The sequence below is a fragment of the Mytilus edulis genome, chromosome 3 (assembly GCF_963676685.1).
Source record: "Mytilus edulis chromosome 3, xbMytEdul2.2, whole genome shotgun sequence".
In the NCBI taxonomy this organism is placed as follows: Eukaryota; Metazoa; Mollusca; class Bivalvia; order Mytilida; family Mytilidae; genus Mytilus; species Mytilus edulis.
The window spans coordinates 52420131-52532157 of NC_092346.1; the positions used below are offsets into that span (position 1 = coordinate 52420131).

The window sequence follows — 112027 nt, forward strand, 5'->3', positions numbered from 1 at the left end:
TCGGATTATTAAAAAAACGTTCTATGACACATGGTCCAAAACTGTAATATAAAAAGCTAAAATATAGCTTCAAAGAATGAGCATATAAAAAAGATAGGTCACCGATAAGGAAAAAAATATATTTTGCCTGAAAACCCAAATTTTGGCAGGAAAATGGTGAAAATGGGTGAAATGTCATTTTGACCCTTTAACAAATACGGATAATAACAAAAATATTCTATTATTCACATAACTACAATGATTTAACATTTCTAATCAATCAAAATATTTTAAAAAATTATATCAAATTAACGAAAAATACTTTTGTAATTCATGCGTGAAATTATGCGCAGTCGAATAGTCCCAAGCCACCTTAAGCAATTTAGACAGGGCCTATGAATTAATTTAAATACACTTTTGCCAACATTACCAATTTAGGTAGGGCCAATTCCCCCTTTTGAATCTTACTATGAAGGGAACAAAGTACAATGAAAATCAGAACTTAAATTGTTTCTGATTGACATGCTGATCATTAATATTTTAATGTGATCATGCAAGGAACAGTTAGCCTACTTATAAAATAAATTTATTATAGAATATTTATGTAAATTCAATGTTCTGGCCACTATCTCTAGAACCCTCCCCCAATTTTTTTTTAATTCCCTCAATATATCCTGTTTCATTACATTATTTATATATAAACAATGTTTTCACCAATTGAGTGTCAAAACAAAACTCCCTATTTACATCAACAACTCATTTGTACAACCCCCCTTTTTTAACTAATCAAACGAACCTGAAATTCAAAGGACTTATAATCATTTACTAGTAGATATTTGTATAAAGGAACTACAATATTAACCCACAACAAAGGCTTTCTGAGGTATCAACCTAAGTTTAGCACGTGTTACGGTGTACCACATCCTGTGACTGTGTGGGTTTTGGGGATGAATTGATGCAGGGGAATGAAACAAAGCCTCTTCCTTAGTTTTATATGGTACTGCATGGTCTATGGTTTTATGCAGATTGTTCAAATAAAACTGCAGTCTGGGACGGACCTAGTCATTTTTAAAAGGGGGTCCCAACCCAGGCTAAAGGGGTTCCAACCATATGTCCCCATTCAAATGCATTGATCGTAAAAACAAAGGGTAGGTCCATCCACAGGCACTGTCTCAGAAAAAAAAAAAGTGCCTGTGGGTCCATCCCCCGGGACCCCTCTGAATCCGCCACTGAGTATGATTGATTGATTCTTGGTGTTTTAACGTCAATTTTAAGCGCCAATTTTGGGCTGTTTCGTGGCCACCAGCTTTTATTGATCGAGGAAGATGGAGCGGGGGCACAGAAACTCGTCTCAGAATTTTTTTCCTATTAAGAACTAGTGTCCTTGCTACATCTTTTAGGGTCTGAAAACAATCTGTTCTTTTTGAGTTAACCTTATGTTCCTCGTTTTTTTGGTATTGATACCCAAGTCAAACATTTGAAGATTGATATTGTCTTGGTTGCTGTAATAATTACCGAAGCAGAAAGCATTTTTAACTTATTCAGAGTACAATAATTTATATAACAATATTTTTTATGACCCTAAAGGCCAGGTGTCAAGACAAGGTCTATAATGTAAGGGTCTAGATAAGGAATGGCGATTTTTATGATTTATTCAACTTTGAAAAATAGAGGCTCTGAAGAACTTGTGTTGCTCACCTAGACCTATTTGCAGCTTCAACAATGGCAACTCTGAGTCTCGGCAATGTTGAAAAATTCTCTAGTTTTATTGTTAGGCCTGCAACTTTTGTCGCAGAAATCTCGACATAGGGATATTATGATCCCAGTGAGCAGCGTTAACTAACTTCTTAAAAGCTTAAAATTTTGAAAGTTGAAGACATTGATGCTTCATACTTTCATATTTATATAGATGCCTTATGTTACGAAAATTCCTTCTGTCACATGTCCATTGTTTTTGGCATCTTTTTTCATGGTTCATTGACTACTTGAAAAAAAGATAACATTTTTTGTAATCAGGTTAATTTCTCTCTTATTATGAGAAATAGGATAACTATATTTGGTATGTGCATACTTTCCTAGGTCCTCGTGCCCATAAGACAGTTTTCACTTGACCTCGATTTCATTTCATGGATCAGTGAACAAGGTTAAGTTTTGGTGGTCAAGTCAATATCTCAGATTATCTGAGTCAGATACTCTAAGCAAAAGATCTATTATATTTGGTATATGAAAGATTGTAAGGTGTATATGTCCAACTGGTATGCTTCTGACCTTGACCTCATTTTCATGGTTCAGTGGTTATATTACGTTTTTGTGTTTTGGTATGTTTGTCTTATACTGTATGCAATACTGTAGGTCTACTGTATTTGGTGTATGGAATGATTGTGAGGTGTACATGTCCAACTGGCATTGTCATCTGACCTTGACCTCATTTTCATGGTTCAGTGGTCTAAGTTAAATTTTTGAGGTTTGGTCTTTTTTCTTAACTACTATTATATGCAAAAGGTCAACTATATTTGGTGAATGGAAATATTTAATGATGAAAATATCTTGTCTTGCAGGTTTCATTTGACCTTGACCTCATTTTCATGGTTCATTGCTCAGTCAGTGTTCAGTTTTTGTGTCTTGGTCTGTTCTTCTTAAACTATAAGTAATAGGTCAACTATGTTTGTTGAATTGAAGGATTGTAAGCTGTACACATCTTCCTGCTATGGCTCATTTGACCTCGACTCTTTTTCATGGTTCATTGGTCAAAGATTTTTTTGTGGTTAAGTCCGTTTCTTAGAAACTAGAAGCACGATAAGCAATAGGTCAACCATATTTAGTGTATTGAATGATTGTTAGGTGAACATGTATTTCTTGTTAAATTTATATGATTCTTACCTTTATTTTCTTGGATCATATAAGGTTTATGTGATAGTAAAACTATCAACATAATATCAATGGTTAGTAAAGAAGGTGAGACATTTCAGCGTGTGCACTCTTTGTTTATTTTGTATTGTTGATATTATTATTTGTGTAAACAGTAATTTCTCTCCATTTTCTATAGTTTTAGACAAAAATGTTCATTCAAGGGCAGTTATTCTAATAAAAAGTGGATTGACAATTTTAGCTGTGTTGACATATTTGTTGATTGTGTCTTGCTGATCAAAAACCTGTAAAAAGTGACACAGTGGCGGATCCAGAGTGGACCGGGGGTGTTCTGGGGGTTAGAACCCCCTTCTTTTGGATGATCAATGCATTTGAATGGGGATGAATACACTCTTTAAATTGGCTGGATCCGCCCCTCAGGCAGCTGACAATTTTGACTAAATTCAAATGAGACAACTATCCACCAGAATTCAAATAATGTGACTATACCTGTAAGGAATTTTACGTCAGGGAAAACAATTCAGTAAATACAGCTATTAAAAACTCATGCATAAAAAATGTGAAACAAGAAAAACTAACAGCCTTATTCTTTACAATATTAATACAAATAATAAAAAAAAAACATGATGACAGACATGAACCTTTACAACAACTGAATTACAGGCTTCTAACAGACCTAATTTGTAGATTATTTTTACATTTAAAAGTTCATATCTATCTTTTAGAGTTTTCTAGACAATATACAAATTTTAGCTAGGAGGGAATTGTTAAATTCGTCATTTAAGGGCAATATCTCCTAGCTCCTGTAAGTTCTTTGACAGTTTTAATGTACCGGTAATGTTTGCTCTATCTATAGTATAGGATTTTTTTTTAAATAATTGACAAAAGTTTTTCATGTAGCTAAGTCTTGAGATTTGTAAGTAATGTTTTATAAAAAAAGAAGATGTGGTATGATTGCAAATGAGACAACTGTCCTCAAGAGACCAAAATGACACAGAATTAACAACTATAAGTCACGGCCTTCAATAATAAGCAAAGCCCAAACCGCATAGTCAGCTATAAAAGGCCCCAAAATGACAATGTAAAAAGATTCAAACTAGAAAACTAATGGCCTTATTTATGTGAAAAAATTAATGAAAAACAAATATGTAACACATAAACAAAGAACAACCACTGAAATACAGGCTTCTGACTTGGGACAGGCACATACATAAATACTGTGGCGGGGTTAGACATGTTAGCGGGATCCCAACCCTCCCCCTAACCTTGGACAGTGGTGCAACAGTACACTTGTTGACTTGTCTTTTCTTTGTTTCTTTTTATATTTTTGTCATAATGTTGTCAGTTTCTCTTCAACCTATGGAGTTTGAATATCCCCTTAGTATTTTCAGCCTCTTTTTAACATGGAATACATTTTCTGTTGTTCTTGTTTACAAAATAAAAAAATTGCTAGTATTTTTTGAAATTTTATTCATTACTGTCGAAACACAAACAGTAGACTATATATATATATATTATTCCAACATCATCTAATGTATATTATGTATAATTATAACACCTTCATACAGAAATAACTGAAAGAAAGAAGAATTTTGGACTGGTATCCTGAAGTTTACAACCTGCTATAGCTTAGGAATTGCTAGAGAAAAACTGACCATACTTTCATAAATTGAGCAAGCATAATAATTGATTGTTGGTTTTTTAATGTCAAGTGGGCAAGACATAATGTGTAAAATACCTAGAAACAATTTTACAATACATGTGATTGCTCTTGAGATTACCTTTTATAAAATATGGAAATTTTTTCTCTCATTATGAACAACGTTGAAAGAAAAATTGAATTAAAATGAAATTAATTGTTCCACCAATTATAAATTGTTCTGTATTTTTGTGAACATGATGTTGATTACCTTGGCCAATCTTATGCAAATGTGAATAGTAAGAGTTTTGATAAGCAGCAAACTGATTAAAATCAGCTATCAAGATTTGCTTCTCTCTCTTAAGGGGGCTCGTGGGTCTAAATCATTTTTTTTATTTTATATAGGATTTCTCTATATTTTTCTATAAACAAACTATATTTTATACTTAATAGAAAAATGAAATAAAAAAATGGGGTCACCGTTCATTTACGCTTACAATCTGCCCTCGAAAGAAGCATACATTTTTGTTAAAGTCCTTTTTTTCTGTTGAACTAATAGGAGAAATAGCGGTAATATCGAAATAAAAAAAGAACTAAATTACAGAAATCGCTTAAATTTTACAATTATTTAGTTTATGTACAGCTTATTTGAAAATAACAATAAAAAATATAGGTCACCGATGAGTTAAAAAAGATATTTCAATTTAAATGTCAAAAAATGGCATTTTTGCACCAAAGGGAGATAATTTGGAGCTTTTTCTATGATATCCACATTTTAAAAGTCACCTGGGGCCAACAGGAATTGATTTTTTGGAATGAGTTTTGTACCTTATGATAAAGTAACAACTTCTCAAGGTAATAAATAAAATTTGTAATGAAAAATTAATATTTATTTTTTTTCTGAAAATCTTATACCTGCGAGCCTCCTTATAATTAATAGCTGTTTTTGTCAGATTGGATCAGCAGCCTTTTTGTTTACTAAATTAAGATTTGCTCCCCTCTTTTTTTTGACCACTTAACATTAGGTTTGATCAGCAATAACTTTTACAGTACCTATTTTTCCGCACAATATTAGCTGTGCAGTTGACAATTAATGTCTCTTCAGTCATGTTTTAAGCCAAAATATTTGAAAGATGATACTGGTAAGGAATAGTTTATTCTTTTAAAGAAAGTTTTTTCAGATATAAATTCCACCAGTAAGCACTGCATGAATATGCTTGACTAAGTTATTAATAACCGGCCTATGAATTTGCATTCATCGACAATGTCTCATTAATGTCCAAGATAAAAACATAGAAGGGCAACCATCATATGTTTTCTCCAAATGGCAACTGGGCTACCAGACGCCAACTGTAATAAATTCAGTAGACTAACAACAAATTTGACATGTGCTTGTTAAATTCTTTGATAGAAATTTCAATATTTGTATTACATTACATGTAAGTTTTGAAAATTATTATTTGATTTACAAGTGTATTTTCTGATGAAAGTATATGCTCTAGAAAATTTATGCTTGAAAAAACAATTTTATTTTTGAGTGGAATTCTACCAAGCTCAGCACGACAAGCATCATTTGAAGCCTTGCAATGAACACCAAGTGCTTCTTTAATAAATTTAATGTGTAATTTTTCAAAGGGTTCAGAGTCCCTTAATGATGAGTTAACACCCCAAATTTCAGAACAGTACATCAGTATAGGTGATATTAATGTATCGAACAATTTTTCAAGTAGTCTACATGGATTATTCAGACCAACAGTTTTCTTAATTTTGAAATAGGCCTTTCTTGCCTTTTCCATAAGAGTATTAATGGCTAAATTGAAATTACCATTACATTTTATTACAATACCTAAATAAGAATAATGACTAACAGTTTCAATACAAGAATCATTGTAAGTAAATTCGTCCAAAAATGTTTTACCATTTGAATTAAATACAATAACTTTGGACTTATCTGTGTTAACTTGTAGTTTCCAACAATCACAATAATCATATAAAGCATTAAGACTATTTTGTAGTCCTTTTTTACTTTGAGACAATAAAACAATATCATCTGCATACAGAAGAATATTTAAAGAAAAGTCCCCAATTACAACTGGATCAGAATTAAAATTGACTAAAGCATTAGTGAGGTCATTAATATAATAATTAAAAAGTGCAGGGCTCAGTACATCTCCTTGTTTTACTCCTCACTCAGATAAAAATGCTGAACTGAGTCCATTTGAAAACTTGATTCTGCATACTGAGTCAGTATACATTGAATAAACAATTCTAAAAATTCTATTTGGAATATCATGTATCAAAAGTTTATAAAATAGTCCTATTCGCCAAACTGTATCAAAGGCTTTTTTAAGATCAATAAAAGCTGCAAATACCTTTTTATTTTGTTGTTTATAATGATCAATTACTGATTTTAGTGTAAATATGTGATCAGCAGTGCGACTATTTTCTTTAAAACCAATTTGACTTTTGTTGATTAAGTTTTTACTATTTATGAAGTTCATAAGTCTGTTATAGATAACTTTATTAAACAGCTTGCCAAGGTTGGAGCTGATGGATATGCCCCTATAATTTCCAGGGTCAAATTTGTTTCCCTTTTTGTGGAGAAGAACTATAAAACTTTCATTCCAGGTCTTTGGAAATTTTCCACTAGTAAAAATAAAATTAAATAATTTATGAAGTGGTTTAATTATTACTGGTACAACATTTTTCAACATTTCATTTGAGATCATATCAGCAGATGAACTCTTACCATTACGGAGCAATCTAATAGCTTTTACTATATTTATTTCTGTGTTTATTTCATCTGATATAACAGAATAATTTAAATTAGCTTTTAGTGATTCAAATTTGTGGACTACATTGCTTTGGTGATCACTGATAAATCATGATCAGACTTATTAAGATTTTTATAAAATTTAATAAAATCTTTTTAGGGAATATCATTAACAGATTTATCTTTTAATTCTGATTGCTTACTAAGTTTGTTCAAAATCTTCCAGAAAACCTTGGGATTCTTTTCACATCTGTTACTTAGTTCTGAGCATATTTTTCTTTTATATGTTTTTTCTTCATATTTACAAAGTCGTCTAAATTTTGACCGGAATGAATAAAACTTTTTCCTGTACTCTGCATTTTCAGGAAATTTATTTACAAGTTTTTCATAATTTTTCACTGAAGTGCGAAGCTCTTTGCAAGATTCTGAAAACCAAGGTTTTCGGTTCGACCTCTTGTTTTTTTTTTTTTTTGGAAAACTTTTAACTAATTTAGCTGACTTTTTAGCATTTTCATATAGTATTGAGGTAAAAGCTTCTACAGCTTTGTCAGCATCCTTAAAATCTTTTTGTAAATATTCTTCAAATTTTTTCCTACTTGTTGTGTTGTTACTATTTTGAGTATAGAGGTCAATTGCCTCTTGAGACCATATAAATTTATTAGGGAGTGGGTCCAGTTGACATTGCACAATACTACTTGAAAAAAATTAGTTAATAAAGTACAATAAATTATACAATGATTTGAAAGTGATGTAAATTCATGCACCTCAAAAAGGCCTATTAAATTAAATAAATCATTTGAAACTAGCATGTAATCGACAACACTACACCCATTATATGTAATACAGGTGTATTTGCCATTAAGATCACCTATAGTTCTTCCATTTAATATTCTTAGGCCTGACTCTTGGCATAAACTAAGCAAAATTTTACCACTATTATTAATGAGTTTGGGGTCAAGATTATTTCTTGACATTATTTTGTCATCAACATAATGACTATCCTCTAGATTTGTTATCTTAGATTCATCAAATGTGACATAAATCAGGTTTAGTATTTGTGTATGCATTAAAATCTCCTTGTAGCATGATATGACCTAAACTACTATACTTTACTGTATCAGCAAGTAACTGATTATAAATTGGTTCAATTCCAGAAATATTTACACTTGAGTTTTCAGGGGAAATGTAGACTGTGGCTATGTACACATCTTTATCAAATTTAAAGAATTAATGGTCTAATTTAATCCAAAGAAGATCTGGGTGATTCTTAGGTAGTTTTTTAATACCTTTTGCTATGCTATTTTTAGCAAATACACAGATGCCACCTGAATTTCTCCTAGCTTTTTTGTGTTTTTTCCTGGTATTTATATCAATTAGACTAAAGCCTGGTATGTTAATTTCATTGTCTAAATTATTAGACCAGGTTTCAACAAAACCAAAAATGTGAAATTTCTGTATGGTCCTTATGAAATAAGGGTCATTAATTTTATCTAAAGACAGTCCTTCAATGTTCCAAACAGCAATTTGTAAAAGACTTTCTGGGGTATACATTGATATATATTAAATTAAAACCCAATAATTTTAGATGTTGTAAAATACAATATATATTTCTTTTCTTTCAATGAAAAGTGTTTGTGTATTTGTATCTATGAATAGATACTACACTATATGTTATTAAATTTGTACTGGTACCTAAATTAGTGTACCAGATGAATAATCTTATTGACAAGATGTATATATAATTATTCTAATGAAGGGACTCATTATTAAAAATCAACATTAAAAGAAAAATAATAGTAAAATAAAATACAGAAACTGACATAAAAAAAAAAAAATGAAAATACAAAAATACAAAAATTTATAAAAACAAAAACAACCAAGAAAAAAGAGATCCAAATCTTCAATTAAACAATATTTCACAAAACACTGAACACTGTAACTACCTATCAGATTATAATTATTGTCTGAAAATTACATAAAGATGAAATTGACTAGTTTCATGTAAAATGTTTAACATAATAAAGGAAAAATAAAAAAAAACAATAGAAAAAACTTAAAGTGTTTTTGAGTATATACATTTAACTGATTGTACAAAGCTGATTGTTTGCATAATTGTTGCAACATTGCACTACATCTGAGGACGGACTTGGTTGAAGTGGGCAAATGCTTGCCAGAGCAAAAAAGTATTGGTTTGTCTCCCTTGCAATGCACATGATATTAGTCTTAAATCTTAGGTCAGTGGCGGATCCAAGGGGTTGGGGTATGGGGTTGGAATAACCTTTTCTTTTGGACGATCATTGCATTTGAATGGGGACATATATGTTTATCCCTCTTTATCCAAGGTTGGGAAACCCCCCTTCTTTTTCAAAATGGCTGGATCCACACCTGAAGGTTAAAGTCTTCAATCTTTAAAATCAAATTGTAATGGATCTAAATTAAGATCAATCTAATTTTCTTATAATTTGCAAAAATTCAGTTAATAATTTGCATTATAATCTATAGGTTGTGTAAAAATTGTCAGAATTTGTATACTTGATAAATGGAAAAACCAGCTTTGTTTGATAGGAAGAACGAAAACTGTACTGAGAATTTTAATATCAACTACGAGGATTCAAGCATTTTATTGTGATTGGTTCTTAGGTACTACATTTATAAGTAAAATAGAAACATGAGATATTAAAAAATAGCTCAACTATACTTGGTATACAGACAGATTATGTAAGATGAACATGTCTGTCTGATGAGGTAATAAGGTACATCTGACCTTGACCTTATTTTTATTTTTTTGGGTCAGTATTTACTTTTCATGACATGTTTCCAACTTTTGTGAGTATAGGATGGTTGTAAGGTGTACATTTCCATCTGACAGGGTTTATCTTTACTTTCATTGGTCATTGATAATGTAAATTTTCTGTCATATCTGTTTTAAAACCCTAACTCTTAAAGACTTTTAACACAGATTTCATCTTATCAGTTACACCCCCCCCCCCCCCCCCCCTAAACCACCACACACACACACACACATTGTGGGTTATATTAATATTAATTGATCAATTAGGGAATCACTTGAGCGGGCCCCCTTTTTTAGTAAGTGGTCCCCCCTTAAAGAATATCTGGATCCGCCACTGCTCAATCATCAATTACTTTGTCAAATCATCATGGAATTTCAGGAAATTTGGACAAAAGATTGTTATGACCAAAAGACCGTATTCGGGCAAAATTTTTAAAAAAAATAATCATTTTTGTCTCGCCTGTAATGAAATGAAATGTCAATGGCTGCTACGGCCGAGACAGAGTAAACAATTTTTAAGTAAGATTGAAAGGAATAACTGGTGATAAATCAATGATATTTTGTGTGAAGTTGCATTGCTATCAGTACATATCAGTTTGGGGCCTTTCCCCCTTAGACATTTTTCAATGACTTTCTATTAATAAATAATTTTCAATGACAAGTTTTCTGCTTGATAGATCAATGATGTTTCTATAAAGTTGCATTATTATCAGTTTTGATGACTATTTCAAGGCCCTACCCTCTAGGTGATCGCTTAGTGGCTTTCGACCTCATTTCATGGATCAGTGAACAAGGCTAAGTTTTCATGTTCAAGTCCATATCTCGGATACTATAAGTATTATGTCTACTATATTTGGTGTATGGAAATATTTTATGATGTTCATATCAGTCTTTCATGTTTTATTGTACCTTGATCTCATTTTCAAGGTTCATTATTCAGTATCAAGTTTTTGTGTGTTGGTCTGTTTTTCTTCAACTATCAACTTTATTTGTTGTATGGAGATTGTATATGTATTTCTGGCAGGTATCATCTGACCTTGACCTCATTTTCTTGGATAATTGGTCAATGATAAGTTTGCATGGTTAAGTTTGTTTCTAAGATACTATAAGCAATCGGTCAACTATATTAAATGAATAGATTGATTGTAAGGTGTACATAGATAAAAGAAGATGTGGCATAAGACTAAAAAGTGAAAAATCTTTGTATCAGCCCATACTGTCTGCAAAAAAGTTGAATTCAAGAGTCCTGTTGTGCTCAGATTTATTGTATCATGTAACCTGAGTATATAAATGATAAAAGACACATATAAAACGATGATAGTCTGTCGGAAAGGGACGATAAATGGCTGACCCGTGTTAAGAGAGAGCCTTACACAAATTTGAAATTACTGGAAAATATTACATCTTCATGTAAGGCCCCCTTCATTGGAAAACTATCATTTTTAGGCACATGCTCATATAAATTTGACTTTTGAATAATTGTGATAAGTCTGATAAATCAAAAAAGTATGCTATTGCTTTAAATACATGATATATTATATATTTAGGCATTTTACAAGTATTTTTTGCAATATTTTAATTTTCAAAGCTCAAAATGTTGATAGTTGTCTCTAATATATATCCTATTGCCATGACCAAGTTTTATTAAGATTAGCTAAGTCTTTCTTCCCTTTTAAATAGATCCAGGAACTGTTATAGTCCTTTGATTTTCGTTGTCCACAAAAATTGTTCCTAGTGTGGACAGTGTGTTACTTGTAAATTCTGTTTTACCCCTTCCAAATTTATTTTTTCATGTATTACGCCTAAAATATCATACCATTCCCTGCAAATGTCACAAGGGAAACTTTGTGACATATTTGATGTAGAACAATCATCCTTGTTGTAGATTATATTCATACATGCACTACATCTTGTGCAGCTTGATGACAAGTAATTTTTCACTTCTGTGTTGTTTGGTCTTTACTTTACTATTTATACCCCCGCTTTGAAAAAAAGGGGGGTATACTGTTTTACCTCTGTCTGTCCTTCCATCAGTCCGTCAGTCTGTCAGTCAGTCCGTCCATCCAAAGAATATTTTTCGTCACATTTTTCTCAGCTACACTACCAGGATTTTATATAAGTCAGCTATACCGTGTGATGCGTTTTCAGATTCATCACTCGACAACTATCTGTTTACCAAACACTTGCATATTTTTACACAATTAATATTATCCACTTGCGGCGGGGGTATCATCAGTGAGCAGAAGCTCGCAGTTTCACTTGTTTGATATGCAATACATTTTCCCACAATGAAGAAAATAACAATGGTGTTTTAAAATTTTATTTGATCATAAGTGCATTGATTTTTATTTTCAAACAATATATATTTTCATATCAGTGTCAAGCCAGTGAAGCCACCCTGTATATGTGATTACTTTCAGCTACTATTTAATGAAAAAAATAGCATATAAATAAAAATTCATTAAATTTATATATAAAATATTGTTCAAGAAAAAAAAGACATCGATAAAGAATACAAAATAAATCATAGATCTAACAAAAAATCTTTTGTATAAATACTAATTTCATTTATTGACAAATGTTTTTAACATACAAAACTATTTAGCTATCAATAATTAACTTATTTAACAGGTCTTTTAATCATATTTAAAGAAAACCTGTGAAATTCATATTACACTTATTGCCAGCATCACAGGTTTTGTTTCCCTGAACATGACAATCATGTCACTTCATATCAATTTAAGTTATTACATATTTTGTACACTTTGAAGTGTTTTCTAAATTAAAGTGCATTGCAACCACCCTTTACAACATTTTGATTTACTTATTTATGAGAAAACAAGGATGTGTCCAAAGTACATGGATGCCCCATCCGCACTGTCATTTTCTATGTTCAGTGGACTGTGAAAATGGGAAAAAATCTCTAATTTGGCATTAAAATTAGAAAGATCATATCATAGGGAACATAGTGTACTAAATTTCAAGTTGATTGGACTTCAACTTCATCAAGAACAACCTTGACCAAAAACTTTAACCTTGACCAAAAACTTTAACCTGAAGCAGGATAGACAAACAGACGGACGGAAGAACGAACAAACAGAAGAATGGACGCACAGACCAGAAAACATAATGTCCATAAATGGGACATAATAAATGGGGCATAAAAATCTGCTAGGTTAAATAGGCAAAAGTTTTTTCCCCCCATAAGATCAAGAAGATAAGATAAATATTTCTTGCTTTTTATTAGACATAGAGTATCAAGATTTCAAACTAAACACTAAAAGCACTTTTTTTACTAAAGAAACACAAATTTAAGTAAATAAGCTGTGACCTGCTCCCTGCATGCAATTTTGATTCTAATGTTATTAATTTAATACTGTCCGTATTCAAAGCTATGGCTTAAATACAACTTTTCCCCCACTAGAGTTTATAAGCTTTTCCCCCTAACTAGAATTGACATACAGACATGTCTTACCAGCTACATGAATGGATAAATAAGTCGGAAAGGGTAACAAATTTCAACATCCAATTAGCTTAAATATAAAAATGGACCTTGAGCTCATACAGTAGAAAATTGAAATTCAAAAAATTACCTAATTACAATGTAAATTGCCAGATCACTGAACCAAGAAAATGAGGTTAAAGTCTAGTGATCTATCCAACAGGCATTTTTACTTTACTTCTAACTTTAAATTTTTTTTAGCCTATTTTTTAGTACAGTACATGTAGTATTAATAATAGACTTCTGTTATCACCAAAAACATGTAATGTTAATCCATTTAAATAAGATACATGAAGATCAGCATTCACATCTTACAATAAAAGATAGGTGGAGTATATATCACTGAAACATATATCCATTAACAGTATGAAACTTTAACAATCTACTAGAGGTCAACATGTTAATCTTAATTATAGACAAGTGTCTACACAATAATCTCGAGCTAAATATCACACTACTAGTCTAAACAAGCTGTGAATAAGTTGAATAATGATAATCAAAGATATGCTACCAGAATGAAATTCTCTATCAAACAAAACAATTCATATGAACTCATGATTGAACTAAGTATAATAATAACTCGCTAAACCTCATAACTTACAGTGAGTTACTGAACTATATGAAAGGTGTTATGGTAAACTTTCATAGCTAACTATGCTGTATGGGTTTTGCTCATTGTTGAAGTTCATACAGTGACCTATAGTTGTAAACTTCTATGTCATTTTATCTCTGGTGGAGAGTTGTCCCATTACCATGCATCATACCACATCTTATGTTAATATGTTAATATAAAATAAAAAGATCTATACAGAAGTATGAGTATATAATAAATTGAGGTATAGAACAGGCGTGCATATACCATCTAAAATCCATATACAAAATAGATTGTCTAGTTCACTTTCCTTATCAAGTATCAAGCTAGCATAAAAACTGTTAATACTGCAGCTGTCGTCAGTTAGAAAATCTTAAGCTTTAATTTAAGAACATCTGTTGTAAATATGAGACAAAAATTGATAATACTTTTAAGACTAGAAATTATGTGAATATATCATATATGTCCTTTCACCAACATATAAGTTTACTCATATTTCTCTTGACAATTCTGTGCATAAGAGCTACTAAGAGGAAGAATACAATTGTAAAACAGTTAAAATGACATGCACAGCATGTGTCTACTTAAAATTGTATGACAAAACCTATTGAAAAATTATTAACACAAGCAGCTGCAAACCATCTATGTAAAGCAGCAAGCTATTTATAAAAGTTTGTATAATCAACTGCCAGGAGCTGTGGTTTAATCAAATAATTTACTGGGAGTTGTAAAACTGTTGGTGAAACGTAGGTCAGATTTTAACTGCTCAGAAAAAAGAAATCCTTGTTTTCAAATGCATAAACTTTAAATATATATGTTGACATTTCAAAAACTACTCAGCTAAAAAATAATTTCATGTATCTTTTTATTTCTAAAGCACAGGGCAAGGGCCATGATAATCTGACAAGTCTACTAAATCCTTAGGCAAAACTTATAAGAGTGACCTTTGTTATATACAGGGTATCCAAAGTATATTTCTTTTTATCTTACAAGTATTTAAAACACTACAAAATTTCATTCATAATTAACTGACATGCTGGTGACAACATAATATATAATCAGCTTTTAAAAAATTGTGTCTTAATTCAAAATTTTTATTTGAGACATCAGTGTTAAACAAAGGTCACAACTGACAAATATATCTGGTTTCTGTACCCCAAAGTTGCAACTGATGAAAATATCAAGTATGTTCCATCTTTTAATTTAAAAACATTCAGTGTATTTGATGATTTTTGAAAATTTTCAGCATTTTTTCATCTCTGCATCTCTTTTAGATAAGTATTGTAAAATAAAGTTTCGATCAGATGCAGACAATACCTTATTATCTTTCATGGTTATAATGCAAATGTTGTGCAGTTTGAAAATAACCTATGGAGCATGTTTTGCAAAATAAACAAAATCATGGCACATCACTTTACATATACAAATTGCACTTTGCCTTTGAATGATTTAAAGAATTTCAATTTCTTTTTCCATTTTTGTCAAGGATGTAATCATGAAATGGTGAAATTAGTTGTTTGTCCTGAATATGTATGAAATATTTGCCACTGAACATTTGCAAATTGCTTTCAAATTAAATTTAGTTGAACCAAACAACCAGGAAGTAAAAAGTAAAACTAACTTCCTGAAGAATTGTCAATAGCGCACATTCCTTACTTTTTACTGCAGCCATGTAAAAATATTAAAAACATTGAAGTATAAATATAAAAAGATTTTGTATCACAATTTTAGTGTTAGTTATAAGATACGTCTTTAGAAAAAAAGTCCTGAAATAACAAAGCTTTCAATAAATCTGGTGGGTCTGTGTTGGACTGTTCCATCATATCATAGGTGGTTAAACAGTAATTTCTAATAGCCTGCATCAGATTACAAACTGTCCATCCTCTAGACAAAATGGAATCAACTGTTTCTTGTAACTACAAAAAAAATTAAAAATTAAAAATACATATTAATTCAGAGGCTGTACATATTTAAAATCCCCTAAATTAAGTTTTGTATTATCCTAAATGAGATTTCATATAAAGTACTTTGTTTGATCTTCTTCTGAAACCTTCTATTTCTGACAAGGCCGAAATGTGTCATTTTCATAATTTTCTTCCTATCTTTTTTCAAAATGAAATAATTTACAGTCCTAGTCATCTCTACAATCTAACAGATTCTAAATTACACATACCAGTTCCATATTAATGAATCCTAAATCCTAATCCAAAAAATTTAAATATATACCCCAACATACCTTGATGAGTTTGTCGTTATGAAAAGTATAGTACATGACATATGGCACCCCAGCATACGATGCAGCCATCCACTGTAGCATAGCTTTCAGCTGAGGATCACCACCGAATGCTCCACAACCCCAATTACCTGTGGCAATAGGTCTACCAATATTTCTCTGAAAAACAAAGTCACAAGTCACAAATGATTTTGAGATTGGAAATTGGGAATGTGTCAAAGTCTGCTTTTTCTATTTATTAATATTTTAATAAGATATTGTTAGTCAATCACTGGATGGTAAGAATATTTCATTTTATACTGCTCTTTCTTAATACTATAACCTTTCAGTAGCAAAATTACTTTTACTTGCCATGATCGTCTTGCCATTAGTTCATGTTTATCAACTTACAAATGTATATTTCAATATAAGACTAAAAAATAAAACCAATTTACACTATATCAGAATCAATTTGATATAAATCAAAAAGTTGATTTCAATGTTAATAATAGATCATTTAGATGGCAGTTTTTTTTTATAATTTCTGTACAATCTATGCAAAACTGACTACATAAACATGTTAAAAGAATAGAAGTTGATGCCAGTATCAAGTCTGTAGTTAGTTATTACATAAACCTGTTGTCATTGCATTTTTATATTTTTCGCACCACTGAGCACATTTCATGTTAATGGCAAATCTTTTGAATATTGATAAGTATGTTTGTATTTAACTAAAGACTGTAAATTAACCTTTACTTAATGAATGGCTATTATTTATTTTGAATTTATTGAATCATAAAACTAATTTTTGACTCTTCACATTGAATAATCCGCGAAGCGGATTATGTAAAATGTGAAGAGTCAAAAATTAATTTTATGGGTCAATAAATTCAAAATAAATTATTGCCATTCATTATAAATAAATTTCTATGAAAATAAGGCTCAAAGAACTTTTTATATTATTTATATTAACAATATCAACGTACGTACACACATGTTGGCGTATGAATACACAACATCAGAGTGGGCGTGTCGCCATAAAAATTGACAACATTGAAAATAAAACTAATACTTTTAACCAATCAGAAGACAGTAAATACACCAAATTTATTTATATGGCTGTGTTGGTTTTATAGTTGATGATTTGCTGCTTTACTGAACTTTAACTTTGAATTTAAATATAGACTTACCCTTTTTGTGCTTTCCTTTTCTCGTCTAAACACATTAATAGATCTCTGCAGTACATTAAGTGCCAGAACATCAGCAAATTCTTCAAGTCTTCTATATGGAACATCTAATGCATCAGCATATTCATCTGATTGGCTATGTGAGTCATCTTCACCTTTCACCTCACTTTCCTTCTCATTGATTGGATTCCTTTGCATCCAATCATTATCATCTTTTAAATCAGAAAAAGCCTGGCACATTATTTCAGCAGCAATTTTTTCAGCATAACTATCAATGTTATTATTTTTATAAGATGTTGAAGTTTGACAAGTTGGCAGAGCTCCACCAAACATGACCTGAAAACTTTCTGCAATTATATTATGTGAAAGTTGTTCAGCAAAGTTAGATAACTCCTCCAAGGGTGGACTTGGTGTGGATGAACATAAGGAATACAATGAAGTTTCACTACCTATTGATTGACCTTGTTGACTGTACAATGAACTTTTACTACCTCTTTTTTCAGTAAGTCTCTCTGATGATTTGCTTTTAGAATGTTTAGAAGATTTTGCTGATCGCCTTCTTTTAAAACTTCCCCTAGATTTTGGTCTACCAGCTAAGAGTAGCTGTTCTTCAAATTTGGCTAAAGTCTCGTCTTTAAACCCACTTATACTGCTGCGCCATGAATGACTAGATGAACCACTTGTACTTCTGTTTGAAGAATCAAATAGGTATAGTTCAGGAATTTTACATTCTGTCTTCATTAACTCCTCAGCAAATCTGCAACAGATAAGTAATTCAAATAAGTTAATAGCTGCCAATCTTAGTTTTACTTTCATCAAATACAAAATGTTTACATTTCTGCAGAAAGATAATGTTTTGTTTAAAGAACACATCATCTTCTTACAGGTAGTTTATCACTTTTTCTTATTTAAAAAAAACATTCAATAAAAGAAGCAGGCAGTAGCAGTTAAAAAAAAAAGCAGTCACTCTGTCATTTTGAAAAAAAATAATAAGACCTACACTTAAATAAGTCCATTAACCTACCATCAATTGCAAATCCTAAATAAACAAGTCAGGATCCATGACCAGGTTGTTATTATCAGTATTCAATAATATGTGCATAAGATAAAATAACACTTAAATGATTTTATAGTATTACCTATTACTAATATAAGTATATTCACTCACTTAGATAAAGTTTCATCATGGAAACCACATGACTCTCTTCTATACTTTCTGGTGAAATCAACAGAATTTCGACCGTCTTCACAAATCTCTGCTTTTAAAATGGCAATATCTTCATCAGTTCTACTGATCTTTTTCTTTGGTCCATCACTTCCATTTATTGAGTCTTTTAACTGCCTTGCTGCTTTATTTGACATTTGCAAAGGTTCACTGCTACGTCTAATGTAGCTTCCACCGTTTGTATTTCTTTGAACTTCTACAAAAGCAGTTGTCAAAAGGTCTCTTGAAAGAGAACTTGCATAAAAGCTAACTTTTCTTTGATTTTTGCCCACATACTGGTCAATTTTTACTTCAGTGGGTCTTTGATTATAACTAAAGCCATCGGTATTGTGCTTTCGCCTGCCTTTTATATCTATAGTTGGACTTTTGACTCTTTCTATGTTATTTTTCACAAGAATGCTATTGCTAACTTTATCTGCAGAAACTGTTAATAATGGAATACTACCGAGAGTTGAATCAGAATTGTCATCTGTCAGTTCAACTGATTCATCTCCATATAAATGAATACTACTTATTGGTTGCAAAATATCTGAATCACAAAAGTGTTTAACACTAGGAGATTCTGAATGGTTGGAATAGCTATCAAAAGGAGATGAAGAACATTCTGATACTGATCTGTTCAATGTGTCGTCCTCATTCATGTCATATCTATCATCGTCCTCAGTTAAATATTTCAAAACTGCCTCACTCATTACATCATAAACTATGTTCGTTGCCATTTCATGGCAGCGCCTATCTGCTTCTTCTCGTTCTAAGTCAGCGGAACATGACTGATGCTTAGCACCAGAAGATACTGGAATGTTTGATTCTGAAAAAAAATTATGAAATTCTTGTCTTATTTCATCTCTGAAAAAGTCATCACAAAAAATTCTATCCATAAAATCATGGGCAAACTTTCTAGCTGCCACCATGGAAATTTGAGAACCCTCTTCAGGGTTCCCGGAAGATTCCTCTTCTGAAAGTTTTCTTGCTTTAGGTTTATTTATCACAGATAAAGGTGCATTGTTATGAAATTCAGTCATGGTAGGGGACATTGACTGTAAAACGTTGGCAGCAGTAGTTGTACCCTCAAACAATATGGATGACACTAAACTTGCAGCAAACTCTCCAACTAAAGGATGAAATGTTTCTTCTTTAATTGTGTGTTGCTTCCCTAATAATTGTTCACGTTTCTGAAAATTCTCGTAATATTCTTCGAATTCTGAACTGAAATCTGAACTATATCTAGTGCTACAACTACTTCGTCTAGAGCCTACATCACTTAGATTTGAACTTCTACGTCTCAGACGCAAGTACCAATCCTTTAAATCAACATCTAAATGGTCCATGCCATCATCCGGTGGTGGCTTTTCATTGGTCGAAGTTGATGATGATGATTCCTCTAAATATTTAGTATCTATATGAACTTGCTGTGTTTGGCCTTTCCCTGACATTTCAGAACCTGCTTCTAACAAAGCAGAGGACATTATTTCTACCAATAAACCATCTGCATAGTTCAACAAAGATGATGGAACTGAAACATAAATATTCTCTTGTTTTTTAAAATACATTTCATTCACATTCAACATTAAAATGATGTACAAAATTGCTGTAGACATCACATCTAAGAATAAATTCCTTAAGGTAACAGGTACGTAAATGGCTTGTCCTGCGATTTTTAAAAGAAATTGTATGCACGTTGAACTTATTGAATGATAATGAAAAATCGAAAAATTTAAGTTGGTCACCGATCTAATTTCCGAGTTCCAGGCATTTGAAAATGGTAATGAAACAACATAAAGTACATAGACATAACGTCAAATTTGAACCAAAAATAAGAAATTCCAAGCTTTATTTATTCTGAAGTTTAAACCAATCCCACGATTTTTCTATAAAAATGAAATGTCTTTAAGGTATTATTTTCCTTTCTTTTAATATAATTTTCATGGGGTTACCGAACTCCTTTTTCATATATCAGCCGTTGAAAGAGTGTTGTTGACGGGAAAAGAGAGAAAAATCATGACGTCGCCGAAAGGATTACGCAACGTCAAGGCTATTTCAGCAAAATTGTAAAGACAACGACTGTCTCATTTTAATTTGTTTGGCTATTCAAATGCGCTGTAGAGCATATTATCCTGGAAAAAGGATTGATTACCTATTATTGTTTTTTCAGTGATTATACGAGGTCCTAAGTATTTATAACATATTTCTGAAAAGATTAAAAACACAATGTTTAAGAACATATGTTTATAAACTTATTGAACAGAAACAATAAAATATCTATCATTAAAATAGATTCTCCGAATGAAGAGATACATTTAATGTTCACATATTCGACCAAAATATTGCTGCTTCACAATATTTGAGGCGAAATATACCGCGCAACGGGAAATTGAAACTTATAAGCCGAAAACATACTGACAATGTCTTGTGAAAAAAAACGAAAAACGACCAAAGGACAAACAATGGTAAATAAATGGGACACAGATGCGCCCGCTTGCATATGTATAATAAAGTGATATTGTTAAAAAAAACTTTAAAAGTGACGCCACCAAAATTTAAACTAGATCTGTGATTTTTTTATTTTTTTTTGGTAATCAGCATTGTGTATAAGTCTTCTAACATTTGGCTGAGGCAAACTAAAGTTAGAGAACGGAAACCAATTCTGGACGGTACGACGGACGGACAGACGGACAAGTGTTAAAAGTAATGCCCCCTCTGCTACGGCGTGTGCATAAAACCTCACCACATTTAACTTTTAATCCTCCGATAGTTGCATGAGGTCATACATATAAAATATATAAAATTATGGTTCAATGACACGAGAACACAACATAAACATGAACACATACTTCGATCCAAATAGTACCGGTCATTTGCAAACTTAAGTAGTGTGTTTAATATGACACAAAAGGAGATGTGGGATAAATGTAGATTATAGGCAAAAGACCAACAAAAAGAATATTTCAAAGTTTGTTGCATATTATCTCTACTTTTTTCTCCATCGTTGGTTTTGTTTCCGTTATTAAAGTGCGGACAGTGCATAGATTTGAATACCTAAAAACAAATGTATATAAATTTCAACTTATTTATCTTTTGTTTTTGTTTTTTTTTTGTTATTCCGCTTCGCCGCGGTTGACAATGTTTTCTCGGGATACCAATCTGCTCTATCCCCTACTCAGCTATGTGTTGTTATAAATTGTTCAACATAGACTTTGAACACACTTTACCGTGATGACGTTCAGATAAATGTATCCAGTCTAGATTTTGTGAGCTGTAATGATCAAGCTTACAATGTACTGAATAGAAAAGCTGCGTGTGATTTTGAAGAACCGTCTTCGAGGGATTTTAACGTATGTATTAGATGTTGCAGAGATTGGAAATCGCCAACAGCTTTAGGACCTCGTAATTTATGCCAACAATATTGCTGTTAGTACTTTAGAATTTTTTGCAAGTTTTGCGAAAATTGAGAAGAAATACGTAAAGCAAAAATAAAAACTCTTATTCTATTTTTTATAGCAGCATTTGCACATGTATAAATATATATAAACAGTATCAATTGAAATCGAAATAACTGTAATTCCGAAATTTTGCGCAATTTGAAATGAATTGATTGATGCAGGCAGACATTTCTATATCTTCAGTATAATATTTATATACTTTGCTGATTATTTTATTTTTGAAGTGGCGGTAAAGCCGTAATTTTCAATCAGCGGATCTATATTTTTCCCTGCCGCTTTTTCATGCTGGGAGCTTGTAATTCAGAATGTTCCATTCAATTCCAATTGACGGAAAAGCAACGTGTATTCATTTCTTTTAAATTTTCGTTCATTTTGAAAGACAGTTTTACTTCGGAGTTCCCGTTTGTTCATGCGGAAGGCCCCATCACTATAGTAGTCATTAAGATTCTCGTTCAAGTTTATTGTCACTTTCTCTTTGCTTACCCGTCTGAAGTAATTTCCGACATTATATTTTACAAATTTCATGTCACACAGAAAGCAATTAAATTAATAAAACTCTTTTGCTTTTTAATATTTTGTTTACTATAAATTATTTGTTTTAAAATAGCATTAGTACTTTCATTTTCAAATTCTATTTATAGACCATATCGTGGACGTGAAAGAAAGCACGATAAAGAAAGATTTATGTTTATATTTATATGAGAAAATGGTTATATAACAGTTATAACATGAATATCAAATTAAAAAATATTAGTATTAACCTCTTTTTGTGTGTCGAGGATTGAATACGTCCTAGCCGTTTTCACTCACGTTGACAGTTGTTTTGGGGAAATTTATTTCTTTGAATGCAAATGACTGAATGCGGCAAGTCCGTGACAAAGTTTGCTATGGAATTTCAATAAATAAAATAGTGTAAGCTTTAATTTGTTATTGTGGGAGTTTACGTGTGTAATGCATGTACGTGTTTATGATATTCTTATCAATATATATTATATATATATATATACTACATTTCGTTTTCACGTCACATATCAACATTCCCGATTTTTTAAGTCTCTGATCTTGGCCGATTACCGGAGTATAGTAAGTGCATGTAAGGACAGTTACCCTAAGGTATTTATATCAAATTAGTTCCGAGATCCATTCTTTGTACTTTATACAGTTTTGTAGAAATATAATTTTTATGCAAGCTTTAAGTTGGTCAGCTAGTATTAGTAAAGGACAGTAAACCCAATTCAGTCGCTCTTCGGCCATCACGACATGCCAAGTTTCTTTCATTTTCATGGGAGGAAAGCACTGTTTAAATGTTACAAGATATTTCATTTTACATTTTTCAATTTAGCTATATTTTGAAGAGATACATTTAATGCTCTTCCAACAAATTGACCATTATTCAGACGAAGCGGAATATATTCCGACATCTTGAAAATATTTGTTCTGGTGTACGGGAGATAACTCCCATAGCAACAAACGCCGATTTTCCCGTTTTCCGCTAGAGGCGTTCATTTACGTACCTCTCACCTTAAGGAGGCTCGCGGGTATAAGATTTTCAGAAAAAAAAATTTCATTACAAATTTTATAAATTACCTTAAGTAGTTGTTACTTTATCATATGGCAAAAAATCATTCCGAAAAATCAATTCGTGTTGGCCCCAGCTGACTTTTAAAATGCAGATATCATTGAAAAAGCACGAAATTATCTCCCTTTGGTGCGAAAATGCTATTTTTTTGCATTAAAATTGAAATATCTTTTTTTAATCATCGGTGACCTATATTTTTTATTATTGTTTTCAAATAAGCTATACATAAACTAAATAATTGTAAAATTTAAGCGATTTCTGTAATTAGGTTCTTTTTTTTATTTCGATATAACCTCTTTTTCTCATATTAGTTCAACAGAAAAAAAGTACCTTTACAAAAATGTATGTCTCTTTCGAAGGCAGATTGTGAGCGTAAATGATCGGTGACCCCTCTTTTTTATTTTATTTTTCTATTAGGTATAAGATAAAGTTCATTTATAGAAAAAATTAGCAAAATCTTATATTAAATAAAAAAAAATGATTTAGACCCGCGAGCCCCCTTAAGTGTATTTCTCCCTTAAATTTCCTAATACCATAATTAATACTCTCTATTTTTTTGTATCATAACATTTAAAGTTATACAAGTAAACATAAAGGAAAAGATTTACACATAATATTTCACTTTACTCCAATGACATGGTTTTGGGCTAACTTCACAAATGGATAGAACTTTTGCTCAGTGGCATATATATTCCAGTACGGTGCATTGAAACCACTATCAATGTTTATTTTACAGAAATCACTAAATTATATCAGATTTATATGAAAACCTGTCTATATTAACAAAGCACCAGTATGGTCTGCCTTGTGTTGATTATTTTTGTAATGGAGGGGTAGCATGATTTCCAATGAGACAATTAACCACCAGAGACACTAGGACCAGGCTGTAAACAACTATAGGTTGGTGATGTGGAACTATTCAAGCCAGGGTTTCCGCTGGCGGTCGCCATTTTCGCAATTTGCGAAAAAATAATAATTGTGGCGATAAAAATTCGTCATTTGCGAAAGAATTTGGCGAAAGAAATATATAGAATGATTTATTTTCCTCAATCTTGTTAATTTAGTTTTTTCGAGTTTCTCGGACTTTACCCGATCAGACAATACTCGGAATTCACCTTGACCTCATTAAGATTTGGACGAAAAATCAATAATCAGCTGATTGCATTTTATAGCTATCAACAACAAAGGACTAATTAATAAAGGTGTTGATTGATTTGTTTGACAAAATGATATTGTTAAATGGCTTCCGCTAAATGTCACATACAGAATTTATTTACGACTTTGTGACGCACGTGTTTGAAGCAAACTTTTGACATCTCCTCTCCTTTTAAAGATAGTTTAGAAAAGAAAGCTGTTGTTGTGACGAAAAATTTTCAAAAGCAAAAAAAATCTCCGATTCAAAACTTTAATTATTCTTTGACTTTAATATAGGTAATTAATTAGGGAGACTACTTTAAAGTCGTTTGAGTGACACGTGTGTTTCAAGCATAGTTTAAGTCTCAACTTTTTCATTTACGATGGTCAAGAAAAGAAAGTAAATGTTTAGTGTTTATTCATTAAATGTAAACTCTAAAATAAGTTTGACAGAATAAACAATGCTAATTTTACCACATCTCCTCACTTTGACATAAATTCTGAAAGTTTATGTACACTTCAATTGAAATGGCATGCAGAAGATGTATATTTTTTTTATATACCAGCTTACTTTCTTAGAGTTCATCAAGATTCATTTGTGCATTTTATCATTTTATCTTTTTATCTTTCACTTCTTATACCTTTTCATTATTGCAATAAAAAAAGATTTATTAAACTAGTTCATCCTCAAATATAAAGTATAAAATACTAAAATTTAACAAACCAACAAAATATACTTTTCTCATACAAGTACATTGTACATTGCATTCTAAAAATACTATATTTCTTTGGCCACATCTTTTATTATTACCATTGCCAGTATTGGTTTCATCCTGTTGTTCTAATTCCTCCTCAGCAGCTGTCATGTATTCCTCTTCACTTGCTGACTCCTTCCTACTTTCTGATCGGTCATGTGATAACATTCTCTTAGCCAACTGTTCACAAGGATATACAGTTGTTCCCCTATCTACTTTAGCTGAGAATCCCACAAATGCCTTGTTAAGGTCTCTAAGATAATACTGTTCTGAGTATTGACAATTAGCATTGTTTTTTCTATATCTAACAGCATCTATTGCACATAAAGTAGTCATTAAATTGCCATGTTCATCCACCTGAAAATAAAATAGAATTACTTCTTTAAATTACATGAGCCATGTATACACTATAAATATAAAGAGTAATTTTAAAAAGAATTAGTTGATATAAACAATTATGTGACAATGTCAAGAGAAACATGTTAGCAACCAAAATTCATAGTGTTTTTGGTTACCTTTATATAATTGTTAAGTGGGATAATGGTCTAGATTTATTACTACTTCAAATGTCGCCTTATTTGTTGATGTTCAGAAAATTTCATAGCAGTATTATAAATGACTTGGATTGTCTCCAGTTACAAATTGAATATATTCAATTCAATGTTTATTTGCACTATTATTTATCATGTTTTTAGGAATGCTTCATTAATTTAAGGCAGTCTGGTTCTTTAACATATTAAATTCCTGAAATAAGAAACAATCAAAATGGCAATCTGTTAAAACAATCATTCAATGCTCGAAAATATACTAACAACACAGTCATTGTAATTACCTACTATAACAATAGGCATTGTAATTGCTTATTTTCTGTAGCAACATAGTCATTGAAATTACTTAGGTATCAACCATAGTAACTGTCATTGTAATTATTTAATTTCTTCAGTAAGAAAGTCAATGAAATTATGTTATTACTATAGTAGCAAATTCATTGTCATTATTTAACTTCTAATGTAACAAAGTCATTGTAATTATTTAACTTCTAAAGTAACAATTTCATTGTAATTATTTAACTACAGTAGTAACAAAGTCATTGTAATTATTTAACTTCTAAAGTAACAATTTCATTGTAATTATTTAACTACAGTAGTAACAAAGTCATTGTAATTATTTAACTTCTAAAGTAACAATTTCATTGTAATTATTTAACTACAGTAGTAACAAAGTCATTGTAATTATTTAACTACTTGAGTAACAAAGACATTTTATTATGTCATTGTCATTAATAAACTATTTGCTCCTGGTTTTTTTTCTTTCTTTGTTCTAAAAAAAAACCACCTGTCGTGCAATTAATTGAAAGCTTTTATAGCCAAATTTGAGCAGACTTTTTATCATGGTTAGCTGTTTTCATTTATGTTCACAGAGCAGTCAGTCCTGAACATGTACAAATCAAAGTCTGAAAGATGTTCAAATGTTTGGAGCTTGATGGGATTTACACCAGGGGTCACCACACTTCAGAATTATAGGGAGAAGTCACTTCTCCCTGGCAACCAAACAGGGAGAAGTGAAGACCCAACAGGGAGACTTCAGGAAGAAGTGAAGGTCCCAAAAGGGAGACTTCTGGGAAAATCGACAGATCGCATTTATACTTTTTAAGAATCTAGTTTTCTAATAATCTATACCTTTTTGTAATTTTTCTAATAATTTTTGCCTGACAATTGCTAAGGTAGTGAGTCCCTGTCTTGCCATGCGTGTAGTCTGATTTTTTATTTTTTTTATTTACTTGTGTACCTATGCAAATTGTCAAAAAATATCATGACATAAGGACAATAAGTTAATGGCATAAGAGCTATGGTTGTTCTGGTAAGTCTGAATGAATTGAAGATTTGACATGGATCAAATTATGCTGCATTTCAAAGATTTTAAAATTAAACCAAGTCTAAGAACCTTTTAAAACAAAAATAATAATCAATTAAAAGTCAAAGTACGGTTTCACCGTCTTTCATTGCTAAGGTCAAGATTAAAAAATCTATTTGTTCTTAAAATAATATTTAATAGGAATTCAGAAAGAAAACTGTTTCTCATGTGTTGAAAAAGTAAAGTAAAACTCTGTTATTTCAAATCATCTGCAATTGTTTGCAGTATTATCACGGAAAATGCCAATTCCCAAAATCAAATTGCCGTTAGAAATGTGTTTCGTTGATTTAAAAAAACTAGTGTGTTTCAATATGACTAAATCACAAAAAGAATAAACATAGTAAAAGTTTGAAAAGTTGTATTTTTCATAACCGGAATTGAATAGGTACTTGTAAATCAAAAACAAATACGGTGCGATCTGCATCAAAAATTTGTACTTTATATTTTTCTAAAATACAACTTTGGAAGTAAATAGTGCCGTTCCTTATCAAATTAATGAGCAAGTAGTCATTAAAATACTGTTTAAAGGACCTTTAGCTGAAACAAAGCACATGTAGCAGTCTATAAAACCAAATCCTGAACAAAAAACCAACTGCATTTTGTAGTTTATAATGATTGTGCTGGTTCCCGGCAGTCTACAAACTTTGAACATAATAAAATACAAGTGGATACCAGTTGATAATATTCCTTTTTTGAAAAGAAATCTGAAATTTTTTATGGGGCATCACATTTTGTCAGTAAATATAAGAAAATCAAAATTAATAGTGTAAAATCAATATGGATTGGGTAAATGATGAAAGTTGAAAAGATAAAAGGGCGCCATCTACAATTTTCAATAACAAAGATGGCGGACAATAAACAAATCAAAATTGAGATTTTTCTTGTTTATTGCTTATAGTACACCTGGGCAAGCAATTTTATGTGGGAGTATACTATGGCAGATCAGTTCTGAATTCCGGGAAAATATGTTTTGAATTTCAATACTTATCAGTCGCTTACGTTTGGATCGAGAATTTCTCAAAAATCAAGAGGCGACATTGGGGAATTTTACTGAAAATCGAGGGCGACATAAACTTCTCCCTGGAGTTTCTCTAGAGCGAAGTGGGGAGACCTAGAGCGACTCTTTGCGACAAAGTCGCTCACTTCGCCTGGTGTGGTCACCCCTGCAGCAGACTTAATTAATTGCTATATAATACCTTCCAGAACTTCATGGATGAGTAAATGTTATTATTGTATTTTCCAAGCAATTCAAATCACTTATATCATATCATTATATAATATATAATATAACCATAACTGCGGCACACTATTGTTCATATACTGTTGAGACTCTGTAAAACCACAAAAATTAAATTATCTGTATATAATATATATATACTTTTGATTTGTCATGTGTCAAAATAGTTGTGATGACTAAATTAACATGTTATAAATCAACTGATTTTCTCCAGTCAGCCACAAAAACAAATTTTACAACAGTATATAAAGCATTCAAGTACTCAACAAGTAATTACCATTGTTGCCTCTGTAAAATCTCCTTCATATTCTAAACTACTAGCATATCCACTTGTCCTTGAAAACTGTTCATAACCTTGTAAAATAATGGCTTCATTGTCCTCCATAACTTCCATAAATAGCATTGACGTTAACAACTCAGGACAAACAGAAAACCGTATTTCTTCCTAAAATGTACAAACAGTTCACATAAAAACAAAATTTATAATAGAAACATTCCTATAAGGTACAAATGACTAAAGCTCACAAATTTTTACAAATTAGCAAAAACTAAAAATATCTTCATTTTCTGTCAGAACAAAAATTGTTGCTTTTACAAACAGTTCACATAAAAGCTAAATTTATAAAAGAAATATTGATTAAAGGTGCATGTGGTATTCATGTCAAAGACCTTGAAAATAAGAGCAAAAATACACTCTACTTATTAAACTATATGCCTTCTTTGTTTCCATGTTCAAGTTAGGGGTCATCCTATTTATAGCTTGACTGGAGATTTTGAGTGTTTTTCTTTTCTTTTAAACTTTTATGACTTATGGTCTAGGTAGACAATGGTGAAAGCTAGTGTCTGAGTGATCATTTTTAACTGGTTTAGTACCACCATAGCTTGTGCATATATACATGTACTTGACTGTCTTGTTCCTCTATTTTTTTTTTAAAGAGACAGATATTAGTGGTTGGTGTGGTCAGTGGTATTAACTTGTAATGTCCAATATCTTTAGTAATTGCTCTTATCTTTTATATGCATAACTAGATTGTTTCTATTACATGCAACAGTAATGGATTTGAACCTTGTCTGTCTTCCTATCGAGTTATATTATTACAATTAAAATGATGTCCATACTAAACACATGCTACTCTTTTAATAATATGAAATAGTGTTTGTAAAATATAACACTACAATTAAAAGATAGGTTTACCTGTACACGGCCTTTAGATAATACTCCTCCACCAATGTACTGGTTTGCAAAGTCAACCTGCCACATAATAAAATATATTATTGTACAGAAGAAAAAAAACAATTCATGAAGAATGCATCAGGAGTTTCTATCTCACAGTTGATACAATATTCATGAAATTCCATTTCTCATAATTTCTTTGATAAATGGTTGCTGCTATTCAATTAAAAGTTCCAAGTGGTATTATTAAAGTTAAAGTTGAAGGTGGTTGATTGTAATCAATGCCACAGATGGCCCCAATCTACAGTCCCATCCTCTTTTCCTTCATTGTGACATCACTGAATGAGACTTCAGATTTATTCTTGCAAGATCAGAGCAACTAGTAATACATTTGGCACAAGGGAGCTTTAAGAGCCCCTGAGTTCATCCTCAGTTTATTTTTTTGTCAGGATTTGTATTTGGTTTTCTATGTTGTACATGTATTTTGTGGACTTGTTTGAACCAACACCAAATTTGCAAGAATCTCTCTTGGTGGTAATATATTGAATATACTTCAAAATTACATGAACTGTTTACCATTTTTATATAACATCAGTTCAATTCATCTCTATAATATTGTTTTATCTAAAACTGTATGAAATTTTCCTCACCTCTATTGCACTACACCCAGCATCTTCTATAACACCATCCTGATGAACTATAAGGGGACATAACTCTACATCACAGTTCAACCATGTGTCCATACAAGGTAGCTCATCCCATGGAATTACCTTGATAAAATTGTCGAAGATAGTCATAAGTATAACTTATTTAGCAGAGCATTACATGACAACATTACAAAGTTTGACAAATCATCAAATTTCTTTAGTTTAAGAAAAACTACTATAACATATTACATTATTGTAGTAATTAAACCATTTTTAAGATATTATCATCACATACTGAAAATACAAAGTTCTCTTCATGTACAAATGGAAATAATTATTTACCTGTCTAACAAATGTAACACTGCCCTGAATTTCAAATCTCCTGTCAGCTACCTTCTCAAAGTAATTCAAAACACATCTCAACTTTGCTAGCTGGGATGATCTGAAAATAAAAATTAACAATATCGATCAGGTACATATACATTTACTACCATTGCAAGGCAAATCACATTCAAACTCTTGTAATTAACTCCTTGCAAATTGTATATGTAATAGAGTGCATTTAAAAGTAACTTATAAGACTGAAAAATACAATATCAAAACTTTCATTTTTAATTATTTTTGTGAACAATAAATAAAGGGATGGGCTTTAGCCCATGATACGCCCGTTGTTTGAAAGACGACGGGCGTATAAAAATGGCAAAAAGACTACAATGACAATGAGGAACAGCAAGAAGATAACAGGGAAAGTGAAGATGGTGAAAGTGACTCTACTGAAAGTTATGATCTATATGAGGGAGTAGGTGATGAAAATAAGGATTTCATTGATGATGAAGATAAAGATTTCATTGATGATGAGGAGGCCTCTTCTGAGAATGAAAATGAGAATTTTTCTGATAATGAGGACAGTGATTACAGTAAAGAAGACACTGATGATTAAACCTAGTTCAGCTTTTCAATATTTAGCATAAAAATCAAATATCATTAACATTGGCATATAACATAGAAGTCTTCAATGCAATATAAGGAAAGTGATATATGATTATGGGTTTTAGTAATTCTATGGCTGATTTCCAAATTTTATAGTAGTTTGAAAGAAGGTAATTTTCTTGGGGTATATTGCTCATAGTTAGATTCTGTTGAACACAGTAAGGAATCCATACTAAATTATACAAAGATGTATGCAAAAGTTGTTCAAATGGTGCTTAATATGGTGGATAATGTTTATTACCTTTTTATTGTTTAGAATATTCACAAGATGATCATATTGATAAATGTTTAGGAGACTTGATTTCCTTATTTTTTTCATAAAATGACACCCTTTAACATTTAAGGAATATTTGGTCACATGTTAGGATTTTCATGTTGTCACTTGTTCACTTATTATGTGCTATTGTAGACTAGTTATGTTTTATAACATTTTTTATTGCGCTCAACCCTTCCACCGAAACCGAACTCTATAAAAAAAGCTGCAATGCTAAGGTATCATTTGTGATTTCAATTGCAACCAATTTTAACAAGAGTAAAACATCCTATTTGCAAAAAACAGTATTTGATTTTTATCCATAGCTTAGATAGTAAAAATGTTATCATAAAATGATATATGCCTCAGGGAACAGTTAGTTTCTCAGGGACTGCTAATGTGCTTTCATCCTTGCAACCATTCAATAATAGTACAAACGTATGACATTCATGGAACCTATTTTTTACAAGAAATTTAATGTTTTAAATTGAACTAAAGATTTTACAAATTTTATGTATTAAATTGAACTAAAGATTTTACAAATTTTATGTTTTCATCAGATTTTATTAAGTATTATTTGTTACATCAATAGATATAAACAATTCACCAAAGTTTCATGGACATTAGTGAAAGCCTTTTTGAGTTATTGTACTAAGTGTTAAAAATCCCCCTTTTTTTATGAATAAAGCCCCATAAATCCAAAACTTAAAATCTGAAATTTATAAAAATTGAAAGGGAGCTTACATTAATAGATATAAACAATTCACCAAAGTTTCATGGACTTTGGTGAAAGCCTGTTTGAGTTATTGTCCGAAGTGTTAAAAATCCCCCTTTTTAGCTCACCTGGCCGAAAGGCCAAGTGAGCTTTTCTCATCACTTGGCGTCCGGCGTCCGTCATCGTCGTCCGTCGTCGTCCTGCGTTAACTTTTACAAAAATCTTCTCCTCTGAAACTACTGGGCCAAATTTAACCAAACTTGGCCACAATCATCATTGGGGTATCTAGTTATAAAAATGTGTCCGGTGCCCCGCCAAATCAACCAAGATGGCCGCCATGGCTAAAAATAGAACATAGGGGTAAAATGCAGGTTTTGGCTTATAACTCAAAAACCAAAGCATTTAGAGCAAATCTGACTGGGGTAATATTGTTCATCAGGTCAAGATCTATCTGCCCTGAAATTTTCAGATGAATCGGACATTCCGTTGTTGGGTTGCTGCCCCTGAAATGGTAATTTTAAGGAAATTTTGCTGTTTTGGGTATTATCTTGAATATTATTATAGATAGAGATAAACTGTAAACAGCTGCTGTTATTTTAATCAGTAAGACTTTCTAAGATAACTATACGAATACTAAAAATCTGGACTAAAAATAAGGCGTATAGGTACAATTTTCAATTTGTTAGCGGGCATGAAGTTAAACAGCGAATCAAAGAATTCAACTTTATTTATAACTAATGTAGGACAATGCTGTTGATTAAAAAATACTCCATTCCAGGACCTTTTGTTTTCCAAATAATTAATATTACCAATAATTGATAAGTTCCAGTTCGACGGGTTCATATCTTAGGCATGACTTTATCAGATCACAATACTAATACTAAAATAAGGCTTGCGCATAGTTATATACTTTAATTCAGTCACGGACCCACGATATCACAGGTGTGTTCTAGTCTTTATTAAATTTAATTCAAAATAATTTAGAGAACATTGGTAATAAAGTGTAATGTATATATATGTTGTGAAATTTGGTGTTTATTTAAATAGATGAGTTTAATTTGAAGTTATCATTTTATAATTGAACCAAATAAAAGACGGCATCCCTAAAATACGTTCTCAAAAATGCTATAGTTATATTAAACGTTTATTCATCCACATCATTCAAAATGTTTTGTTTTTAAATTCATTGTAATCAGATGTAATCATGATTACTTTGCCAATGTAAATAGATACTTCAGAAATGATGTAATCATTAATTTAATTTAATCGTACAAATGACAAACTAATTGTAATTTAATCAATTACATTGAAAGTAATCGGACCCATCTCTGAAACAGCAATAATGTTCAGCAAAGTAAGATCTACAAATAAGTCAACATGACCAAAATGGTCATGATCTATCTGCCCTGGAATTTTCAGATGAATCAGATAATCGGTTGTTGGGTTGCTGCCCCTGAATTGGTAATTTTGAGGAAATTTTGCTGTTTTTTTGTTATTATCTTGAATATTATTATAGATAGAGATAAACTGTGAACAGCAATAATGTACAGCAAAGTAAGAACTAAAAATAAGTCAGTATGACCAAAATAGTCAATTGACCCCCTAAGGAGTTATTGCCCTTCATAGTCAATTTTTAACAATTTTCTTAAAATTTGAAGATTTTCAATAACATTTTCCACAGAAAGTACTGTTATAGATAGAGATAATTATACGCAGCAAGAATGTTTAATAAAGTAAGATCTACAAACACATCACCATCACCAAAACACAATTTTGTCATGAATCCATCTGTGTCCATTGTTTAATATTCACATAGACCAAGGTGAGCGACACAGGCTCTTTAGAGCCTCTAGTTTTTTTAATAAAGCCCCATTAATCCAAAACTTAAAATCTGAAATTTATAAAAATTGAAAGGGAGCTTACATCAATAGATATAAACAATTCACCAAAGTTTCATGGACATTGGTGAAAGCCTTTTTGAGTTATTGTCCGAAGTGTTGAAAATCCCCCCTTTTATATGAATAAAGCCCCATAAATCCAAAACTTAAAATCTGAAGTTAAAATAAACGAAAGGGAATATACGTCAACAGATATAAACAATTCACTTAAGTTTCGTGGAAATTGGTGAAAGTGTTTTTGAGTTATTGTCCCAAGTGTGGATGACGGACGGACAGATGGACGGACGGACGGACAACGGTATACCATAATACGTCCCATCTAAAAGACGGGCGTATAAAAAATAAATTCTACTAACATAGGTAATGCCAAGTTTTTATCTCAATATTGCTTATAATTGTATCATGGAAACATGTAATATCAGTCTTTTTATGGTGACTTGAATAACACCAGTATCACTCAGATTACAATTCTACCTTGACAGGTAAGTTTGTATTTAGCCTATAAAATACTTATTTAGCCTTGAGAATTGAAAGGTCAGTTGATCCCATTCATACAATAGAAGTTTACCTATAAGGGTCAGAATGGGGTTTACAGAATAGAGAATAAATGTAATAGCAACAAAAAATAGAGAATAGAAAAAATGAACAACAAAATAAAGAATAGAGAATAATTTAATGCGGTGCAAAAGTATAAAGAATAAATGTGCAAAATAAAAAGGAAACTTAGGTAACTGTAATGCAATACCGATAATATAATGATCAATGTGCATAATTGATAAATAATCTTGTAACAGAAAGACTATATAGTAAAATCATTTTCATGAGAATTTGCTTTACAGAATGAGAGTTATTTTTAAGGCTATTAAAAGAAAAATGACCTAAAAATTTAAAGAATACAGATATTAACAAGAGGCTGTCACAACGACAGCAAACCGGATTTATCAACATTTATTTGTGTCCTGGTAATATCACAAGAACCATTACTGATGAATGGTGAAAGTGAAAATCATCAATATTAAATTTGACCTCCATTTTGTCATCAGTATCAACATTTTGAAATAATAATATTTGAAAAGCTTAGATTGAATGGTTCATGAGTAAATGCAACAACGTGAATGGAAACGCCATTTTACGATCTTTCAAGAACCATAACTCCTGAACGGTAAAAGTCAAAATCGTCATAATGGAACTTGACCTCTTTTTTTGTCATCAGTAACAACATATTAAAATTTCAAAAGCTTTGGTTGAATGGTTCATGAGAAAATGTACGGACACGACGGGAAACACCATTTTTCAATCTTTCAAGAACCATAACTCCTGAACGGTAAAAGTCAAAATCGTCATTATTGAACTTGACCTCCATTTTGTCATCAGAAACAGCATATTAAAATTTCGGAAGCTTTGGTAGAACAGTTCATGCATAAATGCACGGACACGACTGGAAACTCCATTTTTCAATCTTTCAAGAACCATAACTCCTGAACGGTATAAGTCAAAATCGTCATTATTGAACTTGACCTCCATGCTGTCATCAGTAACAATATATTAAAATTTGGGAAGCTTTGGTAGAACAGTTCATGCGTAAATGCACGGACACGACTGAAAACTCCATTTTTCAATCTTTCAAGAACCATAACTCCTGAACGGTAAAAGTCAAAATCGCCATTATTGAACTTGACCTTTGTATAGTTGTCAATAATAACATATTAAAATTTAAAAAGCTTTGGTTGAACGGTTCATGAGTTAATGCACGCACAACATTTGATTGCCGCCTTTCAAGAACCATAACTCCTGAACGGTAAAAGTCAAAATCGCCATTATTGAACTTGACCTTCGTATAGTTGTCAGTAATAACATATTAAAATTTTAAAAGCTTTGGTTGAACGGTTCATGAGTTAATGCACGGACAACATTTGATTGACGCCCGCCCGCCAGCCCGACTGCCCGACCGCCTGGCCGCCCGCCGTACATCCCCAAATCAATAACCGACATTTTTGTCACAAAAATCCGGTTAAAAAACCCATGCAGGTCCTCATGTCATTTACATTGTCAAAATATAGGACACATCTAGTCAAACTGGTTTTAAACTAGACATCTAGTCAAACTGGTTTGGTATAACTGACTGTTTCTTGCCCTAGATGTCTATTTCACAGTGACCTTATGTGTTTGTGCTAAGAGTACATTGTACTGTCAAATTCATTGATTTTCTGTTGGGACATGACCTACATTGTAAACATGCAAAATAGTGGCTTGAGATTTCAACTGATATTAGTATAATAAATTAAAATTTGGAATATTATATCCTGGTTGATGATGGGTTTTTTTTGGGACCAAGTGATGTTTTCTTCATTCTTGTTCACATTATGATTATTTTAACCTTCAACATTGTTCAATGCACATTAAAAGATATAACAGTCAAGCAGATAGTTTTTTTTTTATATCTGAAAAAAAACTACCATGTAAAGAAATATGCAATTAAAAGGCCTAAAATAACCACTAAAATTCAACATTAACAGATTTTTAACAATTAAATCAAGATGCACAAAGTTTTAAGTATTGGTCAGAATATAGGGTTCTTTTGTACTTTAACAATATCACAATAACAATAAAGTGACCTTAATTTTGGACAAGGTAAATGGCATGAAGCCAAATTTATCAACCTCTATTGTATGAATGGGAAACTGACCTTTCAATTCTCAAGGCTAAATAAGTATTTTATAGGCTAAATACAAACTTACCTGTCAAGGTAGAATTGTAATCTGAGTGATACCAGTGTTATTCAAGTCACCATAATTAGGTCTGTATTCTACCTATAGCCAATCAACCCAGTACTTATCTTTTTTTTCTTTTTTCCTTCAGAACATCATCAACAAATAAAGAAGATGAAATACTTGTGAACTTAGATCAAAAGTAACAATTACTACTTGAAAAACATACAATTCTGGAAGATACTTGAAAAAATTGGTAAAGTTTATATCTTTCAGCTTTCTCCTAGAACCTCTACACTGTCTTGGAAATAAGCATAGAAATCCACTGGCTAGTATACTGGCAATGCACTGCTTATTAAGTACAGTTTCACTACCTGAAAATAGACGATGTTAAATGAGTATTAACAAGTGAAACTGCGAGCTACTGCTCACTGATGATACCCCCGCCGCAAGTGGATAATATTAATAGTGTAAAAATATGCAAGTGTTCGGTAAACAGGAAGTTGTCGAGTGATGAATCTGAAAACACATCACACGGTATAGCTGACTTATAAAAATCCTGAAACCAAATTTCAGAAATCCTTGTATTGTAGTTCCTGAGAAAAATGTGACGAAAATTTTTAACTTGGTTATCATGTGTAAAATCATACAAGTGTTCGGTAAACAGGAAGTTGTCGAGTGATGAATCTGAAAACGCATCACACGGTATAGCTGACTTATATAAATCCTGAAACCAAATTTCAGAAATCCTTGTATTGTAGTTCCTGAGTAAAATGTGACGAAAATTTTCAACTTGGTTATCATGTGTAAAATCATACAAGTGTCGGTAAACAGGAAGTCGTCGAGTGATGAATCTGAAAACGCATCACACGGTATAGCTGACTTATATAAATCCTGAAACCAAATTTCAGAAATCCTTGTATTGTAGTTCCTGAGAAAAATGTGACGAAAATTTTCAACTTGGCTATCATGTGTAAAATCAGACAAGTGTTCGGTAAACAGGAAGTTGTCAAGTGATGAATCTGAAAACGCATCACACGGTATGGCTGACATATATAAATGTTGATACCAAATTACAGAAAGGGTGGATGTGTAGTTCCTGAGAAAAATGTGACGAAAGTTTCATGGGACGGACTGACTGACTGACGGACGGACAGACTGATGGACGGACAGACAGAGGTAAAACAGTATGCCCCCCCTTTTTTAAAGCGGGGGTATAATAATGATTTAGATAAATTCTATGATCATGAGGCAATAGTATGGTGTGAATCTTAGGTTTCGTAGGAAAGCTGTATGAGAATATACATAAGATTCAATTCCTTTGGTGAATATCAATTAATGATGATAAATCGCAACTTTTATTAACATTTTCAAATATTATATGTATAATTATTTCCGTCTTAAAATAATAACAAGAGGCTGTCACAACAAGGGATGGGGTCGATTACTTTAAAATGTAATCGATTAAATTACAATTACTTTGCTAATAAAATGTAATCGATTACATGACAATTACACCATATTTCATATGTAATCGATTACATTAGATTACTTTTATTTATTGTAATCATGATTACTTTAGATTACTTATGATTACATTGTATATTGCTATATCAAAGTTTTTTTATAACTTTTTATCCGCTTATTTTGGTGATTTTTTTTAAAAGCCTTAATTTATTCATCTTTTAAAAGAATTTATAGACAAGACAGTTACATTTACAGTGTAACATGTGTAATTTGATAAAATAGCTATAGACAAGTGTCCTTTCTCTATGTAAAAGATGTAAATTTATTTTTAACTACAAATTGTAACCAACTGCCTAATTAACAAAAAAACTAAAAATAAAGAAAAATTAATTAAGTATAGTTTTATTGTCTGTTGGGACATAATTGACACATCCATTAATGTTTTACAGGTGTTGATCACTACTTCCATTTTTTTAAACAAACAATGGGTGGGCTTGGGTATTAAAATTTTATTGTCTTAATAACGATATAAATAAAGTTAAAAGTGGTTGATTATCATTATTTGTTTGAAAATTTTTAATACTTGATCTAATTGAAATTAATAGAATTATAGTCAGGTGAAAACACAAAACAGTTTTGTAACTTAGGAAAGATTATACATTTCTCTTCATTTTAAGCAACAGTTTATTGTATTGATGAAACTTCTGACGTCACCTATTGTTTACTATGCGATATTTATGCCATATGTATACACTGTACATGTACAAAATGTACTTGTTTATACTGGTGAGCCTTAAGGCTAATAAAGTTAATAAAGAATAAAAATAAGAAAGCACATGAATTTATGGAAAATAAAATTCATTCAATTTAATCAATGAATGAAACCTAGTTTTAACTTCCATTTTGAATTAAGTGGGCTTATATATTTATGCCTACCATCAAAGTCAAATAGGAACTAAATGTTTTCTGCATTTGAATTTCAATGTATTTATGTACAAATATTGGGTAAACTAATATGAAATTGGAGTTAATATCAGAAGTTTTCAATCAAGGAAAATAAATGCTTTCAAGGCATATTCTTGTATCATAAGAGCTCAATTTCACAAAGAAATATTGGACAGTAAATTTCTTTTTGTAAACTGTTAAAACAAAATAAAACACTTGGTTATACACATTTGTTATATAGATGATCACATTAAACAAGGTCCCTTCATTGTGATTACTAGTTTCATGATTTTTCATTCAAGCTTTACATTTTCTTATTTTCATCTTGTCTATCAAAAACTATTTTCATATTTATACAAGATTTGTAATCATCAAGTAATCTTATGAATGTAATCTTAAAGTAATCTAAAAGTAATCATGATTACACCTGTTTTTTGCCATGTAATCGATTACATTACGATTACTTGTAATCAGAAATGGCATGATTACTGATTACATAGGATTACACTGCAAAATGTAATCGATTACAGCTGATTACGATTACCCCATGCCTGGTCACAACGACAGCAAACCGGATTTATTAACATTTATTTGTGTCCTGGCAATATCACAAGAACCATAACTGATGAATGCTGAAAGTGAAAATCGTCAATATCAAATTTGATCTCCATTTTGTAGTCAGTATCAACTAAAAAATTTGAAAAGCTTAGATTGAATATAATTAATGGTTCATTAGTAAATGCAACAACGTGAATGGAAACGCCATTTTACGATCTTTCAAGAACCATAACTCCTGAACGGTAAAAGTCAAAATCGTCATTATTGAACTTGACCTCTATTTTGTCATCAGTAACAACATATAAAAATTTCAAAAGCTTTGGTTGAATGGTTTATGAGAAAATGCACGGACACGACTGGAAACACCATTTTTTAATCTTTCAAGAACCATAACTCCTGATCGGTAAAAGTCAAAATAGTCATTATTGAACTTGACCTCTTTTTTGTCATCAGTAACAACATATAAAAATTTCAAAAGCTTTGGTTGAATGGTTTATGAGAAAATGCACGGACACGACTGGAAACACCATTTTTCAATCTTTCAAGACCCATAACTCCTGAACAGTATAAGTCAAAATCGCCATTATTGAACTTGACCTTCATTTAGTTGTCAGTAACAACATATTAAAATTTTAAAAGCTTTGGTTGAACGATTCATGAGTTAATGCATGGACAACATTTGATTGCCGCCCGTCCGCCGTACATCCCCAAATCAATAACCGACATTTTTGTCACAAAAATCCGGTTAAAAATGGAATATTTACCTATTTGTTGTCTACTATACAGTACACCACTCAGAGGAACAACATTTGGAAGTTCTAAAGCAAAATCAACTATAGCTGGGAATGTAGAACGCAGAAATGTTCGCTTCTCAACCTGAGATGCTGTCTTCTGTAAAAACTCCACTAAACCATAGAAAACACAACTTTTAAAATGTATTCTAGTTGAAGATTCTGATTCTTCTTTACAAAGATTGACGATTTCCTGATGCTTTGTGGCCCATTCTCGTAAACTGCATGTTGGATCCTGAACACAGTTTTTCAAGTTTTCCAATCCATCTCGTATGACATGCCATGTTGGTAAGTGACAGGGCAGACGTAATGCGTCAAAAGCATCATCATTCATTGTGTTAACTTCTTACAATGTAAACTCCATTTAAGCATTCACGACCTAAAAAAACCAAAAAGATACATTGTTTAAAAAAAAAAAACTTTTTTAGAGTACAGGTTAATAATGTGAATTTTCACGTCCAATACCTTAACATTAAATACTTCATGATGTATCAGTTTGTAAATTTTGTTTAATATATTTTTTGAACACCATTTCCTTTCCTTTCATTAATGGCTATTATCGCCTATAATTATTTATAATGGATGTTATATGTCTTTTTGTTCAGTATTGATTTTATATTATCTATAGGAAACCAATTCCATACTTTTTCCACAATTGATCATTAATGTACCATTTTAGTAATACATGTACGGTATTTGTAATTTCTTGTTACTATTTATAACTAATTCTAATTATACTCTATTTATAAAAAGATACCTTCCTCTAACCAACAAAGAATAAAGGCTAGTAGGACAAATGCTTTTTTTTATTGGTTTTTAATTGTCTATCAATAATCTATTTAAATGATTTATATGTATTTTTTTGTAACTTAACATCTGTTCAGCAAGCAACTGCTTACAATCAATGTTCATGAAATAAGAGAGTCACTTCAAATTATAAACAATTTAATAGATAAGGATGAAAATTAAAAAATATCATTCTGTCAACTATTACATTCATGATTTGTATTACTTTGAAACCTAGCATGTCAAACTAAGCCACATTACAATCATACATTCTCTTTCTAAATAAAGTTTGTGATTCTGAATCCAGCATTGGGCCTGTGTACTCAAATACCAAATGAATACAATCTTTATTGACTTAGTTGCCAGTTTTCCTACCAAAGGTGTGTAGTTCTCTCAAGTACTCCAGCTTGGTCTAGCAATAAAAACAGACCACCACGTAATAGCACAATAGTGTTGAAAGTAGGGTTAAACACCAATTAATCAATCAGAAATAATTTTTTTTAAGACTTTAAACTGTAAGTTAACATGTTCATTTATTCATCCCTCCATTATCATAACAGAGCAGTGAATCCTGTCACACAAGATCTGGTGAATTATTTGAAAAATATGGTTTAATTCAAGGAAAAAATTATAATTAACCATCTATCAGACTACCACCAAACAACACAAAAAACATATGCAACTTTTGTCAAGAAGAGATGAAAATTAGAATCATACCAGTAAGGCCATACTTAACCAGATGCTCCGCAGGGCGTAGCTTTATACGACCGCAGAGGTTGAACCCTGAACGGTTAGGGCAAGTATGGACACAACATTCAAGCTGGATTCAGCTCTAAATTTGGATTGTGATTAAATAGTTGACACAGCATAGGTTTCTGACACAGAATGAATGTGTTCTAATGAACTTAAAATTTTTGTTTCTCTTAGAGCAATTCACTATGCTGTTGAATATTAATCCTCTCAAAAAAATGTTTGAAGAAATTTTCTTTTTTATTTATGAAATTTCAAATGAGAAAAATTGAACCCAATTTTTTTAATCACATCCCCCTTTCCCTTATTTCAAAACTAATCTCAATTAAAATTTCTAATGGAGTTTGCAACAATAACTACTCATTTAAATACATCATAAAATATTAAGATGTAAAAAAACTGCTTGTTATCACTGAATGGTAAAGATTATTTTAATTTATCAGTTGGTAGTAAAAAGTGAATATACATTGTATATTGTATATAACAAAGATTTAAGTTGATTCTGGACAAAGAAAGATAACTCTAATTAAATTTTTTTTTGATATTTCACAATATTGTGCAATTAGATATTTCTTGCCATTGCGCAATACTGTGCAATTGAAAAGACTTGCTATTGCACAATACTTAATATAATAATTTTAGATCCTGATTTGGACCAACTTGAAAACTGGGCCCATAATAAAAAATCTAAGTACATTTTTGGATTCAGCATATCAAAGAACTTCAAGATTTCAATTTTTGTTAAAATCAGACTAAGTTTAATTTTGGACCCTTTGGACTTTAGTGTAGACCAATTTGAAAACAGGACCAAAAATGAAGAATCTACATACACAGTTAGATTTGGTATATCAAAGAACCCCATTTATTCAATTTTTGATGAAATCAAACAAAGTTTAATTTTGGACCCCGATTTGGACCAACTTGAAAACTGGGCCAATAATCAAGAATCTAAGTACATTTTTAGATTCAGCATATCAAAGAACCTTACTGATTCATTTTTTGTCAAAATCAAACTAAGTTTAATTTTGGACCCTTTGGACCTTAATGAAGACCAATTTGAAAACGGGACCAAAAGTTAAGAATCTACATACACAGTCATGACAGTTAGATTCAGCATATCAAAGAACCCCAATTATTCAATTTTGATGAAATCAAACAAAAGTTTAATTTTGGACCCTTTGGGCCCCTTATTATGTTGGGACCAAAACTCCCAAAATCAAACCCAACCTTTCTTTTATGGTCATAAACCTTGTGTTTAAATTTCATAGATTTCTATTTACTTAAACTAACGTTATGGTGCGAAAACCAAGAAAAATGCTTATTTGAGTCCCTTTTTGGCCCCTAATTCCTAAACTGTTGGGACCTAAACTCCCAAAATCAATACCAACCTTCCTTTTGTAGTCATTAACATTGTGTTAAAATTTCATAGATTTCCATTCACTTTTACTAAAGTTAGAGTGCGAAAACTAAAAGTATTCGGACGCCGGACGACGACGACGACGACGACGACGACGCCAACGTGATAGCAATATAAGACGAAAATTTTTTCAAAATTTGCGGTCGTATAAAAATGATTTGGTTTGCCCAAACTGTACCCAAAGGTAGAAACAGTGGGTAGTAGAAAGGTTGGGTTTTTTTCGGCAGAGAGAAATTAAAGTGTCAGAGTTTTTTTTAAGTCTTCATATATATACTATCTGATGAAAAAAATTACATAAAGCCAACTAAATTTTATTAGTAGATTTTCATCCAAATTTTTGAAAAAAAGGGGCCGGAGGTGAGGATTTTATTTTTCATTTTTTATTATATATGAAACGCTCTTGTGACGTGTTCCTCATATATGCAAGTGTAATAAAAAGCTTCTATCACATATATAACGAATCAAACATAATTTTTTCAAATTCTTAAATACATATATCTCTGATTGGAAACCACTGTTCTACATGTAATTGCGGCTTTAAAAACCTATTTTTAGTATACAGCAAAAAATGTGGAGAAATGCTCTCTTCGGTTGGACTACCTACACTAAATTTATTTTGCTTTCTAATGGATGGTTTGTAGTTGCATTAAAATGAAGCAAATGCATTGGTATGCAACACAAGTATTTGGAGTACAGAATAAAATGAAAACTCATTTGTTTAATGACATTTGTTTAATGACTCTTTTGAGGGTATTCGGACAGAGGGTGTTTGCTGTTTGTCAACAAAAAACGACAGCCATGGATAAATCTAAGTGCTTGCTATATATTAACCCAACGTGAATGTTTGCCAACTTTTTTAACTCCATATACGGTCATAAATTGAATAAAATCTGTCAATTTCTTTAATCCAGTCATGTTTTTGTACCAATGTGTTCCACCATTTTTTTGTTTTGGATATCATTCACAGTCCTAATTGCCTGACACAAAATCATTGTTTAAATAAAAAAAAATATCCATGGCTTTCGAAATTCGAATCACAGAAATTTGTGACATGCCGTGATGTGCGTTCTTGGACACAACGTGTTATTTGTAACCCGGATATTTCATGCCCTTTTTGTGTAATCAATCTCAATTCTTGGTAGATGATGTTGTCATCATAGAGCAGCAGAATATATCAACTTGCTCATTTTAAATTACTCAAAGAAATACAAAAACCAAAATTTGAAACAGGAAGTTTTTAATGAAACAAAATTTTCAACAGTTACCGGTGATGGAAATGAACAAAATCCAAAATCGTAAATTTTTCAAAAAAACAAAATTGGAAAGGACGATTTCATAGGGGCGGGGATGAAAATCTATCAATTAATCTTAATAAAAGATTTTCAGAAGGCAGCTGTTTTCTGCATAGATAGGGTTAGGGAAAACAAACATTTTCAATTTAAAGCCTAAAAGATTGCAAGTGAGGTCTGTTTTAATCTAAAATCAGTGCTACCGTATATTGTCTTAATACCATTGTACTTAGGTTTCAGAATATTCATTGTCAATAGACCATGACTTATGGAACATGGCAATATAATCTCAACAGAAATGAGATGTGCCAGTGCTTATACATTTGCATATGAAATATCATTGACCTACATGCAGACTTGGGTTAATCGTAATTATAATCGATAATCAGCTGTAATTGATCACAATTTTTCAAGTAATCACTTTAATCATTAATCAGCCAAAAATCTGATTACATGTAATTTAATCTAATCAATTACTTTTCAAAATACCCTGTAATCCTGATTACTTTTTGATTACATTCTGATTACAATGATAAAAATCTTAAACTGTTTATGGATAATAAATGAACCTTTTTGTTATTTTTATTTAATAAATATTTAACATGTTATGATTGTTTAGTTTACTTTATGAAGCATGTTAATTGATTTGTATACTTCAGTAAAAAATAAACTGTTACATTATTTAAAAGACATCATGAGCCTAAGAAGAAACATAATACAATTATTAAAAAGATATATATTGTACATATATTCACAATTTAAAGATGTACATTTATGATTTACAAATGTACATATTAAAATTGATAATTTCAGAAATTTTCTGTTATATGCAAGTAATATTTTACTTTTCTTTAATCCTGAATTATAATCTTTTGTTAATGGGACAATCAGGAAGACACCAGTTGGACAAATATCTTGTTTGAAATATGCAAATTTAAATAAGTACTTGGTCTGGACATGTTAAATGCAATGATTTTTAGTACTTTTCTTTTGTTTACAATTTGATTAAATAATTCTATTAAAATGTTACATAATTTTTAACTGGTAACTTTATTTCATCCATATTTTAACTTCCATAAACTGAACCTTGAAATACATATAAAGTGTGGAAGAGGTCAGAAGACAAACAGTACACTCTTCATAAAGATATATTCAATTGAAGTCAAAATAATTCAGAGATTAATGATGATAAAGTGTAATGGGTGATAACAAGTGATACAATGTTCATGTACATGTATGTATGTATGTAATCTTATGTGGTTTATTAAATAGATGAAGTTTGAAGTTATCATTTTACATATATACAACAAAATCCTCTTGTAAAAGTGCTATAGTTGTATTAAAAGTTAATTCATTCACATCATTTAAAATGTTTTTTTTTATTCATTGTAATCAGATGTAATTTTGATTACTTTGCCAATGTAATCATTAATTTAATCAGACACTTTCAGAAAATAAGTAATCATTAATTTAATTTAATCATACAAATGACAAAGAAATTGTATTTTTCAATTACATTGAAAGTAATCGGACCCATCTCTGCCTACATGTAACACTAGTGCATCCCCTTAAAATGACCTGATCACAAACGAACTCATATTTAAACTAAACAAAGTCAATAAACCACAACTGAGGGGGTAGGGACCAATAATCTAAAAGGAAGTGATATGTGTGTCAATGCTTACACAACTACATACCAAATATCATTGATCTACCACTAATGGTTCCCGTAAACTGACCTAATCACCAATACACCTTATTGCTATTTGTCCGCCATTACTGGACGTCACACAGGTTCCTGTAAAATTTTGACGTCATAATACAAAATATCTGACGCTACAACGGAAAAGTGATTGTTGTATGCTGTCAATAGTTCAAGCAGGACATATTTTGGGGTCAGCCGGGATTAGCGATAAGGTGTATTAAACATTGATGATGACGACTTTTCTAAGGCCTTGAGGAATAGCATAACTAAGTCTTGCCTTTTTGACTTTGACAAAGCCTGGCAATAATCCTTAATTATAGATCAATATTTTGATTTTGCTCCTGTAACATTATAAACATGATTAATGGATCAGTATAATTATTGAGATGCTACATGATAAATGAATGGGAAGAAACCAGGTCCGTTCGCGCCCATTCAAGTTCACGTCCAATCATGTTCCTACCCTTTCACTTTCGCGCCCAATTTTTTATTGGTTTTGTGTTTAATGACTTTGTAACAAGTTTTGGCAAATGAATTCCTTAGGTATAATTTGTTGTCATTGTCTCAAAATAAAGTAAGACGGTTTTTTTGTGTTGAATAAATCTTAATAAAATTTTGGATAGTGTATTGTTAAAAAAAATAAAAATAATCAGTTTCTAAGTACAGTGAGATTCTGTCAGCGTTTTCTTTTTGTTGTGTTGAATAAATCTTAATCATGTATATGTGTATTGCTATAACTTTATTTCATTGTTTCAAAATAAAGTCGGAGATTCTGAAAACAATTTTTGTTGTGTTAAATACATTTTAATCATGTTTTATCATGTATAAAATGGATTTGAGTATGACATCCATTATCACTGAACTAGTATATATATTTGTTTAGGGGCCAGCTGAAGGACGCCTCCAGGTGCAAGAATTTCTCGCTGCTTTGAAGACCTATTGGTAACCTTCTGTTGTTGTCTGTTCTGTGGTCGGGTTGTTGTCTCTTTGACACATTCCCTATTTCCATTCTCAATTTTATTTGTGTAACGTGTAACCAGGCGGGGACGTTTAGATATTTTTATCCTCGGGTTTGTACCAGTTTCCTGGGATTTGAAAAGCAATTCAAAAGTTCTAAAGACAATAAAAAGTTTACACTATCACTATCAAATATGAAACAAATACTATACTACATAAAACGAATTTCTACATCTATTAACCTAACCCGAACCTGTTGAATTAAAAAAACTGTTTAAACCCTTTTAGTCCTACTGTTTGAAACTATAGTCTGAAACCTAAATGTATGGAACGGGTCTGAAACATAGATGTGTATATGGAACTTGTCAGACGGTTTGGAACTATTGTCTGAAACCTAAATGTTTGGAACTGGTCTGAAACCTAAATGTTTGAAACTGGTCAGACGGTTTGGAACTATTGTCTGAAACCTAAATGTTTGGAACTAGTCTGAAACCTAAATGTTTGGAACTGGTCTGAAACCTAAATGTTTGGAACTGGTCTGAAACCGAAATGTATCAAACGGGCTGAAACCTAAATGTATAAAACGGGACTGAACCTAAATGTATCAAACTAGGCTGAAACCTAAAAGGTATAAAACTTTATTAAATAAACATGTCTATAACTGTCGGAACAACAGGGTAGCACTAAGGCATGGTATGTCAGCAAACACTCACTGCAATAGTGAGAGATGTGAGACGCAAAACCTTAGCACCAGCCCTGTTTGGACAATCTGTACCGAACCAACAGTCTCAGCCCATTCTCTATTCAATCCGCAGGTTCCAAGCACTTCACTTTACTTAAACTAAACCTTCTGCCTGCTATAAACTACTTCCTTTCCAATGTTTACTGTCTGCTGTCTTCGGTACAAAATGACGATTTGAACTGAATAGCTACCCACTATTTATACTTCGAACGCGGACCTCGAAGAGAGCACCCTAGCAACAATTATACAGGTAAAGCGTCTGATAGCAACCACGGATAAAGGGATGATTTTTAATGCCGTTTTCAGGGCAAGATCAAATGGGAAATTCAAAGAGGTTTCGAAAAATATTCAACTGTAGAAATATTATAACCTTCTTAAACTGTAAATTTCGTAACATTTGGTTAGAGTATTGCTATAATTTTTCATTGTTTCCAAGCTGTGAAAAACAATTATCTTTTTTTTTCATTTTTTTTTCATTTAAAATGTTCAATTTTTTACTCATACCAAGCCTTATAGATCTTAAAACATGCAGTTAAAACATTAAAACAATTTAAAACAACAGACATGATCGATTTTTCTAGTCTTCTTATTATTCAACTAGATTTTCTTAGTCTTCTAATTATTCAACTAGAATCTGCTTTAAAATTGGGTGCGAATGTGAAGGGTGCGAACAAACCTTCCGTGCGAACGTGTAGGGTGCAAAATTGTATTAGGTGCAGTGTTCTAGGATTTTTTTGGCACCTTGACTTACCACGGGTAAGATCAATAAAAAAATTACTTACCCACATCTAAAAGTTAAATCCGCCAACAATTATATGTTGTGAAGTTTGTCTGAACAAAGCTGGATTCGGATACGATTGAATTTTGTACAAAATTTAAAAAAAACGATTTCTTACTAAATTTGACAAATATGTTATAGTTATTACTATGTCATTTATTAAGAGCTATAATAAATGCAACTGTAAGTTTATTTTCCTCCGATGACAAGAAAAAAAATCGTTTATGTCCCGATTTAAGCACCAGTTATCAATCCGGATTTTCCGATTTTACCGACACCGTGACCGACTTTTAGAATGATAGAAGAATGTGGTCTCCTTTGCGCTTGATTACACCTAGTAAACGAGTGCTTGAATAAAAGCGCCGATAGAAATCGACAAAATCTTCGATCTTTTATCAAAGTTTTTTCTCGTGATTTAATAAAAATAAAAAGCAAATATGGGAAAATTGAAGAGGACCGGGAAATTTCAAGAGTTTTTCGGCTTCCCCGAACTTGAAAATTGACTTACCACCGGGTGACAAAGGCTAAAAAATGACTTACCCGTTGTCCTAATCCACTTACCCCGGGTAACGGGTAATGGGAATCCTAGAACACTGAGGTGCGAAAGATACAGATTGGGGGCACCATCATGACAAATAACTTTATGCATTAAAATGTCACAATAATGTGAACAAATGTATACTGTGTTAGCATATCAGAATGTCTATGTATTTATTAAAAGACACTGACGCTCTTAATTGAATGGTCATACTGCTTAATGGTGCTGGGACAACTTCAGAAATAAATCATATTTATTATCTGATGATTTTCAGAGTTTATTTTCACCTGAAATGATCAACAGCAGAGTGACATACATATTATACCACTTTGAATTAACATATTTTTGGAGGGAATACTATTATCTATTTGTGTTATATTGTAACAAAATGTTAAGTTTATGTATTACTAGAAATTATGCTTGAGCCCCTTCTCACTGTCAACATTGTCAAGTCAACTAGATGTGCGCATGAATGGAGAAGAAAATTACTTCCGGGCAAAAACCTGGGGACTGTTTCAAGATGTTCTTTACTCATTGATATTAAAGATCTAGATGGAAAAAATTTAAGTAATAGAATTTAGCCTACGCATCAACGAGCAACAATCGGTCTTGAAATTATAAGTCTAGAGAAAGAAAACTGCTAAATCCATGGCAAAACAAAACCCGACTAAAATACCTACAACAGGTCTGAAAAATACTACATACTAGCCGTGAAAACTGAGCCACACCTGGGAACAGTATATCTAATATATATGTTCCTGGCCACACCAACCTGGTCATAAGCAAGGACGTATGTTAGTTATATCAGAGACATATTATAATATTGTATTATATGTCTCTGGTTATACGTCCTTGTCATAAGTAAAAAAAATCGGTACATAAAAATTGTATAACAAATAAAGATTTTTTTAACTTTCACATCAAGTGGATATTAATTTCGAGTAATTTTTCATATTTTTGAAAGAAACCGAAAGAATTTTTGGTCTTCTTTTACTTTAAGGGTCCCTTTACTTTATAGTTTAAGTTCATTAATGGTTATGGTTAGGTTAGGGGATGTTTTAGGTTAGGGTTAGGGTTCAGGGTTAGGGCTAGTGTTAGGTTTAGGTATTGATTAGGGTAAAGTTTGGGGTTAAGAATAGTTTAGTATAGCTCTTTATGGGTTGGGACCCCTAAAGTAAAAGAAGGCCGAGTTTTATACTTAAATTCAAACACCGCAAGGTAGAGCCTTTTTCAAACACATATTTTTGTTATTTTTGTTTAATATAATGTTCTCAATCAACGAATTCAAAGTTTCCCCACTGGTTCCAATCACACAATTGAGAACTCCAGGATCGTGTAACAGTCATATGCATTATCTCACCCCCCAAACATTTGAATATTACTACAATTTTGTTTAAGTGGTATTAGCTGTCAAATTCATGTTCACCTATTTGACTCAAATTATCATGGCATATTTGATTTATAACATTCTCAAACGTATATCGAAATGATTAAAAAAGAGTCTTCAATGAACAGTTCCAGATTCATGTACTGGATCATATCGGTATCAGCACTTCCGTGTGTTTTAGACTAAACGGCACCCTTGTAGACATCGAGGTGATCCTAGAAGACTGCCGACGGCCATATAAGCCGATATTCCTATATATATATATATATAAAAACGGCATGATTATTACTTACAGATGGTGCTATTCTGCTTTTTGCTTGCTGTCATATTCTCTTGAATTCTCATCTTCCCTTATCTCTGAATCTCTGCCAGTGCTTTGATGTCTTCAGATGGTTCCAACCTTCACCAGATGTTTCAACCCTGTACCATTACATCCTTCTAGCTGAGATCAACTCGGCCATGCCATAACCATCAAGATCAACGTTCTGCTGCTTCTCCTAGCTGTCTTACTACGGTCTTCCTTGCCTTTCCGACTTTTTCTCATTGTCTGTAGTATCCTCCATACTCAATGACGAGGGGCCCCCCAATGACTGTGCAGGAAAACCTCTGCAGCCTACTTGTACTGTGAACAGCCACACTTTCCACCCTCTCTCTCTGTATGTTGTCATCAGCTCTGTGTACCTTTCCTTCTTCCGCTGGTATGCCTGTTTACATCTCTTTTCCCAAGGAACTGCCAGTTATACTGCTACTATCATCTTTGACGACTGTGACCAAACTGCAATGTCTGGGCGTAGGGTTGTCAATACGCATTCAGGAAACACAAGCTTCTTGCCAATGTCAGCCCTCATGCATGTTCAATTCACTGCTATTGTACAAGGTGAAGTGCTGTTGTGACTTTATTGCATGACCAGTATCTCCCTCTCTGACAAATCTGATATGCTTTGCCTCTGTTGTTGGTGTCCTCTTCTTCCTTCTCTCAATATCAAGGATCTCTGCCAGATGTTTTAGGACCTTGTCTTGCCGCCATCGATATCTTCCTTGTGTCAGAGCAACCTTACAGTCTGAAAGTATGTGTGCCATAGTGCCTCTTTCACCACAACTTGCAGCTTGGCTCGTCTATCACACCTCACTGGTGTAAGTTTAAAGGGGAATTAAGGAAGTATATCGTAGACTGAAAGCATGAATGAAATTCCGAATGGTTCCATCCTCCATAACTCTGCCCATGTGATCGTTCTTTCTGATAAATTCCACTTAATCCATGCTCCTTGACGACTAAGCTCTACTGCTTTTGACTTCCTCGGCTTATTAAAATTTCATCCTGGCCCAAGTGACTACCTCTTCCAGTGCTAACAGTATCCATCTTACTTGAATATGGGATGACGTTGTTACTGTAATGTCATCCATGAACCTTCTAGTTGCTGGTAGAAAATCCCCAAATCTGTCTTAGGACCTCTTGTTTCTCTTTCTGCTGCCTTCATGATGATATTCATACTCATGATTACGGTATCAGTTCAATTCATTTAATTCAAAGCTTTGTTTATAGTCGGCATGTCACATAACAAATAAACATATTAAGCTCTATTAGCTTTTATAACCGACAGATACACACATTTACACAATAATCATACACAATACTAATATTTTAAAAACCATAAGAGACATAGAACACACATTTCATGCACATTAAGGCTGGACTAATTTAAATACTATATATTATATACATGCATGAGCACTGAGCTAAAAGCAACATACAAATCGGTGAGATGGTACAACCCGTAACTATTCCTTTCTCTAACTTCTGCCATGATGTTATCTACAGTAAATCGCAGCAGTATTCCACCAAAATACTTTTGGACTATCTTCTTGATATGATCTGGAATGTGGTACTGATCCATTGTCATCTCTATCAATGTGTGTGGTACTGATCCATATGCGCTAGCCAGGTCTAACCATACAACTGCCAAATTCTTCTTTCCATGCAGTCTTCGTCTTATGTATGAGTTGGCTAAGAACACTAGTAATTTCTACACATCCTGAAAACCCTGTAATGTCTCCTTTCTGCATAGATGTATCGATATAGCTATTCTCTACCCTATATAAATGTAGATATAAATGGTCAATTAGCAAAAATACCGAATTCAAAGAGGAAACTCAAGTCCCTTATCAAATGGCTAAATAAAAAGCTCATACACATCAAACGAATGGAAAGCAGCTGTCATATTACTGACTTGGTACAGGCATTTCCTTATGTAGAGAATGGTGGATTAAACCTGGTTGTATGACAGTAGCATAAATTCCAGTATATTGACAACAGAGGGTGAACAAAACTATAACAGACATTTTATAGTGTGTCTTTCTACGTTGTGATGTTACACTATTGGTTCAGATAAGCTTTCGTGTGAAGGTGTGGTACCATTAAAACGTTTAAACCCGCTGCAATTGTTTGCACCTGTCCTAAGTCAGGAATCTGATGTTCAGTCGTTGTCGTTTGTTGATGTGGTTCGTGAGTTATTTTCGTTTCTTGTTTTTTTATATATATATATGTTAGACCGTTGGTTTTACCGTGACTAGTATAATTTTTTTGGGGGAGGGGGCCTTTATAGCTTGCTGTTCCAGCGATGTGAAACAATGCTCCGTGTTGAAGACCGTACCTTGACCTATGATGGTTTACTTTTATAGATTGTGACTTGAATGGAGAGTTATTTCATTGGCACTCATAGCACATCTTTCCTATATCTTATTTTTTATTAGGTAAAAATGTCAAAAATAAGGATAAAGCATTTAACATTGTGTTATAATCTTCATCACTATAAAAACAAACAAATATGTCAACAAAGTGATCAGAGCACACAAAACACATTGGCGGGATGCATAAGTACCGAGCCACTCCGAAAGGATATTCCCGAAAAACGGACTTAAGGGTTAATTATTTACAACGATAAATAAAACGGGAACACTATAACACGTTATTAAGATAATAATGAATCAACATCAGTTTCCAGAATCTATACTTCAAGACCATTATGTATTATTTGTGAAGTTGTATTGGAAATATTTATTAAAACAAGGTCTCAAAGTCTAACTCGTGGTATATTCCGACGATATTTTTTTAGAAAAAGTACGAGACATTCTTTGAAATAAACAGCAGGTTTATCAACTTTCTTCTCAGACATTGGTGACGTTTTATAACGTCTGAGTAGTAGCTGCTAGCTTTTGAATACTGAATGAGTTGGGGAAATGTATATCACCATATGCAGATGATGTTGGTATAATTGCTACTAAATTACGCCATATACGTGGGCGTCAAATGTAATAGTTGACTTTTGACTTTTCGAATCATATAAGGGTTCAGGATATTTATTACTCAGTAATGTAAACACCCAACTTGTGGAGCAAGGTAGTTGCTGTTATGGAACAAACCAATTCAAATATACATACTAGTATATCACACATGATATCTTAGTAACAGCTTACACATTGTCAAAATGTCATCTTTATTTTACAATTACAATACAAACAAAATAAAAAGGCTATCACATGTATATCCCATATGCAGATGAACTTGATATATAGCTACTATTTAAGGTTTGATTGCATATCATAGGTTAACAAAATATCTTAATCATAGTTTTAACCTGTTCAAGATTGAGTTTTAGTAGATCGAATCAGTCAACCAAATGGTTTACCCTTGTTTCACTGCCAATGTTGATATATTGAAAGCTGAACACGTCGAGTTTATGTTACCCATCTCTAGCTAGGGTTTAAATTGAAGGTCACATGAATACGAATTAAATGAGGTCGAATTAATCCCTTGCAAGTGAATAATTCATCCGATGTTTCTTACATTAAAAACGATTGATCATTTCCATACTTCACTTTTATTAAAAATTGAACAAACTATTTGTTGTTTATATTTCGTAGCTAATGCCACATCTATCACTATTCGAAAAAAAAAATTGGTTTTCAAATATTGTGCAAGCTTTTTCGAAAAGCTAATGCTTTTTCATGTCTATTGATCGATTGTTTTGAGATTTTCCCCATACACAGTTGAGCAGTAAATTAACTATGTTTAGCAAAAATGCATATTGTCGATTAAATTTATTGCCATAGTACTAAGACATATTATAAGTATAATATGTACGAAAAGAAAAAATAATTGTTTTTCAAAATAAATATTTTTGGCAAATGAAAATGATCCACATCGTACCCGAACCTGTAACATGGCGCTGTCCATCAAGGTAACGTAAACGAAGAATTATTCTGTTCTTTGTCCACAGAAACCCATTCAAAAGAAAGATTTTAAAGAAATTGAACACCATGTTATTTTGAACATTATTGTCCATTAAGTACAAGTAAGCAAAACCGATGACAAAGGCAAATAATGTATTGAGAAAGTAATACCCTAACTTTTTACAACTTATAAGCCGGTTTCCCCTTCTCTATTTTGTGTATTGTCAATACACTGTCATAGTACATCTACTTAGATCTTAAGCGTTCTTATTTTTACAATAAATCCAGCACACGATGATATGAGGCAGGTGTTACCTGTGAAAGAGGATGAAATTCACTCAAATATTGGAATAATAATGTAATACTGAATGTTTATCTTTATCAGGTTGGGGACTAGCTGCGGAACTGTAGCTCTTAGGTCCTTATGTTATTTTTGACTATTTGCGGACCATAGATCGTCCGCAAATAGTCAAAAAATAACATAAGGACCTAAGAGCTACGGTTCCGCAGCTAGTTGGGGACAACCTAACAAATGAGGAACTATTCCTCAAATGAGTAACAATCCCTCATTAGAGTAATCATTTTGTAGTGCTAAAAAACTTAACCATTTTTTGAACTGTTTCCCCCCCCCCCCCCCCCCTTTGCCCTTTGTATATAATTTCATGTAATCATGAAAAATCCAGCAAATTTTTCCAAAAGATGAATAGCCCTATGTATGCATCATCTACATCTATGACGATCCATCAGCACATTGATGACTATATGTTGGTGCATCAGAAACAGTAGTCCAAATAATTATGACGTCTTGAAAGGCTATTAATATGAGGCAGGCATTACCTGTGAATGGGGACGAAGTTTGTTTAACATTACCTGTGAATGGGGACGAAGTTTGTTTAAATTAATTTTTGTAACTTCAATATTTGTTAAAAAAAGAAACGGAAATACCGTAACGTTTCCGATTTTGGTTCTGTTGTGAGGGATTTTACTTGTGACGTTATTTAAGTTATGACGTCATGCTCAATATAAACAAAGAAACGCAATGCATCAGGTAACGTTTATTCATACCAAAGACAAAGAATGATTAAAAATGAAATATATTGGTTTTGTGTTCCTTGAGTTCCTATATTTTACTAGACTAATCAAAGTCTCATGACAACAAGACCGGAAGAAGGAAGTAGAGTTATGTGTTCTGTGCAGATCCGGAAATTAAAAAACGCGACAAAAAAAAAATTGAACGATTTAGAGTTCATTAGTACAATGAAAAATTCGGGAAATTTTCCGGATTTTTTTTTTTTTTTTTTTATTGAATTTTCTACTGTTATTGAGGACTTTGTCCCCATACAATTTTTTTCTTTGACGCCTTACTTCGACGTCATAACGCCAAACTCATATTTTCAGTTGGACTTTGAGAGGAAATTTACTGCTTTATTAAAACGTGTAGCTTATTTCTCCTTAAGATGCTTCATTTTAGGAGCATAAAATATATTTTTGAACCAAACTCGGCAGTGTTCCAGCTAGGTTTTCAAAAGGGCAGGGTGCCAATCCTGAAAAAGGGCATTTAACGCGCGATATGATAATATGAAAAGGGCATATTTTAATAAAAGATGTTAATCAAACATTTGTGTTTATTCGTTGAATCACAGGTTATACAAGAACAACATCTTTAGCCCATATAGAACTCTATCTTTCTACTTTTAAGGCTGAAAAACTTGTCAAGCAGCTTGTCACACAAGTTTTTTTATCATTGCTTGGCACAGTTGAACTTTATATGCAGTATGTTTTGAAAGGAGATCTGTTTCATACTGTTTCTATGGTCTACCACATTTTACCAGTTTCACCTTTCTACCCCTGCTGTGCTTGATGGCAATACAGCACAAAACAGCTGTGCTCAGTAAATTCACAATTTTAGGATATAAAGCAACAGTGAAAAATAGTATCAAAAATAAAGAATACAGAAAAAGATGACCAAGGCACCCTACCAACACTGCTACTAAGACCCTCTTTAACTTTTCCCATAACTCAAAATAAATACCTAAACATATATATTCTTAAGCAAGAAGTATGGAGACACATTTTAGAATATGTAAATGGGTTACTCAATGCTAGGAAAAAAATCAGATTGAGTTATCTTTCTTTATTCGGGTGTGCTCCTTCTTTGGAGGATTATAAACAGTACGTAAATATGATGTAAATATGATCACAATATGGCAGCCGATTTTGTTATTTTCGTATCAAAAATGAAGGCAGTCAATGACAAATACGTCTGAATTTTCTGTTTATTTTACAGAAAACAAGTAAAACAATGTCTTCAACGAGTTTATAATGGTTTTTCCAACTTTCTGTCATTACGTTTCTTCCATGAAACTACAGTAAACATCGCAAATTGTGCCCAAGTTGTTGTATGCACATTTCTTCAAAGATAATTGCCGACTGACCGATTCTATTTGAACGAATTAATGTTGATGATCATTAATGACCCATCCGATAAACGGATTACCTATAGGAACAACAGATTATGACACCAGTTGTAACCATTGATTAGCTTGGGGTGGTAAACAAAGTCATAATCTTTTCCCCAGGTAAAATTTAGTAATTAGCTTATCATATCAATACGCAAATTAATATGCAATCGATCTTCAAAAAAGGCAGGGCGCCATGGAAACTGTAAAAAGGGCACAGGGCGCCACTCGGAAAAGGGCGGGCGCCGCGCCCTCTGAAAACGGCCTAGCTGGAACACTGCTCGGTACATTTTGACGGACCTGATTTTCCGGATAATGTAAAACAAAGGTTCCGAAAATTCGGGTCTGTCCAAATTTTACCGAGTTTGGTGTAAAAATTATTTTAAAATCTAAAAAGAAATCAGATAAATGTTTTAAAAAATGCAGTCGACATGTTCCCGCCTCGGATGGAATTGTTATTTATATTATTATTTCTGTAGGGATTAATTGGAAATATTTTGCACAAACAAACACATAAAAGGTAAGAATTTTTATATATGCAATTTTTTTTAGCCTTCAATGAAAATTTTATGGCTAAATTGGGTCTCAAAGTCCAACCGAAAATGGCGGATTCAGCATTATGACGTCGAAGTAAGGCGTCAAAGAAAAAAATTATAATAGCCTTTCAAGACGTCATAATTATTTGGACTACAGAAACAGACACTACAGGTACATGTATATAATTTGATCTTGTTCCTCTTTTCAGATTGTGAAGATGTTGACCATAGGATTGTTATTATTTTGTCTTACGTCAACAGTACAGGGAAAACCCAAATCTGTATCTGTGTCACTTGATGCTAAATGGGGTTCAACACCTTTATTGTTAGAAGCTAGGTATATTATATATTTTTTTAACTGTTTGGTGTAAAATACTCATTTTTTACATTGTTATCTTTCTATTTTCATGATTTAAAAAAAAATGAATTTAAATATAATAATCAGTGCAGTAAAGAAAACTAACAATGCATATCATGTGAAGAAGAAGTTGGGATATCAATAAGACAACAAACAACCCATTGATTGACACAAAAAAATGTATTGAGCATGTTGAGCACAACATACGTTCTTCAACTATAGCAGTAATATAAAAACTTAACAGTACAATGTACTAATTTTTCTTCACCAGATCTTCATTTCTACCATTGATTTTTTTCAGTGATGTTAGAGGGCAAAATAATAAAAAAAATCTGAAATCTAAAACAAACATTAAATAGTGTCTTCACCATATGTCAACCTATAAATCACACTAGGAATAAAAAAAAGTAGTGCAAAATTGAATAAACTGTATTTCATTGTAGATCATAAATATATTGAAGATAAATGTTGGTTTGGAAGAATGTTCTCGAGACAAAAATCTTAAGCTTACAACTACATAGATATATGTAAAAATCAAACTCTTAATGTCATTTCTGAATGTTGCATGAATGTCTTCAATGATGAACTGTTTACCTTATTTTTAATTATCTAAATGCTGGTTTTAGAATAGGTATAAATGTAATAATAATGCTTTGATAACTTTAGACATTCAATCTTCCTCAAGGCAAACATATAATTTATGTTTTACTTTGAAAGACTGTAACACCTCAGATACTGTTCAAAATCTCAAAAGAGAAACTGATATTAAAGACAAAATTAAGAGTCAAGCAGACATTGCAATGGAAAAAGGTTAACAAAAATGTTTTAGAATATGAAATAAACTGTATAAAACCAACTTATTTTGTGGGCAGTTTATTTTTCGTTACTTTTGCGAGTAGAAACATAACATGAATAAAGATTTCGTAAATATGTCAGACTAGGATCTTCTCTTAAATGAAAACTTCAACAAAGTGAGAAAATTAAGAAAATAAATAGTCATAAAAACGGTTGAAATGGGTAAAACTTAAAAAAAAAAAAAAAAGTATCAGGAAAAATTGGATTACAGTATCCCAAGCTTTCAGATAACAACATCTTATATCAATGTCATAATGTTACAAGTAAATAATCTTCTATTACAGTGAATATCTAGCAAAAGAAAATATTGAATATTTTTGGAGATACATTAGTGACGTTTCACTACTCAAACCAGAGGAAATGGAAAGTGGTAAGAATTGAATGAAATGATCTCTATGAAAATATGAAATTTCATTTACTTACAATAAAAACAGTGTAATTGAGTTGATGCTTAACAGTTACAGTTTATATTTGTTTATTAAACCATTGCCGATTTTTTTCAATACACATCACTGCCATGTTAAAGAATAAAAAATTCATAGTGCGAACTCTGAAAGATTGAAGACCTTGTATATTTTGTAGAATTTATTGTTCATCTACATTATAACAAACATTCAAACTTAAACGAAATTGTAGTGTGCACCAAGTATGCACTGAAATAAGCTATCAAAAGCAGGTTAGTTATCAACCATTTATATATTTCAGCACATATAAAATAAAAAAACTTTACATATAGATAGATTTATAATTATTTTACAGTGAAAGATTTACCCTACTATTCCATGATACTTCAGTATGCAGAGAAGTCACTATCTAAGTTACAGATGAGCTTACTGAAGTTGTCAATGTCTCTTAGAATATATTCTCCTGCTATTGAAAGTTTTAATCAGGTATGATCTATTTTCTAATGATGGGTGTTTATAGCATTAATTGAAAAGTCTGATATGTTGAGAATTTTAAGAGTTTTTATGTTATGTATGTTCTAAAGTTTTGCCAGAATAAACATTTTATTAAAATTTTCGACAAATAAAAATGTGATTGATAATTTTGAACCATAGATGTTCAAGGTGTTGAATTTGAAATAAGACAAATTTATGAATCATGACATGTCAAAAAGCATGTGAAAACATGTGACGTAGATGCTGACTTTTAAATATGAATGTGGTAATGTTTATAATTTTACATTATACAAATTTGTTAATATAAAAAAACAATATTCTACTGTAAACTTTGTTTGTATTCAACAGTGGTCTGTTATGTTGCTTTTAAAGCAACACCGCTAGGCACATATTCAAAACAACTGTCAGTTTCAAGTTTTGTTACATTTATTTGATAACAGCACACAATATAAATGTATCATTGTCAAGTTCTGATCAGAATTCAGTGTAAATTTCTTTTAATTGAAAATGCTCTCTCACAGTCAGAATTGATATTTAAATGAACTAAATTAGCTTGATCAAGCTTTGACAGAATGTCATAAAGTATTTTTTTGCAATGTAAAATGTAATCTTTTATCTCTGCCATTGCTCCCATTGCTTTTGCCTGGTCAAAACTGGGTAGTTCATCAGAAGATAGATGGTACTATGAGAACTGATCCAACATTTCCTTGACATTTCCATCCCCTTTGGCCTGCCCCTATGGCCTGTGGAAATTTGTTGGCTTTCTTCTAGATTTCGAAATGAAAAAAAAAAATGTTTTATAATTTGATTTCCATTAAATAAACATGTTAAATGCTTATTCAAATAGCTACATTGTAGTTCTCCTCTCACATGTATTGTTTAAATCATTGCAACATAGGATGCACAATGCTTTACGTGTCATTCGATAATTTAAACTCAAACTCCAAAATATAATTTATAAATCTTGGTACGTTCACATTGTTTTCGCTTAACAATCGGCTCTTTAGACAATGGTACAGGACCTGAAAGCGACCTCTTTCTGTGTACATTTCACCTATAAAGTGAATTTGAAAGAAAGAATCTCACAAAATCGTAAAAACTAATCACAAACTACTTACCTTAAAGGCTTTTGCTGTTTCTCCATATAGAAAAAATAAACAATATGGTGGCCAAACAAATACTTCGGATTTTTCTGTATTTATTGCTGAATAAGGAAAAAACCAGAGAATCACAATAATGACCAAAAAATTAAAACAAAAAGCGTGTACACGCATTGTGACAAAATCCTGGTGTGTCAACCGTTGAAAAAGCTTGTATTATAAGCGAAGATCGTGTCACTTGGCAAACTATGAGTGTATTTCAATCTTCAATTCTATCATATAGAAACTGTCAGATATTTTGCAATTATTTTCACAAGAATTTTTACCTAGTCAGAAATATCTTTTGTAGATGGCGCTGCATGAGCCTCCCCCTGAAAAGAAAAACTGTGATGTTTTTGTTAGCTTGAATGGACTTCAAGTCTGTAGTCCCAAAAAAATTGAAAAAAAACTTGAAGAAGCCAAGAAAAGGTGATTTTTGTTTTAAATTAGTAACAAGATTCAGTTTGTTTCTTGATTGTTGACAGCTGAGTGGCTTTAAAAATTGAAGACAACTTCTTCACTTTAAAACTGAGAATAGAAAAAGGAATATGTCAAAGAGACAACAACCAGGCCACCAATCGGTCTTCATCACAGCAAGAAAATTTACATGCATTTTTTTAGTAAATATTTAAAAAAAAGAGAAAAAAATGCATACAAACAAGAGGAGATGTTTGGTAGATATAAATGAAACATCAACCCAACAATATCATATAATAAAGGTAGACATCTGGATGAAGACTTATAGTGTTCTACTAGGGTCATATACTGTAAGTCTTGACAAGTATGGAAAAAAATTCTACACACCCAACCAAATATCTGAAATTTAATACCAAATCATCAAAAAACAAATTAATGAAATTCAAATGTTTTTGCATGCTTTTATTAATTCTATTTCTATTGTTGAATGATTAACACACATTGTAAATTAGTTATTGTTATAAAGAATCCAAGCAGTTCATGAAAGCAAATGTAAGCTCAGATTATTGAATCTATTTACTATGTTATGTTTTATGCCTGCTGAATAAAAACTTTTCAATCCTTTTTTGTTTTAACCTGGATGTTAACATTCAACGCTTCATAGTATTGCTGTTTTGTATTGAAAAGTAAGTGTACTTAAAATAAATACAAGTATTTAACTTTTACACTTTATAATTTTCAGGAAAAAGACAGCTATATACAAGTTTGACCATGTTTACCCAGGATCAGATGATTCTGATGTACCCGTAGTGGCTGTTTTGTATGGAGAACTTGGAAAGCCAAAATTTAGGGACTTCCATGTTGAACTTAGAAATTTGGCTATGAGTCATGAAGTTACTTATTTACTGCGGCACTTTGTTAAGGTATAAAATGGCTGAAGACATTCACCTTTTATTAATTTATAAGTCATTAGTACTTATTTTATTAAAAAGATGAATAAAAGAAGATGTAAGGTATACACCAATATCTTAAATCTTTAGATATAAGAAATTTTTAATCATTCATACTAAATTCATGTTTGAAACAACTTATTTTTGTGGTGTTTTATCAGAAAATGATATTTAACAATGAAAATAAACTATAATGTAAGATAATTGTATTATAAAATAGGTTTCCTTCTTTACAGAATCCTTCTGAACAGAAGACTAGATTATCAGGTTATGGGGTAGAACTGGCAATCAAAAGTCAGGAATATAAAGCTAAAGATGATACAAAGATTGAAGGTATACTTTTTATCAGAGCAATACATTTTTTGTACTTCTATACAAATAAATTATTTATTTATGAATATTTTTTTATTATTTTTGAAAGTTTTAAAGCATGATTGGTTTTTATTATGTTAGTCCGTAGATAAATGTAAATTAGGGAATTTATGACTGCAAGACAGCACAATTCTTTTATAGAACAAGTTTCATGATGGATACATATGGTATATGAAATATGGTCATTTTTGCATTTTGTATTGTTTTTGATATTTAAGACATCTGAATATTTAATAACAGATTGTAATTATATACTTATGGTCTAACAATTTCAAACTAGGTGATGGAACAAAAGAAGAAGATGAAGTGATAGAAGGAGAAGATGAAATTCAAGGATTTATTTTCTCAAAACTAAAGTAAGATTTTGTCAAAAATAAACACAGCAAGATAATATTTCATTAAGCAATCAGTTGAAACAGAAAAAAATCTCTAGATTATGTAGATGTACTCTTATTAAAACACTTCTTTAATACAGAATAACGTTTAAATATATAGTGAATTTACACAAGGAGAAATTTTATTTACCTGGTGTTTACCCGTCAAAGCAAATAAACATTTACAACTATACAAAAATCATATATTAAAAAGATGAATCTCGATTTTTTAGAGGGAAAACAAAAATTATGAATGAACAGAGATGTTGGCTATTCAGAAATTTGAAGGCAACTTAAATACACAAAATCCATAAGAAGTCTAATATCAATGGTCTTCAAGTGTCTATACAATGTGGCGATCCCGTTAGTGTCATTAGTCTAAATAATCCTAAATAAAGGAGTAGGTCCAGTAAGGGCCGATTTCGGCCTCAATTTTCAAGTTCATCTAACGAAAGATTGTAGCCACTTTCTAACCACTTAAGTGTCTATTTCAATTGATTCAATTAGTTGATGGGGAAGATTTTAACTTAATAAGTCATTTAAAACGCCCCGATTCAAGCTTAAATATGAAAAATCTATCAAATATGCCCAAAATCGTCACTTTTCAGATGGTTTTTGTCACAAATGAAAGTGGCCGCATCCGTGTTCATCCTCAACCTTTATATATATTATGTATTATCATCAAATACAACTTACATTTCAATATTATGAATGAACACGAATGCGGCCACTTTCATTTCAGACGGAAACCGTCTAAAATTTAAGTAAAATGCTACAATTGTGAAGATTTCAGTAATTTAGCATGACTTAATGATGCTAGTACCCGATATATGTGCATTGTTTTGTCAAAAACAGCCCATATTTATGTAGCAGAAGCATTCTACTTTGCAATAAATATCTAAACGATTACATTTTCACAATTTTCTAAAACTGCTATATTTTGAGGCCAAAAAGGGGTCCTACTGAACCTACTCCTTTTAACAAAAAACTGTCTTAGATTTGAAATCAACAGCAAATTCCCATTGATGACAAAAAACATTAAGATATAACTAGACAATAACTGATGAGTTTCCTGCTTGGGGACAGACACAAAAACATCTGACAGGGTCAAACTAGTTTTTTAGGATCTTCCCTGGCTGTTTATTGTTTTTGGTATCCAACACTGAAATAACAAAAGTTTTTTTGTATAGAGCATACAGATATAGCTCTTTACTCCATAACTTATAATTTATAACAGATAACAAAATTGTGAGTAGAGTTATACCAATATTGAAATAACTATATCATAGAAAGCTGACAGATTTGTGTACATATTTTATTTGTACAATTTTAGAGATTTGTACCCAGAAAAACAGGATGATTTGAAACAATTTAGGAAGCATCTTAGAGAATCTTCTACAGAACTGACTGCATTGAAAGTATGGCAGTTACAAGGTATGATTAAAGAGTGTTGTATTAACTACATTTGGATTTAAAACCATTTGGAAATGTAATTTATAATTGCTTTTTTTTTTTTTTTTTTTTTTTTTTTTTTTGGCTTTTCCTTAACGTCTTTTTTTTATTTTTTATTGATCTTTTTGGTGTTCAAGCTACAGTGCATACATACATACATACATTTTTACAATATATAAGTGATTGACATATGGCATAGTCATACTATTGATATTTTACGAATAAGACATAGTAAAAACAAATACAAGTAAATGATGTGAATAATCGGTATATGATACAAGTAAAAGATACTTTGGAATACATTAAATATACATGATCATATCGAGAATAAAATTTAATTAATAACTTCCATAAATTCCCCCCATCTGTCGACAAATGACTCGTGCTTGTCTTTAGAAAGATATAAATATTCTAATATCTCCAGACGTCTTTTCAAAAATTTGAGAAAAGCTTGCACAGATATAAACAATCTGTCTAATTGTGTGTACTTTACATAATGAATGTAATATTTTGCCTGTAAAATACAATAGTTTAACACTAAGTTATCAGAATTCAATATACCAAAAATGACACTGTCTTTATTTAAAAAAAATTTTACTCCAAAGACTAAATGCCACCAATTAGAAAATTCTCTCCAAAATCGTTTTATTTCTATACATTCAAAAAATTTATGCTCTATAGTTTCTATTTCTTTACAACTGGCACACTCATTAGTTAAAGAAAGTTTATATTTTTCAAGGAGATAATTATGTGAGACTATTCTGTGTAACACTTTATATTGAAAAGCTTGTAGTTTGCTTTCAATAGTACATTTAAAAGCTAGTGAATAAATATTGTTCCACTTTTCGTCACTAATTTCTATATTAAAACTTTCTTCCCACCTTTGTTGTGAAATAGGAGAAACACTTACCCGATCGATAAAAAGTGAATATACATCTTTAGTATATAATTTGCTAATAGGCATTTTTTTATTCTCATGCTCAAAAACGAATCCAAAAGAGTTGCTCTTAGGTGACATGTGTTGTTGTAATAACAAATCTTTCCAGTCACGTGGTATAGCAAGTTTAATAGAAAGAATGTCTACAAAAGTAACATTCAAATTATATTTTTTGTTAATAGCGTCATGAGACAAAAATTCGCCTTTATCATCTACAATATCATTAATGAACCTTATGCCTTTCGTGTACCAAGATCTGTAAAAAATACTCGTTCTGTTAACCTTGATAAACGGATTGAACCAAATAAATTCTTTTCTAACATGAAATGCATTTAACGGGATGAAAATACCCTTGAAACGTTTCCAAGCAGATAGCACTTCTATATAAAAAAGAGGTGCTTTTAAATTTAAAAACTCAAATTCACATCTGCTCATAAATAAGTCCTCTAAATCAAAAAGGGAGAAGAATGCTTTGGAAACATGTTTCCATTTAGAGTCATGTTCTGACAAAAATCGTTTTACCCACATGATACGAAAGGATAACAGCTGTACTTCAAAATTTGGTGCTTTCAGTCCCCCCTCGCTAGGAGACTTTTGAATAACTTCCGATTTAACTTTCGGAGTACTATCATTCCATAAAAAGTTATTAATGTCCCTTTGTATTTTAATTACATAAGATCTTGGTACATGTGTAGATGAAATGACATAAATAAGCTTCGATATTGCAAGTGATTTAAGAATTACGATTTTACCGATCAAGGAAAGGTTTCTGATCCTCCACATTTTAATAATTGCTTTTTGTTCTGGATACCAAGGATATATTTTACAAAAATAGTACTGATATTTTTATTCATTGTACTTCCCTGTGCCTAATTCATCCTGCTCAGTTGATCCATAATTCTAGTATCATGGCTTTGAGACATGTAAAAAACTTATCAGTGAAGTCACTAAAGAAGTGTAGAACTCCAGCTGACTTCGTTAGTACAACCCAGCTTAAAACTATTGTAAGAAAAACTATAAGTAGAATATTTAGTTTTCAGTTTATATGTATATAATAAATTATCAGCGATTCAACACATTGTGACTTGCAGTTGATATTTTTCAATATCATTGTTCAGTAAACCTAATGATATAAAAGATAACTTTCTTTTTTAATGGTGTGAAAGTTGAGTACTTCATGTCACTTTAATACATATGAATAAGACTGAGTGTGTTTATGTCATTTGTAACAAATGTTAACAGAATTGTACTCCTTCTTATTTAACAGATTTGAGTTTGCAGGCTGCACAAACTGTATTGTTATCTGAAGGTCCAGAAGCTCTGAAAAAGTTACAAGATATCAGCCAAAACTTTCCTTCTGTAGCCAGGTATATGTTGTTTGGTATTTTTTTAAAAATTATAGTATACATATTAACCTGACCATGTGTCTGATTCTTCATGAATAGTTGCGTTATAATACTATAATATGACCAAAACATTTTTTGAGAAACTTTCATTCCTCAATTGAATATCAAATTTTGAAGAAATAATTATGGAATTATCTTTATATAAAAGATGCATTTTTTAGGTTCAGTGTTGCAAATTTACAGAAACTTACCGAATTGTATTTCAGGACTTTGGTAAAAGTACCAGTCAAGAAAGAAATGAAAAAAGAAATAGAGAAAAATCAACAGGTATATGTTATAAAGAGTTACTACAGAAAATCTGCTGATCTTGATTTCAGATAAATTTCATTTAAAAAGAAATGAAAACATTGTTATATGCAGTGTATCAGTTGTCATGTATTTTTATATCCTGCCTGAAAAAGATCTAGAACTATTGCATAAATTCATGAACAATTGAATGCAAGTTTAGTTTGATCATAGCAGATATGAAGTGTTTTCTTTGGAGAGCTATGCCCTTTTATTATCAAAAATTCTGTTCCATACCTGGGTCAATATCTTTGATTGTTTTTACATAGGCGGTAATGGTAACGTTTTTTCCTGTAGCTCAGTCCATATCGTAAACTTGGATATGTATGATAGCTCGTTTTGAAGCTGTGACATTTTCACATACGTGGTTAAATTTTCGGGGTACAAAGTGAGATTACTTTTTCCGTAAATTAGCATACTCCAAACAACCTTTCATGATGCGGCTCCTTGTGGTAAAAAATCCGCTTTTTAACACAATAAGTTCTTTGAAAATTTAATACTTTGAACACATTTAATAGCTCCATAGTTTTTACACATTTATTCATTCTATGTTCCTCTACTTTCCTAATCACCACAAATGGTTAAGCTCAGTCATTTGTAAACAAATAGAAACATGTCCAATATCACCACATAGAGATTTTTTGTTTACAAGTGACTTTTGAGTTCCTCATTTCGAGGCGCATTAGGGGCCAACTGTCACTATTTTCAGGGGATTTCCCCCATGGAGAATTCAAAAGGAATATAATTGTTTAAGTATGAAGAAGCAAATAAACAACATTAAAATAAATTTAAAAGCCCCTTTGAAGGTTTTTCAGAACTATGAGAGCCATTTTGAGTGTACTCCAAATGGGCATTTTTTAAAGTTGGCAGGTATGCTGTTTTTTTTTTTTAGATATTACTAATATCTGCCTCTGTTGTAAGTTGAATTTGAATACCAGCAATCAATTTCACAAAAAAAATTGTACTATTTAAAAATACCTGTTAATTTATATGAACATTCTAGTATCACTTACAATCAATTTTAGTCCTGTAAGATTTTTTGTGAAAAGGGCAACAGATGATTAAACTCTATTTGTGGGTTAGAAGAAAGATAAAAAAAAAAGTATGATGCACATTGATTTGTTTTAAAAAAAAAATGTAAAGAAGTTGGTTAAATTATGTTTATTGTCCTCATGGATTGGCTATATTTATTTTTTTATTACAAACAACAGCTTCTGTAGATATATTGTGTGTTAAAAAATGTGTTTTTGTTTGTTTTTAGTATTTTGAGAATTACCATGGTATATCAGCAGGAGACGCTGCCCTGTATGTTAATGGTCTACCAATAGATATAGATGTATATGATATGTTTACATTCTTAGATGTAATGAGATCAGAGGCTAAACTCATGCAAGGATTATTTTCTTTAGGTTTCAAGGTATTGAGTTTCTTTAATGATTTATTACTTCATTTGTACTTAGAAAATATTATAAACTGTTAAAAATAGATGTTCTGATTTTGAATTATGATTTGCATTATATATACAACTGAGATTACTCTACTCATGATAGATATACTATTAATTTGTATAAATTTATTATTATGGAATTCAGAAATAATAATTAATATTCATGAGATGCAGTTATAGAAATTAGTAATTATTTTAACACAGTAGTTCAAAACTGTATGTGCTGTTCTTGATATCTCCTGAAATATGCATACTTGTGCGATAACATCTGCAATGGAATATTCAGTAAATAAAGAATTTATTTGTTTCTTAAAAGAACTTTTTATATCTGAAAACAGTAATAATGATTTTTGATGCTATGTATTTTACATTGTTTTTAGGGAAATGATTTATCACAGTTGATGAAATTAGATTTGTCAGGAGAAACAGAAAATTTTGCATTGGATATAAGGCATACTGCCATTAAAGTAAGTAAAATAAATGTCCTACAAAATTCGTAGTAATGCCTTTTCAACAGATTTTTATGGCCCCGCAACGAAGTTGTCGGTGCCATATAGTTTTACCCTTGTCCATAATTCCGAAATTCCGTCATTCCGTCATTCGCAACAAACCATTATTCTGAGTTTTTTTTCTAAACGCCTTCAGATATTGGGCTGATTTTTGGTATGTGAGTTAAACATGATGAGTTACAGATCTAGTTGAAGTTTCGTTCGGCTCCGCTAATTTTTTACCGAAATTACGGGCTTTGGACTTTGATAAATTGTTGAAAAGCACAGTTATACAGACTTTTTTTCTAAAGCTTTCAGATATTGGGATGATTAATGGAATGTAAGTTAACCAAAATGAGTTACAGATCAAGTTTAAATTTCATTTCGCTCCGCCAATTTTGGCCAAAATTAAGGGTTAATAACTTTGAAAATTGTTGAAAATCACAGTTATACAGACTTTTTTCTATACTCCTCCAGATTTTGAGCTGATTTTTGACATTTGAGACTGCCATCATGTTTGTGTCCACATGGGTTATTGAAATTGCAGATTTTTCAACATTTTGAGATGAGGCCATTCGTGTGGCTTGAGCACGTCTAGTTTTTTTCTGTTTTCTGTTTTAAGTGTTCTTTTGTATTCTGTGGAAATGAATTTGTATTTTCATTTTTAATGAATTTTTGTAGTGGTATAACTAAAAGGAAGAAATACCATTTCAAACAGAAAAAAACAAAATTGAGTTGATAGATATAAGAAGATTTTGTTCAAACAACTTTCCATAAGACTCTTTTGAAACTCTTGAATCAGTATTTATTTGATCTGTAACGAATACTATGAATTACTTCCCCTTTTCCACAATGGTATGAATTCAAAACATGCATTTAAATTTGACCTGTGGTTGGTGAGTCATAACATAGTGCAATGATGTGCATTCTTTAGATTCAATCCTTGTTCATGTTAATCAATTTATATATGATATATGTGTATTACTTTACATGTGAAGAAAATCATTTAATTAAAAACTAATCAGTAGTTTCAGAAAGTAGTGCATGGGTGTATGAATTGATCTGTATGAAATTAAGTTTAAATCACAATGCTTTATGAAAGCAATCATAACCCCCTCAGTGGTCACAAGCACTTTAATATAACATGACATTGTGTTAACTTGGTACATCATTTATATTTCTTTTTCAGTACATAAATGATTTAGAAAATGACAAGAAGTATAGTAACTGGCCAAGCAGTGTACAAGATTTACTGAGACCTACTTTTCCAGGGATGTTACGACATGTTGCTAGAAATATATTTCATTTGGTAAGTAAAAGGCAGATACAAGTTAGTTTACTTATATTATTTACAGATATGAGAAACTTGATTATTATCTTTTAGGTTCAAATTGGATATGCAACATGCAACACAAGAAGACAAGTTGAGACATCTAGAGATCTACCTGTAGTTTAAAACAATACGACAATAAAAAATAGACAACCATCTTAACCCGTTTTCAAGCTTTATCTTAACATAGTCTTTTATTAAAAAGTTTTCTTTGAGACTCGCAAATAACTTTGATAATCTCAAAAAATCTAAATGGATATTGAAATTAAGAAAAAAAAAGCACAAGCAACTACAAACTTGGTTCATGGCTTGGCACTTGAGCATGTGAGAATGTTAAACTAATTTTGTAAATGCTGAACTTGAAATCTTCCCCTTTCTTTTTCTTTTTCTTCATAAGTGTATTAGCAGGAACTTCACTAAAAAGGAGGTTTATTCCTAATCTTTAGTTTGTCAGTTCAGTTCATTTTTTTTCTCTTATTCATATTGTATTTAGATATTGAAATGATAACATCAGATACAGTTCTTATTTCTGGTTTTATAAAAGTAGATTACATTTTTTTCTATATAGGTTTTCATTGTTGATCCATTGGATAAAGAGAGTAGAGAACTGGTTAAAATGGCTGAAGCATTCATTGTTCACAGTGCACCAATCAGAGTAGCTGTTGTATTCGTAACCAATGATGATATGAAGGTCACAGGACATGATGATGCAGGTGTGGCCCTGTCTAGGGCATATGATATACTTAGTCAAGAAGAGAATCATGGAAAGGCTTTATCATTTGTCACTGATGTAAGTAAAATCGCAACAGTATTGATTTGATCAAAGTATATGAAAATATTAGCATTAAAAGTACATTTTTGTTGCCTGTGTCAATGGAAGACAGTTAGAAGACATTTTACAGTTGTGTGGTAGCAATTGTACATTTGGTTAACGTGCAAAATATTGATACGGGTTGTTGACTTTTAAAATTGTAAGGTTCAGCTTTAATGTTAAGTTAGATCAGTCTTATAAAGAGAAATTGCTAATAAAAAGATGTTTTGCACTTTAAAATCATTGAATATTTATGATATTATACTTTTTTTTTTTAATCAAATGCAGGTGTATGAAAAAGTGAAGTCAGGAACCATTGCACCAGAACAAGTTGTTGAAGTGTTTCAAAAGAAGTATAAAGATCATGACTTTGAAATGATATTTGGTTCTGATGATGAATATGATACAAGCAGAAAGGTAAGTTTTTATAAATATTTATGGGAAAATATAGAATTAAGTTTAAAAATAACTACCACAGACCTTTTACCATTCTATTGATGTTAATAAATTTAAAATGACTGTTTGCCAGTACTCTACAGAACATCAACTTTGCTTTTTGGTCCTTTAAATTTTTTTCAAAAAGGTCCAGAAATTTCAAGATTCTTGATATGATTATAAATATGACTGTAGAAGTGAAAATGACAAAAGAAACTGCATGCATGAAAATTAATCTTGCTTTTGTTATAATTTTTTAAAAAGAAATTCTGAATTTCTTTTTTAGGCAGCTTTAGATTATATAAAAAGAGCCGGACTAAAGGATTTCCCCCAGGTATTATTGAATGGTGTTCCGCTGAAGGATAAATATTTAACAGAGAATACATTTGAAGAGGGAGTTGTATCAGAGATCATGGCACAGACACCAGATATACAGAAAGCAGTTTATAATGTAAGATATCAATTCCATTTAGTAAAACATGGTTATGTCAGTGTCCTTTTGAACTGAATATTTTGTGAAGATGTTAAGCATATTTTGTGTAGATTAGAAAGGTTTTTTAAAGTGAATTGCTAAGAATGTTTATATTGCATTGTTATATATAGAGTGCAGTTGCAAAGGTTTATTTATATTAACTTTGGGTTAGTTATATTGTATTATACTTTTTATACCTCCGCTTTGAAAAAAAGGGGGGTATACTGTTTTACCTCTGTCTGTCCTTCCGTCCGTCCGTCAGTCCGTCCATCCCATGAATATTTTTCGTCACATTTTTCTCAGGAACTACAATACAAGGATTTCTGAAATTTTGTTTCAAGGTTTATATAAGTATGTTATACTGTGTGATGCGTTTTCAGATTCATCACTCAACAACTTCCTGTTTACCGAATACTTGTACTATTTTACACGTGATAACCAAGTTGAAAATTTCCGGCACATTTTTCTCAGGAACTACAATACAAGGATTTCTGAAATTTGGTTTCAGGATTTATACAAGTCAGCTATACCGTGTGATGTGTTTTCAGATTCATCACTCAACAACTTCCTGTTGACCGAACACTTGCATATTTTTACACTATTAAAATTATCCACTTGTTAATTCCTCAGAAAGTTGCAGTTTTATTGTAAAGAAGAAACAAAATTAAAAATATTTGATAAAATAAAAAAAAAACAATGATAAAAGGTATAAAAAAGACTTATAAACATCTGTATTTTCCAAATATTTTTTAACCTTATGAAAGATAAGTTGATCAATGGTCTTTTTGACATGAAAAATTAAGAAAAGAATAAATGATTTTATAATCAATTATTTAGTTTTTTATAAACTTAATATATTCTATAGGGTAACCTACATGATGGCAACAATATACATGAATGGTTGATGGAGAAAAGTAATGTGTTACCCAGATTAAACTCTAGAGTTCTGTCTCCACCAGTCAAAACACTAGACCTGACGGTTAATATTGGTAAGGCACTTCTAATTGGAATATTTGTTAAAAGAGAAAATTAAAAAAAACCCTCTTTGTTAAATAATGTTTAGAGGCGTCCAGAAGAATAGATCAATCAATGTGACTACAGGTAACAGATAAATGAGGCTGATTGATTGTTGGTGTTTAAAACCACCTTCAGGATCTTTTGCATTAATAAAAAGGCCAGTGGTGGAGGAAACCAAAGAACCCATGGAAGTCAATGACCCTCAGCAGGAAGACTGGCAATCTTAGTGGATTAAGATTGGACACCAGAGCTCCTGCTTCTAGTGGAGTCCACACTAGTGACTAACAACCTCAGTGTTAACAGGCTAGGGATCACTACAGATGAACATCTCAGACCATCTGGCAAACGAGGCTCCTAGAAGAATAAGAGGAGAATTCTAAAAATGGCCACAACTTTGTCTTCGCATGCAGATATATTTAAGAATTCTATCCACATGCATCATTATGATGCACAGCTCAGTTTTTATACTTCTGCTTGCTGTTATATATATATTATAATAAATAAAAAAAATTGGCAGGGTCAAACTATCACAAATATGTCCAGAAAAGTGACAAAATGTTTTGAGAATTTCTGAGGTTATTTTATACATCTATTATTTCAGATGGTGGCTCTTTTGATGATGTGGATACATTTGGATTACTTACTTCAGATGACATGACAGCTGTTATGGCAGAAAATATGAAATACATGCAGAGAAGAGGTAAAACATTATTTTTATGTACTGTAAATTTACAAATTATTGCGTGCATTTATTATAGCGATTTTGTCATTTTAAACTTAAATGTGATTTAAATTTTTATGATTTTGAGAAAAGTCCTGCTTAATTCAGATAAAATAATACAAAATGCGAGTTTTAATTATTGCATTTACAACTCTGTCGCATTATTCGCAATAATGAAAACCTCGCAATAATTTCTGAATTTACAGTACCTAATAAAGAGAAGAGGTGAAACACTATTTTTATGTACCCAATAAAGTTTTGAATGTTTATATTGTCTTGAAAGCACAATTCCTTCCACATGACTGATTTTTTTTAAATATGCACAGTGGAAGCACAATGCAAGATGATATATATATATAAGGAATATAATTTTGATAGTATAACTTGAGATGGGTATGTTTTTGTGATCTCTAAATGATCCTACAATCTTTGTTTCAACTTAAAAAAAAAAATGAAATGGTGCTATATTTATTTATCCTGGTAATCTGCTTCAAATGATAGCAAACATAAATTATACCTCACATTCTAGGCGTGGGGGTATATTGCATTCTCATTGTCTGACCGTCATTTAAATAATTCTCAGTTAAAGATAACATTGACAGTAATCTCTAATTTCTCTTATTTCAGATAACATAGTATTAAGAGCAGTGACCATGTGGGTGGTTTGTGATGTAGAAACAACAGAAGGGAGACAACTCCTATATAATGCTATTAAGCAGCTGGTAGGTTTATATCTAGTCCATATCTTTTATTTTTGTATACAACGTATCAAATTCACACAAAAAACAAAAGAATCCCAGCTTTAATATACAAGATATAGACTTGATACAAGATTTTATTTTGATAGTTTTATATAATATATCTTAACATTTTAATATTTAGTATATCTTGATTTCTGCTAAGATATTTTTTTATCATTGTATAAAATTTAAGTTTAATTTTTGTTAAATGCTAATCTGTCCATCTGCAGTTGTATATACTGACTGAAGTTAATTAAGAGTAAAGATTTGGTTTTCATGATTCAAATATGTGTATATGTTTTTATAAGCATTTGATTGAAAAAAAAACAAGTTATGAGTTTTTGTTATTTTGTTGTTTATAGAAACATTCCCATGATTTGAGGGTTGGTGTGGTATTTAATACTGAAGTAGAAGAAGGCAAAGATTATATGATCAGTAAGGCTATTTTCTTAGCTCTCAAAACATTAGACACATCAGAAGCCAAGAATTTCATCACCAAGCTGGTGAAGGAAGAAAACGTTAAAGATTTGGTTGAAGCTAAGAAAACACTCAGAGATTTTGAAGTCAGTGTAAGTATGACAGTCTGTTATATAGAAACATTTATAAGAAGGAAAGAGTAAAATAACAAAAATACCAAACTCCTATGAAAGTTCAGAACGTAAAGTCCATTATCAAATGGCAAAATCAAAAGCTCAAAACAACTGTCATATTCCTGACTTGGTACAGGCATTTCCTAATGTAGAAAATGGTGGATTATACCTGGTTTTATAGCTAGCTAAACCTCTCACTTGTATGGGAGTATTTTTGGAGATTTTACCACAGATGTGTGGTATTTTTGAGAAATATTTACTTGTAACAAATTTTATGAAATTAGAAATCTCTACGGAATTATGTAAGGTTACCCTAATAAATATTATACCAGGATTAAAAAAAAAACAATGCACAAACATAAAAATATAAATCTGAGTCTGTCCAATGTTGCAGAAAGATCTTTACCTGTCAATCTTAGGATATTTGTGTTGCCTTGTTTGTAATTTAAGTTTTAATTAAATGATATGCTTAACTTTTGGAATCAAAACAATAATGCAAAGCAAATCTGAACTTTTAATAAGGAGGCTCGGGTATAAAAAATTCAGAAAAAAATTAAACATTTATTTTTCACTACAAATATTATTTATTACCTTAAGTAGTTGTTACTTTATCATATGGTACAAACATCATTCAAATAAATCATTTCGTTTTGTCCCCAGATGACTTTTAAAATGAAGATATGGCCCAAGACCACAATTAATGACCCCGCTTTTCGTTGTCCACGAATATAGTTCCTTTTAATTAGAGTGTATTTTTCCTTATTTTTTTTTCTTTCCTTTCCTCACTTATTCCTTAAATCTTTTTGGGTGGAAATGAAAGAAGAGAGGTCAAATAAATTTTTGGAGGTTGTATTTTAACTGATTTTGATATGGAATGAGTGATTAGGTCAAGTGCAAAAAGGTGATATTTACAGTTTTCGGAACATCTCTTGACTTGTCAATAGGGGTATGGATGTGTATTGGCTAAATTTGTAAAAGTGATTGCTTCAATCTTTCTGAATTTTGGATATATATTTGGACTAGGACAATACATTACACACACAAAAAATTGGACAAAAGTGCATGGTGCAATTTTTTTAATGATGCAAAAGGTTATAAAGAACTGATAGAGGAATTAATTGTGGTCTGTGGCCTAAGAGGTGCATTTCAGCAAATTTAGAATTTTTACTTTGGCATCTTTTCTGAATGATCTATTGGTATTGATTTGTCAAACTATATGAGAAGAAATGATTTTCACTTTCATTTGATAGAAATTTTGTGAAAAAGTCACTTTTCAGGTTAAATGCCTAAAATGTAGCTTTTTCACTTTTTTCACTATTTTTTCAAAAACAGCATGCTTAATTTCTCTCTGACAGTTTATTCTGATATCTATTTGTGTTTGTGGTATTTATTTCAGTTGTTTAACTTATTTGTGAACTCTGAACACAAAAAAAAGTAGATAAAAACATAAAAAGAGTGCAAAATGTGCTGTTTTAATAGTCTAAGTCTAACGGTCAGTATACGCAGCAGGTGAAATGTTAAGTTCTATGCACTTAAAAGTTGTATTCCAAAACAGATTGCACTGAACCTACATCAAAAACACTTATTACTGGTTGCTTAACCATTTCTGTTTCACAGACTACCTTTACTTTCTTCTGTTGGATAGCTAGTGGTTTAAATATTGGCCTTTTGAGGCTGACATTTCATTCAGTTTTTAAACAGTAAAGTTAATAAACTTTGCATCAGACCATACTGTCTGCATATATAGTTGAAAGTGACAGTCTTGTTACATCCAGGCTCCATGTTTTATCATATCTGAGCACAGATTTTAGCAAAAAGAAGTATATCTCCATCTCCCATATCATTTATATGCTTTTAAATATGCAAATGTGGGGAACGGCCTAAACTGGCAATCTGTTTTTTTAAGCATAACATTGCTAAAGACCATTTTATCCACATGCGTTATGCTATTTGAAACTTATATTTCCATCAAAAGTACATTTATAACCTGTTAAAGTTTGTTTGATAACTTAACAACTTCAGAAAATTGTGGTAAGTGAAAAATATTACATTTGATATAAGGCCTCACCCTAATTGAAAACCTCTATTTTTTGGCACAGGCTCATATAAAATTAACTTCTGGCCATTTTGCATAAGTCTGATACATGAAATATGCTTTCTGTTGCTTTAAATAGATGTTAACTTATACATAGAGACATTAAAAAGTGTTAGTTTTGGTATCTTTTGGTTTTTAGAAGCTCAAATTTGATAGTTTTAATTGTTCTAATTCAACGCCACAATTCAGCACCCAAAATTCAGATATAAAAAATGCCACATTTTTATACGACCGCAAAAATTTTAATTTTTTGGTCGTATATTGCTATCACGTTGGCGTCGTCGTCGTCGTCGTCGTCGTCCGAATACTTTTAGTTTTCGCACTATAACTTTAGTTTAAGTGAATAGAAATCTATGAAATTTTGACACAAGGTTTATGACCACAAAAGGAAGGTTGGGATTGATTTTGGGAGTTTTGGTTCCAACAGTTTAGGAATTAAGGGCCAAAAAAGGGCCCAAATAAGCATTATTCTTGGTTTTCGCACAATAACTTTAGTATAAGTAAATAGAAATCAATGAAATTTTAACACAAGGTTTATGACCACAAAAGGAAGGTTGGGATTGATTTTTGGAGTTGAGGTCACAACAGTTTATGAATTAGGGGCCAAAAAGGGGCCCAAATAAGCATTATTTTTTGTTTTTGCACCATAACTTTAGTATAAGTAAATAGAAATCTATGAAATTTAAACACAAGGTTTATGACCATAAAAGGAAGGTTGGGTTTGATTTTGGGAGTTTTGGTCCTAACAGTTTAGGAATAAGGGGCCCAAAGGCTCCAATATTGAACTTTGTGTGATTTCATCAAAAATTGAATAATTGGGGTTCTTTGATATGCCGAATCTAACTATGTATGTAGATTCTTAATTTTTGGTCCCGTTTTCAAATTGGTCTACATTAAGGTCCAAAGGGTCCAAAATTAAACTTAGTTTGATTTTAACAAAAATTGAATCCTTGGGGTTCTTTGATATGCTGAATTTAGAAATGTACTTAGATTTTTAATTATTGGCCTAGTTTTCAAGTTGGTCCAAATGGGGGTCCAAAATTAAACTTTGTTTGATTTCATCAAAAATTGAATAAATGGGTTCTTTGATATACCAAATCTAACTGTGTATGTAGATTCTTAATTTTTGGTCCAGTTTTCAAATTGGTCTACTTTAAGGTCCAAAGGGTCCAAAATTAAACTAAGTTTGATTTTAACAAAAATTAAATTCTTGGGCTTATTTGATATGCTTTATCTAAATATGTATTTTTATTATGGGCCCAGTTTTCAAGTTGGTCCAAATCAGGATTCCATATCAAGTATTGTGCAATAGCAAGAAATTTTCAATTTCACAGTATTGCACAATAGCAAGAAATATCTAATTGCACAATATTGTGCAATAGCAATTAATTTTCAATTGGAGTTATCTTTCTTTGTATAGAATAGAAGTTGATAATATATGTTGGAAATTTGCCAGACATGACTATGATGTCATTTTCTATTTTTATTTGCCAATAACTTTATGTAAATAACTTCATTGGAAATTTGCCAATATAAAATGTTGCTGATGAAGCTTTTTTTCCTTATCTTATCTAAAATGTTTTTAGATAATGTATGTTGGACATTTGCCAGACATGACTATGATGTCATTTTCTATTTTTATTTGCCAATAACTTTATGTAAATAACTTCATTGGAAATTTGCCAATATAAAATGTTGCTGATGAAGTTTTTTTTATTGTTTTATACAATAAACAATGTATATTCACTTTTACTACCAACCAATCTTTACCATTCAGTGATAACAAGCACTTCATTTTACATTTTAATATTTTATGATGTATTTAAAAGAGTAGTTATTGTTGCAAACTCCATTAGAAATTTGAATTGATATCAGTTTTGGAAAAAGGGAAACGGGGATGTGAAAAAAAGGGGGGGTTTAAATTTTTCTCATTTCAGATTTCATAAATAAAAAGAAAATTTCTTCAAACATTTTTTTGAGAGGATTAATATTCAACAGCATAGTGAATTGCTCAAAGGCAAAAAAAACTTTTAAGTTCATTAGACCACATTCATTCTGTGTCAGAAACCTATGCTGTGTCAACTATTTAATTTTAGATTTAAAAAGTTTGAAGAAGAAATCTTTAATTGATTTGTAAAATCTTGACATTTGTTTTGTGTAAAAAAAAACCATGTAATGTCAAATATTTGATCACAATCCAAATTCAGAGCTGTATCAGGCTTGAATGTTTTGTCCATACTTGCCCCAACTGTTCAGGGTTCGACCTCTGCGGTCGTATAAAGCTGCGCCCTGCGGAGCACCTGGTTTTTATTTGGTATCATATGGCTTTGAAACTTTGTAACCTGTTTTATAATATACTAAGCTTGAATCATGCCAAGTTTTATTAGAATTGGTCAAGTTTTAGGCCCCTAATAGGCCCAAGACCACAATTAATGACCCCGCTTTTCGTTGTCCACGAATATAGTTCCTTTTAATTAGAGTGTATTTTTCCTTATTTTTTTTTCTTTCCTTTCCTCACTCATTCCTTAAATCTTTTTGGGTGGAAATGAAAGAAGAGAGGTCAAATAAATTTTTGGAGGTTGTATTTTAACTGATTTTGATATGGAATGAGTGATTAGGTCAAGTGCAAAAAGGTGATATTTACAGTTTTCGGAACATCTCTTGACTTGTCAATAGGGGTATGGATGTGTATTGGCTAAATTTGTAAAAGTGATTGCTTCAATCTTTCTGAATTTTGGATATATATTTGGACTAGGACAATACATTACACACACAAAAAATTGGACAAAAGTGCATGGTGCAATTTTTTTAATGATGCAAAAGGTTATAAAGAACTGATAGAGGAATTAATTGTGGTCTGTGTGGCCATATCATTGAAAAAGCTCCAAATTATCTCCCTTTGATGCAAAAATGCCATTTTTTGGCATTAAAATAGAAAAATCTTTTTTTAACTCATCAGTGACCTATATTTTTAATTATAATTTTCAAATAAGCTGTACTTAAACTAAACTATTGTAAAATTTGAGCGATTTCTATAAGAAAGTTCTTTTTTTATTTCGATATTGCCTCTATTTATTAGTTCAACAGAAAAAAGGTACCTTTACAAAAATGTATGTTTCTTTCGAAGGCAGATTGTAAGCGTAAATGAATGGTGACCCTATTTTTTTATTTCATTTTTTTTATTTAGTATAAGATAAAGTTCATTTATATTAATATTAAAAAAAATGATTTAGACCCACGAGCCCCTTTAAATATGGAGAAATTTATATTAAAACGAACATCAGATGTATTCTGTTGTAAGATAATTATTACTGCATGCATTTATAGGTTAAATATGATATTTTTATTTACAGGGAATGGATATTGATAGTTTCTTATCTCAGCTTGATAATTTATCAACCCATTTTCTGAGAGTCCATAGACTGTTTGTTAGATCTGTCCTAGGATGGAGAACAGAAGCAAGAGGACTGGTCACTAATGGCAAGGTAATTATAGAATAAAGTCAATTCAGGTAGCATACATTTTTTTGCATACATTTTCCCATCATAAAAATATGTATTTGATAAATTTTCATTTGTTACATGAATTAATGGATATAACAACTTCATGTGGGGGTTAATTTCACTTATTTTGTGCTACTTAAAATACACAATAATATTCTATGTGTGAATAGTTAGTAGAAAGTAACAATTCTGGTGAATTTATGGTAAAATGTATAATTAACCCAATGCTATAAGTTTAGGTATTAAAATTGCAGAATAGCAACCTTTGAAAATATCCACATTTAAAGTAAATTCTCTTCATTGGTGATAGCTTTCTCATTAATCACTGCTTTCACTTGTGTTGTGTTCATTTTCCTAATAGGTTATAGGAGCATTTGACGACACTGAAGAATTTACAGAAGAGGATATTGCATTGCAAGAGAAATTTGTTTTTGAGAAAGGAGCAAAGAAGATCAAAGAAAGAGTAATGAAGATGGGAATTTTAGATGAAAGGTATAAATACATTATCTTTAAGGCTTTTACATCCCTGCTAACTATAAAAATAAGGGCATTGAATTATTATAACTAAATTGCAATGCTTTACCTTGAAGTTATAAGTAAAACAAGTATTTTGTTAATTTTGTGTTTAATGTTCCTATTCATTACTTAAGAGGATCAAGGATATCGTGTGCAGTCATGGATGTTGAGTTTTAGATATAAGAAGATGTGGTAAGAGTGCCAATGAGAGAACTCTCCATCCAAGTCACAATTTATAAAAGTAAACCATTATAGGTCAAAGTACGGTCTTCAACAAAGTACTGTCTACTATGATATAAAAAATCACATCAAGATGCCACCTGATTGTAAGCTGCCTGTCAAAAATTAGGAATTTCATATAAAATTTAAAAATTGGTTCGACACAAGGAATAACAATATTTTTATTTTCTGAAGCCGTTAGTTATGAATTTTAAATCTTTTACAGAGGAAGTGATATGGTGATGAAAGTTTCTGCTTTGTTGTCATCTAAAACCTCTACTTCTGAAAGAAAAGAAATCAATTTCCATGCAGATGAACACAGGTAAATACTTCAAATAAATATTTTTATACCACTGCAAAAATTTTTGCTGTTGTATATTGGTATCACGCCTGCGTCATCAGCATCGTCTGAAGACGGATGGTTTCCTGATAATAACTTTAGTATTAGTATATAGAAATCAATAAAATTTGAACACAATGTTTATAACCACAGCAGGAATGTTTGGTTTGATTATGGGGGTTATGGTCCCGTGGTTTAGGAATTAGGGGCCCAAATTTCAGTACTATAAGTTTTTATATAAGTATTTCATTTGCTCTGAAATTGTACCACAATGTCTATACCATTAAGTAGAAGGTTGGGATTTATTTTAAGGGTAATGGGGCAAACAGTCTAGGAATTAAGGGTCAAAAAGGGGCCAAAAACAAGCATTTTTGAAATTTTGGGACAATAATTTATGTTTAACTGTTTAGATCTCTCTGACATTGTACCACAAGGTTCCATTTAATGAAGGGGAGGCTTGTTGTCAAGTTTGGGGTTAATATCCCTGAACATATAGGAATAAGGGGCCAAAAAGAAGCATTTTTTTAGTTTACAGACAATAACTTGTGTTTAAGTGTATGGATGTCTCTGAAATTATACTACAAGGTTTCTTACTACAAATAAAAGACTGGACTTCAGTTTTGGGGTTCTTGCTCCAAGGGGGGTTTCAATAAGTGAAGGGCCAAAAAAAGGGCCCAAATAAGCATTTTGTAGTTTTCAGTCAATAACTTGTGTTTAAGTGTATAAATCTTTCTGAAATTATACCACAAGTTTCCATACTACAAAGGGGTGGTTATAGGGGGTAATGGATCTAATCATTAAGCAATTAGGGGGAAAAAAGGGGGAACAAGGGTTTTTCTGTTTGAAGGACAATTTAGACAATTTCAAAGCAGTGTAAGGGGGGTAATCCAATTAAAATTTAAAGAATACTGTTATAGATATATATGTTTGATTACTTGATTATCTCACTGTTTGAAAATTATGTTGAAGGAAGTGATAATGGTCGTGAGATGTGTAGCTGTAAATTCATTTTTAGCTCACCTGGCCCAAAAGGCGAAATGAGCTTTTCTCATCACTTGGCGTCCGGCATTGTCGTCGTTAACTTTTACAAAAATCTTCTCCTCTGAAACTACTGGGCCAAATTTGACCAAACTTTGCCACAATCTTCATTGGGATATCTAGTTTAAAAAATATCTCCACTGACCTGGCCAATCAACCAAGATGGCCACCATGGCTAAAAATAGAACATGGGGGTAAAATGTAGATTTTGGCTTATAACTCTGAAACCAAATCATTTAGAGCAAATCTGACATGGGGTAAAGTTGTTTATCAAGTCAAGATCTATCTGCCATGAAATTTTTAGATGAATCGGACAACTAGTTGTTGCCCCTAAATTGGTAATTTTAAAGAAATTTTGCAGTTTTTAGTTATTATCTTGAATATTATAATAGATAGAGATAAACTGTAAACAAAAATAATGTTCAGCAAAGTAAGATCTACAAATAAGTCAATATGACAAAAATTGTCAGTTGACCCCATAAGGAGTTATTGCCCTTTATATTCAATTTTATACGATTTTGTAATCTTTTACAAAAATCTTCTCCTCTGAAACTACTAGGCCAAATTTAACCAACCTTGGCCACAATCAACATTGGGGTATCTAGTTCAAAAAATATCTCTGCTGACCTGGCCAATCAAGCAAGATGACCACCATGGCTAAAAATAGAACATAGGGGCAAAAGGTATATTTTGGCATGTATCTCTGAAATCAAATCATTTAGAGCAAATCTGACAAGGTAAACATGTTCATCAGATTAAGATCTCTCTGCCCACACGTTTTCAGACAAATTGGTTTTTACCAAATTATGATTAATTGCATGTTTTTTTAACTTCATCAAACAAAGTTGAATGAATGCAGATATACCAGTATTTGGGGAAAAAAACTCTATCCACATCTATTGATGTGTAGTTTGTCATGTGTTATTGAAATGATGAAATATGTCTTTTTGTTTTAGTGTATTGAAGATTCTAGGAGATACAAATGAGCCTGCCTTCCAGATAGAGGCTATTGTAGATCCTGTTTCTAGTGAAGCACAAAAATTAGCTCCAATTCTCTTGGTTAGTAAATTTTATTTACTTAAAATTCATAGTTTGATGTGGTTATTTGAATGTAAAAAATGCTGCAGAAGCGTGTGTAATAAAGCAATTGTCTGAGGGTTATTTAAGTTATTCCAAAATCTATCTTAGTATCTATCTCTACCTATAGCTGTTTGAATTTATTAGGATTGTTACAAGAGTATTTTCAGCAATCTTAAGCTTTAATTTAATCTGATTATTGACGTGTAACATAGTGAGTAGGATAACTGTTTAGCTTATTAATTGCTTAGTAATACAACTTATTGCTATTTGTTTGCCATTATAGGACTTAAATGATATTCCTGTAAAATTTGATGTGTTTTATTGTAGGTTTTGAAAAGAGCAGTGAATGTTGATATAAAAATCTTTATGAACAGCAGGGATAAATTATCAGAGATGCCATTAACTACGTAAGTTTCAAACTTTGCAGTATAAGCTTATAGTTCAACTATTCAATATTGAAAGGATACTGAAGCTACTACCGTGTAAGGGTTTTTAACTGGTTATTCATGTCAAGCAAATTGAAGTTGGTTAAAATTGTTAAAATTCATTAACATAAAAGCTGATCATATAATTGAAATAAAGTGTATCCCTACCTTTCCTCAACACTTAGTCCAACCATATAGTGGGTACCTCTTGCTACACATTAAATGATTTTCAAAAGGGAATATTTGACAGCTCAAAAATACAAAAGGCTATATATGATTGCTTCAACTAAAAAATCAAAGACAGATGAACAAATGAAACTAAAGATGAATTAAAGATGTATGGGGAATACATCAGTTATTATGAAGAAATTGTAATCTAATTGCTTCTTTTTAAGTTTTGAAAGAATATTTATGACATAGAAATTAACATGTGTTTGTATTATGGTAGAGTGACTATGCAGTAAAAACTAGTTATATATTTTTATCAACCATGAAAACTCCATGTTATTTGAATCTTAGTTCAATTTTAATACAAAAAATTATTAGATTAACCCTTTCAACGCTACACAAAAAAATAGAAAAATGGCTGCTGCTGCTGCATTTTTTTGTGTTCATTCATTAGAACAGTATATTCCTTTTCAGACTGCTGTATCTTTTTTATTATAAGAGATACAGAAAAGGTTGTTGCATGAAAAATGCTCAGGAGAGTATGAACTGTAATGTTAGGCAGTTATTTCAGTAAAATTTTGATCAGGTTACCTGCATTTTCAGGTAATTAACAGGTAAAAGGTGTAATTTATTACATTTGAGTTGAATTTTGAATAAAAACTACTTTTAGTCTTCATCTATTTTGTTTTTTTATCTGCCATATAATAAAGAAGACACCAATTGCTCGATTCGGTAGCGTATTGCACCATACACAACGTATTATGTAATCATGGCACAAATCAGTGGCTCCTTCCTCAAAATTTTCAGTCAACCTCCGTTTTCCCCCTTTTTCTACGTCTCGTAATGATCGATCAAATCATATTTCGCACACGAATTGAATGTAATAAACACATTGAGATAACAAGAAACCTTTTGACTAATCCTCGTCGTCAGTTTCGCCATAGAAATGCTGAAATATTTCCATATTTACAGCTTCGTTTCCGATTTCCGCCATTTGCATTTGTCAAAATATTTGTTTTTATTTTCCTTCAATTTTCCTTCTACTGCATGATTTTACAATAAAAATTGCCGGGATTTCAAGCGCAAATGAGACCTTGCATATCCTCGATTCATACAAGGAAAAATTAGAGAGGACCCGAATGAAAACCGAATGGTTTAAGAGTCCTTATGAAAAATCCGTTGTCATCGCGGCATATGCCGCGAATAGCAGTGGCGGACGGCGTATGTCATCGCGGCATATGCCGTGTATAGCGTTGAAAGGGTTAACATAAATTTCTACACACATTTGATAAATGCTTTTTTTGTCATAATGTTATTTTTGTTTACACAGATATTACCGTTATGTTTTGAGCCCAGATGTAGAATTTGAGCCCAATGCAATGTTTAAGTCTGGACAGAAGGCTGTATTTACAGGACTTCCACATAAATCTGTACTGACCTTAGGAATGAAGTGTCCAGAAAGTTGGATGGTAGAATCGGTCAAGGCATTATATGATCTGGATAATATTCTGTTAGAGGAGGTATGTTAACCTTAAATTTCTTGTAACTGTCAGTATGAAAAACACTGGTTTTAAAATATTTTTCATTTCAGATATTTTTGCACTTAATCATCATTGCTTTCTATTAGGAGATTAAATATTTCCTCCTGAACCTGTTGACTTTGAGAGTTATCATTCAACCAATGTTCATATTTTCATTTTCATAAACAAGCTTGAGCAGGGGCATTTGTGTCCTTAGACAGACACATTCTTCTTATATTTAGATATTGCCACTAATATGCATGTTTTAAAAGTCATTCTTGAGCATTGAAATTTGATAATTTGTATAAATAATAAGTGTATAGATTTTATGAAATAGTGTTTTTATTATATTTAAGGTAGATAGTGTTGTACATGCAGAGTTTGATTTGGAATATCTTCTGTTGGAGGGTAAGACCTTATCAGATTAATTAAAGTGCTTAAAAAGTTACCAATATTTCATTTTTCTCTGCTGTTGTTGTTTCTGGCATAAAGCCATCTGGAAGTAAAAAAAAATCCAAATATATTATATTAGTAATGATCATTTTACAAATAAAAGGAGATGCAAAATATCCTGTAAAGAGGTTTATTTTGGCAGATTTGAAATTTTTAGTTTTCAAAGGGCAAGTCACTTCACAAGAATTTAGTTTCACAATTTGACCTTCTTCTTATGTTCAATTTGAATCCGGCTGAAATATTTTCTCTTATTTTAAACTTGTTTTAGCATTCCCCTCTCAAAATTCAAATTATGGATATATTACACTGAAATATTTTGAGATATGAAATAACCTTGTACATGTATAACAAAAAATCATCCTGATTAATAGGAATTATCATAGTATATCTTATACATGTACCTAAGGGCTATTCCAGAAAAACATGTATGGGGGGGTTGGAAGGCACATTGTATTAATAATACATGGGTGATGGGTATTAGAGCAACTTTTCACACAGTATAATGCACTTATAATTCTCAATTACAATTGTCTGGGTGGCGGGTACTGACAAAAACTGCCTTCCAACCCCCCCCCCCCCCCCCCCCCCCCCCCCCCCCCCTTACATTTTTTTCTGGAATAGCCCTAATCAATAACCATCTCAAATATATTTCAAACATTTACTTTCTGTATATTTCCCATATTTCTCAGGAGCTGCACATATACTTGTAAACAATGGTAAAAGTAATGTCTTTTTTTTTTTTAATTTTCCCCCCAATTATAGGTAAAGGATGTATTTCCACAAATAAAATAGTTTATTCATTTTGTTAATTTTACAATTTAATATGCCAGATTCTCTATTATAGCCATAGAATATCCTTATGCTTTTATTTGTTCAATTAATCCTAGCTGTCGTGTTACTATATTTCTGTTTTATTTTCTCTTCACTCTGTTTCATTTTTTGTTTCAAACTAAACCCAGAAAAAGGATCTACAAAAAAATTCTATTTCATTCATCGTAGCTGCTATTTTCCTTTTTACTGAGAAATAAAGGTTGATAGCTAATTTAAAAATCTCACTGTCACATTTTTTCCCACTTTGATGATAAAAAGAAAATACTGTGTAGTATGTGAGGTGTTGGGTATGTGAGCATGCTCACTTAAGTTCTTTAATCAATTTTGGTTGTCTCTTTGTTTCTAAACCTAAAATGTAGCAACTTTTATGTCAATATTCTACTCATTTTTAGCTCACTTGGCCCAAGCTATTGTCCATTAAACATCTGCAATACCCTCGCCTGAATACCAACATTTTTTTGCGTTTTTGCCAGTTTTCTTGAAAACTGTAAATGATAGAAACTGTAATAAGTAAAAATGATCAGCATGACAAGATCTATAGATATGTCAACATGACTTAAAAAATGTCATTAACTGTCTATGGAGTTATTGACCTTTGATAATGATTTTTACCGAAAATTATTGAGAAAATGATAAGCATTTTGTCCTTTATCACAGGTAACACCTGTCTCACATTATCCTAAATGTCTCTCCCTTATAAACTTGCAACACTAACATTAATCTCTTCTGTTTTTAGAATGAACTTTTAATGTTATTTATAATCTATAGGTCATGGGTCAGATGGTACATCAGGACAGCCACCCCGAGGTCTACAGTTTACGCTAGGGTCTAATTCTACACCTATGGTGGACACCATTGTTATGGCTAATTTAGTAAGTATCATAAGATAAAATTGAGAATGAAAATGGTGAATGTATCAAAGAGACAACGACCCGACCAAAGAGCGGAAAACAGCTGCAGGCCACCAATGGGTCTTCAATACAGCGAGAAAATCCCACACAAGAGGTGTGCTTCAGCTGGCCTCTATTAAAAAATAATTATTATGTACTAGTTCAGAGATAATGGATGTCATACTATACATCAAAATATTTTAAAGAAACTGAAATTAAATATCACACAAAACTTATGAAGGACAGAGGCTCCTGACTTGGGACAGGTGCATCAATTCTTTGTGAAAAGTATTTTAAGTCACTATAACAGCAGCCCAACAATACAAGGCTTTTAAAAACACTATTGTCCTATAATCTAATTGTACTATTAAAAGTAGAGGTTTTGTGATATTTAAAGTGACTTTTAAAGTTTCACAATAAAATGTATCAGTAAATGTATCAATCTTTCCATCTTTCCACATTGCATACATATTCTCTATACATATGGACAATGATCTAATCATACTTTATACAAATAGTCATACCAGACGCTAATATTTAATTGAAACATATCTGTAATTTTAGCAGTTTACAAAGGTTTAAATTTAAAACATTCTTTCTGTATATATATCAAATAATGTTTTTTTTCTTTTCAAGTTCTTTGGAGTATTTTTAAACCCCTCTTACGAAAGTAGGGAGTTATGTTTTCCTATCTTTGGTTTCATCCATCTTTACAGTATTAAGAAGAAAGGTAGATTTTATATATATTCAGATATCTTTGAATGCACTTAAAATCAAATTTTATCTTCTGATTGACAGGGATATTTCCAGCTAAAGGCTACACCTGGACTTTGGCATCTCAGACTCCGAGAAGGAAGGTCCAGAGAAATATATGATATTGCAAGGTATATTCTTAAGTGTTTTCTAATAATAGAGTAAACATGAATAGAATGTAAAGTTTGGTTTACATGTAGACATCAAGAAAAAGAAGTTGACAGTTGTATTGTTTTCAAACTATTTACAATGAAGCCTTATATGTATTAACCAGGTTATTTTGCAGAGGGTGGTAAAAGGTTATTTTCGTGCAACGTATTTTGCCATTTTTATTTCACCTGCAGCCGTGAAAAGGGTTCGTTATTCACCTTGTTTCGTGAAATTGGTAAAAAGATCAACGTGCAAGACATTTTTAATTGTTCGTTCATCGTGAAATGGCAATTTTATTTCGTGTTCTTCCGTGCAGATACCCCCTTTATGCCCCTCTTTGCAGCTTGTCTGATTAATTTATATTTTATCAAATTTTCTCGTGACTTTACCTAAAAACTTTGGATCACATAAGACTTACCACATGAGTAGTACATGTGTGCCAATTTGTCATACTGAATATGAAGTTTAACAACCAACAATCACTCAGTCATCCTTAACAGTTGTTTATTTCTGTTTTTTAGTCATGAATATACAGACACCCCTTCAGATTCAGATGATGTCGTCATTTCTGTCAATAGTTTTAAGAGTAAAATTATTAGAATCAAAGTAAGTATACCTGATATAATGTCAAAAATAATTTAAGGTTAAGTTTACCACACTTTAATTGACTGATTCCTATTTTCATTTTCTTCTTTTTTTTATTGAGGGTGGGGGGGGGAGGGAATGAAGAGGTGACATTTTTTTTTTGGTTCAGGGAAGGGGATTACAATTGTTGGTGTTTGGATAGTTTTGAAATTATGTTGCAGTGCGTTCAAAATAAGATCATATTTGGTCCTACCCCACATAATATTTAAACAAAGAAAAGAAACATTCTGAAAAGTACTTAATTTCCAATTTGATCTTGCATTGCCATCACATTCCTAGTATTATAGATTTCCATATTTTTAGCTAATAAAAAAGATAAGGTCAGTTTTAAAAGTCAGTTGCATAGGGGGGGGGGGGGGGGGGGGGAGTTGATTCTTATCAACACTATACATTTAAGGAAAAAAGAGATGTCAGTATACAGTACTGTGTTTAATAACAGGTTGAAAAGAAAGAAGATAAGAAAAATGAAGACTTATTAAAAGAGCCACAGGATGAAGAAAAAGGTTTATGGGATTCAATTTCAAGGTGAGATCCCTGAAGGGACATTTTTACTAGTAAACAGTTATTAATTTTCTGAATGAAAAAACTGTCAGTCATGATCCATTCTCTGTACAATCATTGATGGTCTAAAAAGTAGGTGAAGAAACACCCTAAATCTCTGAATTGAATTATCCACAGTGTGGTGTAAAACACATTATTAAATCAATGACAAAGTGACAGGATACTCAAGTCACTCGCCAACTTCGTTTTAAATGCCAGATATGCAGTAAACTGATCTAAAAATTTATTGTTGCAATGCAAATTTCATAAACAGATTCTTGAGAATCTATGTCTTAAAAAATGGGTGAACATCGAATTTTCCTTTTCTTTTCTATCCTTTTTTTTTTTTTTTATGTATAACAAAATCTGATATCCTTATTAATGAAGTATGGTACTGAAGAATTTCCCAGTCTCTGCTTAAAATTTTATGCAACTTACAAATCCATTAGTATCTCTTACCAACTAGGTTTTGCTGTCTCATTCAGAAAACTTCCCCTTTTTTCTCTAAATGCATATACTCTTGGCATTTACTGATGTCTGGTTTCCAACAAAAAAGTTGAACCCATGTTTCTGAATTTTGTCTAGAAAACTTGTATCAGGATTCAGAAACATACTTTACGGGTAAGTTAAAAGAGGGGTAGTAAATGATAATCTGACAGAAGAGTGTGCTGTATTTTTCTATGCATTTATTATAACTGAGGTTTTCTAATATTTAGATATTTATAACTGGACTAAAATACTTCAACTTACAAAGTTATACTAATACCTTCATATTTGATTATATGGCAGTCTTTCTGTAAAATGCAAGACCTTTTTGTAAATTTATAATTCTTTTTATTTCCTAAGTGATTTTTTTTAGTGACCAAAGATGCAAGTGCATAGTTGGACCTTTTATAATATTCCAATTGCTTCTAAATGGTCTGATTGCATAAAAGCAAAATTGGAAGTCCAGAATTTTGGCTCTGATTAAAAAGTTATTTTCAAAGTCGTAATCAATACTGATTTAAAACATTTGTCCTTACTTTTTCTTCACACATGGGTGATGTATGTTATTGCTGTTCTCTCTAAAAGTGTACATTTTCTGCATGAGCAGTTAGTTGTATAGTTTGAGCTGTTTCGTTGATATTCATACTATTTTGCATTTGACGTGTGTAACCATAAGCATGAAAATTGTAATCTGAAACACCTGGTATTTACTAAAGCATGCTGTTAACGTGGAAGTCTAGATGTGGATTATAAAAGTTCTGTGTGACATTGATCTATCATATTACAATAAAATAAAGGCTTCTACTCATGAAACATAACAAAAATCTTCGAAATTAGATTTTTTTTCCCATAAAATGAATGGCCAACAAAGATATACAGGGTAAAAATCTTTAGTTGTAGTAAAGACTAAATCATCCTTTGTAAATAAACCACTCTCATTATTACAAAAAGTTGTCTGAAAAGGACAAACTTAAGAGTGTTTAGTTTTTATTGCTTTTGTTGCAGAAAACTCGACATAGGGATAGTGATCCGGCGGCGGCGGTGTTAGCTCACTTCTTAAAAGCTATATATTTTAGAAGGTGGAAGACAGTTTTCACTTGACCTCGACCTCATTTCATGGATCAGTGAACAAGGTTAAGTTTTGGTGGTCATGTCCATATCTCAGATACTATAAGCAATAGGTCTAGTATATTCGGTGTATGGAAGGACTGTAAGGTGTACATGTCCAACTGTCAGGTGTCATCTGACCTTGACCTCATTTTCATGGTTCAGTGGTTATAGTTAAGTTTTTGTGTTTTGGTCTGTTTTTCTCATCCTTTATGCAATAGGTTTACTATATTTGTTGTATGGAATGATTGTAAGGTGTACATGTCTAGCGGGCAGATGTCATCTGACCTTGACCTCATTTTCATGGTTTAGTTGTTATAGTTAAGTTTTTGTGTTTTGGTCTGTTTTTCTCATACTTTATGCAATAGGTTTACTATATTTGTTGTATGGAATGATTGTAAGGTTAACATGTCTAGCGGGCAGATGTCATCTGACCTTGACCTCATTTTCATGGTTCAGTGGTCAAAATTAAGTTTTTGAGTTTTGGTCTTTTTATCTGATACTATATGTCATAGGTCAACTATTATTTGGTGTATGGAAATATTTATATTATGATCTATATGTCAGTCGTGCAGGTTTTATTTGACCTTGACCTGGTTTTCACGGTTCATTGCTCAGTGTTAAGTTTTTGTGTTTTGGTTTATTTTCTTAAACTATAAGCAATAGGTCAACTATATTTGTTGTATGGAAGCATTTTTAGCTGTTCATGTCTGCCTGGCATATGGTTCAACTGACCTTGACCTCATTTTCATGGTTCATGTTAAGTTTATGTGACAGTCGTAATAAAGCTTTATATTTAGGAGTATCAACATAATATCAATGATTAGTAAAGAAGGACATATCAGTGTGTGCACTCTTGTTGAAAACTTACCATTATCAACTGACAGTCAGCATTCACTTGGGAATACAGGAACTGTGGTGTTAGTGGTATAGTACAAGATATCAAAATAGTTTCAATTAATACCTTCTTTTTACATAAGACAAACTTTTGTGAAGAAACACAGTCTATATATCTCATGTTTGTGTTCATACAGGAAGACTATGCATGCTATGTGAGTAGTATTCAAGTGTTACAGAATTTTAATTATTTGGCTTTATTTATTTGTTGATTTTATTTATTTATTTTTCGCTGAAATGTTACAATGGTTGGTCAATATGTTTTATTATACTTCATGTCAAAATGCCAGATTTTGATTGGCTAATATGAGGGTGTTAATTTACTCTATTACCCTTCATGGAGATGCTTGATCAAGTGTGCGCTTTATTAAATACAACTCTATCCTGTGGCAAATACTATTGTCAACCTTGGCTTTGCCTCAGTTGACAATGTTTTCTCGGGGTAACAATCTGCTCTATCACCCTCTCAGCTATGTGTTATTTATATATTATGTTTATCATGTAATTGTTTTCATGTGTTATCTAGATTAACCCAAGAACAATCTAGTTTCAGTAGCCAGAAAATCTAAGTTCAGACTGATCTCTTCTCAGAAATTTTGTTTCAAGAAAGATCTTGGAAGTGTATGAATATATATTCATAACATATTTGTCTTTAGAAAACAGCACCAGTATTGACTTACATGTGTTATTTTTTTCCACAATGAAATTATGTTTCTTTTACAGCACACTAACAGGAGACAAAGGTGGCACAAAAGATGTAGATGAGACATTAAATATCTTCTCCCTAGCATCAGGTCTTATGTATGAAAGATTAATGAGGTAAGTGGGTAACATCTTCTCCCTAGCATCAGGTCTTATGTATGAAAGATTAATGAGGTAAGTGGGTAACATCTTCTCCCTAGCATCAGGTCTTATGTATGAAAGATTGATGAGGTAAGTGGGTAACATCTTCTCCCTAGCATCAGGTCTTATGTATGAAAGATTAATGAGGTAAGTGGGTAACATCTTCTCTGTAGCATCAGGTCTTATGTATGAAAGATTAATGAGGTAAGTGGGTAACATCTTCTCTCTTGCATCAGGTCTTATGTATGAAAGATTGATGAGGTAAGTGGGTAACATCTTCTCTCTAGCATCAGGTCTTATGTATGAAAGATTAATGAAGTAAGTGGGTAACATCTTCTCTCTAGCATCAGGTCTTATGTATGAAAGATTGATGAGGTAAGTGGGTAACATCTTCTCTGTAGCATCAGGTCTTATGTATGAAAGATTAATGAAGTAAGTGGGTAACATCTTCTCTCTAGCATCAGGTCTTATGTATGAAAGATTAATGAGGTAAGTGGGTAACATCTTCTCCCTAGCATCAGGTCTTATGTATGAAAGATTAATGAGGTAAGTGGGTAACATCTTCTCTCTAGCATCAGGTCTTATGTATGAAAGATTGATGAGGTAAGTGGGTAACATCTTCTCTCTAGCATCAGGTCTTATGTATGAAAGATTGATGAGGTAAGTGGGTAACATCTTCTCCCTAGCATCAGGTCTTATGTATGAAAGATTGATGAGGTAAGTGGGTAACATCTTCTCCCTAGCATCAGGTCTTATGTATGAAAGATTAATGAGGTAAGTGGGTAACATCTTCTCCCTAGCATCAGGTCTTATGTATGAAAGATTAATGAGGTAAGTGGGTAACATCTTCTCTCTTGCATCAGGTCTTATGTATGAAAGATTGATGAGGTAAGTGGGTAACATCTTCTCCCTAGCATCAGGTCTTATGTATGAAAGATTAATGAGGTAAGTGGGTAACATCTTCTCTCTAGCATCAGGTCTTATGTATGAAAGATTAATGAGGTAAGTGGGTAACATCTTCTCTCTAGCATCAGGTCTTATGTATGAAAGATTGATGAGGTAAGTGGGTAACATCTTCTCTCTAGCATCAGGTCTTATGTATGAAAGATTGATGAGGTAAGTGGGTAACATCTTCTCTGTAGCATCAGGTCTTATGTATGAAAGATTAATGAGGTAAGTGGGTAACATCTTCTCTCTAGCATCAGGTCTTATGTATGAAAGATTAATGAGGTAAGTGGGTAACATCTTCTCTCTAGCATCAGGTCTTATGTATGAAAGATTGATGAGGTAAGTGGGTAATATCTTCTCTCTAGCATCAGGTCTTATGTATGAAAGATTGATGAGGTAAGTGGGTAACATCTTCTCTCTAGCATCAGGTCTTATGTATGAAAGATTGATGAGGTAAGTGGGTAACATCTTCTCTGTAGCATCAGGTCTTATGTATGAAAGATTAATGAAGTAAGTGGGTAACATCTTCTCTGTAGCATCAGGTCTTATGTATGAAAGATTAATGAGGTAAGTGGGTAACATCTTCTCTGTAGCATCAGGTCTTATGTATGAAAGATTGATGAGGTAAGTGGGTAACATCTTCTCCCTAGCATCAGGTCTTATGTATGAAAGATTGATGAGGTAAGTGGGTAACATCTTCTCCCTAGCATCAGGTCTTATGTATGAAAGATTGATGAGGTAAGTGGGTAACATCTTCTCTGTAGCATCAGGTCTTATGTATGAAAGATTAATGAAGTAAGTGGGTAACATCTTCTCTCTAGCATCAGGTCTTATGTATGAAAGATTGATGAGGTAAGTGGGTAACATCTTCTCTCTAGCATCAGGTCTTATGTATGAAAGATTAATGAGGTAAGTGGGTAACATCTTCTCCCTAGCATCAGGTCTTATGTATGAAAGATTGATGAGGTAAGTGGGTAACATCTTCTCTGTAGCATCAGGTCTTATGTATGAAAGATTAATGAGGTAAGTGGGTAACATCTTCTCCCTAGCATCAGGTCTTATGTATGAAAGATTGATGAGGTAAGTGGGTAACATCTTCTCCCTAGCATCAGGTCTTATGTATGAAAGATTGATGAGGTAAGTGGGTAACATCTTCTCTGTAGCATCAGGTCTTATGTATGAAAGATTAATGAAGTAAGTGGGTAACATCTTCTCTGTAGCATCAGGTCTTATGTATGAAAGATTGATGAGGTAAGTGGGTAACATCTTCTCTCTAGCATCAGGTCTTATGTATGAAAGATTGATGAGGTAAGTGGGTAACATCTTCTCTCTAGCATCAGGTCTTATGTATGAAAGATTGATGAGGTAAGTGGGTAACATCTTCTCTGTAGCATCAGGTCTTATGTATGAAAGATTAATGAGGTAAGTGGGTAACATCTTCTCTCTTGCATCAGGTCTTATGTATGAAAGATTGATGAGGTAAGTGGGTAACATCTTCTCTCTAGCATCAGGTCTTATGTATGAAAGATTAATGAGGTAAGTGGGTAACATCTTCTCCCTAGCATCAGGTCTTATGTATGAAAGATTAATGAGGTAAGTGGGTAACATCTTCTCTCTAGCATCAGGTCTTATGTATGAAAGATTGATGAGGTAAGTGGGTAACATCTTCTCCCTAGCATCAGGTCTTATGTATGAAAGATTGATGAGGTAAGTGGGTAACATCTTCTCCCTAGCATCAGGTCTTATGTATGAAAGATTGATGAGGTAAGTGGGTAACATCTTCTCTCTAGCATCAGGTCTTATGTATGAAAGATTGATGAGGTAAGTGGGTAACATCTTCTCTCTAGCATCAGGTCTTATGTATGAAAGATTAATGAAGTAAGTGGGTAACATCTTCTCTGTAGCATCAGGTCTTATGTATGAAAGATTAATGAGGTAAGTGGGTAACATCTTCTCTCTAGCATCAGGTCTTATGTATGAAAGATTGATGAGGTAAGTGGGTAACATCTTCCCCCTAGCATCAGGGGTATTTCAATAGACTGTATACATAGATTGTCAAAAACACGAAAAAGTGAGGAAATCATATATCCATGAAAATGCAAGTTTTCAGCAATCCACAAAAATTGATACCTACGAAAATACATAAATCCACAGTATACCATGTATTGAATGTGATAGTAAATATTGATGAAGATGTCCTTCCAATGTGCATTTGATTGGCCATCTTGGATCCAAGAAATAAGAAAAATCTATGAATTTTAATTATATTTTATTGATACACCATATCAGTTCTTTGCTGTTGAACAAGAAAAGGATTTACAGTTTTGTAAGAATAACAAATGTTGAATCTATTGAAATTGATTACCTCTTTATGAAAGTTCTGAAGAAAATTAAATTATGTTTAGGTAATGCTACTTCTTAGTTTAATTTGAATAAAAAATGGAAATGAAGAACATTAGACAATGCACCTTATTGCTATTTGTCCGCCATTACTGGATATCACACAAGTTCCCATAAAATTTTGACGCCATAAAATAAAATATCTGACACCACAATGGAAAAGTGATTGATGTATGCGTCAAAAGTTCAAGCGGCCGGGTCAGCAGGGATTAGCAATAAGGTGTATTGTCTTATGAAATACAGATACTAAGGAAAAAGTTTGAAAGTTTTCTGAATTGCATTAGAAAGCTGCAATATATGTATATTTTGTACCAGATACTATTCCTTCTTATTTCAGAATTATGATGATGAGTGTTTTGAAACATACAAAGTCAAAAGTAAAATTCTGGTTTTTGAAAAATTACTTATCTCCATCTTTTAAGGTAAGTAATAAAATGAGAAAGTCTACTTTTATAGAAATGAAAGTTTTATTGTAGGAGGCCATTTGAAAACATTGGTCCTATAACTTAACGATTTCTGATTTGAGGGATATTTTGCTATCTCTTCTTTTTCACATTTACATACAATTTTTTTTTAGATAGATTAACAATAATATTTGCTATAGTTAGATTTTGCTGAAACTTTTCTAAGAGAAATGATTTGAAGAGCAAATTAGTTTGACATCTTAGTTTTAAGAAACAAAGCAGGGAACTTTTAAAACCTACTATAGTTGACCTCCTTTTTGCTTAAAAGACCATGGAAATGTCATGATTTAAGCAACTATCAACTCAATTGGTTAATGCTGCAAAAATTGTACTATCTGTTGATTGTAATAAAATGTACATTTCCAACATATATGAGTAAAGCACATTATAGTATTTTAATATTTGACATAAAGGATACTCCTCACCATGAGAATAGAACCACCCACAAATACCATGTCAATTCAGTTTGGATCTGCTTATTTTATGAGTTCTAATTTTTTTTTAAAGCTTTTAAGAATTATAAAAATATTTTGTGTTACAGGATTTTATACCAAAAATGGCAGAAAATTATGGATTTGAATATGAATTAGTACAGTACAAATGGCCGAGATGGTTGAATCAGCAGAAAGAAAAACAAAGAATTATGTGGGGGTAAATGTAGTCAACAATGTGTTATAGATTTTTTTAAATAAAAGGAAAAGAAAAATTATGCATAATTCAAGAAAGACCTTGCTACATTAATGTTCATTAAATTATAGAAATTTCAATAAAACCTTAAAAAATTACCAAAATATATGAAAACACTTATGATGAAACTTAGTACACATGTTCCCTATGATATGATTTTTCTAATTTCAATGCCAAATTAGAGTTTTTACCCCAATTAAAAGGTCCACTGAACATAAAAAATGATAGTGCCAGTGGGGCATATGTGTACTGGAAACACATTCTTGTTTCACAGTTAATACACGAAGTATAACCATACATTGTCTCAAAATAAAAATAAGTATATAAATTGTTTGGGGCTTAAAAGCAGGTACAATGTGAGGCTTTGCCAAGCATTTCTATTCTTTTTGAGCCTATTACAAATAAATTTAACATAATGAAACAATGTATAGTAATTCTCTTTACATGTTTTACTCTTACAGCTGTTCCAAATTCAATATATCTGGTATTTAATATTAATTTTGACAATGAAGCCCTATATAATAACATTTTTTATTGGACAATTATAAACAAGGTTGCACAAATGAATCATGGTATATGTAATCAATTTTGCCTTACTAATTTGTAGATATAAGATCCTTTTCCTTGATGTATTGTTTCCATTGGATGTAAAGAAATTTATATTTGTTGATGCTGATCAGGTAACTATAGTCATCTTATACCATGATAAATGTTTCTCCAGTCTTAAAAAACCTATTTCTTAAGTAATGAGTAATGTATGGTTTGATTGCTGATGTTTACTTCATTGGCCATGCAACCTCAGTTGTCTTCTGTTAGGGTCATGGATTTATGCATTAGAGGGTTTCAAAGCATAAATTCAGTTTTTTTTATTTTAATGTTTCATTGCATAGCAATGGTTATTAAAAAACAAAAGCAAAGACTGTTTGGCTAAAGGTCTGACAAATGTGTCTGGTTAGAATGACATGTGTTCCTGTAGACTTTTACCGTCTAATCTGGTGCGTTAAAATATGTGACTGAGCATGTCAGTCTATAACAACTAAGAGTTCTCACACTGTTTTGAAGATGTTTTGAAACTCTCAAAAAGCAAAACTCAAGTGTATAATGAATATTCTTTATAAACATTTAACAGGTTTAAACACTTTGTATATCAAAATTTCAGATAGTAAGAGCAGATTTACAAGAATTACATGACTTAGATTTGAATGGGGCTCCATATGGGTACACTCCTTTCTGCAGTGATAGAAAAGAAATGGATGGATTCAGGTTAGTTACACTTAATTATATATTTACAAGATTTTTTTGATTTTTTTGTATACATATTACAGATAATGTATTAAAGAATATATAACAATGTGTAAATTTGTTGAAATGATTGTCATTGATTATATTTTTCAATGTTTCTACTGAAAATTAAAACAATAAGGAAGGATGTTACACAGTGCAAAGTTAAATAAAAAGCATGAAAAATATGCTATTATCAATTCATTACTCTTACTTCTAATAAATGCTTCATACAAGCATTTATTAAAAAAAAAAAAACATTTCTTTTTTGATTTGCAAAATTTAAATACAATGCATTAAGATAAATTTCATACAGCTATGTCTAAATCAACAACATTTAGGAAAAATATTTTGATGCACTCACTTAAGTATTTAATTGATCTGATGGAGTCTTGACCTAACGTTTATTCATTAAATAGCATATTAATCTATTGTAATGAAAATTCATAATATCTAATAAAATTTGTAGATTTAGCTAACAAAGTTCTTATATTTGTATGAAGTAACATTTGTTTATAGTGGAAAATTGTTTTAACGTTAAATAAGCTACAATTAGAAATTGCTTACTGGTTCATTTCCCAATCAATCTATAATGAAGGGACGATAATTAATTTGATTTTGATTTAAAGTCTATTTCAAAAATGATGAACAGTTCTTTATATTGGTATGCAATCATTTTAAACGTTTCAAATTTATGAAATTATATTCGTACATCAATGTTTTTGATACACCAATAACAAAAACTGAAATATATTGAATTGATACATTTTGTAATTATTCAAAATTATATCAGAATCCTAAACTTAATTGTAAAATAATAAACCTGTTAAAGGGAGACACTACTCGCATAACTTTTTCGAATTGGCACATAATACAACGGAATGTCACTCTTGCATAAAAATTGGCACATCAATATATAGACAATAATAGTGCATTGACTTGACATATCAACGCTATAAGGATGAGGCTTAGAAACGGGGAAATGCGAGGCTGTGCCGAGCATTTTCACCATTTCTGGCCGAATCCTTATATCGTTGATATGTCAAGTCAATGCACTATTATTGTCTTTATACTGCAATCTAAAAAAAAACATTTTCAATTGTTGTTTATTGTGTTAATGTTATTTTTTTTATTTAAATATTGGGAAAAATCCCCCTTTAAAAAGGCCTCATATCACACAGACGGAGAAATATAAAACACGATGAAATGTACATCATTACCGCAATCAATGGTGAACGAATTCGTTGCAGACTAAAATATCAACAATAAACATAAAACATAATGATTTATAGGTTGCAAACAAAAAAATATTAAAAAGTGAATTATGTTTTCCCGAAAATTGCAAAAGAAACAAGTTTGAGTCGTTTAACGCATCGTTGTTTACATTGAAAACAAGAACAGGTTGAAGAGGTCGTATGAATAATTAAACATAATTTCGACAATTTCTATTTAAATATTCATGAGGAAAAGTGATATCAGGTCAGTGACTGTATATGACATAGAAATATACGGTCAACGCATTTTGACTGCTCAAATAGAACGAGTGCAGTATAAAATTAATTAACTGTGCAATCGTGCTCCACCTTCAATGATCATTCTAAATTATAAATATAACCAAAAGTTGTTCATCTATAGATAGTGAAGACTAATGAAAGCTAACCCACTGTTAAAATATTTATTTGCAATTTTTTAAAACTTCCTCAGAAAATGCTCGAGCCACTTGACTTTCATAGCTCATAATTAATGTTTTTACACAATATTTAAATAAGGTAGCTAAAGATTGTTCGCTTCTCAAAGTGTAAGATGCAATAAAAATCGTATGCTTGCACCATCTTACCCAAATACAGATTTAATTAAGTTCTGAACATTTCAACATTTCTTTGTCTATTTTTATCAAAACCGGTTTTAAACAAATCACAAGTACGTGTTAAGATCCTACTAAATACCTATATATCGATATTGTCAGGTAAATTTGCTACATTAAAAGACAATTGTTTAATGCTATTTCATGCAAAGTTAATTTGGAAATGTTAACCTGGAAATATTCATTTTTTTTTCATTGTAGATTTTGGAAATCAGGTTATTGGGCCAGTCATTTAGCTGGAAGAAAATACCATATCAGGTAGGTTTTAGAATTTAATTGTACTAAGGGTCAATAAAGCATGAATGGCTGGATAAAATCACATGTCCATAAAAATTGATACCCACCAAAATGAATAAATCCACAGTCATTAAAAAGAAAATAAGGGCTATTCCAGAAAAAAATGTATTGGGGGGGGGGGGGGGGGGGTTGGAAGGCACTTTTTGTCAGCACCCGCCACCCAGACAATTGTAATTGAGACTTATAGTGCATTATAGTGTGAAAAGTTGCTCTGATACCCATCACCCATGTATTATTAATATAAGTGCCTTCCAACTCCCCCATACATTTTTTTCTGGAATAGCCCTAAGCAGAAATGAGTTTTATTAAGATGCCATTTGTTGGTCTTTTGGAATATAAAATTTTATATTATTTTAACATATAAGATAAACTGAGTAATAATTTGTTCTGACAAGCAAATTTGTCTGTAAATGAGATACTAGAATATATAAGTTTTCATTTTCAGTGCCTTATATGTAGTAGATTTGAAAAAGTTCCGCAAGATAGCAGCTGGTGACAGATTGCGTGGACAATATCAAGGATTAAGTCAGGATCCTAACAGTTTATCTAACTTAGATCAAGATTTACCTAATAATATGATACATCAAGTTAGCATTAAATCATTGCCACAGGAGTGGCTGTGGTGTGCCACTTGGTGTAGTGATGAATCTAAAGCTAAGGCTAAAACTATAGATCTGGTAAGTAGTATTATTACTTTGTAAAAATTTTGTAAAAAAAGTTTATTATTACCAAAGGATGGGTGTTGTTCGTAGGTAAAGTGATGAATCTGATACTTAAGTAGACAACCATGGATTTAGTTAATAAGGCTGTTGGTTAATCTTGAGGTTTTAATCAAGAAATGATGTCCTCTACTTTATTTTCTATTTACCTTAGTTTTAATTTAGATAACATATGGGTCTTAGACCAATGCCTTGTTTTTCCAAACAACCATATTAAAGTGACATGAATAGAACAGCACAAAAAATGAGAAATAAAATCTAACGGTCCACATACAATCGTAAACAATAGTTATCTATCTTTGCCTTACCCTCTTATAAATCTTAAATGAGTCTAGAAAAGTAGTATTTAAGAATTCAACAGAGACTATCAAAGACATTTATTTGCCCTCAACACCAAATTTCCTAAAATAACAGAATATTAGTCTTGCCTGACTTGTAACGTTGGAATGTCTTAAAGCTTGGTATTATTGTTGACTATTAGAGGGTGTGTAACAAATTGAGAAAGAATTTATGTCTGCAAAGTATTGGCCATTTCTTTATATATTTAGATGAATACAATGAACAGGTGTATGATTCTATTTCAGTGCAATAATCCATTAACAAAAGAGCCAAAATTAAAAGCAGCTTTAAGAATAGCACCAGAATGGAAAGATTATGATTATGAAATAAAAGTTTTATGGGATAAAATATATGGTACAAATACAAGAAATCAACTAGAATATGAAGCACCCAATGTAGATACTAAAGAAATAGGTAAGTGAAATATCAGGTTAACTGGAGTGGGAAAATTGAGAAAATAATAAGGATGTAACATATTTTAGTCTGTTTCTCAGATACTGTAGTCTAGAATTGTGCTAACATTTTAGGTACCCTTTTGCGGTGCGGTCGCTATCTTTGTGATGTACAATTATGTTATTGAATAGACAGTTGTAATGGAAGACGTATTTATATTTATAACGCCTTAACTAAACTTATGATCACAATAAACAATACACAATGCAACACATTAAACTACAACTCTAAACAAAAGTTTAATTCATGTGGTGTATGGAATAAGTATTTGTTTGAAGTTAGGCATACTTTTGACAGTATTGTCAATCTTTTTGTTGAAAATTTTACAAATTATAATTTATTTATCAATTTATTTAAAGTTTGTCCTTTTTCTTTTCCAGGTGCCAAATTAGGTCTCCATGACGAGTTATAACGGCTACTTAATAACTAGTTTTGAATTCGACAGTAATGAATCTTCAGATTTTAGTTATACATATACTGTGAAAATATTTTTATTCGTGGGGTCCCAATTTTCGTGGTTTTCGTGGATGACTTTATCCACGAATTTAAGTGTCCAACGAAATAAAACAACCATTGTCCAAATCAAGACATGGAAAGATCCCCATCGGTAGGTTTGACTACTGATATGATCTAGAGAATATATTGAATAACGCCAAATCTGAGAATACTTTAAGAGCAGTCACAGAACTACAAACAACGCATGCAGGATTATACCCATTTAATCTATAAAAACCTCGACTGTACAACTTTTGATCTTTTAATTCTCATAAAAAAATATTGTTGATGGATGAAATTCAGATTTCCGGTTTTGATATGCTAGTATGATAAAGTGTTCATTTTATATCCTCATAGTTCTCGTACATATGGTAAATAATAATTTCATGCTGGGCTTGATTTTGATAATAATTATTTGACAATTCAAGATATGTTTAAAGCATTTGTTTATGTTACTGTTTTCTTTAGGTGACATGTTTATGGCCTAATTGACACCTTTGATGGTCTTTAATCTGTTGATCACTTTACCATAGGTTAATTAGTGTTATCACTACGATTTACACAGGTCAATGTTTACTTTGCATTTCCTTTAATCCAGACTATTTGGAACCTTCGTTTTTTAAAGGCTTTTGTTTTAATTTTATTTGTGTTAGAAAACTAAAATCCACGAATTAAAAAACCCACGAACATGTAAATATTGCTCAAACCACGAAAATAGATACCCACGAATTAAAGTACTTTCACAGTATGTAAATCTATACTAATTTATCATTCTGAATTTTTATTGTTTACATTTATTCTTTGTTCTAAACAGGAAAAATGATTTGTAAAACATTTGTTAAGTTCCACAAGGGACCATATGTCCAGTATTTAAGATAAATCATGTGTTTAAGTTGTTATTGGAGGTTACTGTATAACTTTGTTAGTACTTTTTTCTGAATGAGCTGGACTTTTCACAATTGTTAGTGTTCAATGGATGTTTTTTTTATTATTGTAATACTGTGCTAACAGAATTATTATTTTGCAAATCATGGTGTTCCTCAAACAAAATATGCATCAATACATTTAAGAATTACTTAATTTGGTTTTAATTTAACTTCTGGGTTTAGTTCTCTAGGTATCAAAAGTAAGACTCTAAACTGATAATAAACTTAGAGTGTTGTATCTCTACTGATAAGAGCAAGTGTATTGCCACCTGGAAAATTAAATCATGGAAAAATTCAGTAATTCATGATAATTTTTGCTGAATCATTTATCTAAACAAAAACCCAAAATCTTTGTTTCTTTTCCAAATGAGAAATAAAACCTCTTGAATTCTTGTTATGTAAACATTTGATTTAAGTATTATGATAACGCTTAATACAACAATTGATTGTCAGTTGTACTGTTACATGTGTTAAGTACTGAACATTTTCTTATTATTTTTGAAGAATTGTTTGTGACAACGTGATAGGTTTTAACAGCTTAAATCCTCTCAGTTTTTATAACATTAATATTCACAAAAGACTTTATATTTGGTTGCTAATTAGTGTTAGTATATAGGAGTCACATTTCAATTTTACATTAAGATAACAATATGCAGTACATTAATTGAATCTGATTTATTAGACAATCGTAGTGTTGATGATATTTACAAAATTTGTCAATTGGAAATTTGTGTTTATCAGCGAACAATACTTTCCTGACTCAGGTTTAAGATTTGTATAGATCCAATTCAAAGAATAATCATAAAATATTGTGATATGTGATAATTAAAACCTAGATATATGTAGGATACTGGAACTGGTTGATCTCAGTTGTACTTTTCATTAGAATATTATGGACATGTGGACAGGTAGTGGGGTAGTTATCCTTTTTCTCATATATATATATAATGTTAGCTATGTATAAATGCTTTGGATGAAAATTGTGATGTGAGGTGAATCATTGTTTATGTGTGTCTATCTTCTGAAACTTTCAAAGTCTTTATATTTTAGCTACTTAATTTGGGTAACATTAACCTGCCAGATATTGAAACATGATTTATTAGCTTGCACACTTAGATTTTCAAAACAAACATTTTTTTTATCATATTGGTCATTTTGCAGCACTTGGCAATATTTTATGTATGTTTTCGTTAGGTTTTCTAGCTTAAATTCACCATGTTACAAATAGTATTATTGCATATATTTTACTTGTTGAAGTAAATTTAGCTTTTTAATCCTGACGGGATGTTTGATTTTTCAAAATCTCAATTTTACATGCAAGTCAATGATGGAATTCACTATCATCATACTGTAAAAATTCTGGCATTATGCAGGTATTAAGCAAATACCTCAGGTAAACAAACTATTACCAGTTCCTAGCAATATACTTATCTCTACAATATTTAAAAAAGTCTATAATTTTTCTGATGCTCAAAATTTTTACTATCTTTCCTTTTAGAATATCTGGCTTAAAAATCTGAAGTAAATAAACATGTAATATTCACAAGGCAAATTTTGTTCAACATAAAATTTGATATCTTTCATTAGAATAGGCTTGTTGTAATCTAATTTGATTGTTTACACTCTTAGTTTTATATTGTAATCTGTAAGATAAAGTTAAGTTTTTGTACACACTGAATGATAATAAAACAGTGATATGGTATTTTATTAAGTATTTGTTATCTTTTAATCAATTTAATTTTTTTTTAAATCTAAATGACCTCAAGCTAGAATGTTAATACTTAAAAAATGGAATTTAGAAAAGATATACAGTAAAGTGCAATAGACATTGGAATTCCATTCATCTTTCTTCCTTTTTTTGGGGGGAGGGAGTAAAAAATCATTTTCTCATTAAATCACATTGAAATAAAGAAAAGAACTTTTTAACTTTGACTTGTTTACATAGGTTACTATACCCATTTTGTGTTTACCTTCTAGTTGCTTAATATATATATTATATTCTGTCATTTTCATAATTATGGTATTGATTTTTAGGTGAATGTTGAGTGATTTGTATGAGAGAGTGAAATGAATGCCACTTGTTTTGACTGGATTACCAAAGAGTTGGTATTATTGTATGTTATTTCAAAAATCATAAGAGTAATTGTATTATTATGATTGATCTCCATTCCAAAGTTTCATAAGTCTTTTAAAAGGTCTGTATATGTATGTACTAACTTTAGCAAAGTCAGGAACATAGAGAGTTTGTTTTCATCAGTGCAGGTACATGTAGTGTAATTATAAATACATGTATTGAAAGACTGAGTCATTGTTAAATCATTTTCAAATTAAACATAAAAATATGAGTATATGTTGTGGTTTTTGTCGAGCCTGCAACTATTGTTGCAGAAATATCGACATAGGGATAGTGTTCCGGTGGCGGCATAAGCTAACTTCTTAAAAGCTTTATATTTTAGAAGGGGGAAGATCTGGATGCTTCATACTTTGTATATAGATGCCTCATGTTACCAAGTCAGTCACATGTCCAATGTCCTTTTCCTCATTTTCATGGTTCAGTGACTAGTACTGACTACTTGAAAAAAAAGTTTTTTGTCATGTGAAATTCTCTCTTATTTAAGTAATAGGATAACTATCTTTGGTATGTGCATACCTTGCAAGGTCCTCATGCCCATCATACAGTTTCACTTGACCTCGACCTCATTTCATGGATCAGTAACAAGGTTAAGTTTTCGTGGTCAAGTCCATATCTCAGATACTATAAGCAATAGGTCTAGTATATTCGGTGTATGGAAGGGCTGTAAGGTGTACATGTCCATCTGGCAGGTGTCATCTGACCTTGACCTCATTTTCATGGTTCAGTGGTTATAGTTTTGGCGTCCGAAGACTTTTGGTTTTTGCACTATAACTTTAGTATAAGTAAATAGAAATCTATGAAATTTAAACACAAGGTTTATAACCATAAAAGGAAGGTTGGGATTGATTTTGGAAGTTTTGGTCCCAACAGTTTAGGAATTAGGGGCCAAAAAGGGCCCAAATAAGCATTTTTTTGGTTTTCGCACTATAACTTTAGTTTAAGTAAGTAGAAATCTATGAAATATTGACACAAGGTTTATGACCACAAAAGGAAGGTTGGAATTGATTTTGGGAGTTTTGGTCCCAACAGTTTAGGAATTAGGGGCCCAAATAAGACAAATCCTTGGTTTTTGCACAATAACTTTAGTATAAGTAAATAGAAATCAATGAAATTTAAACACAAGGTTTATGAACACAAAAGGAAGGCTGGGATTAATTTTGGGAGTTGAGGTCCCAACAGTTTATGAATAAGGGGCCAAAAAAGGGGCCCAAATAAGCATTTTTCTTGGTTTTCGCACCATAACTTTAGTATAAGTAAATAGAAATCTATGAAATTTAAACACAAGGTTTCTGACCATAAAAGGAAGGTTAGGATTGATTTTTTGAGTTTTGGCCCAACAGTTTAGGAATAAGGGGCCCAAAGGGTCCAAAATTAAACTTTGTTTGATTTCATCAAAAATTGAATAATTGGGTTTCTTTGATATGCCGAATCTAACTGTATGTAGTTTCTTAATTTTTGGTCCCGTTTTCAAATTGTTCTACATTAAGAAGGTCCAAAGGGTCCAAAATTAAACTTTGTTTGATTTCAACAAAAATTGAATCCTTGGGGTTCTTTGATATGCTGAATCTAAACATGTACTTAGAATTTTTATTATGGGCCCAGTTTTCAAGTTGGTCCAAAATTAAGCTTTGTTTGATATCAACAAAAATTTAATCCTTAAGATTCTTTGATATGCTGAATCTAAACATGTATTTAGATTTTTGATTATAGGCCCAGTTTTCAAGTTGGTCCAAAATTAAACTTTGTTTGATTTCAACAAAAAATGTATATATGGGGTTCTTTGATATATGCTTAATCTAACCATGTATTTAGATTTTTGATGTTTGGGCCCAGTTATCAGATTGGTCCACATTGAGGTCTAAAGGTTCCAAAATTGAACTTTATTTGATTTCATAAAAAATTGAATTCTTGGGGTTCTTTGATATGCTGAATCTAACCATGTATTAAGATTTTGGATATTGGACCATAATAGGTAATGTCCAATTTAAAATTGAAAGTTTTTTAGTTTAAGTTCTTAGACCACATTCATTATATGTGTCAGAAACCTGTGTTGTGTCAACTATTTAATCACAATCCAAATTCAGAGCTGTATCAAGCTTGAATTTTGTGTCCATACTTGCCCCAATGTTCAGAGTTCGAACTCTGCAGTTGTATAAAGCTGTGCCCTGCGGAGCATCTGGTTATATCACATATTATTAGACCACTTCCAATCAGTGATGCAGCATTGAATGAAACATTTGCATAATTAAGATTTATATACTTTTGCTTTTTAAACTTACGGTAACTGAAATAAAGGTGGAAAATATCAAAGGGAGAATTACTAGAGAAACCAACAAAATTATGCCATCAAAAAATAAACGGAAAGACAAACAACAGTCTACAAACCACTACCAAATAAATAGGGAATGTGTCCATGGATGATGTCCCCACTTGCATATAATATAGTTATAAAGGGAAATAAATGAAGAACGGAATAAGTGACGCTACCCAAATTTGTACTTGATCTGAGTTTTGTAATAAGTATTGTGTATAAATTTCATAAAATTTGGTTGAGGCAAATTCAAGTTAGAGAATGGAAACTAAAAATTCAGCAATTGTAAAGGGGCATTCCTCTATAACAATAAAAGTGATGCCCTCAAATTCACAATTGATCTATATTTTTATGGTAATAAGCATTATGTATAAGTTTCATAACATTTGGTTGAGGCCAACTAAAGTTACTGAAGAGATGCCAATCTTGGGATGACAGACAAGGGTAAAACTTAATGCCCATCCATGACGGCAGGGCATAAAAAAATAACGAATAAACCACATAAATTCCACCAAAAACAAGGGGAGATATCTAGTGCTCAAGGAGGGGGAGCATATCTTGCTTCATATGTGACACCCTTCATGTTGTTCATGGTAAGTACAAATTCATTAATAAGTTTCATTCAGCAATGTCATAATCCAGAAGAGTAGGACCCTAAAATGTCATCTGCGACACAGATATTGCATTATCATCAACCCCCTGATAATGGCATCTGTAAATACTTTCCATAGGAATGATTTCAACTAGACCAATAGGAATCCATAGTCCAAATGTAAGCAGGAACCCTCTATCTAGGAAATAATGATAGGGAAGGCAAGCTTTGGAATATTCTTTCAACTGGAATTTATTTTTTCCATATGCAGGTGCTCCTTGAAATTTGCTATATAGAAATTTAAAGTTCATAGTAGAAAAACTGGAATCGATCTCTTGTCTTTGGATAGCAATTGGCAATTTCTAGATGTATGTCAAGATATAATGCAGACTTAACAGTATCTTTGGTATTCTTCATTTCAATTGTGACGGGATAGATGAGTTTACAATAGTCACCAAATATTTAATGAACTATCCGGTGAAATGATTGATGGCTTTTTTAGTTCAGTTATAAATTAAATGCATATCCTGGAAGAGAATATGTTATGAACTCTACTTTGTACCAAACCAACACCCTAAGCCAGATTTTGAACATACTGGTTCACCAGGAATAATCTGCATGAAGACTGTCTTTCAACCCACACATTTGTCTAAATCTGAGCCAACTAGTCTGCATTAAATCCTTAATGTTGCATGCTTAGCGGAAAAGCAGTATATATCAATTTTATAGTCTTCCATTTTAAACCCACAACCTTCCACACCTTTTATAAACGAGCTCCAACAAGATAACAGGCAGTTTTCAGTAAGAGGACATTATTTATATAGCAGAAGATAATGGTAGCTTCTTTTTATATGAATAAAGGAACAAGTCTGCAGGAAGAGGAGAACAGAAAGTTCCCATAGAATGGCTGATTGCGTATTAAAAACTTTTTATCTAGGTTGGTCATTAATTTTTTATCAAACCAAATTTGGCTAATTCTTTAGATGTAAAGAATTAAGATTGAGATATATGCTAGTGTAAAGGGAAGAGAAGACTAAACATATAATAATACTATTACATAGGAATGGAACTAAGATGTACCGTATATGTTCTGATAGATCTTTGGTATTTTTTCATATCCAAATCTGATTAACACAGCCCTAAGAGCAGGTAGTTTCAAAGTAGCTCTAAAGCTGATCTTTGATTGTTGATAAAATAGATGTTCATAATTTGGAAAGGGTTATGTGGAGCATTTCGCAGTCACAACAATTAAACATTGTGTGTAACAACAATTTTCATATCCAGTAGAATTAAGAAAAATCCAGTTCTTAATTTTTACTTGAAATTCCGAAGTCCAACAGATTTCCACCTTGGTAAGTGTGTATCGAGTTTATGTTGGGTTTTCTAGTGTCTTCAATTTCTTTATCACATGGTTTATGTAATGGCTAAAGTTGATAAAACAATTATGGGCAATAACATTATTGGAAATCCTCTACTTATTAACGCCATAACACAATTTTTCAATCCATCAAGGATCACAACTGAACTATAAAAGTGAAAATATATTATCAAACTTGATGTTGAGTTTGTCATGAGT

At 31.5% G+C, this 112027-nt stretch overlaps 2 protein-coding genes across 5 annotated transcripts; one reads left to right on the plus strand and one right to left on the minus strand.

The window, feature by feature from the left end:
- Positions 1-15118: 15118 nt before the first annotated feature.
- LOC139516792 (uncharacterized) lies at positions 15119-50422 on the minus strand. Its single transcript, XM_071307099.1, has 12 exons — positions 50344-50422; positions 40947-41352; positions 37442-37586; positions 30991-31090; positions 30652-30771; positions 30023-30079; positions 29105-29272; positions 25733-26033; positions 18712-20281; positions 17547-18300; positions 16381-16536; positions 15119-16060 (listed from the first exon to the last, which is right to left on the minus strand). Exons 2-12 carry the CDS (start codon positions 41305-41307, stop codon positions 15878-15880), a joined length of 3915 nt encoding a protein of 1304 aa, XP_071163200.1. The 5' UTR covers positions 41308-41352; positions 50344-50422; the 3' UTR covers positions 15119-15877.
- A 5000-nt stretch (positions 50423-55422) lies between these two features.
- On the plus strand, positions 55423-105355 carry LOC139516811 (UDP-glucose:glycoprotein glucosyltransferase 1-like). Of its 4 annotated transcripts, XR_011663027.1 has the most exons (43): positions 55423-55560; positions 58757-58884; positions 60045-60130; positions 60520-60650; positions 62109-62227; positions 62958-63138; positions 63402-63498; positions 63818-63893; positions 65245-65345; positions 67568-67667; positions 67913-67973; positions 69253-69408; positions 69819-69905; positions 71116-71235; positions 71825-72046; positions 72356-72484; positions 72789-72953; positions 73840-73963; positions 74593-74691; positions 75340-75434; positions 75815-76021; positions 81491-81622; positions 82002-82132; positions 82602-82697; positions 84710-84812; positions 85161-85240; positions 86757-86946; positions 87303-87354; positions 88999-89102; positions 89919-90004; positions 90545-90629; positions 91108-91193; positions 93836-93853; positions 94422-94517; positions 98227-98311; positions 98895-99004; positions 99648-99720; positions 100200-100303; positions 102387-102443; positions 102928-103159; positions 103786-103954; positions 104374-104468; positions 105235-105355. XR_011663027.1 is itself a non-coding variant. In XM_071307132.1 (42 exons), the coding sequence occupies exons 1-42, from the start codon at positions 55543-55545 to the stop codon at positions 104403-104405; spliced, it is 4623 nt and encodes a 1540-aa protein (XP_071163233.1). In that variant the 5' UTR covers positions 55423-55542; the 3' UTR covers positions 104406-104526. The 4 variants fall into 4 exon arrangements, 3 of the variants coding, with proteins under 3 accessions (XP_071163233.1, XP_071163234.1, XP_071163235.1); XM_071307132.1 differs by lacking the exon at positions 105235-105355 and having other exon boundaries at positions 104374-104526; XM_071307134.1 differs by lacking the exon at positions 105235-105355 and having other exon boundaries at positions 55534-55674; positions 104374-104526.
- The last annotated feature ends 6672 nt before the right edge of the window (positions 105356-112027 follow it).

Coding starts and splice junctions, on each gene's coding strand:
- LOC139516792 (XM_071307099.1), bottom strand. CDS start 41,307: ATGAATGATGATGCTTTTGACGCATTACGTCTGCCCTGTCACTTACCA. Junction 30,772..30,990: donor GTGTTACATTTGTTAGACAG/GTAAATAATTAT, acceptor AATTTTATCAAG/GTAATTCCATGGGATGAGCT. Junction 18,301..18,711: donor CATGATGAAACTTTATCTAA/GTGAGTGAATAT, acceptor TATCTGTTGCAG/ATTTGCTGAGGAGTTAATGA.
- LOC139516811 (XM_071307132.1), top strand. Junction 89,103..89,918: donor CCATTGTTATGGCTAATTTA/GTAAGTATCATA, acceptor TCTGATTGACAG/GGATATTTCCAGCTAAAGGC. Junction 99,721..100,199: donor TATTTGTTGATGCTGATCAG/GTAACTATAGTC, acceptor TCAAAATTTCAG/ATAGTAAGAGCAGATTTACA.